General features: G+C 30.1%; 4 protein-coding genes, 1 long non-coding RNA gene and 1 pseudogene across 6 annotated transcripts; 2 read left to right on the forward strand and 4 right to left on the reverse strand.

Moving 5' to 3' along the window:
- The first annotated feature begins 608 nt into the window (after positions 1-608).
- Positions 609-2,369, forward strand: LOC122851916 (proteasome subunit alpha type-1). The gene is made up of 5 exons (XM_044151423.1): positions 609-771; positions 1,098-1,348; positions 1,427-1,586; positions 1,672-1,881; positions 1,963-2,369. The coding sequence occupies exons 1-5, from the start codon at positions 769-771 to the stop codon at positions 2,170-2,172; spliced, it is 834 nt and encodes a 277-aa protein (XP_044007358.1). The 5' UTR covers positions 609-768; the 3' UTR covers positions 2,173-2,369.
- LOC122851915 (lipoyl synthase, mitochondrial) lies at positions 2,365-4,261 on the reverse strand. The gene is made up of 6 exons (XM_044151422.1): positions 3,884-4,261; positions 3,499-3,816; positions 3,263-3,419; positions 3,135-3,192; positions 2,894-3,049; positions 2,365-2,775 (listed from the first exon to the last, which is right to left on the reverse strand). The coding sequence occupies exons 1-6, from the start codon at positions 3,935-3,937 to the stop codon at positions 2,409-2,411; spliced, it is 1,110 nt and encodes a 369-aa protein (XP_044007357.1). The 5' UTR covers positions 3,938-4,261; the 3' UTR covers positions 2,365-2,408.
- A 12,394-nt stretch (positions 4,262-16,655) lies between these two features.
- Positions 16,656-17,596, reverse strand: LOC122850865 (annotated as a pseudogene).
- A 4,456-nt stretch (positions 17,597-22,052) lies between these two features.
- On the reverse strand, positions 22,053-36,790 carry LOC122851918. 2 transcript variants are annotated; one of them, XR_006373759.1, is made up of 3 exons: positions 36,490-36,790; positions 22,329-22,481; positions 22,053-22,248 (listed from the first exon to the last, which is right to left on the reverse strand). It is a non-coding gene; the product is annotated as an uncharacterized LOC122851918 (long non-coding RNA). The 2 variants fall into 2 exon arrangements; XR_006373758.1 differs by having other exon boundaries at positions 22,329-22,497.
- Positions 36,791-36,888: 98 nt separating this feature from the next.
- LOC122851917 (tetraspanin-2A) lies at positions 36,889-41,440 on the forward strand. Its single transcript, XM_044151424.1, has 5 exons — positions 36,889-37,196; positions 37,300-37,497; positions 37,571-37,747; positions 38,232-38,417; positions 41,295-41,440. The coding sequence occupies exons 1-5, from the start codon at positions 37,101-37,103 to the stop codon at positions 41,370-41,372; spliced, it is 735 nt and encodes a 244-aa protein (XP_044007359.1). The 5' UTR covers positions 36,889-37,100; the 3' UTR covers positions 41,373-41,440.
- Positions 41,441-41,561: 121 nt separating this feature from the next.
- On the reverse strand, positions 41,562-110,033 carry LOC122851920. Its single transcript, XM_044151425.1, has 8 exons — positions 109,763-110,033; positions 90,389-90,595; positions 79,449-79,663; positions 78,523-78,681; positions 56,570-56,954; positions 56,322-56,481; positions 51,974-52,526; positions 41,562-45,550 (listed from the first exon to the last, which is right to left on the reverse strand). Exons 2-8 carry the CDS (start codon positions 90,489-90,491, stop codon positions 44,408-44,410), a joined length of 2,718 nt encoding a protein of 905 aa, XP_044007360.1. The 5' UTR covers positions 90,492-90,595; positions 109,763-110,033; the 3' UTR covers positions 41,562-44,407.
- Between the last annotated feature and the right edge of the window lie 34,146 nt (positions 110,034-144,179).

Genomic DNA, 144,179 nt, shown 5'->3' on the forward strand with positions numbered 1-144,179 from the left:
CAAAAAAATTATGTTTCAAGCAACATTAATTCCTTAGCTCCATCCTTTCCTTAGCTACTGCTTTTCCTCGGACATTTTCTATTTATTAAATAAATAATATACATGTCATTTTATTTTTGAAAGATGGAAATGTCCAAGAAAAAGCAGTAGCTAAGGGAAAGATGTAGCTAAGGAATTAATGTTGCCAAAAAATTATGTTTTAAGGAATTAATGTTGCTTTAATTTTAAATAACTAATTTTTTAAATAAATAAAAATCCCAAGGAAAAATAGTAGCTAAGGAAAAGATGGAGCTAAGGAATTACAGTTGCCAAAGAAATTCTTTTTTAAGCAACATTAATTCCTTAGCTACTGCTTGTTTTTGGAATTTTTATTTATTTAATAAATAAATGACATGTATTTATCGAATAAAAAAAAAATTGTAGCACGAAGGTTCCACGTTTATTCGTAGAAGGCGCTGGGAACGCAATGTAAGATACCTCGATGTATGAAACCGATGATGTAAGATACGGTATCTTACATGGTATCTTACACATGTAAGATACCAAGGTATCTTACCTACCCAACACTGTCGCATCGAAATATCGTCCTCGATATCGGGTCCTCTGATATATCGACTGATATCGCACATCTCTAGCTGCCATGATGACGGTTACTTTGCAGTGAGTGAAACAGCGTAAAATTATTTGTTGTAGATATTTATAATAACCCAATAAGTACTATTGTTAAAAGTGTTGTGGTAGACAATATAAACTAATAACTCTATAATAATGGTAAGTTTATCTCAAGTAAATACTACTTTGTTCATGAATAATTCTAGAAAATATTGTTTTACATTGTCTTCAATTTAATTCTTTTCGATCGAATATATTTATTCTGAAATTAATCAAAACTTTAATATTAATCATTAGTATTTAAAATTGATTTTCCGTTGTTTAGAATTTCCGCCTTAAATTATTTCATTGTCATGCGACTCGCTATCTTTAAAAGTCAAAAACTTGAGGTTATGAATGAGCATCAGAGATACTATCAATATGTTCATTTGTTTATTAAATTCCTATCTTCTAACACATTCAAATTTTTAATTTTTACTTTACAGTTTCGCAATCAGTACGACAGCGACGTAACGGTCTGGAGTCCACAAGGACGATTGCATCAAGTAGAATATGCAATGGAAGCTGTTAAATTAGGTTCGGCAACAGTGGGTCTTAAGAACAAAGATTATGCTGTTTTGATTGCGTTGAAACGAGCATCATCTGAGTTGTCTGCTTATCAAAAGAAAATTATTCCAATTGATAAGCACATGGGTATCAGTATTGCTGGTCTCACTGCTGATGCCAGAATGCTGAGGTAAGTAGCTATTTGGCACGTCAAATTAATGTGAATTTAACATATTCAGAAAATTAATGAAGATCTTTTAATTTTCAGTCGTTATATGAGAACAGAATGCTTAAATTATAAATATTCTCATGATGATACACTTCCAGTTGGTCGTCTTATTACCAACTTGGGTAATAAAATGCAAACATGCACTCAAAGATACGATAGACGTCCATATGGAGTTGGTCTTCTTGTTGCTGGTTATGATGTTAATATTATTTTTTGTTTTATTCAAAGAAAACCAATATTTATGATTATTTAATATGAAAAATTGATAAATATATTTATTTTAGGATCAAGGTCCACACGTCTTTCAAACTTGTCCATCAGCGAACTACTTTGATTGCAAGGCCATGGCTATTGGCTCCCGTTCACAAGGTGCCAGAACTTATCTTGAAAAACACTTGAATGAATTTCTTGGTAGTTCACTTGATGAACTTGTCAAACATGGTTTGAGAGCTCTCAGAGATACTCTTCCAAATGAAGTTGATCTTTCAGTCAAGGTAGTAACCAAACACCTTTAAGATAAAATCAATCATCTTAGAAAACAATAATCGAAAGTAATTTTTTTGTATCATTTGTAGAATGTTTCAATCGGAATCGTTGGATCGGATCAAGAGTTTGATATTCTTGATGAAGATAAGACAGCAAAATACTTATCAGAAATTGAAGGCGATGAAAAACGTGGATCAAATCGCGGTGTTGAAGCTACGCCGGGTGATCAGTCACCTTTGGATCCACCAAGCGATGCTCCAGCTGATCCAAGAGTCTCAGTTGCTATGGATACTGAATGATTTCTTTTAAAGATCAATTCTATTAAAAGACGTGTTTTGTTTAATGATAATAAAAGTAAATATCTTTTTTATTTTGCTTTGTATTTGAAATAAATAAATCTGCTTACATAACTATCAAAAGGTTTGTAGTTGAATTAAATCAACTGTAAACAACAGAAATTGAGTTACAGATTTTGATAAAACAAACAAAAAAATTATCTATGATGTGTTTTCAATTTGACTAGGGATTTATAAAACTAGTTGAGTATATTTTCTTTAGATTTATTTCTTCGTTCTTTCAGAATATTTGATAGAAAAAATTCACCAGCTTTGTATGATGATCTGACCAAAGGACCACTTGCAGTATAAACAAATCCAAGTTTAGCACCAATTACTTCCCAGTATTTAAATTTTTCTGGTTTGACATACTCGATTACTTTGAGATGTCTTTTAGTTGGTTGCATGTATTGTCCAAGAGTAACTGCATCGACTCCAGATAATCTAAGATCTTTCATTGTTCGTTCAACTTCATCGTCGGTTTCACCAAGACCAAGCATTATTGACGATTTTGTTATAAGATCTGGGTTTATTTCTTTTGCACTCGTTAGAACTTTCAACGATTGACTGGATTTCAAAAACAAAATTAGCATTATTTAAATTTTATTTTCTTCCTTTATTGAAGTTATAAATTTCTTATACTTTTTGCTATATAAATATTTTTGAGGTGAAATACTAAACTTACTTGTAATGTGCTCGACGATCTCTAACAAAAGGCGTTAATCTTTCAACCGTTTCGATATTATGAGCAAAAACGTCTAATTTCGAATCAACAATAGTTTTTATGCACTCATATTTTCCTGAAAAATCTGGAACAAGGGCTTCTACTAGAATGTTACTCCTGGAAATTGTATGAATATACATATATATTAATAAGTTTTGTTGAGTTGAAATGAGTGTTTCAAAAGAAGTTGAAAAAATTTCACCTTTTTTTCAACTCACGAATTGTTTCGGCAATATGTTTAGCTCCCCCATCAGGTAAATCTAAATATAAGTTGAATTGAATGAATATTCGTAACTAAGTCATTAATGTTGATAGGAAAAAAATATATACCATCCCGATCGACAGATGTAAGAACAATGTAATCAAGCTCCCAATCTGTGATTGCTTTTGCTGTGTTAACTGGTTCTGCTGAATCTAACGGTGATAGTGTACGAGATGTTTTAACTGAACAAAATCTACAGCCTCTGGTACATGTGTCTCCCATTAACTGCGAAATTTCCAATTTGTAATAATTCTTTCTTCGTATAGATTGAAACTTTTACAATGACAAAAATTGTTATAATTACCATTATTGTAGCTGTAGCAGTACCGTGTTCACCACCTCCCCAACATTCACCAATGTTAGGACATCTTGCTTCTTCACAAACAGTCGCTAGTTTTGATCCCCTTAGTTGATCTTTTATCTTAGCATAGCTTTTACCCATTGGAATTTCTGTTTTTAACCAAGGTGGTAATCGCAATCTTGTTTTCTCACCCTTATCTAGCTTTAATTTTCCATCGTATCCTGATACCCTATTAGACAAGAATTCATCCAGCTGAGGACCATTTTTAAGCTTCTCTGCAAATGGCACGTCGTCAGTTATTTTAGAGTATTGCTTATTCACCTTTTAATTAATTAGAAATTAAAACATCAAGCTTTAGTTGATTTTCAAAGATGTTTGGTTAACTTACCGAGAAAAAATGAGGTAATGATTCAAAACGCTTGGTCTGCATCCATCGAAACATGATCGAATATAGATGAGGAGTTATGATAAATGTCAATAATGAATACAAGTTTTTTAATGAACAGCTGGGTTTAATTAAGATCAAACCAGATCAAACCAAACCACTGGGGTAAGTTCAGCCCCACGACCAGGGATGGGCATGTTGAAAACATAGTTTTAAACATCCTTAGTTTTATCCATTTGTATAAAACATCTCTCTCTAGCGGTGAAACTTGGAACTATCATCAAAAGAAACCAAAATGGATAACATAATCTCGAAAAAGAGCTCAGGAATTGATGTGAAATATTTAGGACAAGCAGTAGCTGAGAAAAAGATGTAGCTAAGTACCCGTATTCACAGGGCAAATAATTATGATATGATTATACCCACTCTAATATAAAAGCTCCACAAGCGCCACTGGTGGATGAAAAAAGCCTTAAATTGTAATGCCCTGTGAATACGGGTGCAGCATTGTCAAAGTTATAAAGGCTTGTGGCCACTAGCATAGTTTTTCGACCAAGTTCTATGCCATAGCGATATGGCAGAATAGTTCACATATGACGGCTATAGGGTGGCGTTTTAATCGTTTTTTGAAATTGTTTCAGCTGTACCAACTTGCTTAGAAAAACATAAAAAATAAATAAAAATATAACCTTTCTTATTTGTTGACAATTTGATATTTTGACAGTCAATCATTATACATATGTACTATACATGTGTAAATATAAACAAACAAATTTATTAATAACGCTAACCATTGTTGTTGTATTTTTTTAATGATGGCTGTATCCAAAAAAACTAGTGTGAAGTTAGCGGTTCTATGCTGAAAATGCTGCGTGCAGCATTTTTTCAACATAGTCCTCAGTGGCCATTTTCTAGTAAATTTTTAGTGAGATATAGTGACACAAGTTCTATGCCATAGTCCATTTATTACCAGAAACATCTAGATTATTCCCAGTTATCACTGAAAAAGTCAGTTGTTTCTGGTAATAAATGGACTATGGCATAGAACTTGGTCGAAAAACTATACTAGTGGCCACACGCCTTTAGGAGAAGGTTTAAGCGGTGTCTCCACGCTATAGAAATGCTTGCAAGATCTTTCATCACTAGATAATTACTAGAATTTTGGTGGAAATCAGCCTTTAAAAGCATTGCAAGACTATCGGAGCCAATGGGACATGTTCCATTTTTTCGTGCAAGAACTTGCATGAGATTTGTATAGCGTGGAGACACCACTTTAGGATCCCAAGGTGGGCATAAGTTCTCTATAAGTCCATTTACATTTTTTATTTTTTTATCTGAGTATTCGTTTTGGTTGTCTTTAAACGACCACCGATTATTAAAGCCTTTAACTACCCTCCAGATCCGTGAGGGATCACTATTTTTACTCAAACCATCTACAAACTTTACGAAGTTCTCTTTTTTAATCTTCTTAAGGCCATTTGTGGCTTTACGGTGGAAAAAATATCCCGCCAATATCCCGCCATATCCCGCCAATATCCCGTAATTGACCCATTGGCGGGTTATGTATCCCGGCAATATCCCGCAACAACATATTGGCGGGTTATAAATCTCGCCACAAAATTTTGGCGGGTTATTTATCCCGCCGACATCCCGCCACAAAATATTGTCAGATTATGTATCCCGCCAACAACCCGCCAATATGCCATCACAAAACACTCTGAAAACACTGGTATATGTATACCCTGGTAGAAATATTTATCTGCCATTACTCCCGCTTTCTCCGCATTACGTTGAAATTACTCCGGCATGAGATTGATGGCAAAGAAATGACTCCGGCATTAAATTGATGGTGGAGAAATTACTTTGTCATGAGATTGATGGCGGAGAAATTACTCCGGCATGGGATCGATGGTGGAGAAAATAGTATAATTATTTTTAATAAATTATCCATTTGACTATTTTTTAGCAGACAAATCAGGAGTATTTTTATCGGTTGAACATTTTCATGATATGTGTTCGTTTGGTTCATGGAAAACCACATACAAACTCCCTCGCACCTACTCCCCCTGGTGAAAATATTTCTCCGCGATTTCTCTTGAATTTCTTCGCGATTACTCCAAATTTCTCCCAAATCGACCCATGCGGAGAAAGGAGTGGAAAAATTTTCTCCTCGTCGTTGATTTCGGAAGAATTTCCCTGCGGTAAAATTATTTTTTTCACATGTTTCTCCGCGTGTGTTTCTTTTCGCGGAGAAATATTTCCGAATGTTTCCTTACCCAAGTTGATTCGGAGAAACGAAAGAAAAATTTCTCCTCTTCGTTGATTTTAGAAAAAATTTCTCAGCAGTAAAATTATTTTTTCACACGGTTGGAGAAATGGCGGACGAATCTCTCCACCCTTTCTCCAACTTTCTCCACCATTTGTTCAATTTTTTTCCAACTTTTTCAATTTTCAATTATTTAAAAAAAGAATGACTAATTATTAATTGTTACATAACGCAAAGCATAATGATGTTTATTTTTTCTGAAAAAAATGAAAATTCGAAGACACTTTTTTTCAAAAAAGTTGATATACCTGAGGTACTTGGTCTACAAAACTCCCGTGATCGTTTCATCAAATTGATGAATGTGGGAAAATAAGTGGAAAAATTTCTCCTCGTCGTTGATTTCGGAAGAATTTCTCTGTGATAATTTTTTTTTTTTACACGTTTCTCCTCGTACTTTTATCGCGGAAAAATATTTCCGAACGTTTCTCCGCCCAAATCGATTCGAAGAAAATTCGTAAAAAATTTCTCCGCGGTAAATTTTTTTTTTTCACATGTTTCTCCGCGTATTCTCATCGTGGAAAAATATTTCCGAACGTTTCTCCACCCAAGTCGATTCGGAGAAAATTCGGAAAAAAATTTTGATACCTTTCTCCACTCATTTCTCCGCATGGGTCAATTTGGGAGAAATTCGGAGTAAATGCGGAGAAATTCGGAGTAATCGCGGAGAAATTCAGGAGAAATCGCGGAGAAATATTTTCACCAGGGTGCGATTGAATTTAATCAAAAAACTTTCAACTATTACTTCGGCACTTGGTGCTAAACGTACTCGTAGTGAGTTGATGCCTTTTTTGACAGAGAAAATTTATGATGGAGATAAAGTTTTATTGGCACTCACTGAACAACTAGGTGCATTCACACCAGTCACCACTTGTAGTTGGACCTGATCATGTCTATTGTTTATTGGTAAGTGCTTGAAAAAAAAAGATAACTATAGCTTTAATCAAAAATAAATATAAGCAAACTTAAGATTTGTTTTTCACATGTTTCAATGTAAAAACTACACGGAGAGAAATCCGCAGCAATTATAATGCTGTAGAGTATCAAACAAATTTTACTGTAGTCTACTGGAAATTAAGAAGTTGCGTGGGGAGGCCACCAGGATCGACTAGAATTTCCTACTACACTACAGTAATTTTAATCAAAACAAAACAAAAAAACGTCACAAAAAATTAAATAAAACCTTATTATTTAAACATCAGAATAAAAATGTAATGTGTTTATTAATTTAAAAAAAATAAACCATTTTATAATTTTCATGTGTTTCACCGTATTTTTATTTAAATTCATGAATAAAATAAAAACAATAAACTTTTTTAGAAGAGGTTAGGAACACACTTGATTTCCAATAAATATTCGTGTCATCTGGCGGGAAAACCTGCTGTACACTACAGTAATTTCTGGCATAAAGTATACCATTAACTCGAGACTTCCAATCCGTATTGTAGACTACAGTAAAAAATTTAGATGAAATATAATAATAATCATTATAATAAGTGGGAATTAGTCGCTTTAATGACGTCAGCTATGATTTTTACGATACCACTACAGTAATATTTGGTGCGGATTTCTCTCCGTGTATCATACTCACTTTAACATTAATTTAGTTTTTTTATCCTAAAGACAGTATTAGATACAGTTATCAGAAGCTCAAAATGAAAGCAAGTTGTGAAAAAAAAAAATATTTTGGTCTTCTTAACTCTCAAGCATATCCTCTCACAGAAGGTACTGATCAAAAGGTAATATATCTTTTTGAACCTTTAGGTATGAATCTTTCATAAACTCGATAATACTTCATTTATAGCTTCTTATCATTTATTTTCATTGCATTTCAGAGGTTAACAAATCAAACAATGTATCATCTAATAGAAAAAACGGAAATGAAGTATCAGGTAAAATTACATATAAAAATAAAAAACGGTTTTCGTTTTTCCATCTATAATTGTGCGGATGAGTAAAATTTAATTTGTTTCAGTTTCCTGTTGTGCAGACGTTGAACCAGCTCATGCTGTGCCTGATAATAATAATGACGATAAAGCAATTGTAAAGGAGTTATTGTCAAAATCTTTTGAAAATGCTGGGGAATGTGCCAAGTTGATAACCAGATTTTTATGGACAGATCAGGAATTGGTAATTCGAGAGATATGTATTATTATAGAGATATTTAATATTTAAATGTATCATTTTATGAATCCTAATGATGAAATGTATACAAATATACTAAAAAAATTACTGTGTAAATTGTCCTACCTTTTTCCGAAATGAGCCATTGTTTTGTTGTATGATATTTTCAGGGCTGGCAATATATATAACCCACTAATAACCCACCAAGAATCATTGGCGGTTACAATATTTTGTGGCGGGATATGTAACCCACCAAGAAAGCATTGGTGGTGACTAGGGGTGCGTTCCGTAGAGGACCGCGGTCTACCAAAAATAGGCGTGGTTTATCATGGTGAATTTAATTTCGTTGTAGTGTCAGCACTGCTATGTATTGGAAAACGTAAACAAACATAAGCAAACGTAAACACCGAAAAATATGATTAACGTATTATAGAGAAAAAAATAATTTGGCATCAAAAAAAAAATTGTCAATTATAATAGTAGGTGTATATTGTTGTTATCTCAATTATTTAGCCTGTAGATTGTATTTCTTTTCTAAGTTAATGCTTCAAAACCTATCATAACTCAAATGTAAGGTTAGGACAGCACTTATATTTTTGTTATTTTTCAAGATCTTAAACTGGCTGATGTTGCTGTTCATTTTCAACAAAAACAACAATTACTACCTACATCAGTCAATAGATAATGTGTTTGAAGTGGAATTTTTCTTTTCATTTTGTTAACTGTTATTAACAAATTTATTGTTTTAATAATTTTATTCAGTACAAAATTCAGTAAGCACCACATCCACAACATTAACAATACATACATAGAAAGGTGTAAAAAAAAGTATACATGAGACTGGTTATTTTTTAGGGATTCCTAGGGAGATTTTTAATTTTTATGGATTCACTCTGATTATGGCCAAAAAGGACCGCGGTCCCCCTACGGAACGCACCCCATATATTGTGGCGGGATATTGGCGGGATATGTAACCCACCAAGAAAGCATTGGCGGTGACCATATATTGTGGCGGGATATTGGCAGGATATGTAACCCGCTAATGGGTCAATTACGGGATATGCCGGGATATTTGGCGGGATATTAGCGGGATATTTTTTCCACCAGGGCAGGCTGCTCTACGATACTCAATAAAGTTATCACGAGTAGAAGATAATCGAAATTTACATAATGCTGCTTTTCTTAACCTTACGAACTTGTCGCATTCTTCATTCCACCAAGGAGCAGGTGGAGCTGAATGATTATTTTTCTGTTGGACCCTGAGAGTCCCATGAGGTCTAGGATTTTGTTTACCACGAGGAGTGGCTTCTGCCGGCGCAGAGGAAATTAAGGCAACAAGGTCTGAGTACCCCCTGGTGGAAACATTTCTCCGGAATTACTCCAGATTGCTCCGGATTATTCCGGAGTTGTTCCGGATTATTCTGAATTGCTCCGGATTATTTCGAATTGCTCCGGATTACTCCGGATGATTCCGAAATTGCTCCGGATTATTCCGGAATTGGCTCACTTAGAAAAAATTTGGAAAAATACGAAAAATCGGTAGCAATTCCAAAATACTCGAATTCCTGTGTAAAATAAAGGAAAATAGATGACCGAAAAATTTTAATGGGCCAATTCCGGAGTGATACGGAGTTTTCCGGAATTTTACGGAGTGTTTCCGGACTTTTACGGAGTATTTCCGGAATTTTACGGAGTTTTTCCGGAGTTTTACGGAGAAATTATTTCTACCAGGGCCTTGTCAAAGCATTTATAGAATTGTTAAACCGAGATTTATTGAGAGTGATTTTAGAAAGAATTTTATCGTAAAATAAGCTCAGTCTGTTTTAGTAGTATATGCGCCCTTTACAATAATAAAAAAATATATTTAGACGCTCTTGACCCGCTAATATTTTATATCAATAAACAGGGGCTCAAGAGCGCCCTCTACAATAAAAAAAATATATATTTAGACGCTCTTGACCTGCCGATATTTTATATTCATAAATAGAGGCTCAAGAGCGCCCTCTACAATAATAAAAAAATATATTTAGACCGTCTTGACCTGCCATTTTTTTTTTTACAATAAATGAAGATTTAATATGATTTTTTATTAAAGTAGGGGGCGCCTTTATGCTTTTGTCTAAAAAATGAATTGTCAGTGGCAAATGAGCACCCGCAGGGCGCGACAAACGCGAAAAGTAGTCGCATCGATGATTAATTTTTTATTTTTGTATGCATGTACCAAATGACTAAAATACTATATGATACTGAGTTTATACTAACCTACCAATTTTTGAAGTGAAACTTCTTTAGAATGGGCAGTAAAAAAAAAAAAACAAAAGATGGATGCAACGAAAGTAACGGTATGAAGGTAAGTAATTTTAAATTATTTTTTATCTTGTTTTATTTATTTATTCCCTTGACAACGATACGAAAAAATTTGTTTAAAATTTGTTTCAAAATTTTAGTTCCATGAAAGATTCAAGAGACAAAGGTGAATATTAAGGTTAAAACTTTTATTATATACAATATATAATTTATTATGTTACTTTTGATCAAATAATGAGTATTTAAAATGAATCTGTTGAATAAACAAATAATACACAAAATAATATTTATTCAAGTGCTTGACATAATACGACAGCAACATCATAATCACAATACCAAACAACAATAAATAATATGTGGATAAAATGTGGTACCACGTGAACGTAAAGATAGTAAAGATCGTATTTTAGATTGTATAGGATTTCAAGAAACAATTAATGACATTGAAATATTAGCAGAAAAATGTGACAAATGTACTGGTAATCCTAAATCAGTAAAAATTTAAATATGACGAGGTGCTATACCAATGTCTGATAATTTTGATGAGACTTGTAATGGTGGTTATAATGATATTTTTAAACAAATAATAAGTATCTAAAATAAATCTGTTAAATAAACAATTAATACACAAGATAGTGGTTATTTAAGTGCTTGACCTAATACGACAGCAACATCATAATCACAATACCAAACAACAATTAATAATATGTGGATAAAATGTGGTACCACGTGAACGTAAAGATAGCAAAGATGGTTATTGAGATTGTATAGGATTTCAAGAGACAATTAATGAGACTGAAATATTATCAAAAACATCTGATAAATGTACTGGTAATCCTAAATCTGTAAAATTTAAAATACGACTAGATCCTATACAATGTCTGGTAATTTTCATGAGACTTGTACTGGTAGTTTTAATAATATTTTAAATCAAATACAATATTGATCATATATAAACAGCAGCAATCATAATAGAACAAATACATGGTAGTGATAGTGGCGGCGATGATGCACCATCATGTGTTTGTGGTTAATTCGCTCATAAAAAAGATGTTGAAAAAATCGATCAATATTTGACATTAAATTTTTAACATCAAATAGTTTCGTTTTGTTTTTTGAGGCCATAGGAAGCAGCCGAAGTCTTAAATACAACGGAAAAAAAAAAAAACGCTCATAACTTACGAACTAAGTAACCGAGAGACTTCGTACCAAGCTCAAAAAAAGGAAAAATTTATCAAATAAATTAATTTTTTTTATTCAGTTTTTCTGTTCAGGTAAGGAACAGGAAACCTGAACATATCCTGAATAAGGTTTCCTGAACAGATTCTGACAAGAATATTATCAGGAAAAATATTTTAGTTTAATTTTAATTTCAATTCTAATTCTAAAACAAAATGACTAGGGACAATTTAACAAATTGTTATATTTTATATTTACGTCGCAAATTCTAATTTAAGTTTTTTTTAGCTGATGTAATTTATGAAAGCAAGAAATCACATCCGATCATCGATAGACGGCATGGCTGCGCGTGTTAAGGCCCGTAGTTGTAATCTGGACGATCCGAGTTTGCGTCCCACTAGTGGTTAGGTAATTTAAGTTATGTTAGGTATATAAAATCTTAACATATGATTTTCAACCTGTTTTATCATTAACATTGCTATAGTAAATTAGTTAGCCGATTCACAAAACATCAAATAATGAAAATTTATTTTTTTTTAGAATTACTTGATCCGTTTCAGATCAGGAATCCTGTTCCATTCCTGATCAGTTATCCTGGTCAGTTTTCCTGATCCAATTCTGATCAGAATCCTAAAAAAATGCGTTACATTCTGATCCATGCCTGTTCAGGTATCCTGGCTCTAACCCTAATATCTGGTCAGGTTTCCTGATCTGATTCTGATCAGAATCCTAAAAAAGAGCGTTACATTCTGATCCGTTTCTGAACAGGATTCCTGATCCGGTTCTGATTTGAAATCAGGTTCCCTGATCCTGTTCTGATCAGAACCTTAATTAAATTTCCACTCGGGATTAGGCTCAATTTATGTGTCTCAAAAAACTCTATCGCCCGCTTTGAAAAATTCTTTTCCATTTATAATAGTTTTTGAGAAAAAAAAAAAAACCTTCAAAATTTGAAAAAAAATTCGGATATTTAATTTTTTTGCGCGAAAACTGTTATTAAGAGAAAAAAAATCCGTAATGCCGTCACTAGATTTTTCTTAGGCGCATAATTTGAGCCTAATACGAACTCCCTATCTTGATTATAACAAAAGTTTTATGGCTCGCCGAAAAAAAAATAAAAAAAACGGACCAAAAAATGTCATCATAGAGTTGAAATAAAATGTTTATAAGGTTCCAAAAAAAGCTTTAAAAAACTCTATTGCCTTTCTTTTAAATATGAATAATAATTTCGTTAATTAACGGTTAAAATATGTCTAAGCAATAAAAATAACAATGGCCCTAGCCGGAGTATTAAAAATTTTTAATTCTCAACGGGTAACGCTGGCCACATGCCCCAACAAATGTTACCAGGTCTTTTTTTTTTATTCGAATATTGAAGAGATAGCTACTTAATTAAAATCAGATTTATTTCGATTATAATTTGTATTAATTTTATTTATATTTTCCAGGCTTTAACCTGTCAGATTACGAGACTGAAATTGGTTCAATATTCAATAATATTGAAAGCTTAAGTCATCTGAAGTTGATATATCGGGAAAATATTTAAAGATATCACCCCGACAAAAATCCTGACGATAAACAACTGAAAAAACTCAGTATTTCATGAATATATATACATAAAATAAAAAAGATAGTCAAGTTCCCCAAGGTGCACCCTAAGTGTTCCGTAGGATTTTTTATTTTTTTTCTTGCTGTTTACAAAAATATTGTAAAAAAACAGTTTGTGACACTACATATCGTTGGATGAAATAAAAAATAAACGACCAAAAAATTTGAAAAAAATATCGTAGAGTCCACAGATGAAGCGTCGTCGATTAAAACGTTGCCGGAATTGATTGGTCAATATTGGGCCATGTCAAAATGGGCATATTAAATCTAATGCGGCCCCAAAATTGGAAATAAATATGACGATTCCTTTCGGCCAAAAAAATAAAAAGAAAATGAGCATCTTACAAGCCAATTCGATTCAAGACTTCGTTTTATCTCAGAAATAACAAAAAGTCACAGAAAAGCGAAAACATAAGTGTCCTACGGAAAAAAAGTATACATAAAATAGTAATAGAAGTGTTTGGCTGACTAGTTGTTTAATAGATAAATATTTATATAAAATTATATTCTGTGTTCAGTTTTCAAATTAGAATTTCATTTACATAGAACCTTGATATTATAACTAATCAATAAATTTAAAAATTTCTATCATAATTTTTAATGACTGAATGAACATAATAGTTCACTTGGAATAAGAGCGAAAAAGACAACTAGTCAAAAATATATTAATGCAACGAGAGATCTTTCAATTACTATTTATCAGAATTACTAAAGAAGTTTCACTTCCCTGTGCGTACAATAACACACATCTTTTTTTTTTTCTTTCATGAAGGCTTAAGTGCGCCTCCTACAATAATAATATAAAAGTAAGACGCTCTTGACCTGCCAATATTTTATATTAATAAATAGGGGCTCAAGAGCGCTCTTTACAATAATAAAAAAATATATTTAGACGCTCTTGACCGGCTAATATTTTATATCAATAATAAGGGCTTAAGATCGCTCTCTATAGAAAAAAAAAAGATAGATATTACCAAAAAAAAGGTAAAATTTACATTTTTAAAGACAAATTTGGTGACAAATTATAAAAAAAGATAAATATTACGTTTTTTGCAATTAACTATGAGAAAACGCAAAAATTATTTTTTTACCAATAAGCTAATATTTACAATAGAGAAAGATAGAAATTAACGTTTTCATAGTAAATAAAAACTTCTACATTGACCAGGTTGAAACGTAAAAAAAACGTTGTAGAGAGATGAATAAAAACTTTTTGAAAAGATAAAAACAATCTTTTTGAAACGGTAAAAAAAATCTTTTTAAAAAAGTAAAAAAGTATTTTTGGTTTACCACAGACGTAACATATGATGTTTCCTTCTTTTTATTATTTTTTTTTTGTTCCTAACTGTCTCGACCGGGATTCAATTCACGGAAAAGCTTAAAGACTCGTTGACAAAGCAAAGATCTATAGATGATTCCCTACCCAGTGATGAATGGAAAGTGGAAGAGCCCTTATTCCCGAGACAAATATCTAGATTTTCAATACAATCCCATAATATATTCCCAACCTCACAAAACAGTGGTGGGCATTAAAATCACCAGCATACGGAAGCCGGGTAGGGACATTGAGTGCTTACGTGCAATCGTACGAACGCACACAGAAAACACCAAGGGTGCATTCCTTTAAGGTTGTTTTTAAATCGCATGACCGGGCGACGTTTTGGGTTCACAAGGGTACTTACAAACGTATGTTAAATAAAAAAATTATAGCGCCCCCTCATGCCTAAAATCTTTTCACTTTACTGATGCGTCATAAGTAGTGTGAGTGTTGCCGGCTTATATTTACCATATATGTAATACTACTATAGGGATCTGACCTATGGGCGGGGTTTAGTAGCACGCACACACACTAACCGTGTCCGTGAGCCAATATGGCGCATTCCGGATCCTTTTTGGCGCGTCATTTGAATAACAAATACAGTATTATTCAAGTGTTATATTTTTATCATGTTATTATTGATCATTCTTGATAAATTTTTCTACACTAAGGGCCGGTTTTTTCGTCCAACATTACAGTTAACTAAGCATTAACTAACTTTAACTAACTAAGGATTAACCATGGTAGAAATATACAGGTAGGTCCATGCGCATACGTTTTTTTAAGCCAATAAGAAGTGCGGCCCCTACGTCGCCATATTGGCTAAATTGACGCGATTTTATTTGAATCATAATTTGAAGTACATATCAAAGATCCCTGGTGGAAATATTACTCCGGCATTACTCCGGCATTATTCCGGCATTACTCCGGCATTACTCCGGCATTTCTCCGTTTTTGGCCCATTTCCGGAGAAATTACTCCGGCATGAGGTTGATGGCGGAAAAATTACTCCGGCATGGAATTGATGGCGGAGAAATTACTCCGGCATGAGATTCGTGCCGGAGAAATTATTCCGGCATGAAGTTGATGGCGGAAAAATTACTCCGGCATGAAATTGATGGCGGAGAAATTATTCCGGCATGAGGTTGATGGCGGAGAAATTATTCCGGCATGAAGTTGATGGCGGAAAAATTACTCCGGCATGAAATTGATGGCGGAGAAATTATTCCGGCATGAGGTTGATGGCGGAGAAATTATTCCGGCATGAAGTTGATGGCGGAAAAATTACTCCGGCATGAAATTCATGGCGGAGAAATTATTCCGGCATGAGGTTGATGGCGGAGAAATTATTCCGGCATGAAGTTGATGGCGGAAAAATTACTCCGGCATGGAATTGATGGCGGAGAAATTATTCCGGCATGAGATTCATGCCGTAGAAATTGTTCCGGCATGGGATTAATGCCAGCAAAATTATTCCGGCATGGGATTAATGCCAGCAAAATTATTCCGGCATGGGATTGATGGCGGAGGAATTATTTCGGCATGGGATTGATGGCGGAGGAATTATCCCGGCATAGGATTCGTGCCGGAGAAATTATTCTGGCATGGGATCAGTGAAGGAGAAATTATTTCGGCATTAGATCAGTGAAGGAGAAAAAACTCCGGCATAAAACTAGTGGTGGATTCATTTTTCCGACATTAACTTCATGCCGACAAAATTATTCCGGCATGAGATTGACGGCGGAAAAATTACTCCGGCATGAAAGTAATGTCGGAAAAATTAGTCCGCCACTAGTTTTATGCCGAAGCATTTTCTTCAGCATTCATCTTATGCCAGAATAATTACTCCGGCATAACAATAATGCCGGAGTAATTAATTCGGCATGAGATTACTAAAAAACAATGTAGAAATGTTATATGTTCATCAATTTTATCAAATATATTTATTTAAACTAACCATCACATTTAATGACTCAGAAAAACTAAAATTATATTTTCGGAATGTGGTACGTTTATAATTAACTGCTTTTCCAAGATCTATAAATTTATCATCAATCATATAATGTACACGCCATGATAAATCAGCAGCACATTGACGTAATTTTGGCATAACACGTTGTTCAACATCTTCTCGTTGTAATAATGTTGCAATATACTAACACATGCATCAACAGCTAATAAACGAACAGAATCTTGTTCATCTCGTGCAAGTATAACAAACATTAGAATTGAATCAGATTTTAAATACTCAATTTCAACAACTTTCGCAAATTCTCCCAATTTTGATGATGCTGAACGTCGCCCCATTAGTGTATCATCTTGACATAAATTACAAAAATGATTTCTTAATTCAGCTATTGTTGCTGTACTTACACGTGGATAAGATACACTTATTAAACCACATGTCGATGTTCTTGACGTGAACCAATCACCAGATGCCAAACGTTGTACCAATGGAACAAAATGTATCAACTCACAACGAGTATGTTCAGCACAAAGTGCCAAGGCAATCGTTGAAAGTTTTTTGATTGAATTTAATCGCAGCTATAAAATAAAAATATATTCATTAATTGTAATAAAATAAAATGTTCATCATATTTACATTTTAAACAAATTTTAAGTCAACTGATATGATGAAATTAATATAAAAAAAAACCGCTCCAGTTATAACCTCATTGTTACAAACACTTGCTGACTAAGATCGAGTTATTTTTTTTTTTTCAAACATAAAAAACTTTGGTATTATTTGAAAAATAATAATTATTGTACTTACTTGTAAATTTGCATTTTATAAGTCATCGATCAGAACTGCAATTGGATAAAGACTGTCGTCCGTTGGTGAGTCGGCTGCTGCCATTTTGCTGAACCACAAATTTATCCAAGCAGAATTCATTTATTCTGAGTGTTTTAATATTAGCCCTGGGCACAATATGGCTTTTTTTATTATTTTATTTGTTTATTGATATGATTTTCCATTGCCTTATATACTAGGGCACAACACTACAACTTTTTTCTTTTAACAAGATAATGAATAAACAATCTACGTTGCTTCCACTGCTATGCTACAGTGGCGCACACATGTATATGAGTAGCGATGGTGAGCAGTAGAGGTGGTATTTCTGGCAGCCGTCCGGCGACTCGGCGAGGATTAGATTATAAATGTGTGAGCGAACTTGACAATTTTTTTTTTTTATAAAGCATGTGTATGTGCGGGGTTGGATGTGGTTCTCCATGAACCAAAAGAACACAAAAGAATAGATTGTCATATTATAAAAATGTTCAACCGATGAAAAATACTTCTAGTTTGTCTGCTCAAAAATAGTATTTATTAATAACAATTGTAATATTTTCTCCGCCATCAATCCCATGCCGGAAAAATTTATCCGCCATCAATCTCATGCCGGAGTAATTTCCCCACCATCGATACCATGCCGGAGTAATTTTCCCACCACCAATCTCATGCCGGAGTAATTTCTCCGCCATCAACCTCATGCCGGAATAATTTCTCCGCCATCAATTTCATGCCGGAGTAATTTCTCCGCCACCAACCTCATGCCGGAGTAGTTTCTCCGGAAATGGGCCAAAAACGGAGTAATGCCGGAGAAAGCCGGAGTAATGCCGGAGAAAGCCGGAAAAAGCCGGAGTAACGGCGGAGAAATATTTCTACCAGGGATGGTCTCAATAAAAAATTGAAATAATGAAGACACATAAACAAATGATTAATTCTATAAAAAATAAAAAATAAAATTCATATTTAACTTTGTTACATATTTTTTTTAACTTTTTTTTCTTATTTCTTTTTTTTTTATCTTCTATAATTTTCTCATTCAAAACTCTAAGTCAAATGTACGTACAAGTATGTACCAAACATTGTATTGCATTCAGTGCAATATTTATATTGTTTTTTTCATCCATACTTCTAGTTTGTTAACTAAATATGTAAAAATTCCTTTTATTTTTCCTAATTGTTTTTTGTGAAAAAGTAAAAATTTAACTTCTAATTGTTTTGACACATTTATAAATATGTATAATTATTAAACAATATTTTTAAAGTTTTTAATTATGGTTAATGTAAATTTTAAACATGTTCTGCATTAATTAATAACAGTATAATAATAATAGTATGACGGGCACACAAATTTACACACATACAAACAAGATGGCTAATAATAATAATATGACGGGCACACAGATTTACACACATGTAGACAAGATGGCTACTTAGAGTTTTGCGCAGTAGAATTTATTTTCGTCCGAGGAATGGACATACCTGTATATTTCTACCATGGGATTAACTACTTATCGATTGATATTTTCAATACTAAAGCATGTAAAAACGCAGTGCAAATCCTTTTAGAGAGTTAGTTAACTGTAATGTTGGACGAAAAAACCGGCCCTAAAAGACGATCTACTGTTTTCAAGTTTTTGTTTTTGATTAGGCACTTATTGGGCTCTCAAAAAATATGAAATTCTAAATTAAAATATTTTTTAGCGCGACTGATAAAATTCTCTCCTGAACATATATATACCTATGTATTTATTTTTTTTTTATACGCTCTAAAAATATACTAGCCTCGACAATCATTTTTTAATAATCAATTTATTTATTAATATTTATAATATTAAATCTGTATACACGTATTTTGACACTTGGCTACGACTCACTACCACCTCACTATTTGTGTGTGTTGGTATGTCCTGTACGTATTATATTATTATCATGATTCCCAGATCCAGAAATAGTTTACTAATCGGCCACCAGATGCCATGGTGAATAGGTCAGAACCCTATATTGCTAATATGGCCGCTTTGTGTCTCTGAAGGCAAGAGCGTCGACGATATTTCCTTCTTTTTTCAGAGCAGTAAAAAATGAGAAAGAGTAGGGAGCGTAGGGAGGGTTCGGATTAACTCGACAACTCACCAACACAATGTATACATATGTATATGTATATTGTATACATATATATTTAAATGTACGAATAATTATATTATTTGAATAATAAATATTGAATAAAGTAAAATAATTTTTTTCATTCATTTTTTTTTTTCATTTAGTTATTTCAATTATTTTAAAATATTTTATTTTATTTATTTAATATACGTGAGAAAGTAAAAATAGTGTTGGTGAGTTGTCAAGTTAATCCGAACCCTCCCTACGCTCCCTACTCTTTCTCATTTTTTACTGCTCTGAAAAGAGAAGGACATATCGTCGACGCTCTTGCCTCCAAAGAAGCTCCACTTATTGGGAAGCAAGAAGACTAGAAAGACTTTCTAGTCTTCTTGTTGGGAAGATAGGATGCTAGCAATATAGTAGTATTACATATATGATATTTACAGACACTAATACTACTCTAGCAATAAACATTCAGGGGGAAGTTCCAAAAACGTACATTTCTTGTAAGAGAAGGATAGAAGAAGAGATAGAAGATTGAGCCAGAAGAGATAGAGAGAAGGATAGAGCTAGAAGAATAAAACCGAACGACGGTATTGGAACTTACCCCAAATTTTCAATGTAATTCAGCCGGCTGAAACCCGTAAATTCAACAAGTAATTAACCAATATCTTTTAAACGGCATTGAGGAAATGGATAATTTTTTTTTCATTGATTTCGTATTTGTAAAGTGTACAAATCTGTAGAAAAAAATCAAAATTTAAATTAAGAGTTTTAAAAGTACAAGCGCAAACGTACCTATACTCCCTATGCTTGAGTGTTAAAGTTGTCAACTTTGACACTATAATTATCTGGATTTTGACGCAGAGGAAAATTACGAAAAAATTCCACCAAATAGATAATTATTTCATTTAAACATTAAAAAAAAAAAATCGAAAATTAAATAACGGGAATTTCATTTGAAAACAACCTTAATAAAAAATTTTTTTTCGTTTTGCAATTTCGCCCTGTAATACCGGCCAAAATTTTATAGGAAAAAGCTGTTTCTTGTAGTGGCAGTACTGGCACATGACATTATTTTTTTTGGCTTCCAATTATTAGATGGATAACTGTTCAATGTTTATATCAAGCTGAAATATAGATAGAAAATTGACTTGTTGTGATTGTTTGTTATTGTCACATAGCTCGTACCACACATTATCGTAAACTGTAAAGCCTGGAATATTGCATAGAGAAATTTATCACTTTTGTCGTTGTTTCTGTTTCTAGTTTTTAGTCGGTATTACAAGGCGAAATTGCAAAACGAAAAAAAATTTTTTATTGAAGGAATGTACCCCATAGTTTGCTTACTTGCAATCGTACGATTGCACGTACGCACGCAAGAAAAAAATAAAAATCGGCGTGCGCATGATTTATTTGCCATATTATATTGAATATTGTTATTATTGTTAATAAACAAATCAAAACAAATGGTTTGTGTATAGTGTGTCATATTTAGTGATATGTAATTGTTTATCGAATTATTTTGTTTAAATTAATGAGACGGTGACAACAATTTGGATGGTATACAAGATTTATACTTAATAATCTACTGTTGACGGAAATTGGGGCAAGATTACGATATCCGTGGCGACAAGAATTTATGACTGAAATTAGAACGTCTTTTCGAGAGAAAAATAATGGGCCCAAGATATCGAAGTTTTTTTTTTTGATATTTTTTTTATAAAGGAATGGTATATAAAAAAATTATCTTCAAGATTAAATCTAATCGTATTTTTTACGAGGAATAATATAAATTAAACAGCAATATCGTATCTTTAATATTTTTCAAGATATTGAGCTTTAAAAGTGAAAAATATCGAAATTTCTTACTAATTTTTTATTATTATGCTATTTTTCACTATAAATAAATTTAAAAAAAAATAAATTTATTAATGATTTTAGTAGTACTTTTTACGAAGAAAACAATAGTGATAATGAAAATTCAATATCTCCAATCGTTTTTGAAATATAAATTTGTATAAATTATTGAAAATTCAAAATATCGTGATATTATGTAGATATTGTCCCGGGAAAAAAAAAAAGTGATCTTTGAAGATCTTCGAAGATCGTTGAAGATGTCGCTTTTGTCCGCATCAGTGACTATCACTGACGATCTCCAACGATGTCTGTCTATCGTCAACGATCTCTATGAGAATTATGATGTCGAACGATCTGGAAATATATATGAAGATAAACAACTATCTTCAACGATATAATGATTTAAAAATAAAAAAAAATTAATTTTAAAATAAAATTAACATCAAAATGCATTACTAAACATTTATATTAAACGGAACGACATATATTTGTTATATTATATTTTATTAATTAAGAAAATATTTTTTGAAGCTTATAAAAATAACATAAGTATATTCTCATTGTCTTATATTAACAATCCATTTGTTGTTATTTTTTTTTTTTTAAGACATAAGTTTTTAAGTATAAGCTTTAATGACTTTTCAATGACAAGCAAAATGACAATATTACGTCAGTCTCAATTAGAAATCTCCTTCTCTGGGAACGAATCGTCTTCAAAATATTTTTAATACAAAAAATATTGTTTCCCAAGTGATCATCTAATAAATAAACATAAAAAATTATATATCAGTATAGTTTTTAAATTTTATTTAAAAAACAATAAATATATTCAACTTACATTTGCATCTGCATACTCGAAGCCAAAAAGTTGGTCTTCATCTTCGACAGCCTCTTGTAATCTAAACGATAATTGCTGTTCATCAGATTGGAGGTTTGAACTTCTTCGGTCAAAGTTATTTGTTGGACTAGTTGATCCATTTCTCGAGCTACACTGAGAGAAATTTTAACTAAAAATTACAAACGTATAAGAAAAAATTACAAAGCGAATAGTAAAAACTGCGTTCCTCCGATTATTTGTAAGAATTATTCGTATATTGATAAATAATTTTTACAATAAAGTTATGTAAAAAATTTGGCCATTGACTATATACAACACTAAGCCATAAAAATTACATAATTTTATTGTAGTTTTTCTTTAAAAAAAATGACTAAATTCACGAAACTCACAAGTAAATTCTAGCAGGTTGAGAATTTACGCACTACCGGTTTTAGAATTTACTATATTTTATTATAAATTTTATTTAAAAGTTGGACATTTTTTGTGCTAAGTTCGGCAGTTTGTGCTAGATTCACGGAGAACGGCAATCAATTCTCGGCAACATTTTTTCTTTTCTGTTTACACGCTCAAAACTCGAAAACTAATTGATAAATAGAAAAAATTCATTCTTGATAAATTGTTCAGAAATAAATTACCAACAATAAACCTCGCTTAACCCCATACCTAGCTTCAACAGATAAGGCTGTAGAAATGCTTGAAATTACATGACAATTCAATCATTTGTTCAATCAGTCGGCCATCTTTGTATTATTTCGCCTCACAACCAGAATTTTTACAAAGCGATATAGTAAAAAATATTTAAGTCTATGCTAACTTTTATATGTGTACATGATAAATTTTATTATATATATTAGAATATTTATTAAATTGTTCAGTATGTTTTATTCGAACTTATAATATTTTTTATCGTTTCCACAAAACATGTATGTGCTTTATTTTAATTAACTCATAACTCATTATCTAAGACATTAATCAAAAAAAGTAATTCTTTATAAAGTGTTTAGAATTAAATTCTCAATAATTAACTCCACTCAACCCCATGTCTATCTGCAATAGATAACGATGTACAGAGACTTGAAGTAACATAACAATTTTTTGACATTGTGTGACATTTTACATAATTTTATTGTAGAATATCATCTCTCGCGGCCAATCCCAGAAATAAAACAAAAATTACAAAGCAGTATAGTAATTTCTATTCAACATGGGTTTTAATTTTTAGTTAAAATTTCTCTCAGTGTAGAACGACTTCCACTCATTGAATTTCCATCTGAAATATTTGTTGGAGTAGTTAATCCATTTCTTGAGTTAGAACGACTTCTACTAATTAAATTTCTATCTAAAATATTTGTTGAAAATGACAATTTTTTTTTTATTAGATAATAATAAAAGCACCGTCTAATGCAGACAAGCTATTTTTTTCCAAAACCGTGTCACAAGAAATGGATAAATAATATTGATATGTTGTTCAATTTTATTTTTACAGAATAAAGTGGAAGTGTCACACAACATATCAGAAAAGGAACAGGAAACCTGAGCATATCCTGAATAAGGTTTCCTGATCAGGTTCTGACTAGAATACTATCAGGATTAATGTATTTAATAAATTGACTTTTTTCACACAGTTTTCCTGTTCAGAAAAGGAACAGAAAACCTGAGCATATCCTGAATAAGGTTTCCTGATCAGGATCCGACTAGAATACTATCATGATAAATATATTTAATAAATTGACTTTTTTCACACAGTTTTCCTGTTCAGAAAAGGAACAGGAAACCTGAGCATATCCTGAATAAGGCTTCCTGATCAGGTTCTGACCAGAATACTGTCAGGATAAATATATCAAATAAATTGACTTTTTTTACTCAATTTTCCTGTTCAGAAAAGGAACAGGAAACCTTAACGTATTCTGAATAGGGAACCCTGATAAGATTCTGATCAGAATACTATCAGGATAAATATATCAAATAAATTGACTTTTTTCACTCAGTTTTCCTGTTCAGAAAAAGACCAGAAAACCTGAGCATATCCTGAAAAAAGAATCCTGATGAGATTCTGACAAAAATACTATCAGGATAAATATTTTTTGGATTTAATTTTAATTATAATTCTAAAACAAAATGACAACAGACAAATTGTTAGATTTTATTTTTACGTTAAATTTACGTCGCAAATTCTAATTTAAGTTTTTTTTAGCTGATGTAATTCATGAAAGCAAAAAATCACATCAGATCATCGATAGACGGCATGGCCGCGCGTGTTAAGGCCCGTAGTTGTAATCTGAAAGTTCCGAGTTCGCGTCCCGCTAGTGGTTAGGTAATTTAAGTTATGTTAGGTACATACAATCTTATCGTTCAATCTGTTTCATCATTAACATTGCTATAGTAAATTAGTTAACCGATTTACAAAACATCAAATAATGAAAAACAATTTTTTTTTTTAAATTACTTGATCCGTTTCAGATCAGGAATCCTGTTCCATTCCTGATCAGGTATCCTGGTCAGGTTTCCTGATCCGATTCTGATCAGAATCCTAAAAAAAAGCGTTACATTCTGATCCGTTCCTGAACAGGATTCCTGGTTATATTCTAGTCAGGAATCCTGATCCATTCCTGTTCAGGTATCCTGGCTCTAACCTTATAATCTGGCCAGGTTTCCTGATCCGGTTCTGATCAGAATCCTAAAAAAGAGCGTTACATTCTGATCTATTCCTGAACAGGATTCCTGATCCGGTTCTGATTTGAAATCAGGTTCCCTGATCCGGTTCTGATCAGAACCTCAACTAAATTTCATTAAATACATAAGTTTTTTAAAAAATTTTTACTGTTCAAGACAACATCAAGTATCCTGATCACATTTTGAACAAGTAAACCTGGTCAAATTATGATCAACATTTTCTTAGTTTTATCATATTTAAAATGTAGAGCTGATGACAGCTCTGTATAATATTTTTTCTATTAAATAATTTATTCCAATATCTATCCATAATTTTTTATTACGAATTAACAAATGAATACAAAAAAATTATTTTGTATTTTATTAATTAAAATATATATTCAAAAATAATTATTTAGGAATAATTATTATATTGCACAATTATTTTTTTTCCAATTATTAATCTTTCTCTGAATCTATCATTTTTTTTTTGCCTCTTGTGAGTGAATGTTAAATATGAGGATTAAAAAACTATACATTGCATCGATCGTCCGGTAGCCGAGCGGTCTAAAGCGTGCGTTTAGAATAGTAATCCGTTGTTCGTAGGTTCGATCCCCTCTAGTTGCGCAAATTTACTTAATTATATTCTTTGTCTTCCATTTCAGCACATCTATCTCTAACTCTATCCCAGGAATAATAAGTAATTAGCTGATTCAAAAAAAAAAAAAAGAAAAAAAGTGATTTGTTAAATAATTTTTGATGTGTAAACATCTTTAGGCGCGGGTTGGGTTAGAGTAAAAGGAAAAAACATAGAGTTTAGACGTCAGATCCGGTAACGGATCTGGGCAGGAATCCATTTTCTGTCAGTCTACACTCTATATTGCGCCTTGCAGCGCCATGGTAATCGGTCGGTAACCGTTACCATCAGCCGTTCTGTAGTATAGATGAATTTAAATGCGCGTATTTATATATTAATATACAAGTATTTTATTTGTATTTATTAGTTATACTTGCATTTGTTAGGCAAAGTAAAGTTCGAATTGTACATATATATACATGCATATGCAAGTATTTTTCATTTACAAGATTAATATACCTATTATTATTGTTTATATAAAATAGTATTTTCTAAATTCAAAACATAATATTGAATTATTATACAATAATAATTTATTTGTAATATTGACTAATTTTATGTTTTAAAAAAAGAGAAATAGACATTGATGACTGATGTGTTAGTTTGAAAGAGAAAATTATTATTGTAATTGTACAGAGGAATTTCAGAAGATATTATCATAACTGAGACAACATGTTTTTTTATTCGGTTTTTTATAGAAAATTTTCTCACGATTACGGGAAAAATACGGGAAAAATTCCTACGAATGCGCAGTGGTTAAAAATGGAGTTGAAATATGGAAAAAACGGCTATTTATCGGTAATATATCGTGTAGTTATTGAAATAACGATTAATTCTCAAATTTAATAATGGCCATCAATGTCCAAGTAAAAAAAGTGAACATAAAAAAATTCGATATCGCGAATAGTTTTCGAGTTATAATAACTTATATATTTCGATATATTAAGTTTTTTTTTTTAATATTAATAAAGGCAATCGATAAATTTCGCCAAGCTAAAAAAAAAGCCCAATAAAAATTTTTATATCTATCAAATTATTATTTTTATAGTTATCAAATTATCGATATTTTTTTTAAAATGTATACAATTTTTTTTCTCAAAAAAAAAAAGTCGAAATTTTTGTTTTTTTTTTGAAAATAATGAAATAATGAATATATCCAAGTTTTTTTTACTTGGTCGCTAGGTTTTTTACTTAGCTATATTTTTTACTTAGCTATATATTTTTTACTTAGCTATATTTTTAACTTGGCAATATTTTTTACTCAGCTACTTTTTTTACTTAGCTATATTTTTTACTTAGCTATATTTTTTGCTTAGCTATTTTTTTTACTTAGCTATATATTTATAGCCAAACACACAATATCTACATAATTTTAGCAGCTATATTTTCAACTTAACTATATTTTTTACTTAGCTATATTTTTTACTTAGCTATATTTTTACTTAGCTTTATTTTTTTACTTAGCTCTATTATATTATCAATTATGAAAAAAATTATCATTAACATTAGAAAGATATCGATAATTCGAAAACTATTTGCGCGATCAAAAAATTGTATTCGATTTTTTTTTCTCCTCGATGAGTTTAATCGACTTCCATTATTAAATAAATAAATAAAAAAAAATCGATATATCGAAATTTTAAAAAATATTATAACTCGAAAACTATTCGAGATATCGAAATTTTTTTAAAAACATTCACTTCTTCCCGACGATCTCTATTGATTGCCATTATTAAATTTGAGAATAATTCGTTATTTCAATAACTATACAACATATAACCGATAAATAGCCGTTTTTTTCATATTTCAACTTCATTTTTAACCACTTTGCGCATTCGTAGGAATTTTTCGTAGAAACACGCCGAAGATGTTTACACATAATAAACCCGCGAGTCTAGATGGCTCACAAAATTTTTTTTTATCATTTTTTGATAATGTTTCTCGATCACTTTTTGATCAAAAATCTTGATCCATTTTTGCGTTACGTTTTGATCAAGTTGTCTGATCAAAACTTGATCTGAAATCAAGTTGCCTGATCAAGTTTTGATCATATCCTGAACTGAATTTCTACTCGGGATAACCTCAAAAATGTCATATTTATTTGTTTACAAATCCTGAAAAATCCATTTGACATTCTTTGTGGCGTAAATTTCTAGTGAGATATAGTGACACAAGTGCTATGGCATAGCACTTTGGTTGAAAAACTATGCTATCGATATAAAACCAAATTTTCTCGAATAGGTCAATTTTGATAAAATTCCCTAGTGGAACTTCTCGACCGAACGGTTCGGTTAGATTCCGGTTTTTCCACGGTTGGGTTCATTCACAGTTTTTTAACGGTTAGGAAACGGTTATTCATTCGAAAACAAACGGTTAAAAGTTGCGCAAATTCAACCCAAACATAACCTTAATCCAACGGTTTTTACAGAGTTCAAATTTGGTCTAGTAATCTATTCGGTTTGAACTCAGTTGGGCTAACCGAATTCAAACCGTTTGGGAAAAAATCGATTTTTTTAGGGTTCTTCAATATTAATTTTAATTTGCTCTGTAATAGCTATTGATTCGTTCTTGTGAAAGCGCCGAAATCATTCTATAATAGCTAATGAATTGCTCTTGTGTGTTCCGCCAGGGTATTCATTTTTCTTGATGAAATAAACAACGTGTGATACTAAAGTATATATTTTTTTCCAATAGATTACCAATAAATCAAGACTATAGTATAGTATACATCAGAACGATACCAATTTCTACCGATAGAGAAAATCCATGATATCGATCAATAAGTATTCGATATACCATAAAAACGTATACGGAGAAAAATAATTTGTAAACTTAACAAAAAAAAATGTAAAAATTACATTTTTTTTTTGTGATTGGGGAATCCGTAACATAAAATGTGTAAAAACTACAAAAAAAATATGTAATCAGATCAAAGCCGGAATTCACATTATTAGAATGTAAAATTTACATTTTTTTTCACTAAACATCAGGCTTATTGAAAAAAAATGTAAAAGTTACATTTTTTTTTAGTAAATAAGGGATTCTGCAAAAAAAAATGTTAAAATTACAATTAAAAATTGTTTTCATCGCAGAGATACAGTTTGCATAAAAAAAATGTAAAATTAACATTTTTTTTTACTAAATGACATGCTTAGTAAAAAAAAAATGCAAAATGTAAATTTTTTGTTTGTAAATGGAGAGACTGTAATTGTTTTTTTTTTTTTTTTGTTTTATACGTGTCCTGACCGGGATTTGAACCTACGACTCTACCTAAACCTATTTATCCTATCTTCTAAAGGCGCCTTTATCCCCTAAGCTATCGCGTGTTTATGTTGAAATGGAAAATTTTTGTCCATATTAAGAATGACCTCCAATAACGACGAAAATGAAACTTTTTATTGATGAATTAGTAACATTGAAGAATTGACACAAAAATAAAAATTTGCACATTACAAATATTGAAAAGTCGTGTTAAGTCAATTTGTTGAAATAATTCCTTAGTCACATTAATTTCTTGGCTACATCTTTTCCTTAGCTACTGTTTTTCCTTGGACCTTGGTAATTTTTTTTATAAATAAAATACATGTAAATTTATTTTAAAAAAAAATGATCATACAGTTGCTGAAGCAACTGTGCCTTCCCTGCGGGGGGAATTTTAATTTCTTTTTTAATATATATTAAAATTCGTGACTACAAATTTATTTCATTCTCTATCGTTACAATGATTATTGTTACAACTAAAATTTATTTAATTTTCATTCATTTTGCTTGTTCCTTCTAATGGGTCATCTCTATGTCCAGAATCGCTTTCTTCTAACCTTATAAACTCTCCGTTTTTATTCATTTTGTTGTACTATGATTTTAGCCTGTCAATGTTAAATATTTATTACAAAATTGTCGAGTTCGATTGTATTTATTTTATTTACTTTTTTCTCTCGGTTGAATCAGGATTTAACGTTTTAGTTGTTGCTGAAGTCGTCGTTATATTTTTAATTTTTTTATATTTATTTATTTTCAATTCCTTTAATGCTATCACATCACTCTTTTTTCCCTAGAAATTTTCTGCCTCTTCATTCCATAAATTTACTTCAATCTAAAATATATTTCCTTTGGTAAATTTATTATCTTTGTTTAGTTTAATCAAACTTTTTTTCATTTAAATTTTATTTTACTTCATAATCACTGTCGTCTGCTAATGTTATTGTTCTTTATTTTAATAACCGTCCTGACATTGCATATATAAATTCCACTTTATTTATTGCTATTATGATTGCGATGATATCTAAATAATGTCATTATTATTATTGAATAGTTTTCTTTTTTTTTTTCGCTGAAATTATTTTGCCTGCAAATGAATTAATTGGTAGATGTACAATTTCTTGTATTTTTTTAATCTCGAAATTAATTTTTGGTAATTTTCATTTTCCTTATCGTCATCGAATTATTAGCTTCTACTGGTATGATTATTTCTTTATTATTTATTGATGGGTATTGTTCATTAATTTTTCTCACTAATCCTCCAGTGATCGTATATATTTTGTTTAACTTGAATATTTAATAATTTATCATGTTACTAATTTTTTAAATCTTTTGTTGAAAAATCTTGTTGTTAAATATGATTTTTCCATGATATTTCGCTATACTTTTCTTTTTTGTTTACTCATATTTTTCTAATATTTTCCTATAATTATCGTATTTTTCTTTATATTCAGTGATTTTTCTATATTTTCGTTTATTCGTTTATATATTCTTTATTTTTCTATATTTTTCTTCATTTTCCATATTCATCTTGTTTAGATTAATTAAGGGACTTAGAAATTTTTTAAGGGGGGGGGGCATAATTGATATGTTCCCTTATTTATCGTTTTTTTCTTTATATTCAGTCACTTTTCTATATTTTCCTTTATATTTACCGATTTTTCTTTGATATTTTCCTATATTCTCCTTTATATTTACTGATATTTTCCCATATTTATCGTTTCTTTCTTTATATTCAGTCACTTTTCTATATTTTTCTTTATATTTTCTATATATATTGTATTGGTTAAGATTAAGGGACTGAGAAAATTTTTTGGGGGGGTGTCTACCATGGTTGAGATTTAAGGACTTAGGAAATTTTTTAGGGGGGGTGTCTACCATGGTTGGGGGGGTCCAGAAGAAAAGCGAAAACAATAGGAATTCAAAATTCCCTAAAAAAAAAGGTCCAAGGGAAAGCAGTAGCTAAGGAGAAGATGTAGCTAAGGAATTAATGTGACTAAGGAATTATTTCCTTAAAACATAATTCTTTGGCAACCTCAATTCCTTAGCTACATCTTTTCTTTAGCTACTGCTTTTCTTTGGACATTTGTATTTTTGAAAAACAAATTCAGATGCATTTTATTTATAAAATAAATAAAAAATGTCCAAGAAAAAGCAGTAGCTAAGGAAAAGATGTAGCTAAGAAATTAATGTGACTAAGGAATTCTTTCCTTGAAACATAATTTTTTGGCAGCCTCAATTCCTTAGCTACATCTTTTCCTTAGCTACTGCTTTTCCTTGGACATTTGTATTTTGAAAAAAAAAATTTACATGTATTTTATTTATAAAATAAATAAAAAATGTCCAAGGAAAAGCAGTAGCTAAGGAAAAGATGTAGCTGAGGAATTATTGTGACTAAGGAATTATTTCCTTGAAACATAATTCTTTGGCAACCTCAATTCCTTAGCTACATCTTTTCCTTAGCTACTGCTTTTCCTTGGACATTTTTGTTTTTCAAAAATAAATTTACATGTATTTTATTTATAAAATAAATAAAAAATGTCCAAGGAAAAGCAGTAGCTAAGGAAAAGATGTAGCTAAGGAATTAATGTGACTAAGGAATTCTTTCCTTGAAACATAATTCTTTGGCAACATTAATTCCTTAGCCACATTAATTCCTTAGCTACTGCTTTTCCTTGGACATTTGTATTTTAAAAAAATAAATTTACATGTATTTCATTTATAAAATAAATAAAAAATGTCCAAGGAAAAGCAGTAGCTAAGGAAAAGATGTAGCTAAGGAATTGAGGTTGCCAAAGAATTATGTTTCATGGAAATAATTCCTTAGTCACATTAATTCCTTAGCTACATCTTTTTTCTTACTGCTTTTCTTGGACATTTTTATTTATTTTATAAATAAAATACATGTAAATTTATTTTTGAAAACAAAACGTCCAAGGAAAGCAGTAGCTAAGAAAAGATGGAGATAAGGAATTGATGTTGCCAAGAATTATGTTTCAAGGAAATAATTCTTGTCACATATTACTTAGCTACATTTTTCTTAGCTACTGCTTTTCCTTGACATTTTTATTTATTTTATAAATAAAATACATGTAAATTTATTTTTGAAAAACAAAAATGTCCAAGGAAAAGCAGTAGCTAAGGAAAAGATGTAGCTAAGGAATTGAGGTTGCCAAATAATTATGTTTCAAGGAAATAATTCCTTAGTCACATTAATTTCTGAGCTACATCTTTTCCTTAGCTACTGCTTTTCCTTGGACATTTTTTATTTATTTTATAAATAAAATACATGTAAATTTATTCTTTAAAAATACAAATGTCCAAGGAAAAGCAGTAGCTAAGGAAAAGATGGAGCTAAGGAATTAAGGTTGCCAAAGAATTATGTTTCAAGGAAATAATGTTGCTTAAAATATAATTCTTTGGCAACCTCCATTCCTTAGCTACATCTTTCCCTCAGCTACATCTTTTCCTTAGCTACTGCTTTTCCTTGGACATTTTTATTCATTAATAATAAAATAATATGTATTTTGTTTATTAAATAAATAAAATATCCAAGGAAAATCAGTAGTTAAAGAAAAGACGAATGACTTTCTCACGCACACATGTTTTTTACCATGCTTCCGAGAAATTAGACAACCTCAATTTTTTACAATAAAAAAATGTAAAATCTACCTCTCATATTTGTTAATTTCTATAAACTTATTTTTTTAATATACTTTACAGTTTTTAGATGTAAAATTTGCATTTTATTTTTGTGTTTTTTTTTTTTTTTCTGAATTACAATCAAAAGCTGCAGATTTTACCAAAAAAATATCTAAAATCGTTAATGTTTATTTTTTTTGTTTTTTTCACCGCATTTATTTGTAATGTCTGCATTTTTCAAAGATATATTTCAAATTCATTTTAAGTAAAAAAAAAAAATCAATTTTTAACATTTTTATCGTTAAATTTCACCTAATAAAAATGTAAAATTTACAAAAAAAAAATGTTTATTCAGTTTTGTTTTAAAAAATGTAAATCTTACCAAAGAAAATGTAAATTTTTAAATAAATTGTGTCGGATTCCTCAATCGCAAAAAAAAATGCAAAGTTTACAAATTATTTTTCTCTGAATTGAAAAAAACAAAAAGTACAGACACCAAAGTACTTTTGTTAAATATTTTTTTGGTTTTGTAATTTCGTCGTAATATATTTTTGTTTTTGTAATTTTGTCGTAATATATTTTTGTTTTTGTAATTTTGTCGTTATATATTTTTGTTTTTTGTAATCTTCTTGTTCGTAATCTTGACATTGTACAAGTGTCGTTGTCTTTTTGTCGCTTGAAAAAATATCGCGTTACCCATGTACATGGCTTGTACATCGCTGGTACAAGCAGAATTCACGGAAGTGATCCCTGGTGGAAAAACTATCGCGCTAATATTCCGTTATTGACCCATTTATCCCGCAAATATCCCGCAAATTATTTGAATCGTTACTATTTGGTGTTGACTCTTCTTGTATTTCATTTATGCATTTTCAAAGGAAAATATTTCGTGACGACATATTGGCGGGTTGTTGGTGGGATACATAATCCGCCAAAATTTTGTGGTGGGATTCATAACCTGCTGATATGTTGTTGCGGGATATTGACGGGATACATAACCCGCCAATGAGTCAATTACGGGATATGGCGGGATATGGCAGGATAATTTTTCCACCGAGGATAATCAAAATCAAAAACAATACTTCCTCTGGTAGAAATATTACTCCGGCATTACTCCGACTTTTCTCCAGCATTTCTCCGTTTTTAGCCCATTTCCGGAGCAATTACTCCGGCAAGAAATTGATGGCGGAGAAATTATTCCAGCATGAGATCAGTGAAGGAGAAATTATTCCAGCATTGGATCAGTGCCGGAGAAATTATTCCGGCATTGGATCAGTACCGGAGAAATTATTCCGGCATGGGATCAGTGAAGGAGAAAAAACTCCGACATAAAACTAGTGGCGGATTAATTTTTCAGACATTAACTTTATGCCGCCGAAATTATTCCGGCATGAGATTGATGGCGGAGAAATTACTCCGGCATGAGATTAATGTCGAAAAAATTAATCCGCCACTAGTTTTATGTCGAAGCATTTTCTCCAGAATTCATCTTATGCCAGAATAATTACTCCGGCATGACATTAATGCCAGAGTCATTAATTCGGCATGAGATCACTTAAAAAACAATGTAGAAAAATTATATGTTCATCAGCTTTATCAAATATATTTATTCAAACTAACCATTACATTTAATGACTCAGAAAAACTAAAATTATATTTTCGAAATGTAGTACGTTTATTTACTGCTTACGTTACTAACTGCTTTTTGAAAAGCTGTAAATTTATCATCAACCATATAACGTACACGTCATGATGAATCAGCAGCCCATTGACGTAATTTTGGCATAACAAGTTGTTCAACATCTTCTCGTTGTAATAATGTTGCAATATATTAACACATGCATCAACAGCTAATAAACGAACAGAATCTTTAAATATAAAATATTTAATTTCAACAACTTTTGCAAATTCTCCCACTTTGGATGCTGCTAAACGTCGCCCCATTGGTGTATCATCTTGACATTAATTACAAAAATGATCCCTTAATTCAGCTTTTGTTGTTTGTCGTTTGTACAACAAGTAATATAAAACGGGTCAGAAATGTATTATAAGTAAATTGAAAATATATATAAATTAAAAAAAATAAAAACAAGAACTAAATTATCTATCTCTCGACTTTTCTTTCGCATATCGACATCGGTGTCTCGTCTCGTCTCGTCTCTCGCGACGAGAGAAAATTCGTCTCTCGCCTCGAATTTTATTGTCTTTCGTCACCTCTCTCTCGTCTCGTCTCGAGTTCTCTCGTCTATCGCGGCATCACTAACTAGGAGTACGTTCAGCACCAAGTGCCAAGGCAATCGTTGAAAGTTTTTCGATTGAATTCAATCGCAGCTATAAAATAAAAATATATTTATTAATTGTAATAAAATAAATTGTTTATCATATTTACATTTTAAACAAATTGTCGGTCAACTGATATGATAAAATTAATCAAAAAATAAATTAGCGTGTTGCGAGTACGCGTGGGAAGTGAAACTTCTTTCGGAGTAGTTGCATGTCACGCTGAATATCTCGCTAAATAGTAATAATAACAATAATATTATCGGTTTATAATAAAATCAGTGATATGAATAATATTAATAATAATATTGACAATAGCATTCATATATAAATACTGATAATTATTAGTATTTATATCTAAAATATTATTATTATAGATATTATTATTAATATCAATACTATTGTGAATAATTGATAATATTATCGAAATTATTGTTGTTATAATTATCACCATTTATATATATTTATAGTATGAACAATAATAATAACAATAATTTTTTTTATAAATAATAATATTCATAATTGTACAAGCCTATTGTAACCATGCTTGTACAATAGATGAACGAGTATTATAATCGATCTCAGTTATTCAGTTTATATGCACAGCCTTGTACAAGACCTGTTCAAGCCTTCTCCCTAACAGAACTTCCCAACCGTGAATAAACCGAAAATGAAGTTTATTTACGGTTGAAAGTTGCGCAAATCAAACCCAAATTGAACAGGTAACCCTCATTTAACCGAGAATAAACCGAAAACAAACTCGGGGAAAAATCGATTTTTTTCCAAAGGTTTGAATGTGGTTAGTCCAACTGAGTTCAAACCAAATAGATTACTTGACCAAATTTGAACACTGTTAAAACCGTTGGATTAAGGTTATGTTCTGGTTGGATTCGGGCAACTTTCAACCTTTCGTTTTCAGATTACTAATCGTTCTCTAACCGTTAAAAAACCGTGAATGAACCCAACCATGAAAAAACCAAAATCTAACCAAACTGTTCGGTTGGGAAGTTCCGCTAGGGGTAATACAAGTATTGTTCTAGCCACATCTACAAGGCTTGAATAAGCAATGTATTTTTAGACAAAACAAGCCTTGAACAAGTCTGTTCTACACGGGTCATGAGACGATTCCGTCAGGGTAGTCAGAGCGAAAAATAATGTTTAATTTTTTTAGGTTATGTTCAAGCTGTCACTCGTTGTAATCTCAGTTTTGGTAATTTATGGAAAGTTACCACGAGAATAAAATAGGATAAAACATCAAGTCAATAGCAAGTCAACAACAAATCAATAGCTAGTCTATAGCTAATTAATAGCAAAAAAAAAAGTTAAAAATTTATTATATAACATTGTTATTGTTTATTGTCGTTGTTTATTAGTTTATTATATTGTTATTAACTCAAGAGTGAAAGGACTCTGTTTTTTTTTTTAAGTTTCAAGTTAACTCCGACGTCCTTCTATTCTTCATTTCATTTTTTGAAAAGAACCAGAAACTTAGAAAAAATAAAGAAGGTCCCTCGCCAGGAATCGAACTTGGGTCTTTTGCTTACCGGGCAAACGCCTTGACCTCTAGACAGGGCTTCTCATTTTTTTTAAGTTTCATCAAGTTAACTCCGACGTCCTTCTATTCGTCAATTCATTTTTTGAAAAAAAAAAAAATGTAGAAACAACTTCAACGTCTTAAAATGTAAATTTTACCTTTTTTCGAAGTAATGGAAGCGATAACAAAAAGTAAATGTAAATTTAACTCCGTTGAAACGTAAAGCACAGCTTCAATCTAATGACATTTTTTTTGGTAAATTTTACCCGTTTCCTCTAGGTATCCCTCATTTGTTCACTAAAAAGGTAAAAACTACTTTTTTTCTGTAAATTTTACCTTTTATTTTTCTCCGTGTTGTAAAATAACAAATGAAAAAAAATTGAAAGTTAGTGTACCATATTGTGTCCACTTTTTAAAATATGAATCTCAACGAAATCATATAGATTTTATATCTTTATAAGATTAGAGCAGTAGAATGACGCATTATATTATCATAATTTAAACATCTATCATTCTGATTCTGTTGCGCATCTAGGGCGTGCTTATCTACTTATCTCATATTTGTTTGAGATAAAGTTGTGGTTCCGAGGAACAGTATGTTTTATAGCATGATTCAACCTCTCATTTTTAATCTAGTGTCTTGATCCACGTGAAAATTTGGAGTTAATTTTATATTCCTTCACCGAAAATAAAAAAAAATTTATAAAGCCCCAAGTGATTATTTCATTTATAAATATTCAATAAATAGATCAAAGAAATAAATAAGTAAATGAACATAATGAGGAAAGGTTCAGAGGCAGCCAGACTAGAAAATAGCATTGGTACAATAAAGTACGTAATTTTTTGTTTAAGCGCCATTCTATGGGTGAGTGTTACAAAGTTTATTTTGATAATAATCAATTTATAATATGCTATCAAAAATATAATTTTTCGTTGATCATTGTATTCGAAAAACAAAAAATTTTCAGTTACTTGGTGCATGTATGTTTGGATTTTCAATTTGGCTAAGACTTGAACCAGGTTTTCAAGAATGGGTTGCATGGCTTGAAATAGAAAAATTTTACGTTGGGATATATATCCTCATGTTTGCAGCAATGTTTGTGATGATTATTGCATTTGTTGGTTGTGCTGCTGCACTAATGGAACATGTTACGGCTTTATACATTGTGAGTCATTTTTATTCTTAAGCATTTCAAATCTATCAACCTGCATATAATATTTAAAGTATATTCATTGCAGCATATCGGACTTCAAGGATTCTGTTTTCTTCTGGGTATTATTGGATCAGCTATTCTCTTAGATTTTTCGACTTATGACAGTCAAATTCAACCGATTGTTCGTAGATCGATGTACGCGCTTATTTCAAATTCATATCAAGATCAGCCTGCGTATATTCTTCGAATGGTGCAGGAAAACGTAAGGCAGCTTAAAACAAGCACTGAAATTGTTAAGTAAGAAGTTCATTCGATATTTTACGTACACTGGGAAAAATTTCAGTTAATTTAAAGGATTAAAAATGTGAATTTTAGTAAAAATTTTCTTGGCAATAGGTGACTTCGCAGTAAGAAAAAAAAAGTTGAGAATATGCAGAAAAGAGGTTTATATGTGTCAAATGTATAATTTGAGCACTAAACTGTCTCAATTGTATGTAAAATCGTTTTGGACAAATTACACGTATAACGTTGGTAGTTCTGCCTTCCCACACATATAATATAAATTCCTCACACACTTCTTAACCTCCCATAACTTAACATATACAACTAAGCTTGGTAAATAATTTATAAATAAATAATATGCTGAAATGGAAAAAAGTGAAACAAAAACAAATAAACTGAATAACAATTGTACCCAGCCTACCGGAGTATGTTCGTCAGTATAAATATTTTTTCTGTTTTTGAAGATTGGTTGTTGTGGAGCTGATGGACCAATGGACTATTTAGATTTTATGAAACCTTTGCCAACTGAATGTCGTGATACTGTAACTGGAAATGCATTTTTTCATGGTTGCGTCGAAGAGTTGACATGGTTTCTTGAAGGAAGAGCCAGCTGGCTTGCTGGACTTGCTTTATCTCTTTGCATGTTACATGTAAGTTGAACAGAATTAATATAATCTCGTGGTTTTTGTGTTAATTCACCCGGGAAAAAAAATAAGATGCAATTGAGGGTCTACATGCAATAACCCGCTACGCGTCAAAAAAAATTTTTTTTTTTCAATAATAATAATGATTAAAATAAAAAAGTATAATGAAAGATAATTTTTATTTTTTGTTGTTAATAATATTAATTATAGATAGAAAAATGATGAAAAAGTCTTGAAAAAAATCATACATATACTAGAAACCAAGTTTCATTAATTGCGCGAAAAATTTTCATATGTTGATCGGTCAATTAATGAGTAATTAATTATAAACTTTACAAAAATTAGATGTCGCAACGTATGGCAAGTTCAAACACACACACACATTCGCAGTCCCATATATTGTATACGGAGTGCAGGCGCTTTACACTTTATTTTTTTACAGTGTAGCCCGATTTCAGTTTTGTCTGTGACGTCAGAAGCGCCCCGCAACACCCGCAATGAATTTGTGCATAACCTCCTTAAGGCTGGATAGTGTTTTCGCTTTTTTTTTTTTTTTTTTTCGGTATATTTAATTGTATGTTTTTTCTCACACTTGATTAAGGATTTTTGTTTTGATGTTACTTTACTTCTTTTTGTTTATTTTAATTATTATTATTACTGTTTTATTTATTATTAATTGACAAAATTTGTCAAAATTGGACGAATTTTTACAATATTTGCCAATGATTGCCAAAAATCAGAGGGTTTTATCAAATTTTGGCAAATTTTGTCAAAATTATTTTTACCAGGGCTGTTAATAATTTTCAGAACTTCGGTGAAGCCTTGATAAGACTTTATGATCTTATGTTTTATTTTTGAAGTAAAACTTCTTTTCGCAGGGTAGTGAAAAAAAAACAGTGTCTCAGCCATTAAACGCTCGGAGCAAGCGAACGCTCAGACCGAGCAAGCGTTTGCCCATATACCTAATGAGAGTGAGTGAGTGAGTGGCTACGAGCGATAAAGGAGATATGCTTTTTTTCTAAGTCCATTGTTTTCAACATGGCAAAACTAGACGAAACTAGTCGAAAAATAAAAATGACAACGGACGGTCATGGAGACCTGGGAGGCTATTCTCGAATTCATACGAGTCGACTCGTATTCATTCGAGAATAGCCTCCCAGTATGGACGATAAGTCACGTCCCTCACCGCGGGGGTCATGGCACTGAATTCGGATATTCCCATGCTTAGAATGAATGTGGGTGTGTCTGTGCATTGCCAATAGTGTAGCTGATCGGTTTGCAGCGTTTATGAAAATTATGAATAAAAAAATTATAAATGAATATACTCAATTGAAAATTATAATTAGTATATTAATATCATCGATATTATTATTATGAATATGATTAATACCATTGATATTATTACTAATATTATATTGATATTATTATTCATAATATTATTGATAAATATAACCATAGTATAAATAAAAATAACAACAATAATTTCAATAATATCAGTGATATTAATAATATTAATAATGCTAATAATAATATTAATACTAACAATAATATTCAAATAAAAAATATTAATAATTTTTAGTATTTATATTTCGAATATTGTTGTTAGTATTAATATTATTATTAGCATTATTAATATTATATTGAAGTAATTGTTATTAATAATAATATTATTATTATATATTTATTAATTTATAGTATGAATAATAATATAACAATGATAATTTCAAGAATATCATCGATAACAATAATATCAACGGTATTAATTATATTAATAATAATAATAATAACAAAAATATAATCATCGAATAATAATATCACTGATATTAATATTATTAATATCGATATAATATTAATAATAATGAGAATAATAATAAAGTATTGACAATAATATTTAAATATAAATATTAATAATTATTAGTATTTATATTTCGAATATCATTATTATAGATATTATTATTAATATCAATAATATTGTTAATAATTGATAATATTATTGGAATTATTGTTGTTATTATTATCATTTATATATATTCATAGTATGAATAATAGTAATAACAATAATTTTAAGAATAATAATAATATTAATTTCAATGATATTAAAAATTTATAATACCAATGGTATGAATAATAATAATAATAATATCAATAACGATATAATATTGATAATATTATCAACATTTATATTTTGAATATTATCAATATGATTGATGTGAGTATTATAAGTATCATATTAATATCATCATTTATATTATGAATTTTACCAATATTATTATTAATATCATTAATATCATCAATAATATTATTATTATTATCATCATAAATTAATTGATTGTTGATATTTTTAAAATTGTTACAAATAACTTGATAGACTGCAAAAGAAGTTTCACTTCCCTCGCGCGTACTGTTAACACACACATTTTTTTTTTTTTAACTAGCTCATACCCGCGCTTCGCACGGGTTTCTTTGTGGGTTTTTTTTTTTAACCAAAAATAATAGTCAAAAATAATATTAAAAATAATGTTACAGAAATTAAATTGAATTCATTGATATTAAAATAAATGTAAAAATTAAAAAAACCCTATTATCTCGAAAATTAAAGGACTGATAGCTGAATGGAGGCAGGGGGAAATGAGGGGTCTCTGGTAGCCTAGGTTTTCTGATCACTGAATTTTCAAAAATTTGAGATTTCATGATTTTCAATATGTAGATTAGTATTTATTTGTTGAAATAAATGTTTGAATTTTTGTTGGAATAAATGTAGAATTTACTGTTCAAAAAGTGTTGAATTTATTGTTCAAATAAATGTTTAAAACAATTTGAACAATTTTTTTAATCTTTGATTTTATTTTCAATTATAATCGTTGTTGAAATTTCTTTTCTTAGGTGATCCAGGCAGTCCTGTCACTAACTCTTATTCAAGCAAAACAAAAAGAAAACGAAGCTGCGATATTTAAACGTTAGATATTTACCAAGAGTTCACCTATAAAAATTCACCTACAGAAAACTTTAAGAAACTTTTTTTTATACTATTTTTTTTTTATCTTCATCATTTATTTACAAAAAAATGTTGAACATTTATAAACATATTTTTATAGATCATAATTTATTTACAAGTAATGCAGCACCTAAATTCTCAATAGCTTCTTTAACTTTTGAATTTTTTTTTTTTTATTGAAGAGAATGACTGCACACGGAGAGAAATATAGAGTAAAGTCAATAACTTCACATAGTCGTCTAGTGAATAGATGAGGCTTTAAACTCTAAATCCGGGCACATCTTGCACGCAAGATCGTTTATTACCGCAAAAATCTTTATTCCCCATATAGCACTAAAAAAACCAGTTGTTTATGGTAAGAAATGAATGTACCAATATATACCTATATATAGGGCGTTCTTAGTCAAATCACGGGGTCATCTGCCTGACTCCCTGAAACTTTGACAAAATGAGCTATTTGGTTGATTTTGGGCTGAAATTGAGCTTCTAATTTTTTTGAATTTTTTCATTAATTTTTTTAGACTCCATTTCATCTTAAATATCACTAATTTTGGAATTTCTCACAAAAGACCCTTTTTTTCTGAATTTTTTCTTACAGAATAAAGTGCACAATACATGCATTTTAAGCATCGCAAAAATCCGGGCCTAGAAACATAAAATTTTTTTTTGATCTTTAAAATTTTTATTTTCACCCAAAAAAATTTTTGTTTTCAGAAAAAAAAATGTTTTTTTTCAAAATAAGTATTTTATAAGTTTTTGATTTCAAAAAAATAAAATAAAACTTGATTTTTCCTCGGTAAATTTTTAGTTTCTGCTTTTAAGACATTTTTTATGCTGTATACTTTATTCCGTAAAAGAAAATTCAGAAAAAAAGGGTCTCTTGTGAGAATTTCCAAAATTAATCTTGCCTAATTATGTTAAGATAGGTGGGAATGAGATGAGTTGCACTGCAAAAACTGCGCCTTTGGATTATAGGCACTGTTCCATTGGATTCATGGAGCACATTTTATTAAGCGCTGCTCAATGATATTCAAGGAGCACCGATATCGGTCCAGTTGCTCTGTTAATTCAAAGGTACTGTTCAACTGTATTCGTTGAGCAGCCTGAGCCGTCACTCGAATTAAGAAAGAGACACGCATACACATAACATAACCTCTCTATATCAGTAACTATTAAACAATTAACATATATATGAATGCATATATGTTAAATATTCGATAAATTTAATAACTAAAGATATATAGAATATTTATAATAATTTATAAATGAATATTTATGATGTAAATATCATGACATGACAGATATAAAAGTACAAATAGAGAGAGAGAAAAAATATAATGTAGTTGTGTTTGCGCATGCCTCCAAAACGCCGAAATCTGCTCAACAAATATATAGGTACAGAACCAAGAAATCAAAGGAACAACTTTAGCGGAGCAGTGCTCCATGAATCCAATGGAACAGTGCCTATAATCCAAAGGCGCAGTTTTTGCAGTGTGTAATCTCATTCCTTGCGATTGAGTCTGTAATCTGAAAATACTGTACATGCTCTGCTTTTAAGGTACATTCTTAGCTACCTTCCGAATATAAGAATTTCTTGAAATTTATACAGTATGTAATTGAAATATTAATGAATCATTTTGTAAAATAATATATTATGTTATAGACTTATTTTTTTTATAATAATTAATTGAAGTTGGCTACTTTTAGAAAGGTTAAATATGGGCTCTTATGGGAGGGGATGTTTGAAATTTTTTTGATCATAACTAAATTACATTTCTAAATATATGATTTTATTAAAAAACTGATAGATAGAAGTGAAAATTATAAGGAATTTTTTAATATCTGGTTCATATGGAGTTATAGTACTGATTTTGAATATTATTTAAAAATATGTGGTAAAAAGTTGTTTTTTTACTGATTTCCTAATGAAGAGCCATAATATTCAAAAAGCAGGAAAATTTAAACTAGCATAAAAGAAACTTGATTACAAAACAACGGAGCATCATAAATGCAAATATTAATGAAAATATTATTAAAAATGTTTTTATTAACTATATAAAATTGAGATTGATAATAAATATTAATATTAATTGGATATAAATAAAAAACTCGATATTGATGCAAATCAGTGATGCATACTAACAAAAAAAAAATTTCGTGCGCAATATTGAAATGAATAAATATTATAGAATAATTGTTTTAATCGATATATGATTGGTTTTTATTGGAATATATTGCATAACATTGATTAATAATGGAAAAAATAAATTGTGAACACAAAAAAAATGATCACGAAAAGTTTAAACTTTTGGTTTTTTGGGGTTGGTATGACAAAATCTTCAATGTAAAAAGCATAGGATTTTATTTAGGACACGCCCACAAAATCTAGCTGAGAATGTACCTTAAGCTGCATATATGCCCATTGTATTTTTACTCAATCAAACTCAATCCACCTTCGCCACACGTCTGTGAATATATATATGTTGTGTAGTTCAATCGGCAAGATTCCGATATCCCAGACAACATGGGACAACACATCATATTTATCGGTGACGTATCGTATAGTTACTAGATATACATAGCCATTTTTTTCCATATTTTAACTCCATTTTTGACTACTTTGCGCATTCTCAGGAATCTTTTCCATATTTTGCCCGTGATCGTGAGAAAATTTCCTGTAAGAAACCAACAAAAAAAAAAAACGAGTTGTCTGGGATATCGGAATATCCCCCATAATTAAGTGGCTATAATAAAAAGTCTTGTACGTAATGCTTCTATGGTGGACACCTCTCGTTTACTGCAAGATTCTCTCCGTGTACCCATGGATACAAATCACCTCTCACTGATAAACTACGCAAATGAAAACAAAAAACGCTGTAATTAATTAAAAAAAACAGTAATAAATAAACAAACGATAAGAAGCTTAGCGTTTCACTGCTTGGAAGAATGAAATTCTAATAAAAATTTTCCGTCTTGTATTAACTTCTGAGAAAAAAGCAATCTATCCAACATATGGATATCCCGGATATCCAACAGGTGGTGGAAAATATCCAGCAAAAGCAGGTACAGTTGGTTGCACAGCAATAGTAGAAGTAACATACGTTGTTAAATCGGTTGGCACAACTCTCGTTGAAAACAGCGTTGTATATGCTGTTTTAGCACCAAAGGTGAGTTTTAAAACCCTTGAGTCCGAAATAGTTGCCAATGTTTGTGTTACTATTGGAGCAGTTGTAACGGTAAATTGTTGCTGCGGTGGAAAAAGAGGTACCTGTGGCATTTGCTGTAAGTGTGGTATATGAGGAGGAATGATTGGTGTTAGTGTTGATGTGCCATATTCATAATTTGTTCTTGAAACTGTTGCGATCGGTCTCGAAAGAGTTGAAAATACAGTGTTTCCATTGTTAACCAATGGTATGACGTGAGACTCGAATAATGTTTCCAAAACAATAACAGGTCGTGATGTTGTTATTATTTGTTGTTGTGGTTGTTGACTGAAGAATTTTAACAATGCAAGTTGTTGTACTTGCTCGGATCGTAATTGTGATTCATGGGCTAATGTTGGTATCAATGTTGATGTCTGTTTTTGAGAGATTTTCGAAACACTTAAATCAGAATCATCATTACTAGGTACCACAACCCGTTTCGGAATATCTTCATCGTCATCACGATCATCACCGAAATCAAGTTCAAGATGTAGCTCACTTCCTGCTTCATCTAATTTTGAATTGAATTCATTCAAAGTTTTCGATGGGATGAAATGGTATAATTCCGAAGGGGGAAGGGTTTTTGTTGCTGTGACCATTCGCGCGATATTGTAGGTCTGCACTAGAGTTAACGTCGTCGTGTTTCCACTAGAAACAACTGGAAGCAAATGAGTTTTTAGTAATGTTTGGGTTGTTGTAAATGTTTCTGTTAAAGTCTCTAATGGTGGGGTTGCTTGTCCAGATTCTAAAGTTATAGCAGGAAGAGTTGCAACTGAAGAATCCAAAGGAAGGGATGTCTCATATGCTGCGCCAGTGTTTGCCAAAATATTTTCAGTAAGTGGCTCGGTTGAAGTAGTCATCGATGATACCTCTTCAGTTGCAAATGATTTTTTGAATGTAGACGTCAAAGTTATGTATCGAGTATTTTTCAAGGTTCCCACCTACAAAGTAAAAGTTTATTAAAGTCACACGATATATAAGTAACGAAAGATATGAATAAAACAAGGTTTATTCAATAAAAAGTTCTTTTTCTTTTGCATATAACTTTCTGATAAACATTAAAGAACAAATCTGTTGTTCAAGCAAAAAAAAAAAAAATATGGGTATGTATAATGATCAAAAATGAATTGAATATTGTTTTGATAAATAAATACCCGAAAAAAAAAATGATATTCAAATATTTTCGGAGATCGTCCATGGAATATAGTGGAAGATGTCACTTTTATCCACAGAAGCTCTCTGAATATCACCATATTCAATGGTATTTGAATTCCCGGAAAAAAAATTTTCTGCTTATGTTTGGATCTGTTTTGCCAGATCGTAATAAATTCAACAAAAAAGAATATTGATATTGATTTCAGTAGTATTTTTTATGTAGAAAATAATGGGCATAATAAAAATGCGATATCTTCAATTGTTTTTTTAGATATTAATAGTTGAAAATCAAAAATATCGATATATTTATACAATGTATAATGTATAATGACGGGTTGTAATCCGAAAAAAACAGATTTCATAAATTTTTAACAATCAATATCTCAAAAACAATTGAAAATATTAAACTTTTATTATTACCGTTGTTTTATACATTAAAAATACTACCAAAATCAATATCATTATTTTTTTTTTTCTAATTCACTATTATTAACAAATCCTAAAATAATAAAAAATTAACAAAAAATTTCGATATATTTTACATTCAAAGCGTAATATCTCAAAAACTATTCTAGATATGGTATATTGCTGTTTTGTCCATGATATTTCTCGTAAAAATCACTATAAGAATCGATCTATAAATTATAATTTTCTTCTTATCCATTTGTTTATAACAAAAATAACAGAACAAAAAAAATATTAATATCTTGTTTCTTCAATATTTCAGAACGTATTCAAGATATCGAAATTCTGTTGGGGCCATTATTTTTTTCTCGAAATGACGTTATAACATAAGTTATAAAATTTCGTCTCCACTGATATCGTAACCTTGCCATGAATTTTAAGTTTCAGGTTTAAATAAATTGAAAATTTGAATTCGTTGTTTTTTTGCTTTTCCGTTGAATCCGTTCGTTTTTATGGAGAACCCGACTTGATTTTTACATATCTTTAGTGAAATTTCTTCAGCTTTCCGAAAAAAATATTTTCAAACTTGTCAATTTTGAGGCAACGCAACTAAAACAGCTTTATCTGCGAAAAACTCGATTTGCAAAGTGTTATAAACGTCAAAAAAAAAAAGTGATATTTTTTATGAAAAGCTGAGAAATTTTCACTGAAAAAATGATTTTGCTTTATCGTTTCATTCACCAACAAAATACTAAAAAAATGAACCAAAAAAAAAAAAAAAACCAATATCGATGAAATGCCCCATTCAATAACTGCGAAAATAATTGATGAAAAAAAAAAAAAAAAACTCGCAAGTGTATTTAATAGGGCTTCACTCAAGACTAAATATGCCAAGACTGGACCCAGCCTTTAGAGATGCACACGAGACGAGACCAGTCTCGGCACTTTCTCGTCTCGTCTCGCGAACTCAAGACGAGACCGAGACGAGACTGACAATTTTTGAGGCGAGACGAGACCGAGACGATACTAGCATTAGTCCGAGACTTCTCGCGGGACTCTCGCGAGAGTCTCGCCGTGTCATCAATAATATCAAATTTAGTTTTCTTAATTTTTTTTTTTTTTTTTATGGTGCCTTTTTTAGTATTAAGTTCTTATACATATTGCATCTATATAATAACTATAAACAAACAAAAAAATATATAAAATGAATAAAAATTAAATTGAAATCCAGCTTAATTTAAAAAAATAATGGTAAATTATATTTTGATTCAGACGTACGAAATAAATAAAGAACATCTTCATTATATATGTTAAATCAAAGTATAAATATGCATTTTTTTTTAAATTTAAACTTGATTTATTTATTATTTTGTTGTTGTTATTAATCGATACGTAATGAAATGATTAATAATTAATAAAAAAAAACTAATAAAGTACTCATACGTTATAAAAGAATAAAAAAGAAAAAAAAAATATTTTATATGCATATATTACAAGAATGTATATATTTAAAAATGTTGTATTGATAATAAAAAAAAAAGTTTACTTTTGTTCACTTTATATTTATACAGCCGAGACTAGACGAGACTCCGATTTTTTTTACTCGAGACCAGACTAGGGCTTCACTCAAGACTAAATATGCCAAGACTGGACCCAATCTTGTCTTGGTCTTGTCTTGGTACGAAATATGCAAATCTTGTCTTGGTCTTGTCTTGGTTTTAAAAAGGCCAATCTTGTCTTGTCTTGGTTCAGTTTTGGTCTTGTTTTTGTCTTGGTCTTGGGTCGGTCTTGGTATTTTCTTGGTCTTGCCTATTGTATTATTTATTATTTTACTTTATAAATTATATAAATAATTTAGCATTTATATTTATAATATTAATTATTATTTAATAAATTTTATTTGCCAATCTTATTCAAACGAGAACAGATAAATTTAAGCAAAACTTAAATTGAAATAGACCTAAATTTATAAATTAAATAAAGTAAATAAGTTGAAATGGAATCTAGTTAAATTTCAAATAAAACTTATCAAGAGCCCCAAAATATTATTTCTTTTTTATATATATGTACATATTTATATATTCGTCGTGTGTACGTTATGTTTTTTGATAAACCTGACGTTTTATAAACATAACGGCTGTGCAATAAACATCCACAGGGTAACGTCTCATGATTATTGGTATATATGTATAAGCGCCTGGTCCACTATAGGATTCGTGTGAGTCGTCTTTGTTTCTATTATTATGTCTACTAAGTGTGATATGTATTTTATGGAACTCTATGCTTAGTTCATTGTGTTCTTTGTTGATAACGATTAAATATACACTTAATATATGATGTATCAGTTTATTAATTTGTGAGTATGAATCATAGATCAAATTACTTTCGTATATTTTTGAAATTTTTATTTTTTATTTAATTATAAAAAAATGACACAAGACTGACAAGAGTCTTGTGTAATCTTGGCCCAAAAGAGAGATCTTGTCTTGGGCTTGTGTTGATTTTAAATACATCAGTCTTGTCTTGGTCTTGTCTTGAAAACCAAGACAATACCAAGACAATACCAAGACTGGTCTTGGTCTTGGGTGAAGCCCTAGACCAGACCGAGACAAGACTCTGATTTTTTCAGCCGAGACGATACCGAGACGAGACTGTTGTTTTGGTCATTTTTCGAGACCGAGACGAGCCTCGATCAAATCTCGTCTCGTCTCGTCTCGTCTCGTGTGCATCTCTACCAGTCTTGTCTTGGTTTTGTCTTGGGTTTAAAAAGGTCAATCTTGTCTTGGTCTTGTCTTGGTCTTGGGTCGGTCTTGGTATTTTCTTGGTCTTGTCTATTGTATTATTAATTATTTTACTTTATAAATTATAATATTTTATAATAATAATTAATATTTAAGTTCTAATATTAATTATTATTTAATAAATTTTATTTGCCAATCTTATTTAAAGTTGAACAGATAAATTTAAGTAAAATTTAAATTAAATAGACCTAAATTTATAAATTAAAGGAAGTTAATAAATTGAAATTGAAACCAGTCGAATTTCAAATAAAACTTATCAAGAGTCCCAAAATATTATTTCTTTTTTATATATATGAAAATATTTATATATTTTTATTCGTCATGTACGTTATGTTTTTTGATAAACCTGACATTTTACTTATAATAACGACTGTGCAATAAACATCCGCAGGGTAACGTCTCATGATTATGGGTATATATGTAAGCAGTGCCGTAACAAAGAATTTTTGCGCCCTGGGCAAAATTATATTTTGCGCCCTATTTTTATCGATATAATATATGAAAAAAAAATCATTTGTTAGGTGTACCCTGGTAGAAATAATCTCTCCTGATTTTCTCCGGATCTCACCGGATTTTCTACGTAATTGAGACTTCCGGAGATATTTACGGAGTAATCTCCAGACTATTTCTATAATATCTCCGGATTTTTTCCGGAATTTTGACTTAAAAAAACAAACACATAAAAATGGAAAAATTAATAAGAAAAAGTAGAAATAAGAGTTTACATACGAAAAATAAAAAAGAAATTTTTTCTGAAAAAATCCGGAGAAAACCCGAAAAAACTCCGGAATAATATCTCCGAAAGTCTCAATTGCGTAGAAAATCCGGCGAAATCCGTAGGAATCGGGAGATAATCTGGAGAAAATCCGGAGAGATTATTTCTACCAGGGGTGATATAGATGAAGAATGAATCATTACGAAGGCAAAACAGTTTTTGTCTTCTAGCATTGTCACTGGAAAACTTATCTATGGTGCCTCCTGTGAGGTGTTTCAATTATTTTGTGTTTCATTTGTATTCATCTATCATGATGTCATCGAAGTCTATTGAAGATACAATCAATTTGGCACAATGATTCTATTTTAGTATAGAAAAAATTGCAGAGAAATTAATCTAGATTATGAAATAATTTATTTGGTTACATCTAATCCTTAGCAAAAGTTGCCAATAGATCTTTTTGATTAATTAATTATGGCAAATGTATCTAGGGAAAGAATGTAACCAAATATATTAATTCCTAGTCTAAATTGATTTTTAGCAATATCTCCTATCATAAATTGAAATTATTGTCTAAAATAGCTAAAGAATTTATTTAGACTAAGAAATAATATATTTGGTTATACATTCTTTCCTCAGCAATATTTGGCAATAGCTTTATTATTAACTAATTATGGCAAATGTTGCTAAGAAAAGGATGTGACCAAATAAAAAAATTCCTTTGGCCTATAGTCAATACAAGTAGAATAAAAATCGGTCCATTATTTAACCTGCGTTCGTGGTTAAGTCTGTTAAGGGATTTGGACGATTTTTTTCAGAATATGAGAAAGAAATGAAATTTATACAGTAGATTTTTGAAATACTAATACATTTTATGTGATTTTTTGGTAGCTGTTTGGAAGCTCGTTTTTTTTTATTAATTTTCAAAGTTGACAACTTTTAACATTGGCTCTTATGGAGAATGCGATTTTTGTCAAAAAAAAATCCATTAAAATACCAATATCTCCAATCGACAATATGACATCATGAAAAAAAACTATCGGGTTATGAAATGAGACAAAATAAAACGTATAGAAAAAAAATAAAAGAGGTTTGGATCTTAGTTTTTTTACAATTAATAATTGAAGTATAAAAAAATTGAATTTTATGAGGAATTATTGAAAAATTACTAGAGACCTCTTGCGGATGACTTCTAGAAACACAATATGTCTATGAGTGCGAAAAAGACAAAAAACAGAGAAAAAATGTTGCCTCACTCTTCGTTTTAAAAAAATCGTCCAAATCCCTTAAAGTACGATGTTAGTGATAGGTAGAATTTTAAAGTATAGAGGATCGTGTCTTGGCCGTTGTCAGAAGAAACAAAAAAAAAATTTCAATCGAAATTATTAAGTATTTTTTATTTTACGTCGTATTTTGCATTTTTAATATTGTTTTTGGACAATTGTCTCTAAACGAACAATGGCAATAATAAGGACGATTACCTTCAAATTTAAAAAGACAATCATGTTTATGTAATACCCGAATGATCATAAATGACAGTAGTCAATTTATTTCCTGAAAATAATTTTTTTTTTCAATTGTTTTAAAAAGAATATTTTTTTTCTTGTCTCGCGCTTCTAAGTGCGCCCCTCTTTACACTGCGCCCTGGGCAGTTGCCCCTCTTGCCCACCCCTTGTTACGGCACTGTATGTAAGCGCCTGGTCCACTATAGTATTCGTGTAAGTCGCCTTTGTTTCTATTATTATGTCTACTAAGTGTGATATGTATTTTATGGAGCTCTATGCTTAGTTTATTGTTTTCTTTGTTGATAACGATTAAATATACACTTAATATATGATGTATCAGTTTATTAATTTGTGAGTATGTATCGAAGATCAAATTACTTTCGTAGATTTTTAAAATTTTTATTTTTTATTTAATTATAAAAAAATGACACAAGACTGACAAGTCTTGTGTAATCTTGGCCCAAAAAGAGAGATCTTGTCTTGGGCTTGTCTTGATTTTAAATACATCAGTCTTGTCTTGGTCTTGGTCTTGAGTGAAGCCCTAGTATATAATCGAGGACTATAATCTTTCAAAATTTCAAGAAGTTCTGAGGATGCCTATAATTGGCGTTTCCGCTCATATACACTTCCAGTATAAATCGTTGACTATATGTAGACATAGATAGTTGGGTATCTCCGGTGATGTTCAGAGATGTGGGCAAAACTGACAATTTTAAATATATTCCATGGACAACGTCCAAAGATATTCGAATATCATTCGTTTTTTTTCTTGGGTATTTTTACCTGGAATGTATATGGTGATTTAATTGTTGCAATTTCAAAATAAACATCATTGAAGTCAGCTGGTGTTGAAATTTGTACATTAATTGTATCAACTGGTAGAATTAGCTCTGGTTGTTCATCATTTCGTACACTTGTTTGTGACACTTCTTCAGTTTCACTCGAGTCAAGTTCTTCATTAGACGTGACACCTTCTTGAGATTTTTTCTGTGCTGGAAGTGAAGATTTGTCATCATTCATTGAAGTTAAAACTGCCTCACTTGTTGGCGGCGTTGGTGTGTCTGTTCCGGGTACTACTTTTTCTTCGTCGTCAGACTGTTTTCTGATTGCTATGCGTGGCTTCGGGGTGGTTTTGTAAGACCACCGACCCTGAGTGCGAGGTAGCTTCACCTTTGGAACGGGACTGAATGGAGTATTTGGTTCGGATTTTTGACGAAGTGGTTTCGAAGAGAGGCTTGATTGATGATTTGTGTTGGGACGGAAACCAGAACGGCGACGAGCGGTTGGGACTGCTTCCGTTGTTGATGTTGTTGTTGATGTTAATGGTGCACGATTTCTGTAATTAAAAAAACATGAACTACATTATCCTGAGTGGAAATTTCGGTTAGCTGAATTCGATTCCAATCTCTTGCTTTTAAAAATGGCTCTAATGACGAAACGATGGTCGTTAAATAGTTTTGGGCTTGGAAAAAGTAAGAAGCACCATAGCCAAGTGGTCAAGGCAGTCACCTGACCTGGATCAGGGGTTTGATTCCTGTCAGGGTCACTTTATTTTTTCCAAACTCTTGCATTACGAGAGTAAAACTGGCATTCAATTCAAACTGCAGGCTGGATCTGGCGAACTGGATTCGGGATAGATAGAATTTTTCTTTAGCAAACGATATTTCAAAATTGAAAAGCAAAAAAAAATACATCGAACGCGTGATTACATGCGTGCTCACAAGTACCTTTAGTTTTGCATTATATATTTTTACTATTTATATTAAGCTATTGGTGAAGTTAAATATTCAATATAGGCATTCCAGGAGAAGTCAGGAAGAACAGATCCGATTAGCTTCAGTCAAACCTCACTGAATTCGTGAATGGACATTGAAAAAATACCAATCTTAGGTTTGAGCCAGGCAATCTAGAGTGCTATTCTTGGTCCAATATTGCGGGATGTCGCCAGCATGAATTTTTGACATGGAAAAGTAAAGTCGCTTCTTAATATTTTTCATGTAAATCTACCATATTCCATGTTTTCCTAATCTATTCCACCAAAATTTGGTCGATTTTCATGAAAAATATTAAGAAGCGACTTTACTTTTCCATGTCACCGCTAGGGCTTCACTCAAGACTAAATATGCCAAGACTGGACCCAATCTTGTCTTGGTCTTGTCTTGGTTTTAAAAAGGCCAATCTTGTCTTGTCTTGGTCTTGTCTTGGTTCAGTCTTGGTCTTGTTCTTGTCTTGGTCTTGGGTCGGTCTTGGTATTTTCTTGGTCTTGCCGATTGTATTATTTATTATTTTACTTTATAAATTATATAAATAATTTAACATTTATACAGACTGTCCCATTTTAATTGGATAATGGATTTTTCTTGAAAAATATAGCTCAAGTTGAAAAATGATTCAAGTAAAAGTTGTAGGGTTTGGAGGGGGACCCAGAAAAAAAAAAAAAAAATTCAAAAAATTCAAAATGGCGGAGTTTCAGGTATGAACATAGTTTTTTTAAATGGATACTGTATTTTTTTTTTGCACCAAAATGTTCCTTACATCAAAACCAACACTTTTTATTTGAAAAATTTTTCGATAAAATCACTTTTTTTTCGGCCCGATTTTATCTGTTGATGGATTTTCCTCAAAAAAAAATGGCTTTGATTTGAAAATGATATTTGGAAAAGTTGTAGCATTTAGGAAGACAAACACGAAAAAGAAAAAAAATTTGGTAAAAAATTCAAAATGGCGGAGTGAGAAGCATGGATAAAAAAAATGGACTTAGCCAAAAAATTTTATTCGGAAAAAGTGTTCATCTTGATGCAAACAATTTTTTAGTGAAAAAAAATTACACCTAACCTCTAGAGATGCACACGAGACGAGACGAGACGAGATTTGATCGAGTCTCGTCTCGGTCTCGAAAAATGACCAAAACAACAGTCTCGTCTCGGTATCGTCTCGGCTGAAAAAATCAGAGTCTCGTCTCGGTCTCGTCTCGAGTAAAAAAAATCGAAGTCTCGTCTAGTCTCGGCTGTATAAATATAAAGTGAACAAAAGTAATTTTTTTTTTTTATAATCAATACAACATTTTTAAATATATACATTCTTGTAATATATGCATATAAAATATTTTTTTTTTTTTATTCTTTTAAAACGTATGAGTACTTTATTAGTTTTTTTTTCAATTATTAATTAACAATGAATATTGCATTTATTTTAAATCAAAAATTACGTATCGATTGTACTGAACAACAAACAAAAAATATATAAAATGAATATAAATTAATAATAAATAAATCAAGTTTAAATTAAAAAAAAAAAAGCTTATTTATACTTTGATTTAACATATATAATGAAGATGCTCTTTATTTATTTCGTACGTCTAAATCAAAATATAATTTACCATTATTTTTTTAAATTGAGCTGGATTTCAATTTAATTTTTATTCATTTTATATATTTTTTTGTTTGTTTATAGTTATTATATAGATGCAATATGTATAAAAACTTAATACTAAAAAAGGCACCACAAAAAAAAAAAAAAAAAAAAATTAAGAAAACCAAATTTGATATTATTGATGACACGGCGAGACTCTCGCGAGAGTCTCGCGAGAAGTCTCGGACTAATGCTAGTATCGTCTCGGTCTCGTCTCGCCTCGAAAATTGTCAGTCTCGTCTCGGTCTCGTCTCGAGTTCGCGAGACGAGACGAGAAAGTACCGAGACTGGTCTCGTCTCGTGTGCATCTCTACTAACCTCAAAAAAAAAGATGTTCATACTTTAAAATCCGCCATTTTGAACTTTTAAAAATTTTTTTTTTTCTTTCCGTGTTTGTCTCCCTGAACGCTACAACTTTTCTGAATATCATTTTTAAATTTGAGCCATATTTTTTGAGGAAAATCCAACAACAGACAAAATTGGGCCGAAAAAAAAGTGATTTTATCGAAAAACGTTTCAAGTAAAAAGTGTTAGTTTTGATGTAAGAAACATTTTGGTACTAAAAAAAAATATAGTATCCATTTGAAAAAACTTTGTTCATACCTGAAACTCCGCCATTTTGAATTTTTTGAATTTTTTTTTTTTTTTTTTGGGTCCCCCTCCAAACCCTACAACTTTTACTTGAATCATTTTTCAACTTGAGCTATATTTTTCAAGAAAAATCCATTATCCAAATAAAATGGGACAGTCTGTATTTATAATATTAATTGTTATTCAATAAATTTTATTTGTCAATCTTATTCAAACGAGAACAGATAAATTTAAGCAAAACTTAAATTGAAATAGACCTAAATTTATAAATTAAATAAAGTAAATAAGTTGAAATGGAATCTAGTTAAATTTCAAATAAAACTTATCAAGAGCCCCAAAATATTATTTCTTTTTTATATATATGTACATATTTATATATTTTTATTCGTCATGTACGTTATGTTTTTTGATAAACCTGACGTTTTATAAACATAACGGCTGTGCAATAAACATCCACAGGGTAACGTCTCATGATTATTGGTATATATGTATAAGCGCCTGGTCCACTATAGTATTCGTGTGAGTCGTCTTTGTTTCTATTATTATGTCTACTAAGTGTGATATGTATTTTATGGAACTCTATGCTTAGTTTATTGTGTTCTTTGTTGATAACGATTAAATATACACTTAATATATGATGTATCAGTTTATTAATTTGTGAGTATAAATCATATATCAAATTACTTTCGTAGATTTTTGAAATTTTTATTTTTTATTTAATTATAAAAAAATGACACAAGACTGACAAGAGTCTTGTGTAATCTTGGCCCAAAAGAGAGATTTTGTCTTGGGCTTGTGTTGATTTTAAATACATCAGTCTTGTCTTGGTCTTGTCTTGAAAACCAAGACAATACCAAGACAATACCAAGACTGGTCTTGGTCTTGGGTGAAGCCCTAGTCACCGCAGAAATTCATGCCCGCAACATTGGACCAAGAATAGCACTCCTGCATTCGATTCGAATCAGAGAATAATCAAGGAACACGAATCCAGTTAGTCATTGCTCCATCGAATCCGAATTGGATCAGGCTTTTTTTAGCATAACTGTATCCAATTCAGATAAAGATCTAGATGGCCCAGATTGAATTTCTACTTGGGATCTTTAAACAAACAAATATCAAAATGTCCTACTTGTAACTTGGTCTGGCTGTTCCTGGGCGATTTTTATTCGAATTTTTCAACTGTTGTGACGGATCAAAATTTTCTCCATCTTCTAACATCTTACTTTTGAATTTTGAACGCACTGGTTGATTCACAGAACCCTTCATGACTGGCTTAGTATTTGATTGCCCTGTTTTCAAAAATCAAAGAAAACATTTTAAAGAAAAAAAAAAACTCATACTTTTGTGATACTTTGTTATTGATTTGAGAAAACGGACCAGTAGGTGAATGAAAAAGTCCTTCAAGTGGCAAAGATGATTCTTCTTGTTGTTGAACTGCTGGTGTTGGCTCCAACTGAGGCTTCAATTTACCATGCTGGGGTCCAATTGTTTTCAAAATTTTCTGCGAATTCGATGCACGAATTTTCCCATCAGCCAAAGCCGGTGCTCCGGGCTTCAATATTTTCGAAGCACTTTGCAATACTTGAGCGTATTTTCCATTAATGTAAGTACCGATAACTGAAGTTTCATGAACTGTTGTTAATCCATCTTTAACTATTGTCCCACCCATGCGTGTAACAAGTCCTGTCAGATTTTCTCGTTCTTTTTTTGATGATTGACGTAGTTTTGATGCGATTTTGGAAGACGGCTTCAAATTAATTACCTGGAAAGTAAAGAAAAATTATGAATTGAAAAATTGTTTAATGAACCATTAAAATTCATGGTCAACAACTTTTAAAATTAAAAAAAAGTATATTGAACGATTGTTTGAAAACTGTCACTTTATATAATACATTGAATTTTTTTGAACAAACAATTCTAATTTTTTTTTTTTTGTGAAATGAATGAGTTTCATAATAAAAATCATTTTTTGATCGACTGTTCTTGATAAAAATACTACGATATGTGCCTATACGATTAATACCTTTTTGATATTTAAATTCAAAACTTTGTTCATTACAATATCAATTTTTCGTTTTTAACACCAATTTAGATTTGATTTGAATATAAATACTTCATGCTTCAAAAATTGTTTCGTCTTCTAACAATAAATTTTCCTTTTCTAATAAGACATTTTTTCCTTGTATCGAATCTAAAAGTATCCTAGGGGGTCAAAAATTCTATTGGAAATATAGTAGCCCGGGAAAAAATGAAAAGATCTTCTTATCCTATTGAAAAAAATCACTTCATTTCAGCTAACTTCACACAAAAGGTTTTTATTTTGTTATTATTTTTTTTGTTTATTGTGAAGTTAGCTGAAATATAGTGATTTTTTATTTTGTTTTTTTTTTTTTTTAGTTTGTTATTTTCAATTTAGCGATAAATTCGAATAAATTTTTGATGATGTTTATTTAGTTTTTTAGATTAAGCTTTTAAGAATTACTTTTTTAGATTTTTTTTTTCAGTTTATTATTTGAGTCATTAGGATGTTTTTATTGATTGATATATTGGGATATATGTAATCGGATATGAGTAATCTCCAGACTATTTTTATAATATCTCCGACTATTTTCCGGAATTTCCGCCGAAAAAAAATCCAACGGGAAAAGAATGGAAAAATAAATAAAAAAACAAGAGTTTATGTTGGAAAAACAAATAAGAAATTTTTTTCCAAAAAATCAAGACAATGTTCGAAAAAACTGAGGAGGTCTCAATGACGTAGAAATCTGGAGAAATCCGTACAGAATTCAGAGAACATCGAGAGAGATTCTTTTCACCAGAGGACTAAAACATTCGTGACTGCCAGTTTTAAATACTATATTTTTATTTTTTCGGGGGCTATAAACGCGATCGAGGAATTCTTTGAGGGTATTTTGATCAGAGGAAAGGCGTGAAAATATATCTTTAGATCTCAACTTAATTGAAATTTTCTAGCAGGTTTATGTCGGGATATCTTTATAGATGTATATGGGGCATTCCAAGTCAAATCACCGAGTCATCGGCCTGACCCCTACCGATTCACTTGGAAATTTTTTTCTAGGTGTATTTTGGACCAAAAAACAAACTTATTTTTTTTCGAATTTTTTTCCACCATTTTTACACCATAAAATAATTTTTTTTTTCCTACTATCGAGTATTTCTCAAATTAGACCAGGTTTAAAATTCTGAAATTTTTCCCATATCATCTCGAGGTAAAAACAAGTCACCCATAAAATTTTGGGAATGGGCCGATAATAATTACTAATTTTTTTATAACTGATTGAAAAAAAATTTTTTTACGAATTTTAAAAATAGAAAAATTTAATAATGGTTTCTTGTAGAGAAATCAAAAATAAATGATATCTCGATGAATTTTGTTTTTCCTTATATTTAAGGATGGAAAGATAGAAAAACTGCGATGCTTAAAATTCAATTTTTGAAGCTTTTACCCTCGAAATATGGAAAGAACCTAAATTTGCCCAGATATCATTTATTTTTATTTCTCTACAAAAACCATTATTAGATTATTCTAAAATTAGATTATTTTAAAATTGGTAAAAATTTTTTTTAATCAGTATAAAATAGTAGTTTTCTCGGCTCATTCCCAAATTATGGTGACTTGTTTACCGAGATGATATGGGAAAAATTTCAGAATTTTAAAGCTGGTCTAATTTGAGAAATACTCGATAGTAGAAAAAAAAAAATTATTTTATGGTGTAAAAATGGTGGAAAAAAATTGAACAAAAATAAGGTCGTTTTTTGGTCCAAAATACACCTAGAAAAAAATTTCCAAGTGAATCGGTAGGGGTCAGGCCGATGACTCGGTGATTTGACCTGGAATGCCCCATATATACATCTTGATATATCTAGAGATATGAAGACATAAGAATGTTCATGCTGTAAATTTTCGAGAAAAAATGAAGAGATCTTCTTATATATAAGAATATATCTTTAGATATAATTATATATCGTTTTATATCTTAAGATCTCATTTTAAATGAAATTTTCTGGCAGTTTTATGTCGAGATATCTTTACAGATGTATATATTGTAACGAAATTCATCATTTCGTCGGCTCTCGAAATAAATAATTATCAGAAAGAGCTTATTATAGAGTAATGAGTTTTGATTATTTATTCGTTATCGTTTGCATTGTTAATAACTAATAGGAGTTGGTCATTAATAATTAAAAGGATCACTGTGTTAAGCTCTGTGGAGGGTCAAGACAGTTATACGCGACATCAATGGGGTGCCTATTCGATGTTTATAACGTGAACCTTTTTGGTGATGACTTCCACTCCTCCGTCGAAGAGACGAACTCACCGAAGGCTGCGTACGAAGCCTGATCGTAAACCTATTCGTGTTGCGGGCTAGGAAAGCGTGCTGCGCATGTCCGGGACGATAGGTAGGAGAGTGCTACTGAGTGGGGTTAAAGCTCGCAGTAGCTTCCCGGGAAAAAAGGTTTATATGTAATTATATATAATTTTATATATATTTATACATATAATCGTATATAATTATACATTGTCAATTCCTGTATATAGATTTTTTTTACATATATATATATATATGCATATATAGAAGTCATCAAAGTTAACGATTGATATATTTTTTATATATAATTATGAACGGCTACTAAAATAACCGCTTAGTAGTGTGCATAAAAAAATACTCAGCAAAACGCTCAATGCTTAATATTTCACTAATAGAAGAAATTATTAACGACTCGAAAATCGAAGAACTGAATAGGAGAATAGAAAAAATAGTAAAAATCAGGTAATTTCTTTAAATTCTCCCTAAAAATACAGGATTATCAATGTATACTTAATACTGTGACTCTCTTCACACTAGTGATGATTTTTTCAGTCGCTTTTGACTATTTAGTTTTCTCAAGAAACCCTCACGTAGGGTTACCATATCTCGAAAAAGCCAAATCAGGACATTTTCCTCCCACTCCAAAATTTTACCCCCTCCACCTATAAATTTATGTTTCAAGTAGATAATCATAACAATTCATTTATTTTGATTATATGTTACTTATTCATTTGTTTTCTTTTAATTATTCAATAATTATTCATCAAAATTACACAAACGATAGAAAAATTTTTTACAGTAGTTAATTTTTTTGTCTAAATTAATCCATCAAAAATTAATTGGTAAGCGAAATCCTTTCGTTAGGCTTTTTTGTTATAGCTTTTAAGTTGTTAAATTGATAATTATTTAAACAAACTGAAAGCTATGAGAAAAATGGCTAAGGAAGGAAGTTGCTTACCAATTAATTTTTGAAGAATTACTTTGGCTAAAGAAAATAATTAGCGAGCTACATCCTTTTCTTAGCAACTTGACAATATAGCTTTTTATTTATTCAAACAAATTGAAAGCTATAGGAAAAATGGCTAAGAAATAGATGTTGCTTACCAATTGATTGTCAATAGCCTTTTATCTATTTAAACAACCCTGGTGGAAAAAATCTCTCCGGATTTCGACGTAATTGAGACTTCCAGAGATATTTACAGAGTAATCTCCAGACTATTTTCATAATATCTCCGGATTTTTTCCGGAATTTTCGCTTAAAAAAAACCAACAAAAAAAAATAGAAAAATTAATAAAAGAACCAGAAATAAGAGTTTACATCCGAAATATAAAAACCGAATTTTCTTCCAAGATAATCCGGAGAAAATCCGAATAAATTCCGGATTAATATCTCCGGTAGTCTCAATTGTGAATTGCGCAGAAAATTCTGAGAAATCCGGAAAAAATCCGGATAAATTATTTCTACCAGGGAAATTGAAAGCTATAGAAAAAATGGCTAAGGGAAGGATGTTGCTTACCAATTAATTTTTGAAGAATCAATTTAGCTAAAAAATTTAACTGGCAAGCCACATTCTTTCTTTAGCCATTTGTTAATAGCTTTTTATTTATTTAAACAAATTATAAGCTGTAAAAAAAATGGCTAAGGGAAGGATGTGGCTTACTTATTCATTTTTAAAAAATTAATTTAGCTAAAGAAATTAAGTGGCAAGCCACAAAATTTACAAAAATAGAAGAAGGGTTGCCTACGCTATAGAAATTTTGCATCGGGCCCTCTATACTCGATAGGACGAGGTACATATTCTGCACGCCATTTTAATTTCAATAATTAGAGGTATTCAAGAGTCTATCATAGTTAGCGTAAATGATAAATTCTATATTATACCTATTTATTAAAAAAAAAAATTACAATAAAAAAAAAATTTTTTAAATTGTGAACAAGTCTCAAAAATCAGGACATTTGACAAATCAGGACCGTATCAGGACAAGCCAATCAAAATCAGGACATGTCCTGCTAAATCAGGACGCATGGTAACCCTACCCTCACGTCAAACTGAGAATGTTTTCATCATAATTTTTAGTAAATACATTTTAAGGAGACTTAAAATACATAAGCCTCTATTTAAGAACGTAGAGGCCACTTTAGAAATTGAAACAGGGACTTTGGAGCGTTTAATTAGTAAAATGTCATTTTATCAGGCTTTGATACAGAAGTGTAAAAAAAATATATTGCATAAGTCAAGAAGATTGTTAGGAATTTCTCATCGTTATCGAAGTAAGGTGCTGAAATCTTGATAGAAAATCTGTTTTTAGTACGAACTTATGTAACTGTTGTAACAACACTCAAAGAAGGATCTGTTAACAGTTAACATATGCCATGTTTAAATGGGTGGTGGCTGTGAGTTGACAATGAGTTTACATCAAAGATATATACGACTTCTATTGGAGAACGGACAAGTAACTATTTATGATAGCAGTCGCTTATCTCTCATAGTCAGTATACTGAGAAAATTATGAGATTTTGCCGGTAAAAAAATTTCTTCGTTTAAGAAAGATATTCAAAATTAAAAAAAAAAATGTTTCAACAAAATAAAACGAAATGAATATCATCGGAACTCAAATCAAGAATCACGGATATTACACTGAGAAAAAAAAATAACAATTTTTACTATGCTAGCAGGGTAATCGTCGGGTAAAACTTGATTTTGGGGTTTTTTCATGTTCTGATATATAAAAATTATTGTTTAGATTATATAAATTACTTTGCAGCATAGTAAAAATTGGGATATGCCAGGGTAGTATTTATTGGTATAACAAATATTGATAAGCTTAATACAATTATTACAGTTTTATTCAAATAAAATACTGAGCTTTGGATAATTTTTATTGTGCTGAACACTAAACATTACTCTGCAGCATGGTAAAATTCAACCCTCGGTAATCTTCAGCGCTGTTCGATAATTATCGTGTCAGGCTTTTGTTATTTTGAGACGCACATTTAGGTATTTGTACGTCCAACGGTCTAATGTGCCTCCGTAATTATACATAATATTGATATTAATTAATTCAAGTGAATAAAAAAGTGCAGTTATCTAAGAAAAATCTACGACTTAATTTAAGTACTTTTACTCGCTAATTATTTATAGATATCACTAGTGAAATGGAAGTGTGAACATAAATTGTGTGCAGTTTTCATTTGTTTATCGTGAATTTGATAGTAGTGAGGATGGTCTCAATTTTTATATTATAAACAATATTTTAATGGAAACATCCACACAATATTATTTTATAACAAAAAAATTATTAGCTGTATTTTTAAATGAACACACCGAGCATTATGAAGTTAATAAAAAAAATTTTGTCGTGAAAAATTTAGATTTGAATAAAATATATAATTATAAGTTAACATATATAACACAAACACCAAATACAGAATTTATTGTTAAAAATTGGATATAAAAAAAAATACATTAAATAAAAATTTTATTTTGAGTATCATTATTTAATTATTACCCTTTCATTTATTTTTTAAGCAATATTTAAAAAAAGATAATATATTTGGAATTTTTATTAATTCAAATAATAAAAATTGTTGGTAATACATCAAACTTTACTTATCGACACTATATTTTTTAGTGTGTATGTATAGTTAAAATTACTGTGCTTGGCATGGTAATTTTTGTCCAGCCGAAATACAAAATTAAATGGCACGAAGGGTAAAAATTATTGTTCCCATTGTAATATATGTTAAACGTACAAAATACCCGGCCTTTACTACGCAGCACAGTAATTTTTATTTGATTTTAGTTGTAAAAATTGTTATTTTTTTTTCTCAGTGTACTCTGATGAAAAAATACATCGGTTGTAATCAAATTGTGTTGCAGGTGTAATCATTGCCTTTCATTGAAAATTCCATTACTTTAAAAGAGAATTTATTTAAAACATTTCAATAAAATTGATATATAATGAAAAACCATTTAGTTTATACTAAAGGTGTCCAAAAAATTAATCATAATTCATCAAACTTTCGATAAGGAAAAAAAGGTTTGAAGTAAGCTACACATATTCTTGAATGGAGATAATTTCTTAAACAGAGAAAAATAATCTTACAAAAACACAGAATCTTTTCTATTCTGTGTCATGCGTAAAAATCTGAGAAGAGATAACTTGCTTCAAATGCCAAAAAATAAATTGAACACAATATATCTTGGATTAAAATAAACATGATTATATTCATATTTAATAATAAAAGTTTTGAAATGCAAGGTGTAGAGTTTTAAGTTTCAGAAAAAAACACATTAAATAAAATTTTTGAACGACTGTTGAATATCAACATGTTTTAATAATCAACAGTGGTATCTCAAATCAATAAAATAATTGTTCCGAAACTTCTTATTATTATTATTTATTTAACCGATCGATAAAAAACGGATCTTTTACGGGAACAAAACAAAGTCTCTGCGAATAAAATTAACTCTTTAATCAAGTCAAGCCTGTAAATATTCAAACCTTTATGTTTTTAAATTAAAAATCAACTATTCTATTTTCGAAATGACAGTAATATTCTTGTGAAAAAATAAATTTTTCTTTCAACTCATAATTTTGTTCAGACAGAGAAATTTAAGGTTGCCACAATTATATTTTCAGCAACATTATCTCCTTAAAACATAATTTTTTGGCAACCTTAATTCCTTAGCTACCTTCTTTTCTTATCTACTACTTTTTATTATTCAAATTTTCAGTTTTATTATTTAGAAATAAAGTTACAAGAATTCTATTTATTTAATAAATAAAAATGTCCAAGGAAAAGCAGTTGCTAAGGAAAAATGTAGCTAAGGCATTAAGGTTGCCAAAAAATATATTTTCAGCAACATTATCTCCACAAAATATAATTCTTTGGCAACCTTAATTCCTTAGCTACATTTTTTCCTTAGCTACTGCTTTTCCTTGGACATTTTCATTCATAGAATAAATAGAATTCTTGTAACTTTATTTTTAAATCATAAAAATAGAAATTTAAATAATAAAAAAGTTGTATCTAAGAAAAGAATATAGCTAAAGAATCAAGGTTGCCAAAGAATTATGTTTTAAGGCGATAATGTTGCTGAAAATATACGTTTTTGGCAACCTTAATTCCTTAGCTATCTTTTTTCCTTAGCTACTTTTTTTCCTCGGACATTTCCATTCATCAAATAAATAATATCCATATAATTTTATTTTTAAATAATAAAAATGTCCAAGGAAAAGCAGTAGCTAAGGAAAAGATGTAGCTAAGGAGTTAATGTTGCCAAAGAATTATGTTTTAAGGAGATAATGTTGCTGAAAATATAATTTTCTGGCAACCTCAATTCCTTACCTACATTCTTTCCTTAGCTACTGCTTTTCCTTGGACATTTCTTTTATTCAAAAAAAAAATTACATGTATATTATTTTCCGATATACTAATTTTTTCTTCATTTGAGATTTTAATTCCTTCCACAAAATTTCATTGCTATCGTCAAAATATCTATCATTTATTAGTAAAACTCCAAATTTTCCTTCCATGCACTCTAATGTCTATCATACCTTGGTTTTTAAAGATTAAATTATGAAACAATTAATTTATGTTCAAGAACTTTTTTTCATCATAAATAAACATTTTGGAGTAGTTTGGAGTAATTATAAAAATAATGCTGTCACTTTGTCAATGTATGGGATTTGTGAGTAGGGATGCGCAATGGACCAAAATGGTTAATCAGCGCACAGCAACAATTTAAAAGTTATAATATTTTTTAATAATAAATTGAAGAACTCCCAATAGGATTTTTTTGCATACCATAATTCTCCAATGAATTATCTATCGATTTCGAAAAAAAAAACCTAAATAATCAAAAAATAAAAAAGTTCAGGCTGCCTGCACCCCTAAATCTTAATAAATTAATATTAATTAGACTATTAACTCCCAAAGAAAATTAACTTCACTCCAATATTCTCCAAAAAAACTCCAATAGAATAAGAATAACAGCTTATTCTAATCCCATCAAACTTAGGGTAATTAGATGGGATCCCTTTCGACATATTAAGAGTTTTTTAATTATATTTCCATCAACATTATTTCGTTGAAACATAGTTCTTGGGCAACCATAATTCCTTAGCTACATTCTTTCCTTAGCTACTGCTTTTCCTTGGACATTTTCATTTATTAAATAGATAGAATTCTTGTAATTTTATTTTAATATATTAAAAATGTCCAAGGAAAAGCAGTAGCTAAGAAAAAGACGTAGCTAAAGAATTAAGGTTGCCAAAGAATTATGTTTTATGGAGATACTGTTGCTGAAAATATATTTTTTGGCAACCTTAATTCCTTAGCTAGATCTTTTCCTTAGCTACTGCTTTTCCTTCGACATTTTTATTATTTAAAGATAAGATTATATGGATATTATTTATTTAATAAATGAAAATGTCCCAGGAAAAAAAGTAGCTAAGAAAAGAAGGTAGATAAGGAATTAAGGTTGCCAAAAAATTATATTTTAAGCATTATTATTTTCTTAAAACATAATTTTTGGGCAACCTTAATTCCTTAGCTACATTCTTCCCTTAGCTACTGCTTTTCCTTGGACATTTTCATTTATTGAATAAATAGAATTCTTGTAATTTTATTTTTGCATAATAAGAATGTCGAAAGAAAAGCAGTAGCTAAGAAGAAGAAGTAGCTCAAGAATTAAGGTTGCCAAAAAATTATGTTTTCAGGAGATAATGTTGCCGAAAATATATTTTTTTGGCAACCTTAATTCCTTAGCTACCTCCTTTTCTTAGCTACGTTTTTCCTTGGACTTTTTCATTTATTTAGAAAACAATATCCATATATTTTTATTTTTAAATAATAAAAATGTCCAAGGAAAAGCAGTAGCTGAGGAAAAGATGTAGCTGAGGAGTTAATGTTGCCAAAGAATTATGTTTTAAGGAGATAATGTTGCTGAAAATATAATTTTTTGGCAACTTTCATTCTTTAGGTACATTCTTTCCTTAGCTACTGCTTTTTCTCGGACATTTTCATTTATTAAATAAATAGAATTCTTGTAACTTTATTTTTAAATAATAAAAATGAAAATTTAAATAATAAAAAAGTAGTAGCTAAGAAAAGAATGTAGCTAAAGAATTAAGGTTGCCGAAAAATTATGTTTTAAGGAGATAATGTTTCTGAAAATATAATCTTTTGACAACCTTAATTCCTTAGCTACTGCTTTTCCTTGGACATTTCCATTTATTAGATAAATAGAATTCTTGTAACTTTATTTTTAAATCATAAAAATAAAAATTTAAATAGTAAAAAAGTAGTAGCTGAGAAAAGAATGTAGCTGAAGAATTAAAGTTGCCAAAAATTTATGTTTCAAGGAGATAATGTTGCTGAAAATATAATTTTTCGGCAACCTTAATTTCTTAGCTATATTTTTTCCTTAGCTACTCTTTTTCCTCGGACATTTCCATTCATCAAATAAATAATATCCATATAATTTTATTTTCAAATAATAAAAATGTCCAAGGAAAAGCAGTAGCTAAGGAAAAGATGTAGCCAAAGAATTATGTTTTAAGGAGATAATGTTGCTGAAAATATAATTTTCTGGCAACCTCAATTCCTTACCTACATTCTTTCCTTAGCTACTGCTTTTCCTTGGACATTTCTTTTATTCAAAAAAAAAATTACATGTATATTATTTTCCGATATACTAATTTTTTCTTCATTTGAGATTTTAATTCCTTCCACAAAATTTCATTGCTATCGTCAAAATATCTATCATTTATTAGTAAAACTCCAAATTTCCCTTCATGCACTCTAATGTCTATCATACCTTGTTTTTTAAAGATTAAATTATGAAACAATTAATTTATGTTCAAGAACTTTTTTTATCATAAATAAACATTTTGGAGTAATTTGGAGTAATTATAAAAATAATGCTGTCACTTTGTCAATGTATGGGATTTGTGAGTACGGATGCGCAATGGACCAAAATGATTAATCAGCGCACAGCAACAATTTAAAAGTTATAATATTTTTTAATAATAAATTGATGAACTCCCAATAGGATTTTTTTGCATACCATAATTCTCCAAAGAATTATCTATCGATTTCGAAAAAAAAAACCTAAATAATCAAAAAATAAAAAAGTTCAGGCTGCCTGCACCCCTAAATCTTAATAAATTAATATTAATTAGACTATTAACTCCCAAAGAAAATTAACTTTACTCCAATATTCTTCAAAAAAACTCCAATAGAATAAGTATAACAGCTTTTTCTAATCCCATCAAACTTAGGGTAATTAGATGGGATCCCTTTCGACATATTAAGAGCCGCTGTTATGTATTTTATATTAAAAATTTTTTGTTCAATTATACACTCTATAACAGTTACTTATTTTTTTTTCAATACTCCGGCTAAGGCCGAGTTGAATTATCTTTGTTTAATGATTTTTAATAGTAACAATATAATAATAGTACTTTTTTTTTTATTTTTCTCAAAATCAATCAGATGTTGAAGCTAATAGAGCATAAGGGTTTTCCTGTAATTTTTTTCAACGTTGTCTATCACGATATTGTTGTACACGTTCAGTACTTAATGGTCTTGATTTCTTCGCAGGATCAATAATAGTTATTAATATTTTTGAATTACAATTTGAATCAAGTGTTGAAGAATAAGTATTAATATTATCATTTTCGTTTTCATTATTTTGATCAACATTCAATTTGTTGGGATCATTATCCATTTTAGATTCATCAGAGGTTTGTGATAATAGAGACAATTTTTCCGTCATTTTACAAAGTTTTGCGTTCATATTAAACGATTCCAAAAAGAGATTAATATACTATTTTTTATTGTTATATTTTTATAAATGTACTTATAAACCTATTCGATATAGTATTATGTATATCTATATACAATAAAAAGACGTGGCCGTGGAAACACAGTTTCACGTAAACTATTTGCCCGATTGACATGAAATTTGACATAGATATTTAGTTTAAGTTCAGGAGGGTTTAAGTCCACGAAAACATTACTCAGATTACCTTTCACGATTACCAAGAGGTCAAAATGATTTTTCCAATTATCTTCAGGGTTATTCTTATTAATATATATATTTTCTAAAAAAAAGGAGATTAAAAATATTGCTTTAGTTTCCGGTTCACCAGGATGTAGAAATTAAATTTTTTAATCATCTCCTGGGTTTTTTTTTGATCAAACGATAAATTTTTTCAAGAAGAACAGAATAAAAATAATGCATTAGTTCCTTATGAGTTATGTTGTTTTCTGATTTATCAGGATGTAGAAATAAAATTTTTTCTCCGTATTTCTTATGTTTTTAATTTTTTGGAAAATTAAAAATACACATACACGTTAGTCCGGCGCAGCCAGACACGGCTGACTAGTATGAAATAAAAGACTTTTTAAAGCAAAAATTTGATAATGACAGCTGACGAAAAATATAAATACAACAACTCATATTCTAAAATTTTGACAATGATAATGCTATGGTGCCGGCTATGACACCAATACTATAAAGCGATATATTTTTTTTTTCAGTTATGCACATGCCTATTTCTTTTTTCTAACTCTCAAACTATACTATACTGTGTTTCATGTTGCGTTACCTATGTTATATGTATACTGTGTTTCATATTGCGTTATCAATGCTATATGTATACTGTGTTCCATGTTGCGTTACCTATGCTACCGTTTCAGTTTCGGTTACACTACTTCCGTCCCCAACTTCCGTCCCCGATTTTCGTGACGAATTTTTTTTCCACCTACTCTCCAAAAAGAAGTTTTACTTAAAAAAATCGGTGTTTTTAATTTTTTATAAAAAATGTGTTTCATAGATCAAAATTTTTTCGAAGAGGCAATAGATTTTCGGAGTACGCATGTTTTAAGCCTAATACAAAGTCTATAACACCATTTCATCACGAGTTATACCTTGCCTAAGAAATGAAAAAGGCACAAGCTATAACTCAAAATAAAGTAGTCACAGAGGTTTCATATTAGGTTTGAAATAATTAGCTTATAAAATTCTATAACTTTTCTGAATAAATTTTTTTCGTACGATAAGTATTTTTCGTGAAAAAAAAAAAAAAAAATTTTTCTGAAGAAAATAAAAAAATGACTGGATAGATAATGCGTTTTTTATTAGTGGCGATATAAATTTTAGAGACGCTTCTTTTAGGCCAAATCCGAAGTCATTACGACAATTAGTTCGGAAGTTAGAAATGTTATATTTTTTGGGTAATCAATCCAATACTACGGCTGAGCCTTTTCGGCTCCTAGCTTTCGTAAATTTTTTTTTTTATAAGTTATGAAAATACATTCCAGGGTACATGAAACAAATGACAATTTATATATTGGCCGAGTGTCGTTTAATTCTTGGATTGCCATGATTATAATGTATATTAAGTAGAATATTTTTTCGTCATCTTTAATTGTTGCTGCTACGGTTCAGTAAGTAAGACTCTGGAGTTTCAACATCGAGATACCGTGTTCAAGTTCTGGGGATGTCAAGTATTTGTAGTGTGAATTTTAGGTCAATAATTATCAAATAAATCATTAATTATATAAATAATTTAAAAAAATTGTTTTTAACAATTAAAAAGTATTTTTTTTTTTATTAAATTTTTTCCGTGATGTTATATCTAAATATATTATGATATATCTAAATAAATTATGATGTCTAAATATATTATAATCAGGCTCGGGAAGTTCGTCTGTTATTTCAGATCGCCGAAAATATCATGGCAACATGGTGAAATATAGTTAGAAAAAAAGACGATCTGACCCTCGTACATCGGAAAAATGGCCTTTGAAAAAAGGTCTTATTTTTTTTTGGCCTCTTAAAAAATGGCCTTTTAAAAAAAGCCTTATTTTTTGAGAGAAGAGAATTTCTTTGGGAGAGAGAATTTCATTGGGCCAAAAACATGAGACCTTTTTTAAAAGGCCAAAAAAATAAGATTTTTTTTACAAAGCCATTTTTAAGAGGCCATTTTTAAGAAGCCAAAAAAAATAAGGCCTTTTTTTGAAGGCCATTTTCAAGAGGCCAATAAAAATAAGGCCTTTTTCAAAAGGCCATTTTTAGAGGCCATTTTTCCAATGTACGAGGGTCAGATCGTCTTTTTTTCTAACTATATTTCACCATGTCGCCATGGTATTTTCGACGATCTGAAATAACAGACGAACTTCCCGAGCCTGATTATAATACATCTAAATATATTATGATATACCCGAGTGGAAAAATTTTCAGGATGCCCTATTTGACCTCAAACCCTGATCAGAAACGGATCAGGATTCCTTATTCAGGGAACCTGACTCATTCCTGACCCGAACCTGGTCAGGACACCTTACGATTTCCTTAAGTCAGGTAACCTTATCCAATCCTGTTCAGGAAAAGAACAGGAAACCTTGACGTATCCTGAATAAGGTTTCCTGAACAGATTCTGACCAGGATATTATCAGGAAAAATTTATCAAATAAATTAATTTTTTTTATTCAGTTTTCCTGTTCAGGAAAGGAACAGGAAACCTGAACGTATCCTGAATAAGGTTTCCTGAACAGATTCTGACCAGGATACTATCAGGAAAAATTTATCAAATAATTTAATTTTTTTATTCAGTTTTCCTGTTCAGGAAAGGATCAGGAAACCTGAACGTATCCTGAATGAGGTTTCCTGAACAGATTCTGACCAGGATACTATCAGGAAAAATTTATCAAATAATTTAATTTTTTTATTCAGTTTTCCTGTTCAGGAAAGGATCAGGAAACCTGAACGTATCCTGAATAAGGTTTCCTGAACAAATTCTGACCAGGATACTATCAGGAAAAATTTATCAAATAAATTAATTTTTTTTATTCAGTTTTCCTGTTCAGGAAAGGAACAGGAAACCTGAACGTTACCTGAATAAGGTTTCCTGAACAGATTCTGACCAGGATACGATCAGGAAAAATTTATCAAATAAATTAATTTTTTTTATTCAGTTTTCCTGTTCAGGAAAGGAACAGGAAACCTGAACGTATCCTGAGTAAGGTTTCCTGAACAGATTCTGACCAGGATATTATCAGGAAAAATTTATCAAATAATTTAATTTTTTTTATTCAGTTTTCCTGTTCAGGAAAGGATCAGGAAACCTGAACGTTACCTGAATAAGGTTTCCTGAACAGATTCTGACCAGGATATTATCAGGAAAAATATTCATTATTATAATAAATATTTATTTATTATTATAATTTTAATTCTAATACAAAATGACAAGGGACAATTTAACAAATTGTTATATTTTATTTTTACGTTAAATTAACGTCGCAAATTCTAATTTAAGTTTTTTTTTAGCTGATGTAATTTATGAAAGCAAAAAATCACATCAGATCATCGATAGACGGCATGGCCGCGCGTGTTAAGGTCCGTAGTTGTAATCTGAAAGTTCCGAGTTCGCGTCCCGCTAGTGGTTAGGTAATTTAAGTTATGTTAGGTATATAAAATCTTATCGTTCAATCTGTTTCATCAATAACATTGCTATAGTAAATTAGTTACAAAACATCAATTAATAAAAAACAATTTTTTTTTAAAAATTACTTGATCCGTTTCAGATCAGGAATCCTGTTCCATTCCTGATCAGGTATCCTGGTCAGGTTTCCTGATCCGATTCTGATCAGAATCCTAAAAAAAAGCGTTACATTCTGATCCGTTCCTGAACAGGATTCCTGGTTATATTCTAGTCAGGAATCCTGATCTATTCCTGTTCAGGTATCCTGGCTCTAACCCTAAAATCTGGCCAGGTTTCCTGATCCGGTTCTGATCAGAATCCTAAAAAAGAGCGTTACATTCTGATCCGTTCCTGAACAGGATTCCTGATCCGGTTCTGATTTGAAATTAGGTTCCCTGATCCGGTTCTGATCAGAACCTTAACTAAATTTCCACTCGGGTATCTAAATAAATTATGATATCTAAATATATTATAATACATCTAAATAAATTATGATATATTTAAATACATCATGATCCTGTATAAAAAAAAGCATTGGTGTCATGGCGGCGCTTGATGAATTTCAAACTTGCCGCCTGAAATTTGAATTTGATTGGCTCTCATTTGAAATTTGATTGCCGCAATAATTTGTGCTCATTTTAATTGGGGTTTAGATTGATCACGTGCATGTCGTAAAAATTGATATAAGTGACGCTCATTGCATATACATATATATATGTATGTGTGTGTTCGGCAACGTCCGAACTCAGGCCCAAGCCCTTCAGGGATGCGGAACGTGACTTATCGTTCATTTTGGCTTCCATGACCGTCCGTTGTCATTTTTATTTATTGACTAGTTTTGTATAGTTTTGCCAAGTTAAAAATAATGGACTTAGAAAAAAAAATTAAATTTCACAAAACAAAAAAACTGAGATATCTACATTATTTTACCAGCAAAATTTTTTACTTAGCTGTAATTGTAGCCAAACAATCAATATCTACATTATTTTACTTAGCTAGATTTTTCACTTAGCTGTAATTGTAGCCACACAATCATTATCTGGATTATTTTACTTAGCTAGATTTTTTACTTAGCTTCAATTATAGCCAAACAATCAATATCTACATTGTTTCCCTTAGCTAGATTTTTTACTTCAAAAAACTTAGTCCCTTATTTCGATTTTGGCAAAACTAGACGAAACGAGTCAAAAAAAAATAAAAATACGGATGGTCATAATGGCCATAATCTGCAATAAGCAGCCACGAGGGGCACCATGGGGTCCTCGGGCCTGAGTTCGGTATCAGCCCTAAAAAGTTAAAACTGAATCTACCTGAGAACAGTAGAATAGCATAAACTGAGATAAGCCGTGACCCTCACCACTGGGTGCCAAGAATCTGAATTTACCGTTTCCCTTCGTAGAGCGTCTTTTCAATACTTTTCACCCACCTACAAAATTACTTCTTTATCTATATATATAATCTATATATATAAATGTGAAAATGAAAACCTTTGAGGCGTATGTTTTCAGCAACTATCCAACCGATCATTATGATTTTTTCAAAAATTGAAGAGCTTAGCACGGAGATCGTTTTTAGCGTTTATTCGATTTCATAACTTAATGAACAACCGAGTTATTAATTATTATAAATAATAGCCTGCTACGTGGCAGAGTCGACAAGCAGCGCTTCGGTAGTGGCTGCTTTACACTCATACAATCACAGAGTTGGAAAAAATGATTTATAGTCCCAAATGATTTATCTATTTGCATTTAAACATAATCAAAAAATTGAAAAAAAATTAACAATAATATTTTCGAATCAACTAGCTTAGGAATCATCAGACCGATAGATAAATAAAAGTGTAGGTAAAAATATAGTTACAAGCTTAAAAATTTTGGTAAATATTTGGCAAATATATAAATGTTTAAATGAAATGTGTTATCAATAGAAAATGTTTAATAAAATGAAAATGTTTACGTTCAAAATTTCTTTGTTGGATAACCTTGGTTTAGATTTTCTATTTATTCTGTCTTTAATGATAATGAAAATGGCAGCACGAAATTATTTAATAATCATCATCATACCTTATCAATCCATTCAAAAAATTAAAAAAGAAAATTTCATTTAAACAATTAAAGTTAAAAGTAAATTCCATCGTCAAACAAAGTTTGGGCCCAATAGTATGTAATCCGTATTGTAAAAAAAAACAAACTGATAATTAAAAAATAGTAGTAGTAAAAATTTTTTTAACGACAAGCATAAATGTGTATTCTTCCCCTATTCTTATGTGTTGAAGTTGTCGACTTTGACATCCATTATCTAAAAAAAAAAAACTAGCATGAAAATTAAAAAAAAATTCATCGAAAAAAATTCTGACTTTTATTTGCTGCCAAAAAATCGAAAATTGAATAACGGGAAATTTATTTAACTTTCAACCTCAAGTTTGGAATAGGAATATTATTTGGAGCTAGCAAGTCTTTAATTTTTTTGAACAAATGATAACATCTCTAAAATTATAAAAATCATCTCGGACAAAGCCAGGTTAATGTGCTAGTTAGTTATACTTTAAAAAAATACGAAAAACCAGTTTTTTTTTCTCAAAAACTATGATTCTAAGGAAAATAATTTCATAGAAAAATATATAGTATTCGAAAGACGCATTTATTTAGCTATGTACGAAAACACTACGACAATTCTGTTAAGAGTTATCGAGGTTCCTATTTTTATTATATTGTTAGCGGACGTTACGCAATAGATAGCTCTTGATAAAAAAATCGCAGAGACTTTATGTAGGGCTCGAAAGATACGTCTTTCAAATACTTATCACCTGTATATACGTAGAAATGATTTTCTATGATTTATAGTCTTCGAGGAAAAAACTTTATTTTATTTAATTTTTCGATTTCGATGTATTTTACTTAAAAAAAATCAATAACGAGCTGGATCTGTTGAAGCGCGATAGAGTTTTTAATAAAGCTGAATTTAAGGCTAATACAGGGTCTCCACGAGCATTTTACTGGAAGTTATTGAAAGCGCCGTATTAAAAATAAAAACTGCCTATTTTGAGAGGTCATTTTAAATGGCCATTTTTACGAGCCTTTTTCAATCGCTTTTTCTAGAAACTTTATTACCAGAAATAACTAGGTTTCACCGACATTTTACTAAAACGTTCAGAGATATCTGGTGATAAATATCCTCGCATGTGGACACACCCCTTAAGTTTTTTTTTTATGTTTATTTTCGGCTGGCAACATTAAAAAAAAATTCAAATTTTAGGGCCATGGTGGCCGTGTTACGCGATTATGTAAATAAAATTATGTTCATAACTTTTTTTTTTATCAAATTCATTAAAATTTTGACGTTTTATAATGGCTATTGCTGCAGGACATTAAATTCTAATAAATTAAAAAAATAGTCAAATAACTTTCAAAATTCATTTAAAAACTTTTTATTTGGTTTTCCGATCGATAACAGATATTATACTCATTTCAAAATGTTCGTAAATATATATACAACGATACCATGAGAAAAAAATAATCAATAAATAAATGTTCACTAGCTAGATGATTAACCCGGCTTTGCTCGGGATTATTTTTACAATTTCAGAGATGTTATCATTTGTTTGAAAATATTAAAGACTTGCTAGCTCCAAATGAAATTCCTATTTCAAACTTGAGGTTGAAAGTTAAATAAATTTCCCGTTATTCAATTTTCGATTTTTTGGTAGCAAATAAACGTCAGAATTTTTTTCGATGGATTTTTTTTAAATTTTCATGCTAGTTTTTTTTTTTAGATAATGGATGTCAAACTTGACAATTTCAACACATAAGGGCAGGGGCATAGGGCATAGGGGCAGATTACATATTTACGCTTGTCGTTGAAAAAATTTTTACTACCACTATTTTTTAACTATCAGTTTGTTTTTCTTTATAATACGGATTACATACTATTGGGCCCAAACTTTGTTTGACGATGGGGTTTACTTTCAACCTTAATTATTTAAATGAAATTTTCTTTATTTATTTTTTGAATGGATTAATAAGGTATAATGATAATTATCAAATAATGTCGCGTTGCCATTTTCATTATCATTGAAGACAGAATAATAGAAAATCTAAACTAAGGTTATCCAACAAAGAAATCATTACGTACTGACGGACTGAATTTTATTATTTTAAACATTAACATTTTCATTTTATTACACATTTTCTATTGATAACACATTCCATTTAAACCGAATATTTACCAAAATTTTTAAGCTTGTAACTTTATTTTGACCTACACTTCTATTCATCTATCGGCCTGATGATTCCTAAGCTAGTTGATTCAAAAACATTATCGTTCATTTCTTTTCAATTTTTTGATTATGTTTAAATGCAAATAGATAAATCGTTTGAGACTATAGCGCGTTCTCTCTCTTTTTCTAACTCTGTGATTGTATGAGTGTGAAGCAGCCACTACTGAAGCGCCACCTGTTGACTCTGCCGCGTAACAGGCTATTATTTATAATAATTAATTACTCGGTTGTTTATCAAGTTATAAAATCGAATGAACGCTAAAAACGATCTCCGTAATAAGCTTTTTAATTTAAAAAAAAAATCATAATGATCGGTTGGGTAGTTGCTGAGAACATATGCCTCAAAGGTTTTCATTTTCGCATTTATATATGGGGCATTCCATGTCAACTCACAGGGTTTTTTCTCTCACCCTCTCAGTTTCAAAAACAAATATTTTTTTTGAGTTAGTCATCGACTCAGATGTACCTCTGATTTTTTTTTTATTTTTACCATCATTAACCGCCGAGCCAGAATCAAAAAACACCTTCTTCACAAGAGGTACGTCAACTACGATTTCGCGATTTTTTAAAATTCTGATTTTTTTACTGTAAATAGTAGAGCATCTTTTGAGCCCTAAACGAACTCTCTAGGACAATTATTTTATAAGTTATAAAATTTCTTTTTTTTTCCGATGATTTCAATACTGCGGCTAAGCCTTTATGGCTCTTAGCCTTCGTAATAAAAAAAAGCGATTTTGTAAATAAAAAATAATTTTATTTACAAAATCGCGTAACACGGCCACCTCGTCCCTAGCCGGAGTATTGAGAATTTTCAATTTTCAATCGGTAACGCGGGCCACCAGCCCCAACACACGTTACCAGGTCTTTTTATATTATTTCTTTCATTATTATTAATATTTTCATTAATATTATTATTCATATTATTAATACTATTGAAAATGTTATTACTACTATTAAAAATCTTATTTTTGATATAATATCAATAATCAATAATTAATACTATCAAATTACGGAAAAAATTTTCTGGAGAATGCCACTGTAATGAGCTCAGTTACGTCAGTATGGTTACAAGCACTTCACGTATAGTGATTGCATTCATTTTTTTAGCTGTGACAACTGAACTTATTTCAAATAATCGAGTTCAGCTACCACAACCAGACTTATAGTGCTCTCAACTGAATGTATCTTGCCCTCAGCTATACACGCATGTGCATGTAACGTTTGTCGACTTCTTGCTTGTATTTTCAAGATTAGATATTAATAATGAATAATGGTTGTTCATGGATAATTTGAGAAAACTGTTTTAGTAAAATGGAAACTGGAAAAATAACTGGATGATTTTATCGAAAAGTAGAAATTAATATATTTTTTTTTGTCAATGAAGAATCTGTCAAAAACATAGCCTCAATTAAAAATATGATGATACGATTGTTCAGCTCTCACAGCTGAGTATGGTTGATATAGCTAACTCAGTTACCCAGGGAAAAATCGTCAGATCAAATCAGATCCAATTTGATCTGAGCCAGATCTAATTTGATCTAATTTGATCTGGCTCAGATAAGATTTGATCCAATCAGATCAAATTTGGGTACAGATCAAACTTGATCTGGACTCAGATCGAATCTTATCTGACCAGATTTGACTAGATCAAACTTGATCTAGACCCTGACCAAACTATATCTAACCAGATCAGACTGGATCAAACTTGATCTGGACCCAGATCAAATCTTATCTGACTATATCTAACCAGATCAAACTAGATCAAACTTGATCTGGACCCAGATCAAATCTTATCTGACTATATCTGACTTAATCAAACTTGATCTAACCAGATAAAAACTTATCTGACTAGATCAAACTGAATCTGTACTCAGATCAAACTATATCTAATCAGATCAAGCTTGTCTGCATAATAAATTATACTGTTGTTCCGAAAACTTCGACCGGTACGATGGAACATAATAAAAATTATTTTTTTTTTTTTTATATTAACATAATATATTTTTCTCTCCGTATATGAAAGAAGAAATCTATCTTATCATATACGAAGTATTTTACTCGTCTTTCATATGACGAGTCAGCAGATGTTATGAATAATAAATTCAAACAACGTAAGTAAAATAATTGAAAGGTGAGTACGGGAATAATTCATTAATGCTAGGAAAAAAAAAAAAATTTAATATGAAAGTGAAAACTTAGTGTGATCAGCTATTCAATAAAGTTGTCACCTTGTATGTCTCGTCGATGATTTCAGTTGGCTGTTTAGACAAATAATCATATTCTGGTTCAGCAATATTATTTTTAATTGGTTGCTCAACTGATGTCAAAACTTCAACAATTGAGGATAACACTGCACCTTGGCTTGGTTCGGCTTCAACTTTTGGTACCTGCACGGAACAAAAGATGCAAAATAAATTATACATCAATTTGAGTCTACACTCAGAGAAGGATATGTTTAGAGTTAACATACCAATATGTTTACGGAGTGAACAAAATATAAGTTAACAGTTAAGATATATATCTCAACATTAAACATACAAAAATCGCAATAAGTTTAATGTTAAGATATACATATATATTAACAATAAACATAGTATCTTTACGCGGCCAAATTTTTGTCATATTTTGATGCGCCTGCGCATATCAGTCTACTTCTTGTAATCTCTTTTTTTTGACATTATATTCTGATACTATTCTAATTAGAATATCATATATTATGTACTCGTGTTGTCATTAATTTATTCAAATTCTAGTTTTTTTTTGTAAATTCATTCGTAATTTTACATTAAATTTTTATATTTACATACGTAAATACCCTCAACTATCAACCTAACCTTCAAATTGTGTCAATTACAGATATCTTAGATATCTTAATAGTTAACATACCAATATTAACGATTAAAATACGTATGTTTAATGTTAATATATCATATCTTTAATGTAAACTTATCATCCACCACCCATTTAAACATGGCATATGTTAACATTAAACAGGATATGTTAACTGTTAACATATCCTTCTCTGAGTGTATTATTCTTTCTAATAATATTCATAATTATATCAATCAAAACTAAATCTGATAAGTTGAAACAAATTTGGTTGAAAATTTTTTCTTCAATCTTTGAGTCAGTCTATGCAAAGACATGTCTTTACCTCAGTTGTTGGTTCCTTGAATTCGCTCTCGTGAACGATTGAGTTAACAACAATTTTAACATTTTTTCCTTTATACTTTAATTCCTCTTGAAAATTAAGTTTGTGTGGCTTACTTGGTTGGATTTCAGCATTTTTTTTTAGTAATGTTGGTTTCGTTTCAATCGCAGATTCTGTAGTTGTAGTTGTTGTAGGCGGCTCCTTCTTTTTGTCTATTTCTAAAGAATTACATATTTTTATTACTCAATTTTAATTTGACTTTAAAAATAAGTTCAACATATTAATGCTTCATATGTTGGCGAGGAATCACAATAAACTCATTTAACTCAGAACTTTAGAAATACCCTACTTTGCTAGTGTTAAATAGTCTGCTTTGGTGATTGAATAACTTCAGAAAAAGCAAGAGGATATTTTTTAGACTGAGGTAATAAGTTTACGAAATCTAATATGACACTGACAAGAGCTGTTTAGAGTGCGTTCAGCACTTTTATATTTTCCGAGAGATATTGACATAAAAAAAAACGACCAGGTCGAAATGCTTCTATTTGTAAAATCTTTAAAAAAATGTAGAGGAATGACGTCTTATGAAGCAATTTGTAGTCGACTCGACTAAGTCGAGGTGTCACTAAACCAGGGTGTGAATTTTCCATCGGAAAATCTCTGTCGTTAAAAAGAAAAAGCTATTCTATTATAACAAACGTAATACTGTTCTTGTTAAGGAGTAGTGAGGTTTACGTTTAGAAGTATTATGCGTCTTCTCTGGTGAAAATTTTTCTCCGATTTTATCCGATATTTTTCCACTTATCTCTGCATTACTCTGATTTTCTCCGCATATGGCTGAAGTAGAATTCTAAAGAAAAATCGCAGTAGAGCGAAAAATTATTTATTCCGATTATCTTCGACTATTTCTAATTTTCTCCAATTTTTGTCCGCATCATCTCGAACTTTCTTCTATTTTTGTAAAATCGGAGAAACTCGGCGAAATCATTTTCGCCAGGGTCAACACAAACCATCTATCGTTTACAACAAGACTCTATATGAACAATATAAACGAAATATTTTTTCAAACAAGAACTATTATTTTCAAATCGGTTTTATTTAAGGTTGATTCCCAGTCGCATCACCGAACCAATATTTATGCCACGAAGGGCCCGTATATCAATAACGCTATTTGTTATTCCCGTGTCCTAAAATTTTTTGTGGCGCCACTGGTAAAAAAAACCAAGTTCTTTAGTAGTATGTGTGTCGTGGCTACACACTAGCGAGCAAAGATTACATCGTACACTGAAGTCATGCTTGTGTTCATGTCTGTGTGCTGCGCTTCTCGCGAAATTTTTGAATTTTAAAGTTATTTATTTTTTAAACGCAACAGACGAAATACTAAAAATTTATATCAAAAAATTTGTCTTTTTTAGCACTACAAATTGATAGAAATTTAACGTTTTCTGTTGCGTTTTTAAAAAGTTATTAATAAAAATATGAGGTACCGCCTATACCTTGCGTGATAAAGTTGTCAACTTTGACAGTAAATATCTCAAAAAAACCAAACAAAAAAAAATTGAAAAAAATTGACAATGTAGATAATTATTTCATTTAAACATAAGATAAAAAAAAAAAAAATCTGTTGCGATTTCAGATTTCCAGAATCAACCTTAAAATGAATAATTTTTTTTTTATTATGAACAACTTATTGCCAAGAAGATTCCTTCTAATTTTAAGAATAATTCTCACAGTGTGCCACCAACATAACTCTAAAATACTCAAATCGAACGTGGTCAAGTACCCGAGTAGAAATTTAATCAGGATAGCCTGATAACTGATCCGAATCGGATCAGGATATCGTAAGAATATTTTAATTCAGGTATCCTTATCGAACCCTGATCCATTCAGGCTCAGGATATCCTTAACTTATCCTTATTAGGGATATCTTGATCCAAGATAAATGGATCAGGCTACTCTATTAAGGAAAGAGTAAGGCTAGCTGGATCCAAAATGGATAAAGAAAAGAGTATCAAATTTGCGTCTTTGAATTTTACAAATTGCCTGATCAGGATAGCATCAGGCTATCTGTATTCTATCCTTAATAGAGTAGCCTGATCCATTCTGGATCAAATCTTGATCAAGAAAAAATTATTAAATTTATTTTTTTTTCAAATAATTTTTTCTTGATCAAGATTTGATCCAGAATGGATCAGGCTACTCTATTAAGGATAGAGTAAGGCTAGCTGGATCCAAAATGGATAAAGAAAAAAGTATCAAATTTGCGTCTTTGAATTTTACAAATTGCCTGATCAGGATAGCATCAGGCTATCTGTATTTTATCCTTAATAGAGTAGCCTGATCCATTCTGGATCAAATCTTGATCAAGAAAAAATTATTGAATTTATTTTCTTTTCAAATAATTTTTGCTTGATCAAAATTTGATCTAGAATGGATGAGGCTACTCTATTAAGGATAGAGTAAGGCTAGCTGGATCCAAAATGGATAAAGAAAAAAGTATCAAATTTGCGTCTTTGAATTTTACAAGTTGCCCGATCAGGATAGCATCAGGCTATCTGTATTTTATCCTTAATAGGGATAGCCTGATCCATTCTGGATCAAATCTTGATCAAGAAAAAATTATTGAATTTATTTTTTTTTCAAATAATTTTTGCTTGATCAAAATTTGATCCAGAATGGATCAGGCTACTCTATTAAGGATAGAGTAAGGCTAGCTGGATCCAAAATGGATAAAGAAAAAAGTATCAAATTTGCGTCTTTGAATTTTACAAATTGCCCGATCAGGATAGCATCAGGCTATCTGTTTTTATCTTTATTAGGATAGTTTCGATCCATTCTGGATCAAGACTGGATCAAGAAAAGAATATTTAATTTATTTTTTTTTCAAATAATTTTTTCTTGATCCAGCCTTGTTCCAGAATGGATCAGGCTATCCCTATTAAGGATAAAATAGAGATGGCCTGATGCTATCCTGACCAGGCAATTGTAAAACCTATGAGGACAAAAAGTTAGTACGAATTATCGAATGCCTCGATGGCCGAGCGTGTAAAGTACTAGCGTTGTAATCCCGTGTCGAAGGGTTCGAACCCCGGTCGTAGCAATAATTAGTTAGGTAAATTATCAATTAGGTCAGTTTGTAATAATAAAGTTTATCTGTATTCTGTTAAGCGTTAGTTTTCGAATTAAAAAAAACAATAAATTTGAAATTATTAATTTTTTTTTTTTTCTTCGAATAAATCATGTATCCTGATCCAGTTTCGATCCGGAATCTGGATCCATTATGGATCATGTATCTTTACCACAGCCTGATCAGGTATCCTGATCCATTCTCGATCCGAACCTTACGAAAAAGCGTTACATCCTGATCAGGTTCGGATCCAGTATCTGGATCCAGATGGGATTTGAAATCAGGCAAGCCTGATCAGGGCTTGATCCGAACCTGACCTGAATTTCTACTCGGGCGATTTACGCCTTTTTTCCGTTTTCAAAATATTTTTTAATAAAAGATGAAGGGCGTATTTCCAATTTTATTTTCAATTTATTCAAAGGCAGTGTTCTTAAACTGATCATTTATTTATTGATAATTATGAATAAATAATCAATAATTTAAAAACACTACCGTTGAATAAATTGAAAATAAAATTGGAAATACGCCCATCATCTTTTATCAAAAATTATTTTGAAAACGGAAAAAAGGCGTAAATCCTTGGACATACGCTCTTCATCTTCTATATCAAAAATCATTTTGATAATGGAAAAAAGGCGTAAGTCCCTGGACATACGCCTTTCATCCTTTATAAAAGGTTGTTACGCCCTTTTTCCTTTTTTTTTTTTAAAGCCTTAAAATTAGATGAAAAACCCAAAAATTAAAAAATTTGCACTTACGCCCTTCTTCCTTTGAAATTGACGTTTTTGGCGATGATATATATTATTTACACCCTTTATATGTATATATGTTAATTATATATGTATATAAATATTTGTTTATGTATATTCAAATATATATTTAAAAATTGACTAAATTTTACCTTTTTACCTTAATTATTTTTTAAATGTTTTATGTGTATTAATGACGAGGATCAACAATTCTGATAATTTTCGGATTGAATACTAAAACAATAGGATTTATATTTGTAATTATTTATGATAATTTCAGTTATCGATAATTATTTATTTATCTCTTACTTTATTTGTTTACTAGCATAATTATTTATTCATCAGTCTCAACAATTCATAAGAACCAAAATTTACTATCGGATATCGATTGTCAAAATGGCTCAGTGGATAGGGTTCCGCCTTTGGATTTTTTAATTCCGTGTTCGAGGCTTCGATTACCGGTCGTGTGCAGCAAAGTAGCTTAAGTTAAGTTTTACTTTAGATATAGGCTTTTAGGTATCTCCATGTTTGTCTATTCACCAGTACTCAGCACCGTAAGTTTGTGAATTCATATGAATTACATAATACAAAAAAAGATTAATTGAAATTTTTTTTTTTTTTTTTTGGAATCATATTTTCATTTCTCGACCCATTCTGGATCCAGTTCGGATCATGTATCTTGATCAAGATTGGATCCAGAATTTTGATCCATTTCGGATCATTTATCCTGACTTTATTCTGAAAACAGCATCAGGATACCCTGATCCGATTCGGATCTGAACTTTACGAAAAAACATTACCATCTTGATCCATTTCGGATCCGGAATCTGAATCCGGCCCGGATTCGAAATCAGGATATCCTGATCCAATCCTGATTAGGACCTGACTTGAATTTCTACTCGGGTATTCGAAAATGATATTCTGAAATATTTTGTATCGAATCTTTGAGTGTATCAAAAAAAATTCTGTAATACCGAAAATCACCTTCACATTTTTTAAAGTGAAACTTCTTCTCGATGGGTAGTGACAAAAAAACTCTATCACTATATAACGCTCAAGCGTAAGTGATGCGTCGTCCCCCTAGTGCTCAAGCATTCGCCCATATACTTAATGAGAGTAAGTCAGAAAGGATCAGATATGCTCGGACGGCGTATTAATATTATTGATATTATCAATGTTATTATTGATATCATTATTATTGTTGTTATTACCCTGTGTAAGCATACCTTTATTCCGAGGGGCCATTGACGCCCTAATTTAGTGACACCCCGACTAAAAATATCGTCGAAATGGCTGTGACTAAGAGTGACTGCACGTGACTACGAGCAGCTACTGACTCCGAATAACTACAGTTGAAAAAACTTGTGACTTCGTGACTACATTTTAGCGTAATAAAAAAAATTCAATAAAAATAATTGCTGTTAGTGAAAAAATTAATAAATAATAATAAATATTGAACATATTTTTTTGTATCATAATGATAATTGATTGAACGGGGAGTAATAATAATATTCGAAATCATATTTTTTCAGTTTTACTTTGACCTTTATTTTAAAAATATTGAAAATTTAGTACCTGACCATATTTGAACTATTAGAAATCTTATTTTCTAAGTATATTTTGATTTCATTATAAATCGAACCCTAAAATTGTTTAACTTAACTAAGTACTGATTTCGGCATATATTGACCAATTACCGACAGTTTTCATTAACACACAGTTACAAATACACACTGAAAAAAAAAATTCCTATCGCCAAAAAATGAAAATCATGAAAATAGGAATTTTGTTCTTGAAAAAAAAGCACTTGAAATATGAAAGAAAAGCTATCTTTCGTCTCGTCTCGTCTTCTCTCGGTCAAAAATTTATTCTTAGTAGTTTTATTTACAGTACAAATAATAGATTCATTACTTCGATTTTTTTATAAATTTTTTTTTAATTTTTTAATACAAATTATTTATGCTTAGATATTATTTAGTTATTCCGGTAATTTTCTGCGAAAAACAAATATAAAATGGAGAATAAATATGTGTTATCTACTGTACTACAAAAAAACAAGAAGCAATAATATTATAATCAACATTGAAATTATGAAAGTGTCTAAAGTATAATCCCTGAACCAAAAAAAATCTTTTTAACAACAAGTAATATAAAACGGGTCAGAAATCTATTATAAGTAAATTGAAAATATATATAAATTGAAAAAAATAAAAAGCAGAACTAAATTATTTATCTCTCGACTTTTCTCTCGCATATCGACATCGGTGTCTCGTCTCGTCTCGTCTCTCGCGACGAGAGAAAATCCGTCTCTCGCCTCGAATTTTATTGTCTTTCGTCACCTCTCTCTCGTCTCGTCTCGAGTTCTCTCGTCTATCGTGGCATCACTAATTATTTTTCTTAAATAATTAGAAAATTAAAAAAAACAAAAAAATTAATAATAAAAACTTTTTCAACGTAATTAATTTGACGTGTTTTTTTTTCTAGATTTTTTTTTTTTTTTTTTTTTTTTGCCTGCTTGACCGAGTATTCGAACTCATGCCCCTAAACTCTAACCGATTCTAAAGAAAATAAAAGAAGGATAAATGCGAAAAATAACCGATAAGTTTCCCACTACCGATTCATGTTGGTGCAACTTGGCTTCTCCCATGCTCCACAGCCGACAAACTAGGCGTTTGAATTTACAATTTTTAATAATATTTTTAAGATATTAAAACCCAAAATTAATATCTGGAAATTTTTTTCATTTTTTTTTCATCATAATTAACAGAAGTAGAGTGCAACTTTACATTATGAATCATATTTTTTTTCCATAAAATGATAACCTATGAGAGGATTCGAACCCTCGACCGAAGCAAACCACGATATCTTAAACCTAACGACTTTCCCACCGAGCCACGAGCGCATGTACGTGACGGGACGAAAATTTCTGTTCTCATAAAGCATGTTCTGTTCTTATAAAGCCTATTCTAAAATTTAGAACTGTTGTTCTTGAAGTGAGAACAAAAAGATTTTTTCTTAAGAAGTATGCGTCTAAATTCAAGACTTTTTTAGCATTTATTTCAAGAAGTTTTTTTGTGATTACTAGAATAGTTTTTCTTTTTTTTAAAACTAATTTAGTTCCATTTTAAATCTAAATCTGTCATGTTTCAAGAATTTTTTCATCTTTTAACAAGAAGTTTTCCATTCATAACAAAAATTTTTTTTTGTACAAGTTTGATCTGGGCAGATAAGATTTGATCTGGGCGCAGATCAAGTTTGATCTGGGTCCAGATCAAGTTCGATCTAGTCAGATCTGGTTAAATAAGATTTGATCTGAAACCAGATCAAGTTTGATCTGTACCCAGATCTGATCAGATCAAATGTGATCTGATTAGATCTAATTTGATCTGATTTGATCTGACGGTCTTTTACTGGGTTGTTTTTTTTCTTGTTGAGATATATATATTAACAATAAACATAGTATCTTAACTGTTAACATAAATACCCTGAACTATCAACCTAACCTTCAAATTGTGTCAATTACAGATATCTTAGATATCTTAATAGTTAACATACGCATATTAACTATTAACATACGTATGTTTAATGTTAATATATCATATCTTTTATGTAAACTTATCAGCCACCACCCATTCAAACATACCATATGTTAACATTAAACAGGATATGTTAACTGTTCCTTCTCTGAGTGTATATCGATTTTAGATTGATTCGAAATTGAATGCCCTCTTACGATTAAATTGAAAATAAATTTATCCAAATAATATAATAAGAAGCATTGACCAAATAATATATAGAAAGTTGAATAATAAACAATTCAAAATAGAAATTTAAATAGATACAACTTAACATGGAAGTTAGAAAATTTTTTTTCTAATTAATAAAGACCTTCATCAATACACTCAAAAAAATACATATTTTTATAAGAAAATTCAATGAATCTCAAAATATAAATCTATATAAAAAAAATTTTGTGAGTCATCTAGACTCACGGGTTTATTATGTGTAAACATCTTCGGCGTGTTGTTGTAATTGAACAAAATAATAATAAGTACATATTCAAACAAATTTTTTTCATTCATTTATAAAAATATTGTTTGTTTTTATTTTATTTTTTTCTATTTTCATACAATTATTGTTGTTCAGTATTTTTCAATAATCAATGATTACAGAATTTCGATATTTACAGAATATCGATTTTTTTTTCCTAATTTTATATTGACGATTGATAAAACTCATGAAGTAGAAAAAAAAGTTCAAATAAAATTTTTTAATATATTCCAAATATTTTTCGAGTTATCGATATTTTTCTGGTATTGGTCGTATGTTAATATGTTTCGTAATTGTTAATATAATAGAGCTAAGGAAAAGAAGTAGCTAAGTAAAATATTTTAGCTGGTAAAAATATGTAGATATTGTTTGTTTGGCTATAATTGAGACTAAGTAAAAGATTAAGCGGCTAAGTAAAAAATGTAGCGGAATAAAAAATGTAGCGGAATAGAAAATCTAGCTAAGAAGAAGATGCAGCTGAGGAAAAAATTAAGCCGGTAAAATTACAAAGTTATTGTGTGTTTGGCTGTAATTAAGACTCAGTAAAAGATCAAGCGGCTGAGTAAAAATGTAGTTAAGGAAAAAATCTAGCTGAAGAAAAGATGTAGCTGAGGGGAAAATTGAGCTGATAAAAATATATTTGGCTATAACTGAGACTGAGTAAAAAGTTTAGCAGCTATGTAAAAAATCTAGTGGCTCAGTTAAAAATCTAGCGGTTTAAAAAAAAAAATAAAAAATTTCAATATATCGAAATTTTTATTTTGACTTTCTTTTTTACTCGAAGAGTTTTATCGACTGCCATTATTATATCTGCAAAAAAAATATATATATTGAAATTTATAAATTATTATTTGAATTCTTATCGAAACATTTTTTTCTCCTTGACGAGCTTTATTGATTGATATCAATAAATTTTATAATTAATCGTTATTTTGATAACTATACGATATATAACCGATGAATCGCCGTTTTTTCTATACTTCAACTCCATTTTTAACCATTTTGGTCATGTGCAGGAATTTTTTCCGTATTTTTCCCGTAATCGTGAAAAAATCTATATATAAAAAACTCGCGTTATGTCATGGTGTTTGTCCGTAAACTCCTCCGAAACCACTCGACCGATTTTCTTCAAATTTTGCATGGATGTTCCTTAGGTATGCGAGTTGAAAGTTATCTATTTTTCAACTCCCTAACTTATAAGGGTGGTTCGCCCCAAAGTTCACCCCTATACTTTATTAACATACTACACCCAACGGTCGGTAACATCAAATCCGATTTTTTTCACTAGTTCATTTGACTTGAACAGAAATTATTATTATTATTATTAGTATTTTATATTATTATTATTATTATTATAAAAAATCGAAAAAATCGAGTCATTGTCAGAAGTTATAGAAAACTGAATGGTCGGGAAAACTTTTAGAAGGTTGAAAAAAAATCAAAAAGGGTTAACAATAGGTGTTTTTTTTGGGAATATCGCGAAAACTAGAGAGTTTAGGAGAGAATAGTTCTAATAATAGTTATAGGCCAAAAAATGGACTTTAATTGAGTTGTCGGGGGTTTTTTGCGTATGTCAAAGGGGAAATCGCGATTGAAAGTATCGATAAAATTATCTTCGGTCGATTGGGGAAGGGGGCGAGTATTCTCTTACTCCTCTCATTTGTAGCGCATCCGTGGCCGAAATTTTGAGAAATTTACATAGAATATTATTATAAAATAAACCTATAAAAGTAAATATTGCGATTGGTCTTTAATTATTTTATGAAAAATTTCGTTTATAACTATATCGTTAATTTAAACTATTTTTCTAGAATATTCAGAGAAATTAAAAATGTTCCACGCAAAAAATAACCAAAATTTTTTTTTTCTAGATAAATTATTTAATAAACAATTGAAATTTTTTGATAGACATATAATTGAACCGAAAAACACATTTTCTTGAAACTTTATGGAACTTTTATTCTTTTTCTGAATTTTTTATTAAAATTGTTTGAATGATCGATATTGTTATAACCAAAATTTATTATAAACAATTTAAATCTCGATAGCAGTTTTTAGTCTTACAATATCAAAATATTCTATTTTAGATAAAACCGAAGGAAACTATTAAACAAAAAATCTAAAGAAAGCAGTTTTTTAATTAGAGCCACTTTTTCTCACCACTAAAATAAAATATTTGAACAAAAAAATTTTATATAGCATGCTATCGAGATTCAAATTCTTTATAATAAATTTTATTTACAACGATATCGATCATTAATTTAGTTTTTTACTTGATTGAATGTAAAGTATATATATTTTAAATACAATATGTACATGGCAAAACAACGTTTGCCGGGTCAGCTAGTTTTCTATAAAAACCGAATAAAAAAACATTTACATTTTTTTTACATTTTACATTTTTTTTTTACTGTGTACAATCTATTTCTTCTTTCAAGCAGTTTACTGTCAAGAAGTTTATTTTTAAATGTGAGAAATTAATTTTTTCCCTGGAGTTTTCTTGGTAATACTCTAGTACATACTGCACGATTGGCGATTGTTTGTCTGTGTATAACTACGTTGAAATATATAAAACTTTAGATAATTTTGATTCCTTACGATTTTACCCGTTTTCGGAGAAAGTCTAGCCACAATAACTAAAAGTAAAAAAAAAAAACTCTACTACAAATTTGATTGACCTAAATCTAATAATGCATGATATAGCCTGATCGATATTCAATTTTATTAGGGCATCAATTGATATGACTTGTTAATCCTCAGTTTCGTCAGACATTATAAAAATAAAGAAATTCTTATGGAAATGAAAAGATGAGGTGGATCTTAATTCAAGAATTTAGTGAAGTTGGTGATCACGAAGGCGTGAAAAAATGTTTGCCAGAAGTGGCTTTCCTGCAGCTGCAATAACTATTTTATTATTCAAGATGAATAAATAGGGAGACATACTTTTGTATTGTCCTGAATGATTCCTTTTGGAAAGGATGATAAAATAAACAGAGGATGATCAAATATATAATTACCTGGTGGTGGTGCACTCAGGGGACTAAATATCATTTTGGTATTACCAATTGTTGTTGTAAAATCAAGAAATCCATAAACAGTTTGAGTGATTATGTCATTCATTATTATTTCAGGTCCAACTGTTCCTACAACTTCAACAACATTACGATCATTGCTTATGTTTTCACTTGATGAAGCGTTGTAAACTTGGGCGAAGCAACCAGTAGCTGCAACATTAATAACAAAAAAAAAAATATTAATCATACGAAATTCACATTTTTATAATACCATGGCAAAATAAAATTTAAAAAAATGTACCCACGGGAAGTTATTTTTTAAAAATTTTGTGTGAGCTTTCATAAAATTTAAATAAAAAAATAGAAATTTTGTGTTGAAGTGAAACTTTTTTAAAGCGGTATGTCAGAGAATCCGGATCCGGTTATAATAAGAACCCCTTAGCAAAATCGGATTGCAAAACGCATGTCCAGCATAGATCCGAATTTATACTTGAACCGGATCCAAATTTATATTCAAACTGGATCCGAATATATACTTAAACTGTATCGGAATTTATACTTAAACCGGATCCGAATTTATATTCAAACCGGATCCGAATATGTACTTAAACTGTATCCGAATTTATACTTAAACCAGATCCGAATTTTAATTAAAAAAAAAAAAATATATGCTTTTTTCAACTATTTTTTTTAACAATCATTAATAACAATATTTTTATCGCAGAAAATTCAACCTAAACTAAACTAAAATTCCGGAACTTACGGGGATTGATCTCGGGGTTTGTGCGTTTAAAGTCGGCGACACCATCCTATCGACCACGGCGGCGTACATGGAATCGTTGAAATCAAAAGTCATTTACAAGCATAAAAAGTTATTTAAAAATTACAATAGAAAAACTTGATATGATTAATAATATTTATAGGCAACCATGGATGGGCATGTATAAAACATAATGTTTTAAACCATGTTTAAAACTATGTTTAAAACATAGTTTTAAACATCCTTAGTTTTATCCATTTGTATAAAACATCTCCCTCTAGCGGTGAAACTTAGAACTATCATCAGAAGTAACCAAAATGAATTACAATCCCGAAAAAGAGCTCAGGAATTGATGTGAAATATTTAAGACAAGCAGTAGCTGAGGAAAAAATGTAGCTAAGAAAAAGATGTAGCTAAGGAATTGATGTTGCTTAAAACATGATTTTTCTGGCCACATTAATTCCTTAGCTTCATCTTTTTCTTAGCTACTGCTTGTCCTTAGTCATTGATTTATTTAATAAATAAAATACATGTTATTTTATTTTTAAAAAATAAAAATGTCCAAGGAAAAGCAGTAGCTAAAGAAAGGATGTGGCTAAGGAATTAATGTTGCTTAAAACATAATTTTTCTGGCCACATTGATTCCTTAGCTACATCTTTTCCTTAGCTACTGCTTTTCCTTGAACATTTTTATTTTTTAAAAATGAATAACATGTATTTTATTTGTTAAATAAATAAATCACTAAGGACAAGCAGTAGCTAAGGGAAAGATGTAGCTAAAAAAATTATATGGTTAAAATTTGAGTTACTGAGAGATCACGTGGGTTTTATCCGTTTTATCCTGTTTTAAACGTTTTAAACGTTTTATCCATGGATAATTGTAAACACTTCAAAAACTCATAATAAGCCTATCCCTGTAGGCAACAATGAATTTAATATAATCAAAAAATAAAATGACATTCTGAAATTAATTTTTTTTTTTTTTTTTTAATATTTCTAACTTGCAAGTTATATATATATAGAATATTCATAATAATTTATAAATGTATATTTATGATGTAATACATTACATGACAGATATAGAAGTACAAATAGAGAGAGAGAGAAAAAATATAATGTAGTTGTGTCTAGGGCTTCACTCAAGACTAAATATGCCAAGACTGGACCCAATCTTGTCTTGGTCTTGTCTTGGTACGAAATATGCAAATCTTGTCTTGGTCTTGTCTTGGTTCAGTCTTGGTCTTGTTCTTGTCTTGGTCTTGGGTCAGTCTCGGTATTTTCTTGGTCTTGCCTATTGTATTATTTATTATTTTACTTTATAAATTATATAAATAATTTAACATTTATATTTATAATATTAATTGTTATTCAATAAATTTTATTTGTCAATCTTATTCAAACGAGAACAGATAAATTTAAGCAAAACTTAAATTGAAATAGACCTAAATTTATAAATTAAATAAAGTAAATAAGTTGAAATGGAATCTAGTTAAATTTCAAATAAAACTTATCAAGAGCCCCAAAATATTATTTCTTTTTTATATATATGTACATATTTATATATTTTTATTCGTCATGTACGTTATTTTTTTGATAAACCTGACGTTTTATAAACATAACGGCTGTGCAATAAACATCCACAGGGTAACATCTCATGATTATTGGTATATATGTATATAAGCGCCTGGTCTACTATAGTATTCGTGTGAGTCGTCTTTGTTTCTATTATTATGTCTACTAAGTGTGATATGTATTTTATGGAACTCTATGCTTAGTTTATTGTGTTCTTTGTTGATAACGATTAAATATACACTTAATATATGATGTATCAGTTTATTAATTTGTGAGTATGAATCATAGATCAAATTACTTTCGTAGATTTTTGAAATTTTTATTTTTTATTTAATTTAAAAAAAATGACACAAGACTGACAAGAGTCTTGTGTAATCTTGGCCCAAAAGACACGGAGAAAAATTTACATTTTTTTTTAATATAATACCATAGCAATTTTTGCGTTATGTTACAGTAAGCTGGAACCATAAGAGCATCATATTAAATTTTGAGACAGGCCATAGCAATTTTCATTGAAAAACGCCACTTACTGGCCGTACGACCTTTCACGATGTACCATAGTAATTCTTGCGATGGGCAAACGCAAAATTTATTATGTTTATAAACGCTCGTAAAAAAATATTGTAAAAAAACATTTCAAGCCTAGGATTTGAACCCCATATCATCGGGATACAAATTCTACGAGTTATCCGCTGCGCCACAACAACGTATCTGTAAGGGAAATCTTATTTGTTTTACATTAACAATTTGAAAATAAGCAAAGTCACGCCTGCGCAGTCAACTAAAAAGTGGGGCAGTTGACATTTCTGAGTCCTTCATCAATTTTGCTATGGCCCATTGTAATTTTAAATATGTTGCTTTGTATTTGTTAGTGACACCTACAGGAAATCCAAGAAAGTTATTAAAATTACTATGGTACATTGTAAATTTTCAGAGGATCATTTTAATTTTGTCCATAACAACAAAGTAAAATTTTAAAAATAAACAAAGCAAAAAAAAAAAAATATTTTTTGCTATGGTGCAATGTAATTTTTAGACTGGATTATTTTAAATTTTAAATGACAGTAAATTTTTTAATAATCATAATATGGTTCTATGGTAATGTGGCACCATAGTAATATTGAGTGAAAATTTTTCTCCGTGGAGAGATTTTGTCTTGGGCTTGTGTTGATTTTAAATACATCAGTCTTGTCTTGGTGAAGCCCTAGTTGTGTCTGCGCATGCTTCCGAAACGCTGAAATCTGCTCAACAAATATATATGATAGGTACAGCGTACAGGACCAAGAAATCAAAGAAACAACTTTACCGGAGCAGTGCTGGATTAATCTAATAGAACAGTGCCTAGAATCCAAAGGCGCAGTTTTTGCAGTGTTCTCTCCGTGTAGCAGTGTACTAGAGTTGCTTGCTAGCACAGTGTTAGTGTCCGTCTGTTTATACTCACACTCACTCAAGACTCGATTTCTAAGGCAGTAGCGCAACAAAATTTCGAGTACACGGACATAAAATTTAGTGTGCCAATATATGGGTCCCTTAAACTACAAATATCGGGGGTGCGTTCCGTAGGGGACCATGGTCCACCAAAAATAGGCGTGGTTTATAATGGTGAATACAATTTTGTTATAGTGTCAGCACTGCTTTGTATTACAAAATGTAAAGAAACGTAAACACTGGAATTATAATTAAAATATTACAAAAAAAAAAAATAATAATAATTTGGCATCAAAAAAAAGGTCAATTAAAATAGTAGGTGTATATTGTTGTTATCTCAATTATTTAGCCCGTAAATTGTATTTTTTTCAAAGTTAATGCTTCAAAAGAGTGTATACATAAGACTGGTTATTTTATACAGATTCCTAGGGAGATTTTTAATTTTAATCGATCCACTCTGATTATAGCCAAAAAGGACCGAGGTCCCCTACCGGAACGCACCCTAGTTCGAGTATGCCTTCAGCAAGCAGTCTTAATGTCATGATCCAAATCAATTTACCTCAATTTTAGAAGTTGGCTTCTTAAATAGACACAACTGTCTTTTCGATTCAAGAACTTTACATCATAATTTAAATCATAAAAGTATGAGTAAATTTGTTATTTTGAACAAAAAATAATTTTTTTAATTCGATTTTGGTACTATAATTATTATTGTAGTTTATTTAACTTATTATTTATTCTAGTTTTTGCCTGCTTGAACTCATGTTATTAAATTTATGTTTCAACGGAGATTCAAACCTGTGACTAACTTAACTGCCTAACTACACGGAGAGAATTTTTTTGTGAAATCTACAGGGTAACCACGACAGTTGGGATCGAAGTGACATGCCTGGTAATTATTATTTGGTTTTTGTATAAAAAATAGGAAGCCTTTGTTTTATTTACATTGGCACAATGTAAAAAACATGTGGGGGTTTTATTTGTGTGTCTAAATATAAATCTCTGGTAAATTGAGATATTTACATGGTCATTAGGAATATTTATCTAAATTGTAGTAATTTCTCTATAGTATAGATAATAAATATTAAGCGTATTTATTTTCAGCAGGTGATTGACAATTTATATCCGAAAAACCCGTATATTTCTACAAGGAACCATGTAAGTTTTGTGTGTTGACTTGTTTATATGAAGTTCGATGAATAGCATTTTTATTTTTACAGTGTTACCATGTAAAATTAAACCGATATAATTTTTTTTTTTTCAATAAAACTTACTCAGGTTCAATTCAATGACAACATATTTATTTTTACAGTGTTACCATGTAAATTAAAAAACTATGAGATAATGTCTACAAAAAGAATAGAACTTGATGAATTAATTATAGTGATCTGCTACTAATCCTTGGTATTTTACTTTATAAAACGAATAAAAAGAATGCAATTTATTTTTATAAATAAAAATGTCCAAGGAGAAGCAGTAGCTAAGGAAAAAATGTAGCTAAGGAATTAATGTTGCCGAAGAATTATGTTTTAAGGAAATATATTTGCTTGAAAAATAATTTTTTGGCAACCTCAATTCCTTAGCTACATCTTTTCCTTAGCTACTGCTTTTCCTTGGACATTTTTTATTTATTTTATAAATAAAATACATGTAAATTTATTTTTTAAAAATACAAATGTCCAAGGAAAAGCAGTAGCTAAGGAATTAATGTGGCTAAGAAATTAATACTGCCAAAAAATTATGTTTCAAGAAAATAATTCCTCAGTCACATTAATTCCTTAGCTACATCTTTTCCTTAGCTACTGCTTTTCCTTGGACATTTGTATTTTAAAAAAATAAATTTACATGTATTTTATTTATAAAATAAGTAAAAAATGTCCAAGGAAAAGATGTAGCTAAGGAATTAATGTGACTAAGGAATTATGTTTCAAGGAAATGATTCCTCAGTCACATTAATTCCTAGTCACATTAATTCCTTAGCTACATCTTTTCCTTAGCTACTGCTTTTCCTTGGACATTTGTATTTTAAAAAGAAAAATTTACATATATTTTATTTATAAAATAAATAAAAAATGTCCAAGGAAAAGCAGTAGCTACGGAAAAGATGTAGCTAAGGAATTAATGTGACTAAGGAATTATGTTTCAAGGAAATAATTCCTTAGTCACATTAATTCCTTAGCTACATCTTTTCCTTAGCTACTGCTTTTCCTTGGACATTTGTATTTTAAAAAAATAAATTTACATGTATTTTATTTATAAAATAAGTAAAAAATGTCCAAGGAAAAGATGTAGCTAAAGAATTAATGTGGCTAAGGAATTAATGTTGCTAAAAAATTATGTTTAAAGGAAATTATTCCTTAGTCACATTAATTTCTTAGCTACATCTCTTCCTTAGCTACTGCTTTTCCTTGGACATTTTTATTTTTTAAAAATTAAAAAATAAGGAATTATCAAAGATTACAAATTTATTTCTCCGATATCTCTAGCTATATGAAGCAACATACATTAAAATATCCTGAATATTTTGTTAGATTTCAATTTTTTCTACATTTTTAATGTTCAAATTTTTTTTATATTTTTTTATTATATTATGTTTCGATTTAGTATCCTTATTAATAAAAAAAACTTCTTCTCTTGTATTTAGTGAAGATTATTCTTAATAAGGATTAAAATTTTTTACCTTTCACAATAGCGCGCGATAGCTTAGGGGATAAGGCACTCGGTTTAGAATATAGGTTCCATAGGTTTAGGTAGAGTTACAAGTTCGAATCCCGGTCGGGATAATCTATCAAAACATATAATGTCATTAATGTAATTCTAATCGTTAATTGCGTAGTATTATTTTCGTAATTACTGGTAGTTTTATTTCTGAACTCATTTGCATAATTAAAATCCATAAAAGTCATCAATCCCAGCCAAAAGATGATAAATAATTAGTCAGACAACCATGAACAGCATGAGAAAATTATTTTCGATAGATCCAGTTTCCAAAAATAATTGTTTCATTAAACATGACTTTTAAGTTTTTTTTAAAATGAATTGAACGTATCATCATTTTGTTATTCAACATAATGTCAAATTTATTTCAATATTGGCTTAGAATATTTCGAGTGTACAAGAGAACGAAAATACAGATGAAACTATGAGTAGAGCCTTTCACTCATGATTTTTTATATTTTAGTCTCACGATATTTCAACACATATCAGGGCTTAGTTAATATGGTTCTATATTTTCTATTAGCATCAGACAGTATATAAAACTTATACAATTGTGATATGTCTTAGAACTTTATTCGTTTTTTTTCTATATTGAAGAAACTATTTTAAAAAGTAGAACAATTATTATTTATGTCAGTCTGGTTTAAGATTATTCAAAACCTGTACTTTATCCAAGTTTGTACTTCTTATAAATTGAGTCATGATAGCTTGATCTAATTATAAAAAAAAAAAAAATGAATAAATGAAAGTAAAAGTGTGCATGAGTTACTTAATTTACTAATATTTCCCTTTCATTATCGTAAAATTCAAATTTATTCCGTTTCTTTTTTTTTTTTTCAAATGAAAACTAACTTTCGTGTTTGATTTTTTTTATACTTTATGATTATATTTCAAAAATGAGCTGCTGACATAATGAATCTTCAAGACGTCCGAGTGTCCAAGGACTTTCAGCTCAGCATCATAAAAAAAGGTGATAAGACTATTAATAACGACATAGGTGTGGCTAAGTCTCAGTTCTCAGTTGTTGATTGAAATCGACAAAAATTATCGTTTCACAATGGTAGCAAAAATGAAACGTTCAATAAAACTTAAAAAAGAAACTTGCTCTCAACCGTTTCGACATGAGAAGCCATGGTACCAGATACCTTTAGTTATCCTGAATAGGATTGTCAAATGCAATCCTGACCAGAATACTATCAAGATAAATTGGTCAAATGAATATATTTTGTTTCAAGTTTACTATGTTAAAGATTTATTTCTATTATATCATATTATTATTATTATCATTATTATTACTTAAAACAATTATCAACTGTCACAAGTGTTGGAAGTAGAGGAAAAAACTGTTCTAGTGATTCTAGTTTCTGCTTAGGTCACTAGAAGATAGTCTAATTAATAAAAAAACTAAGAGTAATGATAATAATGATAATATAATGATAATAACAACAAATCCAAACGGATTTTTATTATCTATGAGACGCAAATTTTGAATAGATTGGCAAGCACAAATTTCCATTTTTGGTCCGTTAGGAACGGTTTTTACATAAATATAAAGTTAAAAAAAAATCTTAAGACTATGCGATATTGAAGAGTGGATTCATGAAAATCAAATGATGTCTTCCACTTATGGAATAAAATCTTCGTTTGTCGATTCAAAAAAGGAAAGCACGTACTTATGATAATTTTGTCCCGAGAAAAAATTCCAGTTTTCGTGACTATAGTTGGCGCAAGATCATGGCCAACTTAAGGGCTTTGACCGTGGGGAAAAAAAAGTTTATCATGCAAAAATAAAAAATAAAAACTGGAGATTACGGTCTTTTGTGATCCTATGAGTACGTATGTTCTCCCACTATATCAACATTCAACATTCTACGAAGCTAATGCTTCATTATGAAAATATTCTTCGATCGAAAATATTCTTTTTCTTTTTTTTTTACATCTAAAAAAATGTTAAAAAAAAATTAAAAATTTAAAAAAAAATCTTTTTTTTTTCAAAAATCGAAAAAAAAATACTTCCCATTGAGTGACCACTCTATTGTAAAGCTTAGAATACTTGTTTTGCATCCTCGAATCTCTGACCAAAAATTCAGCGAAAAAAAGAAGGTACTGTTTCAAATATCTTGAAATTCGATGGTGGCACCCATTATCGAAAATTTAAAAAAAAAAAAAAAAAAATACGGGTTTTTTTTAAGGACAAAATGAATAACATATCAAAAAATAAGCGGAATTGCAAGGGGTCAGGCCACAAATTCCGTGATTTGGTTAAGAACGTCACATATATAAATTCAATCCTATGCATCCAAAGATAGATGAACTACATGAACAGCAAGTATAATATAAATGTGATAACGTACATCTGAAAATAATCACAAAACACAATATTTGCGTCTTTGAAACAAAATTGATATAAATGAACAAGGAAAAAACAAAAGCGTTTTGAACAAAAAAAAAAATTACTGCCTGAGTAATTTGATGCTCTTCTACGCTTTGAGTGATATTACATCACTCAATATGCAATGATCGCGATACTTTTGCATGGATGCCTGAACTCGTGCTCAGAAAGCCTGCAATCAAATTCATTTAAATTGTGAAGATACTATCGATTGAACCATTTTTTATTGAAAACAAAAATTAGATTATACTTATCTGATGTTTGTACGTAAGTTGTCTCTTAAGGATTAATTGAAATTGAAAACAAAAATATTGATAAACTACTCTATATTTTATAATGTGCCTAAAAGTAATTCAATAAATTTTTAAACACAAAATTTTATTTTTCAAATCTTCTTCCCAGGTAGGAGTAAACGATTGTGCCAGGCCTGGCACAAGCTTGTGCACAAGGCTCACATGCTTGTGTCTAGCTTAAGCTACAAGCTTGTGCCAAGGTTGTTAAGTGATTGGAAATGTGCCTATGTTACAAGCTTGATGACAAGCCTTGTGCCAAGGCTCGTGTCCCAGCCTCGTGTCAAGACTCGTATTCCAGCATTGTGCCAAGGCTTGTGCCTCGGGCTTGACTCAAGCTTCCAAAAACAATTTTAAAAAAAATATAAATAAATTATTATGGTTAATCTATTATTATTGTTAATTTAATAATTTCGACATTGTTATTTTTTAATTCAGACAATTCTATTAAACGATAATAATTAGACGAAAAACTAGGGACGCGACGCGGGATCGATCCGGGGCCTCTCACGTGGAAGTCCCATGCACTATCATGTCGACCATCGGGGTATTGATAAAAGTGGTCGTCAAAATTTTTTATATAAATAAATTCTATTGAGACTAAACACACAGTCCTCGCGAATGCCTCACACAATAGTCAAAGCCTGATAATTTTTATTTGAAATTTATATTAAATTTATATATCTAATTACTATAATTTTTTTTTTTTGAGTTAAATATATGCATAAGTCAAGTCTCGTGTCGGGCTTGGTGAAACAATGGGCACCAGCTTGAAACAAAGCTGTATTACGAGGCTCGTGTGAGGGCGGGAAAAATCAAGGGGACAGTCTTGTGTAACAAGGCTTGTCTAGTGACTGGAAAAACAGGTTTGACACAACCTTGAAATTTTTAATCTTGTGTGAGGCTTGGAACTAACGATTAACACAGGCTTGGTACAAGCCTGGACTAACAAGTCTTGTGCAATGACTGTAAATACAGGCTCGACACAATCTTGGAAATTTCAACCTTGTTTAAGGCTTGGAATTACCGATTGACACAGGCTTGGTACAAGCCTGGACTAGCAAGTCTTGTGCAATGACTGTAAATACAAGCTTGACACGAGCTTGGAATTTTTAACCTTGTGTGAGGCTTGGAAATAACAATCGACGGTCAAGTCTTGGTAAATTATTGGGTGGCCAAGACTCGAAACAGATGATGAAGCCAAGGCTTGGCTCATTAAAGGCTGGCCAGTCATTGATCGATCGTTCATCGGTCAAGTCTTGGTTAATTATTGGGCAGCCAAGACTGGGAATATGCAATTGAGCCAAGAGTTGGCACATTAAAGATTGGTGAACTTGCTGGTGTGACTTGCCACTCGTATTCAAGTCCTGGTGATGTCAAGCTTTTATGGTGTAGTGTTTTTAGTCAAATAAATTATCAATTATATAAATAAAAAAATTAAATTGTTGAAACAATTGAAAAAAGTTTTTTTTTATAAAATTATTAACTTTTTGGAAGTCTCGGCTGAGTATTGGTAGCCAAGCTTAAATTGGTGTCAATCCTCAAGCCTGGTGCAACCCGTGAAGGAGAAAACAACATGGCCAAGCAATGGGCCAAGTCTGGCAAAATGTTGCCAAGTCTCGGCTGCCAGTCTTGGTCGGTGCTTGCACCAGGCTTGGGGATTGACACCAATTTAAGCTTGACTACCAATACTGGTACAAGCATTTTCTGCCAATACTTCCAAAAATTTAATAATTTTATAACGGGTAATAATTTTTTACTCGAGTAAAGTTGTAATTTTTCAGAAATAATTCGTTTCTCACAAGACAGCGTAGAGATAGTGAGAGATTCTTCAAATACTGCTAGAGAGTGATAGAGATTATCAAGAGGCACGGTTGTGCCTCGAGTCAAGTATGAGAAAAAAAATATATATGTGTTGATGAGAATATATATGAGATGATAAGAGCTAACTACTACCGTGCCTTATTATATATCAAATATTTTGTCCGCTTCCGTCCCTAATCTTTTAGAAATTTAATTAAAATATGATAGAGTTGAATGAGGATACTGAGGTTTGGTAATGATCCCATAAATCAATGTCGAGCTTTTTTTTTTAAAAAAAATCAGATTTTTTCGTTGCGGTAATATATATTTAAAGCATAATTGATATTTACGGTCTTTGCGTTTTTATCAAATCGACCGGATTTCTTCCGTTCAGTTGGTAAAACTTTACAATTATTTCTCTTCTCTTTCTTACGACCTCTCTTGTTTTTAGTGTTTATATTTTGGCTTTACTGCAGTATGTTATTATTTGTTTGTATTCATGACATAACTTCCAAACTACTTTGACAGCATAAATTAATTGTTTACTGTACAAAAAGATATGATATCTCAACAAAAAAAAAAAAAAAATTTTAAACTCGACCCCACCTGTTTTTCCCAAATAAAATTTCAGTATTCAAGACATATATTACATCAGGTGGGGTCAAGTTTAAAATTTTTTTTTTTCAATAGTTTAGACTTAATTACATTTGTCAAAAATATATTTTCTTCTTGTCTTTCTGGTATCACCTCTTGATGAATATACTCACAATTAGTGACAATTTCGAATACTTGACACTTTTTTTGTAAAAAAAACTTTGTTTTTTTTTTTTTTGTTGCGATCGAATTAAATTTGAATATATCAGTTGAAACAAATGATAATTCACTCGTTAAAAAATAACAAAAAGTTTCATAAAAATGTTATTTTAATGTTTAAATATTTTTTAGAGTTTTTTTCTTGAAGCATTCCCTCTTTCGGTATGAATGAACAAGAATTTATTCATTTGTTACAATCATAATAGTATTCACGTTTAGAAGCTTATTTCTTGGCACATTCAATGTATCCCGGGAAAAAATATTGTACGTGGAATTGTATATAATAACATATAATTGCATATTATTGTATACTATCGTATATAATTGTATGTTATTTTATACAATTCCATATGTAAAATAAGATTCGATAACATACGTTCACATATGATTGTAGTATTTAATAATAAATAACATATAATTGTATGCGGCTTTATTTTCATACAGAATCATACGTGCGTATTATTATATGCAATTGTATGTGATAATATACGATTATATATGGAAACATAAAATTTCATATGACTCTAGTTTTTTGCAAGACCTTATGTCCATATTATTGCATGTTTTAATATACAATTGAATATGATAACATGTAATTTTATATGACTCTGGTTTTATGCAATATTTTATGTCAATGTTATTGTATGATATAACATATAATGTTAAGTAGTATCATATAATTATATATGACTAGTATTACGCAAAATGTTATGTCGATGTTAATGTATATTATTATATACAACTATAAACGATAACATATCATTACATATGACTCTGGTTCTATGCAAAATCTCATGTCCGTGTTGTTGTATGGTATAATATACAATTGTATATAATTCCGTATAATTATATATAACTCTTGTTTTTATGCAATATCTTATGTCAATGTTATTGTATGTTATAACATATAATGAGAAGTATATAATGTTATATGACTGGTTTTATACAAAATCTTATCACTATGTAAATGTGTGTTATAATCTACAATTGTATATAATGCGATATAATTGCATATAACTCTGGTTTTATGCAACATTTTATGTCGATGTTATTGTATGTTATAACATATAATTCCAAGTAGTATCATATGATTTAAATCATATAAATCAATTGATATGACAGCTTTTATACAAAATCTTATGTCGATATTATTGTATATTAAATTATACAATAATATACAATATAACATATAATTACATATGATTCTAATTCAATGTAAAATCTCATGTCAATGTTATTGTATGATATATCATATAATTAGAAGTAACAACATATAATTTTATATAAATGGTTTTATGGAAAATCTTATACTATGTAATTGTATGTTATAATACAAAATTGTTTATAATGCGATATAATTGCATATTACTCTGGTTTCATGCAATATCTTATGTCGATATTATTGTATAATAAATTATACAATAATATACAATAACATATAATTACATATGATTCTAATTTTAGGAAAAATCTCATGTCAATGTTATTGTATGTTATAACATATAATTAAAAGTAACAACATATAATTTTATATAAATGGTTTTATGGAAAATCTTATCACTATGTAATTGTATGTTATAATATACAATTGTATTCAATGCTATATAATTGTATATTACTCTGGTTTTATGCAATATCTTATGTCAATGTTATTGTATGTTATAACATATAATTCTGAATAGTATCATATGATTTTATATGACTGATTTTATGCAAAATCTTATATTGATATTATTGTATATTAAATTATACAATAATATACAATAACATATAATTACATATGATTCTAATTTTAGGAAAAATCTCATGTCAATGTTATTGTATGTTATAACATTTTATTATATATAATAATATATAATTTTATATTATTCTGGTTTTCAGGTGGAGTCCTTAATGTATATTATTGTTTGATATTTTATAATATCGTATATTTATATATGATAATATATATTCATATAATTTTATTTCATTTCTATTCAAGATCATACATCCGTTTTAATACATGTATAATACGAAATGTGATTATATGCAATAATATCAACTTGTCTTAAATAATAAATAAACATCAAAACTTTATTTTATTTTTTCAAGACTTTATTTTGTAGAATAGAAGCAATGTTAGTATGACTTAAGACGTAAAAAAATATTTTAAAATTTTTTCAATTAAAAAAGAAATTATTTATTGTTATCACAAATTTAATTTATCTCGGCCAACTTGTTCTATAAGTTTACAAAAAACACTTTGAGATTATATGCGTTCGATAGCCGCGTGGGTAAAGATGTGCGTTTAGTAATTAGAGCATTACAGGTTCGAGTCCCGGTAAAGCAAAAAATAGATTTAGGTTTTTCCATGATAGGTAGCAAATACGAGACAATAGATTTATAAAAATGTAATAACAATAAATAATATAATTTTTTAATTAAAAATTTTTGTATATAATCATATTCGGGAAAAATATTGTATGTTATAACATATAATTGTATGCGATTATGATTGTATACAATAATACGTTAAAATTGAGTTGTTATTATTTATAATTGACCCGATAGTTTCGCATGTTATTGCATACAATTGTATATCATTGTATGGATACAATTGTATGCAATAACATAACTATCGGGTCTTTATACAATAACATGCACTCAATTTTAACATGTTATTGTATACAATCATATTCGCATACAATTATATGTTATTATATACAATTCCACGTACAATATTTTTTCCCGGGATCGCTTAAAATAGATTGATGGCCAGATAAGTCAATCAAACAATTGTGAAACAAAAAAAAAAAATTAACCGGTTTCATCAAATTCGAACATGATCATTATTTATTTATACGATTCAATGATTCATGAGACTACATAACCTTCAAATTGAAAACCAATATATAATCCAAATTATCGTATGGATAACCGTTATTTTAATGTCTAAATATACTTTTACAAATACCTGGTGAAAATGATTTATCTGATTTTCTCTGATTTTGAAAAGTCGGAGTAATTCGGAAAAAATCGGAGAAATTCGGACGAAATTGGAAAAAGTCTGAGATAATCAGGATAAATGATTTTTTGTTTAGTCCGATTTTTCTTCGAAATTTCACTTCAGTAATTTGTGGAGAAAACCGGAGTAAAGGTGAAAGAATTTAAGAAATTTGGAGAAAATCGAAGAAAAATCGGAGAAAAATTTTCACCAGAGTAGATAGAAAGTATAACATTTTTTGTTGTGTTTTCATAATTATTTCCTATCGATGGATATCAACTTTATATAACAATGGTATTAATAAAAACAAGAAATAAAAACGATTATTTGGGATAGTAAAGTCCTATTTCAAAGTTTACTTTAATTGAATGAATTTTTATTTTAAACAGAAAAAAATACCATACTCTTATTTACGCTATAACCTCCAAACTACTTTGCAGCATAAATAAGTTGAAGGTTATATTAAGAAATGCATCATTATTTCATTCACATATAAAAAAAATATTTTTAGTCAAAGTTAACTCATTCCCCGCTATCGGATCACCTTAAAACAAAAAGTTACCGGAATATTTTTATATTTCAAACCATTTTTCGCCAAGAAGTTTATTTCTAAAAATCAGAAATAAATTTTCTCAGTGTATTAACTGCATACACACCCGCTAGCGCCGTCTCATATTATTCGATGCACAGGCGCTATAAACTCCAATTCTTTACCGAGTATTTACTTAGGTCTCGGTTCCATCTATGACGTCAGCAGTGCCTTGTAATCGCAATGAATTCGGACACACCTCTCTAAACGAAAATATGTATTTTACTATTCTCTAAACCCTGTACTTTTTATTTTGTCCGATCGGGGACCCAAATATAAAAAGAAGGAAAAAATGAGCAGCCTAGTGGGTTGGGAGGAGGAGGGGGGGGGGCTTCCTTCTGCCAGACGGAACTAACTATCAGCCCTCCAACTAACTAAGTTAGTTGGAGATTGAAGCAAAGTGAAAGCTTTGAAAAAAAAATTTGAACTTAACCAGGGATTGAACCCCATACCTTCTGAATGGAAACCCCACGCGTTATCCACTGCGCCACAACAACGTTTACGAAGCATGATATTCGTTTGTTTTACATCAACAATTTGAAAATAAGCAAAGTCACGCCTGTGCAGTCGGCTAAAAAATGGGAGCAGTTGACATTTCTGAGCCCATCATTGTTTTTACTACCCGGGTAGGAATTGCCAAGACTTACAACATTGCCAAGTGTTGTCCCAATAATGGCACCTAATGCTTGGCAGCCAATCGTGCGCTATCCATGGGCCAAGGCTTGGCTGACTCATGGCTGGTTATTTGCTTACCAAGGCTTGTATTCCAATGCTTGGCCGACCATTGGTTGAAGAAGAGGTGGCCAGCTCTTATCAAGCCATTTATCGGCCGAGTCTTCGTAAATTATTGGGTGGCCAAGACTCGAAACAGATGATTAAGCCAAGGCTTGGCTCATTAAGGGCTAGCCAGCCATTGATCAACCGTTCATCGGCCAAGTCTTGATTCATTATTGGGCGGCCAACACTGGAAACAAATGATTGAGCCAAGGCTTGGCTCGTTAAGGGCTGGCCAGCCATTGATCAACCATTCATCGGCCAAATCTTGGTAAATTATTGGGTGGCCAAGACTTGAAACAGATGATTAAGCCAAGGCTTGGCTCATTAAAGGCTAGCCAGCCATTGATCGACCGTTCACCGGCCAAGTCTTGGTTCATTATTGGGCGGCCAAGACTGGAAACAAATGATTGAGCCAAGGCTTGGCTCGTTAAGGGCTGGTCAGCCATTGATCGACCGTTCATCGGCCAAGTCTTGGTTAATTATTGGGCGGCCAAGACTGGGAATACACAATTAAGCCAAGAGTTGGCACATTAAAGATTGGTGAACTTGACTTGCCATTTGTCGGCCGAGTGTCGATTGTTCTTTGGGTCACCAAAATTGATTATTTTTTATTCTTTCGACGTATGTGAATATATATTAAGAGCCGCTGTTATGTATTTAGTATTGAAAATTTTTTATTCAATTATATACTGTATAAAAGCTACTCATTTTTTTCTTGCATAACGAAAATTTCAAGAACAAAAATTTTTTTTTCATAAATTATTAAAATATATTCTGGGGTTAATGAAACAAATAAAATCTATATATCGGCTGAGTGTCGGTTGATTCTTGGATTGTCATGATTATAATGTAAATTTAAGTACAACAAATTTTCCTCATCTCTAATTGTTGCTGCTATGGTTAAGTAAGTAAGGCTCTGGAGTTTCAACTAGAAGATACCGTGTTCAAGTCCTGGTGAAGTCAAGTTTTTATGGTATTGTTTTTAGTCAAATAAATTATTAATTATATAAAGAAAAAAATTAAATAATTTCAACAATTAAAAATTTTTTTTTTTTTATAAAATTATTAAATTTTTGGAAGTCTTGGCCGAGTATTGGCAGCCAATGCTTTGCCCAGTATTGGTAGCTAAGCTTAAATTGGTGTCAATCCCCAAGCCTGGTGCAAGCACTGACCAAGACTGGCAGCCAAGACTTGGCAACATTTTGCCAGGCTTGCCCCAATGCTTGGCCATGTTGTTTTCTCCTTCACGGGTATGGCTCATTGTAATTTTAACTATGTTGCTGTGTATTTATCAGTGATGATTATCGGATTTCTAAGAGAATTAAATTTTCACTATTGTACATCGTAAATTATCAGAGGATCATTTTGATTTTGTCCACAACAACAACGTAAAATTGTATGAATACAAAGCGAAAAAAAAATATATATATTTTGCTATGGTGAAATGTAATTTTCAGGCTGGATTATTTAAACTTATAAATTTAACGTCGGTAAAAGTTCCTCTATGCGTTGTTATTTTTTATCTGAACACAGCAAAAAAAAAACATTGCTATCATACATTTTAATTTTTCAAAGCAAAAATTGTTTTTTTTTTTGTAACATGATCGTAAATATTTTAATAGTCAGAAGATAGACCCTCAATGATATGGTGCCATAGCAAAATTTGCTGAAAATTTTTCTCCGTGTATAATCATACATGTGAAGAGAATATATATTGGATACATGAGCATGTGGTAGTGGATAGTCGTTAAACAATTATGACGATCCACGATTGTGTTAGAGTGCCATATGAATGACAATCCACGGTTGTGGCAGAGTGACATATAGAATTCCACGTTGAGCCCCGACCAGATTCTCCTTGTAAAAGGTTAGGAAAACACTAGATTACACTAAATATTCGTATCATCTGGTGGAAAAAATTACTTTAATAATATTAAACATAAAGTATACCATTAACTCAATACTTCAAATATTCCTGCAAACTACAGTAAAAATTTAGATAAAACATAATAATAATTTTTATGATAAGTAAAAATTAGTCGCCGCAATGACGTCGGTCATGATCATTAGTACACCACTACAGGAATATTTGCTGTGGATTTCTCCCCGTGTATGAAAGACGGCTTAGGTATTGCTACAGACTGTGAAAGTCTACCAGAGACTCGGAAATTTCATCTTGGCTCAGTACATAAACAGTCAAAGATGGTCGGTATTTTTGAGTATAAAATTGAATACTGAAAATTTTTGGGGTTTGGAGGCTTGGCTTTTTATTTATTAGAATTCATTGAAACGAATAAAAATCATCGAATCGTAGTCACGATCTTTTTTATGAAAACTCGTTGAACTCACCTCTTTCGAAAGTATTTTTATTAGCAGAGTCCTCTGTTCTGCGTCAACCGTTTTCACACGCGACTTTTCAAATATCCAGGATATTATTTTATCATCTTAATTTCATGTGTGTGAATTAAATAAAAAGAAATGTTTAATGTGCCAGAAAAGTATGTTTGAAGAAATTTTTCTTTTATATAACGTTTTTCTTAAAATACAAGTAAAATTTTGAATATTTGAATGTCCATTATTTCTGATCATTTGTTGGAAGGTTCTTCGTTTAGACTTTTATCAAACTAGTAACATGTGAAATCGAACTTAATAATTTTTAATAATCTATACTATTCCGGAATCAAAGAAGTCGGTTTTGAAATTCCTTATACAGTCATAATAGTCATATGCCCTACAATTATTGGAATTAAAGATTTTCATTAATAGTCAAAATAAAGTTATCATTGATATAACTTATCAACTTTCATCGAATACTTTTCTTTTTAATCGTTATGTGTGACCTCGAAAACTTGATTAATCCTCTAGCTCCAACAATCGTAATCAACTTTCTCGAAGATTGTTATTTCCAATTCCAGAAATTAGAAACTAATTTCAATCCTAACGAAATTAGATGAGAATTCATGATAAGAATAAGTAATAAAAAAATTTGTACGATCGTAAATCTTATTGAAATTGATTAAGGGCAGTGATATTCTTCGCTTTCATTTGAAAAATAATAAAACGTATAATATCAATTTACATTATCCTTTCGAAAATTTAAAACGATTATAGCAAAACTTTTTTGTTGAGGTCAACTATAGTTGTCGATCGTATATTACATATATTTCCTTAATATTTCTCTTATATTATCAACACAATTCTTTTTTTAAAATATTATTAAGAAAATTTCGAATTTATAAAAATTGTACTCACATGATCTTGGGATTTATTGAAAATTTAAAATGTTCGAATGTTTATAAAACTGTTGCACGCTAGAACTGTTGACACTTAACAATTAACATCGAAACAGTATGAAGATACCTGATGCTTACTACAAAGAGACTGATTCATTGTAAGACACCATACGTTGAAAATAACTCTCCTTCCATAAACCGCAAGTTGTTCTTCTCCACAACCCACTGAGACCGCATTTACCTTCTCCTTCGCTCAATATTAAACAAAAACAATACTAACAGCTTTCACTTTGCTTCAATCTCCAACTAACTTAGTTAGTTGGAGGGCTGATAGTTAGTTCCGTCTCGCAGAAGGAAGCCCCCCCCCTCCTCCCAACCCACTAGGCCGCTCATTTTTTCCTTCTTTTTATATTTGGGTCCCCGATCGGACAAAATAAAAAGTACAGTGTTTAGAGAATAGTAAAATACATATTTTCGTTTAGAGAGGTGTGTCCGAATTCATTGCGATTACAAGGCACTGCTGACGTCATAGATGGAACCGAGACCTACGTAAATACTCGGTAAAGAATTGGAGTTTATAGCGCCTGCGCATCGAATAATATGAGACGGCGCTAGCGTGTGTGTATGCCGTCAATACACTGAGAAAATTTATTTCTGATTTTTAGAAATAAACTTCTTGGCGAAAAATGGTTTGAAATATAAAAATATTCCGGTAACTTTTTGTTTTAAGGTGATCCGATAGCGGGGAATGAGTTAACTTTGACTAAAAATATTTTTTTTATATGTGAATGAAATAATGATGCATTTCTTAATATAACCTTCAACTTATTTATGCTGCAAAGTAGTTTGGAGGTTATAGCGTAAATAAGAGTATGGTATTTTTTTCTGTTTAAAATAAAAATTCATTCAATTAAAGTAAACTTTGAAATAGGACTTTACCATCCCAAATAATCGTTTTTATTTCTTGTTTTTATTAATACCATCGTTATATAAAGTTGATATCCATCGATAGGAAATAATTATGAAAACACAACAAAAAATGTTATACTTTCTATCTACTCTGGTGAAAATTTTTCTCCGATTTTTCTTCGATTTTCTCCAAATTTCTTAAATTCTTTCACCTTTACTCCGGTTTTCTCCACAAATTACTGAAGTGAAATTTCGAAGAAAAATCGGACTAAACAAAAAATCATTCATTCTGATTATCTCAGACTTTTTCCAATTTCGTCCGAATTTCTCCGATTTTTTCCGAATTACTCCGACTTTTCAAAATCAGAGAAAATCAGATAAATCATTTTCACCAGGTATTTGTAAAAGTATATTTAGACATTAAAATAACGGTTATCCATACGATAATTTGGATTATATATTGGTTTTCAATTTAAAGGTTATGTAGTCTCATGAATCATTGAATCGTATAAATAAATAATGATCATGTTCGAAATTGATGAAACCGGTTAATTTTTTTTTGTTTGTTTTACAATTGTTTGATTGAGTTATCTGGCCATCAATCTATTTTAAGCGATACATTGAATGTGACAAGAAATAAGCTTCTAAACGTGAATACTATTATGATTGTAACAAATGAATAAATTCTTGTTCATTCATACCGAAAGAGGGAATGCTTCAAGAAAAAAACTCTAAAAAATATTTAAACGTTAAAATAACGTTTTTATGAAACTTTTTGTTATTTTTTAACGAGTGAATCATTATTTGTTTCAACTGATATATTCAAATTTAATTCGATCTCAACAAAAAAAAAAAAAACAAAGTTTTTCTTACAAAAAAAGTGTCAAGTATTTGAAATTGTCACTAATTGTGAGTATATTCATCAAGAGGTGATACCAGAAAGACAAGAAGAAAATATATTTTTGACGAATGTAATTGAGTCTAAACCGTTGCCTTATCGATGATTGTATGGGTGACTTAAGCAGCTATCAGCGGAACCTGCTTTAATGTGCTTCCGACTGTAAGTTACTTTAGCCACTCACAACACTAATTGAAGTGGCCAGTTTTTTTTTATTTTATTTGACTTGGTCAAAAATTCCAAAAATTTAGAAAAAAGTAGAGGACGACGTCCTCAAAGGCATCTGAGTCTCACTTTATCAAAATTCTAAAATTTAGAATAAAAAAAACTTTTCAAAACCAGTTTTTTTTTTATTGACTCGGTCAAAAATTCTGAAAATTAAAAAAAAAAGTAGAGAATGGTTTCCTCAAGGGTATGCGAGTCCACCTCTTCATAAATTTCCATTAATATTTTTTTTATCCAAGAATTAAACTGAAAACTGCCTTGACGGTTGAAATCACTTAGTTGGAAAGCATGTAGGCTTAAGCAGTCGTAAATTAAAAAACCAGTTTTTTTCTATCTGACTTAGTCAAAAATTCCAAAAATTTAGAAAAAAGTAGAGGACGAGGTCCTCGAAGGCGTCCGAGTCAGACTTTTTCAAAATTCCAAAATTTTTTTTATATAGAATAAAAAAAAAATTTTCAAAACTGGTTTTTTCTTCATTGACTCGGTCAAAAATTCTGAAAATTCGGGAAAAAGTAAAGGATGATGTCCCCGAGGGCATCCGAGTCCATCTTTTCCAAAATTTTCAATAATTTTTCTTTTATCCAAGAATTTAACTGAAAAATGCCATAACGGTTGAAATACCTTCAGAGAGCACGAGGCTGATGCAGTCGTAAATTTCCAAAAACAGTTTTTTCTTTATTGACTTGGTCAAAAATTCTAAATATTTCGAAAAACGTGAAGGATGATGTCTTCGAGGGCATCCGCGTCCACCTTTTTCGAAATTCCGAAATTTTTTTTTTATAAAGACTAAAAAAAAATTTTTAAAACCAGTTTTTTATTATTGACTTGGTCAAAAATTCTAAAAATTTGGAAATAAGTAGACGGTGATTTCCTCGAAAGAATTTTCGTAAGATTTTAATAATTTATTTTTATTGACAATGAAAAACAATTTGACCGAAAAAAATGTCATCTTTACCCTTTTTTTTGTCGGCTGGTTTCATTCCTAGAAAGATGTTACTGATTTCTTTGTGATTTTTAGCACAGATTCTACACGGAGAGAAAAAAATATTAGGTTTTCCTAAAAAAAAACATTGGATTTTACTATGTTTTATAGTACTGGTGGATGTTTTGGGAAATTTAGCAACATTTATCATGTAAACAGTGAGTTTTACTATGTTTGAGAATTTTAATCAGACGTAGTAAGTATCATAATACTCAATCGTAAAAATGGCCATGTTTAAAATAAAAAGTACTATGTTGTAGAGTCAAAAATATATATGATTGAAAAATATTTAAAAAAATTGTCAATTTTTTTTCTGGTGTATTATCAACGCAGAAGCTTTTGTTTTGTTTTTTTTTTTTTTTCTTTCACACTCTGACCGGAGATCGAACCGACGAAGTATGTATTGACGTGGTATCGGGTACGCTTTAGACCGCTCAGCTACGGGACTTAACTGAATTTAACGTAAAATTGACTCTTTTGTTTGATATTTCGTCTTTCTGCATTTTTTACAATGTGAACATAGTAAAATTCGCTTCAAATATCGTAATTAATATAAAACACACAATAAAAATTAAATCGGGAATCGTATTTTTTAAAATTGATGAGTAGTACACGGAGAAAAATTTTCAGCAAATTTTGCTATGGCGCCATATCATTGAGGGTCTATCTTCTGACTATTAAAATATTTACTATCATGTTAACAAAAGAAAACAATTTTTGCTTTGAAAAATTGAAATGTACCATAGCAATTTATATAATGTTTTTTTTTTTGCTATGTTCAGAAAAAAAATTACAACGCATTAAGAAATTTTTACCGAGGCCAAATTTATAAGTTAAAATAATCTAGCCTCAAAATTACATTGTACCATAGCAAAATATATTTATTTTTTTTTTTGCTTTGTTATTCATAAAATTTTACGTTGTTGCTGTGGACAAAATTAAAATGATCCTCTGAAAATTTACAATGTGCCATAGTAAAAATTTAATTCTCTCAGAAATCCTATAGGTGTCACTGATATATACAAAGCAACATGGTTAAAATTACAATGGGCCATGGACAAAATTAAAATGATCCTCTGAAAATTTACAATGTGCCATAGTAAAAATTTAATTCTCTTAGAAATCCTATAGGTGTCACTGATAAATACAAAGCAACATGGTTAAAATTACAATGGGCCATAGCAAAAGCAATGACAGACTCAGAAATGTCAACCACCCCCACTTTTTAGCCGACTGCGCAGGCGTGTCTTTGCTAATGTTTAAGTTGTTAATGAAAAACAAACAAATGTTAGCTTTTGTAAATGTTGTTGTGGCGCAGCGGATAACGCGTAGGAATTCTGTTCGGAAGGTTTGGGGTTCAAACCCTGGTTTAGGTTAATAAATTAAAAAAATAAAATAAAATAAAAAGAAATAAAAAAAAAACAAATAAATAAATTATAGATATTGACAATAAAAAAAAAAATTTTTATAATATTTTCAATAAATGGAATAAATTTTACGTTTGACCATAACAAAAATTACTATGGTACACAAAAAAAAAAAATAGCCACGCCCACACGATATTTTGCTATGGCCCATATGAAAATATCATGAAACCGATAGATGGCGCAGCTCAGCTATGGGCCATTGTAAAATTTGCTATGTTTTTTTCGTAAAAAAAAATAAAAAATTCTCTCCGTGTATAAATAACATTGTTCGAATTTAGGTACTGAATGATTATTTTAACGAGCGTCAATTGTCAATTCTACTATTCTAACATAATAAACATTAATTTACACATAGCACTTTGTATCTAAAGTTTATAAAAAAAAAGATTTCGTTAGTACTTTCGACTATGTCTTCAGAAAAAAAATCTTGTTCCATAGTTTGATTACAAATGATTTAATTTACTATGTGCCTTTATTAAAATATATAGTATAAATAATAAAAAATATATATATTTTTCAAGTACAGGCTGTACGGTTGTCCAAAAACTAGGATCGTTCATAACTTTTTTATATTTTCATGTATTTATAATCTTTGAAACTATTACTGTTATTTTTCCACTTCATAGTATACACCACGAAGTAACAATGCCCTTTTTTAGCTATATGCAATTGGCCCTGTAAGAACTTTTAAGAGCTAATAATGCTTCATTCACAGTTTTACCTATTGCAGTCGATGATGCAAAGCTCTTAGCCTTAATGATACTATCTGTATTTTCGATCAGACCATCTGGTGAAGCATAAATATAACATAAAAATTCGTCAATAAATAAACCACAGGCCAATACTTTTTTATTTATCGAAACAGAAAGTTTTTGAATGGCATCAGTTTCAGAATCTCATCCAAGTTTCATCTCAGCAGTTGGTTCATTTATCCCATAAAAAATTTTTCTAACAATATTTGAGCAAGATGCTGTGGGTTGAATATGGATAATTTCTACAATAATTGATGTAGTTATCAAATTTTTACGATATTTTTTCCACAAATGAGACGAAGCTTGGAGTCTTGTATTTTTTTCATTTTCGATTTGATCAGTTTGATTCTCTTCTAATCTTAAAAAATGCTGTTGTACAAACAAATTGCACTCTTCTTGAGAAACATCATATTTTTCACAATTTATACCGTAATTTTTGTCAAGATGGGCATGGTACTTATTAATTTTAAAATTATTTCGTTTTTGATACGCTTGTGTAGCTCTTACACCAGCTTGTTTACTCGCTTTCATCAACAAAACTTGGCGAGGGACTATTTTTTCTTCAAATTTATGAAGTTGACTCAATACATCTAAAGTATTGTATTGTGAAACACACGCAGTTTTTTTTGCACGCTTTTATTGATTCTTTGTCCACCTAATAATTTATTTGCAATGGAATTCATAGACTCAGCATGATTTGCTGTTTTGTCATGTAAAAAACTCGTGATGTGTTTTTTTATGGTATTCAAGTACTTATTAATTTCCGTATCATACCGACGTTTGTAAGGTCTGAAACCATATCATCATCATGTGTGATACAGTTTTATAATTCTTACTGTTTTACAATTTTTGTGTTTGCCAAATGTACGTGATAATACTGAGTTTTGTTTTTTTCTCAATAATTTCTGAATTAAGTTTCTTGATTTTATCTTCAATCATTGTGCGAATTCTTCTTCCACTAGTTGAAGCATATTCTCAAAGTTTTGTTATTCTACCTATTTTGAGTCTTTTTCTCACTTCAGGTTTAACTTTGAAACTTTAACGATATGTTTATTAAAACTTCTAAATAAATAATTCTCACATTCAATTTTTTCAACATTAATCCCAAATTACCCGTAAGAATTCATTGCTTGAATTTTAGAGTAGACACTGCTGTCACCATCACCATATTATAACCCTAATGGTATGACCCAACCCGTTTCGTGGGTTGGAATCAGGTTATTTCGGGGTGAAGTTTTTATGAGGTTACTCCGTGGTTGGATAACTGTTACCTGACGGTTGCAATGTGTGCAAGAACAACTGTCTCTAACCGCGTTATATAATGGTTATTCTGAGGTTTTGTGAAATGAAGATCAGTTTGCTGTAACCGTTATTTGACCGTTGAACAACTTTGGTTGGATTTCGGTTACTTTGAGGTTTCCCCAACGATATGACCCAATCACTCTCACAAGTTGGAATCAGGTTAGTTTGAGGTTTGAAGTTCAGCTTCCAGTTTTATTGTATTTCAGTGGTTTGAACAAGGTTTATCAACGGTTAACTAACGGTTAGTTCTGATTTAGTTATTTTTAGGTTCAAAAATGGTTCGTTTTCGGTTTTTTTTTGCGCATATTCAAACCTCGAGACGACCGTTTAATAACGGTTCATAACGAGTTGGACCGTACCGTTAAGGAAATGATGCCATACAGGTGAAATAACTTCACCTGAAACCTTCACTGATAATATCATATTCCGTGGCACTGGAAGGACGATTTGTCTCGAAATTTTTCCAGCAAAACTCTTTATGCAATAAATCAAGTTCTGCCCTCGCACATACAGAGCAGTACTTGTTAGGTATACTAATAAAAAGTACTTTTTTTGTGTGAGCGCCAACAATAATTACCATTCCAGACAAAGCGTCATACTTTCCAACTCTATATAATCTCTTTGACCATGATCCATCCACTTTAACGGTAATTAATGGAATACCACCAACAGTTAAATTTTTTGTTTTTATCAATTTCTTCATCAATAGCTGCCTCCATGCTAGCTACCGATACTTTATGGATAAGATCATTAATTCGAATCATACGAATATTCTTGAATTCTTTATGAGACATAGGTGGTATGCCTAGACTGGATAAAAGTTCTTGCATCGTATTATAACCAATTCCCGATCATACAGTAGCTAAAACAGCACTTTCATCGAGTGGAATTTTAGTTTTTTCAAGTGGATCAGTCCGAACATCACCTGTGTATCCACAATAATTACACTGGAGGTAGAGCCTTGAACGTAAGCTCTTACGGTAATATCTTTATATTTGAATATCTTTGAATGCACATGGACACTCATTGTCATGATTGTCAAATTGCGCATGCAATTCTTTTATGAAATAGTTGATGTTTATTAATTTTCGATCTTTTATTAGTACGTCATCGAAACTGTCCTCATCATCATCATTATAATCAAAATTATTACCGACTCCGCAATCGATATCTTCGGATATTGAATTTTGTGATGAATTTAAACAGGGTTGCTCATCGAATACGATACCATTATCAATGAAAGAAATCGATCTGGTATTTTTGCTTGAAAATTCAAATTTACTTTCCCGAGTGTTTTCGACTGTATCAGTCGATTCATTGCATTCGATACCATTATCAATGTAAGACATCAATCTGGTATCTTCACTTAAAAATTCTAATACACTTTCCTGAGTGTTTCGACTGTATCAGTCGATTCATTGCATTTAATACCATTATCAATGTGAGACATTGATCTAGCGTTGACATTATCATAACTGTCATGTCCAAAATACATTTTATTACTATTTAATATTAACTTACTATGACTTATTTGACTGATACTCTCTATTAATTTTTCTTTCCTTAAATTTCTTTAGGTCGTTGAATTTAATGCTGCCCGAACGTTGTTTTTATTAATTTGATGTACCCGTCTAAAGAACGAATAAATGGAAAGTCAAATAGTTGTCGAATTTAAAATTATAAAACTGGTTCCGGTAAAGTTATTTTTGTAAGTAAAAATTATTAGGCTGATTTTCAGGTAAGTCTCATTATTTTTTCTACAATTTCAAGCATTCCTAACAGTCAATTGAAGTTTTCTACTGGGAAAATTGATTAGTTTTTTCTTCATTAATTGGTTCAATACACTCAGCTAGCTGAGCCTATTTTTAAATCTATCAATGAACTTATAATTACTAGTTTCAAAACTACAAATCTGTTAATTCCTGGAATTGGCTAAAAACTTAAATTTGAACAATTTTCTAATGGAAAAATTGATTATATTTTCCGTCGCTTATTGGTTCAATACACTCAGATAGCTGAAAACTAGGCTAGACTATTTTTAAATCTACTAATAAACCCATAAATACGACTTTCAAATCTACAAATATGTTAATTCTTATGATTGCTTTGAAAAATTTTCTACTGGAAAAATTCATGATGTATTTCTTCAGTTATTGGCTCAATATACTTAGCTAGCAGGAAACTTGCTTAGACTTTCTTCAAATCCATCAATAAACCCATAAATACGAGTAATAGTTATAATTACGGTTTATAAATATTAATCTACAAAATAATAAATTGTAAAAAACTTACTTTTTTAGCCATTTATTGTTCAACGAATGTTTTTCAACTTTGTTTTTTTTTTACCCCATTTTACTACTTTTTTTTTGTATTTTTATTTAAATTTGATGTGAATAAATTATAAACAAATAAACAATGACAACTGATTTTTATGTGGTTAGAAAGACGACCTACTCAAAATTATAATTAATATAACGCTGTCAATCATATGGTGTCACCGTTGCTTTATCAAATATTGTGTGGGTGACTTAAGCCGCTATCAGCGGAACGCGCCTTGATGCACTTCCGACTTTTTATTTGACTCGGTGAAAAATCCCAAAAATTAAAAAAAAAGTAGAGGACGATGTCCTCGAAGGCATCCGAGTCAGACTTTTCCAAAATTCCAATTTTTTTTTTTTTTTGTATGGAATAAAAAAAAAATTTCAAAACCAGTTTTTTTTTATTGACTCGGTCACAAATTCTAAAAACTTGGGAAAAAGTGAAGAATGACGTCAATCATATGGTGTCATTAATGCACTTCCGACTGCAAAGACTTTAGCCCCTCACAACACTAATTGATGTAGCGACACACATAAACCTAACAGCGTGTGACGCATTGTAAATTTGAGGAGGCTATCTCATCATAGTCTTATCATAATTTTGATTCATGTCATAAATAAAGAAAAATAGAAAATAAATAATAAAAAAAATTATATTTATAGTTTGTACAATAAATAAAATTATTTTATTGCACATATAAAAAAAAAAATGGTTAAAAAAACCAACAAAAAAAAATAAATATATCGAAAATAACCGATCATAACCTCTAGCGTCCTCGTTGGCGTCCGAAATCCATAATAATGGATAAAAATACTAGTCAGTTAGATCATTATTGAATATTTTATATACAAAAATTAATTTATATTTATTTATACATTGTTTTACTGATTTATTTATATTTTGTATTCAGCTTCTGAGATTGTTAATGCACAGCAATGTTTGGCGAAAGCTTTGGCTGGAGAGTACGGTGATGATAATAAAAATTTGGTTGGTTAAAAATAACAAAACCGAAAGTAAGAAAAATTATAAACAGTAAAGAATATATAAAAAGAAAAATGGATTAAAGTAAGCTAAACATGTTTCTACTATTGAATATATTCCTAGCGTAATGAATAATTTAAAAAAAAAAATAATATAAAATGTACTGGGTAAAATTAAACAAAAAAAAAAAAAAATTTTGTCGTAAAAAAAAAAAAAATTAATCATAAAAACCGTTGGATACAAAAGTGTTTACTGGATATTTATGCACATTCAAATAAGTCTTCTTTTCATATTTAAAAATTGGTAATTATTTATATTATCGTATCTAATAAAATTATTTTCAGAAATAGAAAATTTTTTAACTAGTTTCCAGCTAGCCAAGTGTATTAAACCAGTTTTTGACAACAAACATCGGGAGTTTTTCGTACAAAAATCTTTTTATGATCAAGTTTTTACAGCAATCATCAGAATTAACATATTTGAAGATTTGAAACTTGTTTTTATGGGTTCATTTGTAGATTAAAACATAGTCTAGGCTATTTTTTAGCTAGCTGAGTCTATTGAGCCAATTACTAAAGAAAAACTTCATGAATTTTTCCAGTAAGAAATATTTTAAAATCAAGTTTTAAGACAATTTTAGGAATTAACAGGTTGTAGTGTTTAATTTAAAAAATTTATTGATCTGACGTACAAATCAGAATTTTTTATCAATACAATTATGTTTCATTCCACTTCTTCTTTCTCATTCAACGGTGAATCATCTGTATCAAATAATTTCCTCATTTTTCTTTTTTTTTTTTTTGAGGGTTTCGCCAAAGGGGTAAGTGAAACTTTCCCTCGCTGCTGTTTTTTTTGTCCATCGTCTTCTCTATTTCTTTATTAATTGAATTTATTTCTTCTCTATTTTTTGATCTTGGATTTACAAAAAGAGGTTGAGGGGTTTCGTCTTTGAGGCATCGGTGAAATTGTGCTCGATTCCTCCATTTAAACTTAGCCCCACAGTCTTTTTCGCAAATCCATTCAGTTTCACAAGAGTTATTTTAATAAGCCTTCTTATGTACCATCAAATTGTATTTTTCTTTCGCTCTTTACCCACAGTTTTTGCATTTATATTTTTTTTTTCTTCTTTCTGTTGGCTTTTTTTGTCCTAGAATTTTAAAATGTAAATAATTGAATAAATAAATGAATTAATGAATGAATAAATCAATAAATGAAATCATTAATTGTTGTATGAATGAAGTCTTTCATTTACTAAATAAATTAATTAAATACGTACACTTAATTTTTCCATTTTATATTTTGCTTTGCTTCGAGGTTATTGTTTGTTCATAAATATTAACAATAAATTAATTGAAATGAAAAATAATAGTTTTTTCGCCTCAGAGTGCTCTCACCCCCTGAAGAACTTCTCCTTAAGGACTTTCAGTCGAAAGTTAAGTGTTCCTATTTACCATCATTTGATATAATTGCGCACGCATTTGTGGCCATTTTAAGAAAAAAAAAAAACTGTCAAAATTAGCTGAATCGTCAAACAACCTTATCATGTATGTAATAATCGTATGAGTCGTTTGTTGGATATATTGCCCGTTAAGGGATTTATATCTGGTAATAAATTTAGGATAGATTATTTAAATAATTAAAACAATAATATTTTTTTTGTTGTTGTTTAATTTTAATAATTACTGATTAAATTATAATTTAAATAAATATTTAAATTTTATATTATTATTTAATTTATTTGTTGACTTAATTTTTAATGTAATTTATTAAATTATTATTTGCTTTTACCTTGATAATTTAGTAAGAGCAAGTGACAAGAGAGAGCTGTGTAGGCCACAAGATTGCGAATGCAACTAAGTAAAAAAGGTCCAGGACAATAACTCAGCTTCTGGGCCTCAATATGAAAATTCTGGAAAATTCTAGAAGGCTACAACGACGCTTGTATAACCAAGTGTCGTTGGACCCGAAAAACTTTCCAAAATGTTTTTACATTTTATTTTATTTTATTTTACAAAGACTGGGTGGTCTTCGAGGTCAGCACTGAGAAAAATATCCTGCGATTTTTACACAGATTATTGTAAAATTTGGGACCGTGGCCGACATCTGCGAAATACACCATAATTTTGTGTAATTTTTGCATAAATAAAAAATGATTCTACGTTATCTGATAAATCCCATAGAATTTTCATTGACTATATTGTAAGATATATCATTTTTAAATGAAAACTTATTTCATATGAAAAAATGTAAAGTTTGCATTAAAAGAAAGATAAAATTTGTAATATTTTATTGTTAATTTTACATTTTTTTAAGAGAAATACCGATTATTCCGAGAAAATGAAACACCAGAATAATTTAATAGAATTCATCTTATTTATTGTAAAATTTACCGAAAAAACATGAAAAAAAAACATTTATTCGGTGATCTTTTTGATTTACGTCGTTGGAACGTAAAATTTACACTTTTTCCGTAGAAATATTGTGACGTACACATTGCTCCCACTCTTGCTTTTTTAGCGAAATGTTTTTTTGCCAAATAAATTAATACGTAGTTTGAATTACTTTTACAGCCATACGACACAATAATTGGATTTTAAAATAAATAAAAATGATGTAAAATTGAACTAGACTACAAATTAATTTATTTAGCAATATCGATTCCTTAGCTATTTTTCCCATAATTAATTGAAAAAAAAGCTATAGGCAAATGTTTCTAAGGAAAGAATGTTGCCAAATAAATTGAGTCGTAATTACGACTAGATTAATTTTACAGCCATTACGTAGTAGATAAAAGACATGTAATTTTATTTTTGAGAAACAAAAATGTCCAAGGAAAAGCAGTAGCTAAGGAAACGATGTAGCTAAGGAATTAATGTGACTAAGGAATTATTTCCTTGAAACATAATTCTTTGGCAACCTCAATTCCTTAGCTACATCTTTTCCTTAGCTACTGCTTTTCCTTGGACATTTTTTATTTATTTTATAAATAAAATACATGTAAATTTATTTTTTAAAAATACAAATGTCCAAGAAAAAGCAGTAGCTAAGGAAAAGATGTAGCTAAGGAATTAATGTGACTAAGGAATTATTTCCTTGAAACATAATTCTTTGGCAACCTCAATTCCTTAGCTACATCTTTTCCTTAGCTACTGCTTCTCCTTGGACATTTGTATTTTTAAAAAATAAATTTACATGTATTTTATTTATAAACAAATAAAAAATATCCAAGGAAAAGCAGTAGCTAAGGAAAAGATGTAGCTAAGGAATTAATGTGACTAAGGAATTATTTCCTTGAAACATAATTTTTTGGCAACATTAATTCCTTAGCCACATTAATTCCTTAGCTACTGCTTTTCCTTGGACATTTGTATTTTTGAAAAATAAATTTACATGTATTTTATTTATAAAATAAATAAAAAATGTCCAAGAAAAAGCAGTAGCTAAGGAAAAGATGTAGCTAAGGAATTAATGTGACTAAGGAATTATTTCCTTGAAACATAATTCTTTGGCAACCTCAATTCCTTAGCCACATTAATTCCTTAGCTACTGCTTTTCCTTGGACATTTGTATTTAAAAAAAATAAATTTACATGTATTTTATTTATAAAATAAATAAAAAATGTCCAAGGAAAAGCAGTAGCTAAGGAAAAGATGTAGCTAAGGAATTATCGTGACTAAGGAATTATTTCCTTGAAACATAATTCTTTGGCAACATTAATTCCTTAGCCACATTAATTCCTTAGCTACTGCTTTTCCTTGGACATTTGTATTTTTAAAAAATAAATTTACATGTATTTTATTTATAAAATAAATAAAAAATGTCCAAGGAAAAGCAGTAGCTAAGGAAAAGATGTAGCTAAGGAATTAATGTGACTAAGGAATTCATTCCTTGAAACATAATTTTTTGGCAATATTAATTCCTTAGCCACATTAATTCCTTAGCTACTGCTTTTCCTTGGACATTTGTATTTTTAAAAAATAAATTTACATGTATTTTATTTATAAAATAAATAAAAAATGTCCAAGGAAAAGCAGTAGCTAAGGAATTAATGTGGCTAAGGAATTAATGTTGCCAAAGAATTATGTTTCAAGGAAATAATTCATATTATACATATTATGAAACATTCTAATTATTATATTATTATTATTATATAATTTTTTTTTTGATATTTACTGGTTCAGGTTCTTCAGGTAACAGATTACATAATAAGAAAAGACAAAAAAGACAACAAAAAATTTAGAGATCATTGAACGGGATTTGGTGTGACGTCATTGAATGGCAGTGGGCACAGCAACTTGACAGAACTTGTAGGTTCCGTTAGCCGTCTTTATTACCGCTGTTCTGACCACCTGGTCAGCCCCTGGATGAACATCAACAACTTGTCTCAGCGGCTAGCTAGTGCAGGGCGCATTTTTGTCAATGATGAGGACAATCTCGCCAACCTTAATGTTGGCAGTATCTTTGGCCCATTTATGTCGTTTCTGTAACTCGTGCAAATACTCAGTGTGCCAACGAGCCCAAAAATGTTGTCGCATTTTCGTAATATGCTCCCAAGCTGACAACCTATTAATGGGTGTCCCGGTGCAGTCTTGTTCCGGCAAGTTTCGAATAGGTTCACCCATTAGAATATGTGCGGGTGTAATGACGTTAAGATCGTTAGGATCCGAAGACATCGCAGTGAGAGGTCTTGAATTTAAAATGCCTTCAACCTCAGTGGTGAAGGTCGTAAATACTTCATAGGTGAAAACTGATTCACCTACTACTCGTTTGAGATGATGCTTAAATAATTTTACTGTGGATTCCCACAATCCGCCTTGATGCCGTGATAAAGTTCCAAGATATTATGGGTATTTGTGAGGACGCAAAATTGTGTAATAGGCTTTAAGGCTCATCAGAATTTAGTAGGTTATATAATTCTCTTAATTGATTGTTTGCCCCGACAAAATTCGTACCATTATCGGAATAAATTTTAGAAGGGGTACCACGTCTCGCAATAAATCGACGCAACGATCCCAGAAAACCTTCAGTCGTTAAATCGCTTACTACTTCTAAGTGTACTGCCTTTACAGATATACACACAAAGACGCAGACATATATTTTAATTTTAGTTGTATTGCGAAATTTTTTCTCTTTAATAAAAAATGGGCCGCAATAGTTAATACCGACATTTTTTAATACATTTCGTGCATTGACATGATCTTCAGGCAGGTCAGCCATTTTGAATTTTTCAGCTTCAGCTATAAAGTGGAAACAAGTCATGCACTTACGTATGACTTGGCGTACTTGATTTCTTCCATCAAGTACCCAAAAACGTCGAATGATAATTGTCGAAAATGATAGTCTTTTATAATTAGGTCGGTGAAATAATTTTTAGACGTTAATAAAATAGGATGTTTTTGATTATAGGAAATTTTAGCTCGTTTTAAACGCCCATCTACGCGTAGTAGGCCTTTCTCGTCAAAAAATGGACATGAATTATTGAAGCGTGAATTTTTACTCTGAAATTGTGAGTTAAAAATTTTAATTTCTGTCTCAAAATAAATTCCTTGAATAAAAATTAAAAGCTTATGCTCTGCTTGAGAAATTTTTTGACTTAACAAATATTTATTTTGAGTTAAGACAGCTGAGTCGTTGGCCATCTTTGAACAACGTATTTTTAAAGCAAAGATAAACCGTTTCACATAAGCATATGTCCTCAATAATTTTTGATAAGTTGAGCAATTTTTTATTAAGGCATTAACGATGGAAGAATGTTGTTTAGAAATAATTAAACAAAATTTTTTTTTATATTCTAAATCAGTTTTATCAAGGATTTCAATGAGCTCTGGCCATCAAGCTTCAGGTTCTTGAAGCCATTGTTTATTGTCTGGGTTATCCTCTGACTTAACATGTCTCTAACGAGCTTTTTCTGATAGTTCTTGAACAGACATGGACCATAACCTATGTTGCTGGCATCACAAAAGCCGTGTACTTGTATGTCAGAACCAGTGTCTGTATAAATATGTCGATCGAAAGAAATCTTATTCAAAAATTTTAATTCGTCAACAAAATTTAGCCAAGATGTATGTATATGAATTGGGACGGATTCATCTCAGACGACTTTGGCTTGCCATAATTCTTGCATGATTTTTTTTGCATGCGAGACTACTGGCCCGACTAGTCCAAGCGGATCATATATTTTAGCGATTTCAGAAAGAATATTTCTCTTAGTGACCCTTTTAGGGATTGAAATCGATTTTACGGAATATTGAAGTACATCAAATTTAGCCTCCCATGCAATAACAAAAGTTTTCAAAGTACAATTTTTATCAAGTATAAAATTAGAATTAATATAAACATTTGATAAATCAGATAATAAATTTGGTTCGTTAGAAGCCCACTAACGAATATTGAATTGATCCCATTTTAATAAATTAACAATGTCGTCACGAAGTTGACGTGTTTCCGAGATCGTATTAGCACCTGTCAAAAGATCATCAACATACAGATCATTTTTTAATATGTGAGCAGCTCGAGGAAAACGATTCACTTCATCGTCAGCCAATTGATGAATCGTACGATATGCAAGAAAAAGAGAACAGGTAACTCCAAACGTTACTGTATTTAATTCAAAAGTTTTAATTTGATCTCCCACGCGCCGAAGAATTCTTTGATACGCTCGATCATCTTTGTGTAACAAAATTTGATGATACATTTTCTCAATATCAGCTGTTATGACGTATCTATGTGAACGAAATTTGAGTAATTGAGTAAAAATCGTATCTTGAATAGTGGGACCCGTTTGGGATCTCTATTTCTCCTGGAATAACTGTTTACTTATCCCAGTCGACTTTGGCTTGTCCGACTTTGGCTCGACTAGTCCAAGCGGATCCCCGGTGGAAATAATTCTCCGGAATTGCTCCGGATTATTCCGGAATTGGCCCACTTAGAAAAAATGCGGAAAAATACGAGAAATCCGTAGTTCTTCCAAAATACTCGAATTCCTGTGTAAAATGAAGGAAAATAAATGACTTTAAAATTTTAATGGGCCGATTCTGGAGCAATATGGAGTTTTCCGGAATTTTACGGAGTTTTTCGGAATTTTACGCAGTATTTCCGGAATTTTACGGAGTATTTCCGAAATTTTACGGAGTTTTTCCGGAGTTTTAAGGAGAAATTATTTCCACCAGGGATCATATATTTTAGCGATTTCAGAAAGAATATTTCTCTTAGTGACCCTTTCAGGTATTGAAATCGTTTTTACAGAATATTGAAGTACATCAAATTTAGCTTTCCATGCAAACCAAGAGTTTTTAAAGTACAATTTTTATCAAGTATAAAATTAGAATTAATATTAACATTTGATAAATCAGATACTAAATTTGGTTCGTTAGAAGCCCACTGACGAATATTGAATTGATCCCATTTTAATAAATTAACAATGTCGTCACGAAGTTGACGTGTTTCCGAGATCGTATTAGCACCTGTCAAAAGATCATCAACATACAGATCATTTTTTAATATGTGAGCAGCTCGAGGAAAACGATTCACTTCATCGTCAGCCAATTGATGAATCGTACGATATGCAAGAAAAAGAGAACAGGTAACTCCAAACGTTACTGTATTTAATTCAAAAGTTTTAATTTGATCTCCCACGCGCCGAAGAATTCTTTGATACGCTCGATCATCTTTGTGTAACAAGATTTGACGATACATTTTTTCAATATCAGCTGTTATCTATGAGAACAAAATTTAAGTAATTGAGTAAAAATCGTATCTTGAATAATGGGACCCGTTATTAGAATATCATTGAGGGATTTATTATTTTTCGATTTTGCGGATGCATCAAAGTCTACTCTCACCTTAGTGGTGGAGCTGGATGTCTTGATGACTGCATGATGTGGTAAATAATATTTATGGTTAGAGTCATCCTAGACAGGAGACATATGGCCAAGATCAATGTACTCTTGCATGACTTTAAAATATTCTGTTTTTAATTCATGGTTGGATGAGAATTCATTTTCCAACGCATGGAATCGTCGATAGGCTGCCACTCGAGAATCCCCGAGAGTGTGATCACCTTTAATAGATAGCAACCTAGCGATATATCCACCACTCAGGTCACGTGTTATATTTTCAGTAAAATGTGTTTCACATAAAATATCTTGTTTTGCTTTTGGTTTTTCAAAGCTAATTTCTTCTATCTAAATCGGTCATTTGTTTTTCAAAGCGAGTTAAGTTACAAGATAAAGGAAAGGGATGGTCAGGCAGCATGGTAGTACCTGCTACGGTCCATCCGAGGAAAGTTTTTTGAAAACACACTTGAAAAGACTCGTGATGGTATTTGACCAACTGACATTAATGATAAGGTTGGTTCTGTCCCTGTTAACATATCAATAGGCTGTGACATATGAAATTTTAGGTCAGCAAATTTAATATTTTTAGGAATTTCTAGATTTTCATCATAACATAACTCAGGAGGTGATAACCCTTTAATTTCAGGTATCGTAAAAAATGTGAATGTTTCCGAATAATTATAAAAATGGGCATAGAAGGTTAGTTCTAAACTATTTTTTGTAAAAGTAGTAGTGGCATTGATGCCATCAATAGGAATGGAACACCTTTTCATTACCAAATTCAGCTGAGATGCTAGTCTTTGAGTAATGAAATTGGCTGTTGAGCAGGTGTCTAAAAGAGTTCGACAATTTATATAATTTCCTGCCCTGTCTTTGACTTTCACTGAAACACTTGGCAGCAGAGGAACAGAATCAATAGACAGGCATCCTGCTCAACGGGAGTTTCTAAGGCTAGTCATTCCGTCTTTTTTTCTTTGATTTTTGACCTAGTCTCTTTTTTTGATGAGACAGGTTCTATTTCGTGCAAGAATATATTGTGTTTTTTATTACATAACCTGCAATTTTTAAAGAAGCAATTACCTCGATGATAACGAAGACAGACTTCGCAAAAATTGGCTTTTTTCACAATCTCTCGTCTTTCAGGTACAAACAATTTTTTAAAATTATCGCAATTATATAGAGCATGTTGTCGATTATTACAGACAACACAATTATTGGACGTACTAATTGTAAGTGTTGAATGTGAATTATTATTATTGTTATTTTTCTTTGTAAATTTATTATTAAAACGTCCCTTTTTATTGGGAAAGTGAGTATTTTTTGTTGTATTTACAGTCTCACTTTGTTTCCTTTTAAAATGGGATAAATTATTAGCTTCATTTACCAAAAACCTGATGAAATCAGCTAATGGTGAAAATTTGCTTTGGTGAAGAGTATTGACCCACTTTTCCGCTGTAGATCGATGTAGTTTTCTTTCTAGAATGACGGCCACCTTTTCTGGACAATGTACTACCCCTAACGTTTCAAGACAGGTCATATGACGCCGCAAATTATCAACTAGAGATCTCAAACCTTCTGCAGATTCTCTGGTTTGAGCCGGTAATGTAAGTATCGCATTCATATGGGTTGCGATGATTATTCTTTCTACTTCAAAATCTTGTTCCAACATGGCCCAAGCTTTTCCGAAGCAGGATCAGCAATAGGGTAATTGGCAAGTTTCTTTTTTGCCTCACCAACTATAGCTGATTCGAGAAGACGAAATTTATCTATATTGTTAAATTCTAGGTTGTAGCGAGATAGAAATATTTGATGTCTCCCACCACACTGACATGTCATGTGACGTAGTCAGTGAGGTGTTTTAGCCATGTATATATGTGTGGGTACAATAGAACTCACTTCTTGTTGCTTGAGACTCCGCTCTCTTCGCTTCTAGTCCGGCCACCAAGCCAAACGGTGCGTCCGAACTATACTTGTAAATTTGTATTGGTGATGTGGCTATGCCACCTCACAACCAGTAAAATATATATATATTGTGTCTTGTTAAATTATCATATAAAATGGTCTCATTGTTAAATAAACTGTCTTATTATTTTTAATATTAAATATGAATTTTGTGTCTCTGTTTAAAATTATTGTTTGAAATTAAGATAAATGTAAAATAGTAAAGCGAGGAAACTACACCTCACAAATGGCTCCCAACTAGCGGCACAAACCACGCGGTGAAAAAGAGTAATAATTTATATAAATTAATAATTATAAATTTTAGTTGTGACCAAATTTCACAAATGGCTTCCAACTAGCGGCACAAACCACGCGGTGAAAAAAAAGAGTAATAATTTATATAAATTAATAATTATAAATTTTAGTTGTGACGAAAATTCACAATTGGTTTCCAACCAACAGCTCAAACCACGAGGTGAGAAAAAGAAAGAAAAAGAAATATAAATAGGTATTTTATAAAATAAAGAAATTAATAAAATTGTGAAAATTCAGTCGTGAGTACATATAATTGGCTCAAAATTATAATCTCAATCACGAGAGTGAGAAAAGAAGTATTGATATGCAAATTGATAAAAAGCATAAAATACATTACATTAAATTAAAAATAAAAATTGTTGAGAAAAATTTTTGCCTATAAATTGGAGAAAAATCTACAAATCTTGTGAGTAAATAATAATAATAATAATTTGTATATACGTGGCAACGAAGTGTTGAACACGCCATATTTGTGAAAATTTCATCAGAAAAATAATAATAATAATAAAATCTGGATACACGAGGCAACCAAGCGTTGGGCACGCCTGATTTCATCAGAAAATAATAATAATAAATGTACTGTATGATAAAATAATACATGAAAATTAGACAAAATATTTTCATTCAAATTAATATGTGATATAAAATAATCGATAATATAGTATTGAAAATATTGAAATAATTGCTTGTGTACAATATATAACATAAAATGGAAAAATTAATATCATTGGTAGTGAACATGTGGCCAACATGTAAGCCAATAATAATTGGAAAGGCTGATGTTCAAAATTTATATACAATATTTAAAAAAATAGAGGTCATTGAAGAATTAATTGAGATAATGGATAGAACAATAAATATTGAAAGATTCAATGAAACAATAATTGAATTTATAAAACAAGTAAAATGTGTCACAGTTTCTATAAATGGACTGGAATTAATTCATAAAACATGTTCAGAAGTCATGTTGTGGTTGCATGGAGCACATGTTGATATATCAAAATTCATGCGATGCAACATGAATCGAGAGGTATATGATGAAGAATATCACCGGACAAATGGTGGTATAGAACTCAGAAATTTACTTGATAATATTATGCAAGAATTAGAGAAAGAAGAAAAAGAAAAAATCTCAAATAAAATAAGTGATCAGCAGGGGGGTGATTCCTCAAAAGATGCTAATCATAGTGATAAAATACTTTGTGATCAACAAAATCAATCAATAGTTGTTGATAATCAAAATACAAATAAATTCAATGTTGTGATTAATAACCACAACAATCAAAATGATAAAACAAATTGTAATCAACAAAATAAATTAAATTTTGTTGATAATATATGTGAAAATAAAGGTGCATTTAATGTTGTGGATAAAAATAATAACAAATATATTGATGCAACAAACGGTTGTCATGAAAATGAATTACATTTTGTGCATAATAATCACCACAATCATGTTGATAAAGCAAATAATTATCATCAGATAACTCTTGATAATATATGTAAAAATAAAGATAAAATCGAAGTTATGCATGAAAATCATAACAATCATGTTGATAAAGCAAATAATTATCACCAAATAATTTGTGATAATAATATATGTAAAAATAATATTAATAATAATAATTTGAATGTGGTAGAAAAGAAAATTCATTTCAAGGTCATGAATAATACTCATGACAATAATATTGAAAAAATAAATACTGGTCAACAATACAAAATAGATTGTGCCAAAAATGAACATAAAAATAAAATAAAATCAAAATTGGTCAATACCAAAATGATAAATGATGATAAAATTATATGCAAAATAAAATTAAATTGTTTGCATTTAATAAATAATAATAATAAGCACTTCAATAAGTCCAAGCATGATGGTAAATTTGGAGGCAGAAAAAAAATATTGTGGTCGATGGGACATGTATAATATATATGTCTTGGATTATCAATTGAAGGATGGCAATGGTGAATCACGTTGGCTATTGTCTTATGCCTCATGCCAAGGACCAGGTGGCTTGCTAACTTTTATTTTAATTTGTGGGCTTCAATGGCGCATTCAATATATGTCATGTGAGGACCAAATGATATTATGGTGGATGCTACTTCTGCAATATGCTGGAAATATTCAAGGAGTGGCACAAATTCATCAAAATTTTATAAAAAAATTATAAAATATGTATTATATCCTTTTTACAAAATAATTTAATTGATAATTTATATATTAGTTTTTGAATTTTCAAGACTCAAAGTCAAATTTTAAACAAGATAATTTAATTTTCAAAGATGACTGATATAAATTTTTAAATTTTGATTTCACTTATTATTATGTTAAATTTTTCAAGGTCAATTTTATTTTAAAAGGAAAGATAATTTTGATTTTATTTTATGATCATTGAGAAATTTTAATTTTGTAATTATTAATATTGTTTGTCAGTATATTGAATATTTTATCTGTATTTGTAATTATATATTTGTAAGTTTTGTTTTGGAGTTATCAAATATTGAATAATGGTATTATGTCTATTTTTTTAATTGTATGTCAAAAAATAAACATAATAGGGGGGTACTGTAGCGATGGAATGAGAATGTTCTGAAATTTTGAGATTAGATAAATGAAATAATAACGAATCTTAATGTGCCCTTAGAATTATAGGTAATAATATTCGTTTTTTTTATATTAATTATTAAAGTAGGCCTGTTTTAGAGAGGTTATACATGGCTCTTATGGGAGCAAGTGTAACAAAACAATTTCGAACATAAACAAATGTGGTCAAATCGAATGACAGATTTCCCAAAAACTACTGAATTATAAAAAAAAATATCAAGTTTTTTTTAATACCAATATTATTGGGGCAAATAATATTAGATTTTCTTTAATTATAAAAACTATCCACAAAAAAATGAGATTTCTACAGCTCTAACAGAATAATAACAATAACACGGTCAGACTTGGCAACGTCGCAGCGCGCGCGCAATTTTAAACTATATATGCATGAGAAAATAAAAAATTATAAATATTAAAATAATAATACAATTCGGAGTAGGGTTTTTTTATCAAATGGTTTATTAAATATTCAAGGCACATGTTATGTTTTTAAATATTAATAAAAATACAACGAGGTAACTTTTTTTTATCAAGTAATTAATAAAGTACGTAGGATAATTATTATTTGTTTTAAATATTTGGACATATTTGCACATGTTATCTTTTAAATATTAATAAAAATACAACGAGGTAACTTTTTTTTATCAAGTAATTAATAAAGTACGTAGGATAATTATTATTTGTTTTAAATATTTGGACATATTTGCACATGTTATGTTTTTAAATATTAATAAAAATACAACTAAGTAACTTTTTTTTATCAAATAATTAATAAAGTACGTAGGATAATTATTATTTGTTTTAAATATTTAGAGTAAGTACTTTTGGAGTAAGTACTTTTAGTACGAAACAATTTATAAAATGCTGAACGTAGTATTATTATTTAATAGCTCAGTTCCAACTATGCTTTAAATAAATATTTTTTTTTACATAATATATAATTAAATATCTTCAACCTTTGGTGTCAATTTTAATTCGTTAGATAAATAATTTAATATTATTAATAAATTTTTCTGTTTTTTTATCACTTGTGGACGACCATTTTTATTTTGTTGCAACAATTCAACTGTTGCCTGGTATCCATTATTGCAATAAGTATTAGTGATAGTAGACAGAGTAATGCCAGCATCAGCTATTTTTTTTAGCATTCCAGGTGTTAGAATTTTATCCATGCATTGTAACGTTTTTAATGCAATTTTTGTATTTTTTTTTTGTTCTCTACTGTCATGTATTTGTTGGAATGACTTTTGATTGTTTAAAATATCTTGGTATGTTATGCCAGAACGTTGAACTAAATGCTCCAATAGTAAGACATCATAAAAAGCATTGTGAGCATTTTCAGTAGATAATTTTAATATGTCAGTTGCTAGACCAGCAAGTGTATGTGCACTAGGGTGTTTTTTTTTTTTCGATATTTTTTTTTTTTCGATATTTTTTTTTCTCTTCACCCATCTTCATAGAAGTTTATACAGCTCTAAATCATGCCCAGAAAAAATTTGAACTCAATTGAAAAATATTTAGAGGTGGTTCAGGGGTCATTTGTTTTTTCCATTTGATTAACATGGGTTTAATACACTTCATTCACCATTTTGATCATGGAGGCTTTAATTTTCGACCGTTCAAGTTCGCGTTGGTCTTATTTTATAGAGTATTGAATTTTATAGCATATAATATTCATAGTTTTGATCATTTACAATTTTGTTTTCAGAATTGTAAATACTACTGAAGCAATATTTCACTATTTTTTAATTGTAAATGATCAAAACTATGAATATTATATGCTATAAATTTAATACTCTATAAAATAAGACCAACGCGACTGACGGTCGATCAAATAATGAGTGAAAATGTAGCATGTTAAATAAGAGCAAACACTGAGCAAATATTCCAGTGAGACTCTGGAGCATATTGAAATATGCACCTTTCCTTTTTCGAAGAGGATATTTCACTCTTAAGAGGGGAAGAGTATCAGCAAATCCAATTACAATTTTTTCTAATTCTTGTAGCAAAGAAATTTGTTTAAAAAAATCGATGATTCGTGGAGCATCAAAACCAGAGTTGTGTGCTACAAGAATACATATCTTTGGAAATTTTTTTAAATATTCCAGCATTTTTTGACCAGCATCAAGTTTTGTGTGTGTTGTTATTTTCTCACCATTCAAATACAAGTCCCTGCCTTGTTTTGTAAGACCATGTACAATAGAAGCTCTGGGGTCGATGATTTGTGATGGTTTTATGTATACATTAAATCTTGAATTGTTACTTTTCATGGCAATTTGTAAAATGTCACAGTTTACAGCAAAACCTCTTGTCTCTATGTCAAAATACACACAGCAATATTGATGAATACCAGATTCATCAACAATTTTAAGTGTATCATTTACAGTAACACCAACATTTAAACTTGGTCCACCAGCAACAACATCAACACTTTCAAGTGTATTATTTACAATATCACCAACATTTACACTTGGTCCACCAGCAACAACATCAACACTTTCAAGTGTATTATTTACAATATCACAAACATTTAGACTTGGTCCACCAGCAACAACATCAACACTTTCAAGTGTATTATTTATAATATCACAAACATTTAGACTTGGTCCACCAGCAACAACATCAACACTTTCAAGTGTATTATTTACAATATCACCAACATTTACACTTGGTCCACCAGCAACAACATCAACACTTTCAAGTGTATTATTTATAATATCACCAACATTTAGACTAGAAGCAACAGCATCAACACTTTCAAATAATTCCATTTCATTGTCTCCAAATAAACCCATGTTAGACTCATAAGTAATACCTTCTTTTTTTTGTTTTCTATATCGTAACTGTGACCTTTTCAGTTTTCTCTCCATCCTCTGTTTTTTAAATTTATATGTTGATTGCAATTGGATTGTCCTTTGTTTTAAATGATTTTTTTCTTTGATATATTTCAAACTTTGTTTACCAAAGTTTATGTTTAATGACTTATTAACAAGGGCCAAATATTTTTCACCACAATTTTTATTTGCAACTGCACATGCCACACGAATGTCAGAAGATGATGATTTACTGTAACAGTGTGTTTTTGGGTTGAACCTTGCAACAGTCGAGTGAAAACTCTCATTGATATTGCTTGAAGCACATGCAAAATACTCTTCAGCATTATTGGCCAAACGTTTAAAAAATACTTTCAGTTTTTCAAATAGTATTGGATTGACAATTCCACCACCTATATTCGAATGTTCATAATTGATGGGATCTTTGTGATACCCACACCACGAGCCACATTTTTTGTGATCGTTATATGCATGATATGGTATATTTTCCACAGCAGCTGCCATTGCTTTACTGTCACCTTTGTTCTGTGCCATAGCATATGCAAAACATTTGTGAAAGTATTTAATTTTTACACTGTCAAGTTCACGATCTGGGTCATCTGTTTTATTCATTTTATATAATGCTGACGTGACACCTTTGGATGTATGATTTTTATCTGCAAATTTGACTGGCTCATAAGAGCAAGCTGATTTTAAACCTGACAATGTGGCACTGTCATTATCACCAATATATACACCAACTTGCAAATTAAATTCTTTCATTATTTCACTATTAGCTATCAGATTAACTCCAATGTCAGGCTCCATGGATTTTGCAGTACCACTAAAGTTTTGGCGACAATCATGAATCGTCTTGTTACCACTAACTTCACATGTTTTACAAGCTCTATTTCTCGTACCATAATCAATTATTTTACCAGATAACATTCCAATTATTGCACCAAAACCGTTTAAGCTATCACAGTCATTGCCTCGTTTGGACCAGGCAACGTCGAAAGACAAGAACACACGAACAATATTATTATGAGCTGTCTCCATTGTATTTAGTGTTGATGGATCCATGTTTTCATCTTGTTCTACAGACTGTTGTTTTGGTAACAAGAAATCATCATCAATATGATCCGGCCTGTTAAAAATATAAAGGAAAAAAATTAAATCAATGAAAATCATTTTATTTATTTGTAGCTAAAAGCTCAAATTTATTTTATAATCATATTTATAATATAAAATATACAATAATATTTTAATGTCTTAATTTAAGAAAAAAAAATTCATAGATTCAATCAGTGATTAATACTTGAATATTCATGATTCTTATCAAATTTATTGTATATATACGTGTATGATATACTTTATATCATTGTATTTTTCGTGATACAAAAAAAATACTTAGACGAATTTAATCAATGGTTATACTTGATTGTTTATAATCATTATCAAAAAAATTTTGTAATTATCATTGCATAAAAATTAAAAAAGAAACTCATACTAATTCAATTAGTGATTATACTTGATTGATCATGATTGATCACGAATGACTCGTAATTTGCATGATGTAAAAATTAAAAATAAAAAAAAAAAAACAAATTATAATCGTAATTCACATTTACATTGTAAATACAATTTTGTTTCATGATTGTTGTAAAATTATTTGTTGAAACTGAAAAATTACAAAAAAACTTACAAAATACTCTTTAATTTTTCGACGTTTTGGATTGTCAAATCTCGTTCTTCTTGTGCTGCTTGGCGACACGAATCTTTAGCTACATTTTCTATTACTGTTCCAACAATTTTTTCATGCTCTTTATAAGTTTGTCGAGTAGGAGCAGGAACATCTAGAATACTCAGGTATTTTTGAACATGATTATATCCCATTCCAGCATGTAAAGTACTTACAACAAAATAAAATATTTAACAAATGGTACTTGATATGACTAAGAAATTATTCGTTTTGTTGTATTATCAATATAATTATATTTATAATAGTAAAATATTTTAATATTCATAATTACCAATAGAATTTTTCATGTTTATATCAAATCGAGATTGTTTAAGACCTGGTACATAAGTACTTCCACTCGTTGACACTTCATTTAAAATGAAACAAGATGAGCAACGTATCACAAGTGTTGATGCCAAACCATGTTTTATTTCTTTTTCAATGTTATGAAATAATAATTTCTCCTGGCAGGTTTTACATGACATATGTTGCATCATAACCTCAAAATCTACAATACGAGTACCAATTGTCGATTTTTCATTGTCTTTTTCGATTGGTCTTTTTTTTGAACTCTTTAAACTTTGCAATTGACGAAGCTTATACATTTTCTCGGATACATATCGTCCTTTCCAACTGAACTGTTTCTTTTCTTTTTTATTTTCATTTTCTTTACATATTTCCATATCAGTATAACAATAACAACAAATATTTTAATATTGCAATATGGCCGGGGAAATCAGTAAAGACAACCTTATAAAAAAATTACAGTGTTGTTTTTTTCAGAGATTTTCGGTTTTTTAAAATATGACTATAAAATTTTTTATTATGGAAAAATGATTCTTTATGCTATAAAATAATTATATTGATCAAAATATATATAAATAATGATTGATTTCATACAAAAAAAAATAATTGAAAATATTTTTTTTTATTTATTTGGGGTTGTTAGGCATGAATATTTCCTGTGTTGAAGCATAGGAGCTGGATTTAGGCCACGCCCCAAAAATTTTGCTAGCGTTGTACGTTAATAGCCTGACGTTAATTATATTAATTAATGTAGGCCAAATTAAAAATTGTTGAAATATATAAAGAATATTTTGCTTTGTTTGTTTCAATTTGATTTTGCTAATTTTTTAAATATAATGCAAAAGATTCATTACATTTTAAATTGTCATTTATTAGAAAGTAAATAACTTTAATAATTTAATTTTATCTGTATACTTCAACAATAATTCAATTCTTGTATTTTTTTTTTTTTTTTTAATATTTAAAACAATCTCAAGTCTCTATATCTTCAGTTTAGGAAGTTTAATTTATTGTATACAATTATTGAGTTAATTGATTATATAATTACGTAAGTCCATAAATTTGCATAAATGAGTAAATCGACCACCGATTGCTGATTGCTTCGATAATCGATAAATAATATTTTCGTTATATACGATTTATCGATTGTTATGAATTATTGATTCTCTCGACTATCGATTATCGATTAACCGTTTTTTGAAATCTTTATTTAGATATTTAAACGAATGGGTGATAATATAATTCGTCAATTATATTTTTATTTGAGTAACTACGTAATTGCTTATTTCTAATGTATTATTAATTAATAAATTATTCAATCAATTGTTGAAAAGTAATTTAAATTTTTTGTTTCAATTAGTTTATTATTTAATCATGTATATTATTTATTCTGTCATTGATTAGACCCAATATTTATTCAATCGACACTAAAGTTTTGATATTTTTACTTCTCAATTCGTTATTACTGTTTAAATTTATTAATTGAACAATTTATTATTATTATTTGATAATTTTTATTTTAATTTAGTTGATATTATTCAATTTCGATCATCTCAAACGAATATATATTTATTATTTAAATGATTTTATTTTTATGGTATTGCACAATTATTCTAATCAGTAAAAAAAAATTCAGTTACTTGCCGTTTGATGAGTCCTTGGACCTGGATGGCTGCAGTTTAGCGTCAGCACGTAGTTGTGTTTTTGCTCGGCTTGTAATGGGCGCCTTTGTTGCTGGTATATATGTGTACACGTATATGTATATGTATTGTAACGAAATTTATTATTTCGTGGGTTCTCGAAATAAATAATTATTAAAAAAGCTTGTTATAGAGTAATGAGTTCTTATTATTTATTTGTTATCGCCTGTATTGTTAATAGCTAATAGAAGTTAGTTATTAATAATTAAAGGAACATTGTGCTAGAGGCTCTGTGGAGGGCCAGGTCAGTTATACATGACGTCGAGTGGGGCGCCTATTCGATGTTTATAACGTGACTTGGTACGTAAACCTCTGAGGCAAGAATTCGATTCCACGACAATAAAAGTTTTCAAAAAAAAACTTGACAAAAAAAATCACGACAAAACAAATTTTGACGAAAAAAATCACGATAAAAAAAATCGCGACAACAAAAATTTAAAAAAAAAAAATTTCTATCATGTCAAAATTAGATTTAATTCAAAAAGTAAACTACTACTGATTGAAATAAAAAAAAAATTATTTATTCAACATTACTTTTGTTAATTAACAGAAGTACAGTTCAACTTTTTTTTTTTTCAAACTTTTTTTGTCGATATTTTTTTATTGTGATTTTTTTTGTTTAAATATTTGTTTTTTTTTTTATTCCAAATTTTTTTGTCGATATTTTTTTATTGTGATTTTTTTTGTTTAAATATTTGTTTTTTTTTTTATTCCAAAATTTTTTTTTTTTCTTCAAAAACTATTGAAGATGGGGGAAAATTTTACGATGCGGGTGATGGAGTTTTTTGAGACGCAAAATATGAGCCTTATATGAAGTATCTATTCCAATTTTTCGTCAGGTTATTCAATATCTAATTTTTTTAGATTTGTTCTAAACCGTTATAACTTTCGAGATAATACAGTTGGAGATAACGAACTAGGCTTACATAGAAGTCTCCATGAAAATTAGTTATGAGATATGCGGCAATTTTTTTGGCGTTGAATAGTTTCTGAGAAAAAAAATCAAATATTTGTTTTTTTTTTTCATTTAAAAGTTTTTTGTTTTTCTTCAAAAACAATCGAATATGGGGAAAAAAACTCACAATGCGGGCGATAGAGTTTTTTGAGACGCAAAATATAAGCCTAATATGAAGTCTCTATTCCAATTCTTCGTTGAGCTATTCAATATCTAAATTTTCAAAAATTTAAAAATAATTGATTTGAAACGCTATATCTTTCAGGATAACAAAAACAGATACATTGTATGAGGCTTAATTGAAAGTTTTTCGGAAGCTCTGTTATGGGATATGTGGGTTTTGTTCGGCTTTGAATAGTTTTTAAGAAAAAAATTTAAATATCTGATTTTTTTTTTTTTTCTATTTTCACGTTTTTTTTTTTTTTCTTCAAAAACTATTAAAGATGGGGGAAAATACTAATAATGCGGGCGATAGAGTTTTTTCGAACGCATCATTTAAACCTAATACAATGTCTCTGTCTATTTTACGGTGAGTTATCTATTGCCTAAATTTTCAAAATTGTTCAAAAATTAATCAAAAATTTTTTTAAAAGTGCTTTAACTTTCAGGTTAATGAAGATAAACACATTAAATTAGGCTTGATCGAAAGCTCTTGAAATGCTCTTTCTGGAATATTTGGATTTTTTCGCGGCTTCAAATAGTTTTTGAGAAAAAAAATTAAATATCCGATTTTCTTTTTTTTCTATTTTAAAGTTTTTTTTTTTTTTTCTTCAAAAACTATTGAAGATGGAGGCAAAAACCTACAATGCGGGCGATAGAGTTTTCGAAGACGCATCATACAAGGCTAATCGGATGACTTTTTTTCAATTGGTTCGTAAGTTATGAACGTTTTTTTTTTTCGTTATAAAATACTTTTTCTGAGCCTATGGCTCCTAGCCTCCGTAATTAGAAATTTGATACCAAAGTGCGCGCGTCTTTATTCTCTTGTATATGAGTACCAAAGAAAAAAAATTCAGTCTTAAATAAGATTTCAGTCATAATAGATGAATATATTGTTGATGTTCAAGGATTTTATGATGCTGATCAAAGTTTCATTGTTAAAGAATTTGCAATAACAAATTTAAATCAAGAAGATGATAGCAAGTCGATAGTATTTAAGCCTCCATGTGCCATGAGTACATTATCATCTTCTTGCAAACTGACAAATAATTGGTTAACAAACAATCATCATGGACTGTTATGGAACTCAGGAGATATTGATTATAATGAACATGGAAAAATTATAGGTGACAGCCTTGAGTCATCAATTTACGTATATGTAAAAGGTTATGAGAAAAAAAAATGCTCAGCAATATTTTAAAAGACGATAAAACTATTATCGATTTGATTTATATGGATTGTCCAGCGCATGGCAAACTACCAACTAAGATATGTCAAAAAAACTATGTTCACCATCTCAGTTATCATCTCAATTTATGGACTCTCACTTGTGCATTGGATAATGTACAAAAATGGAGAGCACTGCTTAGCAAACACTTTGATATATGGAACAATCCATTCCACCTTTTGAAGTTTAATTTGTATTTTTTCGCCACTTTTTCCTTCCGCACGTTGTTCTTGTAGACAGGCATTCACATCACTATTTGCTCTTATTAGGATGAGTTCATGTTTTTCATTTATGATTATTTTTTTATAATCTTCAGCAAATCTTAGCAGCAGGCTCAGTGGTATTGATATATCAAAATAACCTTTCGAATCGAATAATAATTCTTCATCAGACATTAACCATCTGGCATTCTCCAATAATGATTTTTGATTTGGACTTAAGGAAATGTATCCTTTCATAAGAGTCGTAAGACCAACATTTTTTCTCCGATCAATTTTAATTGCATTTATCTCATAGCGGATTCCTTCAAACGGATTCCTTCATAGCGGATTTTCCGTCGCTTGTAAGAAATTGTCCAGTAATATGTAGTGAACTTTTACTTGGTAGTACACATAAATCTTGATGTTGAATTCCAATCCGGATTTCATCGTTGTTATTAAATGTTGAAGAGCCATAAGGCTGATGAGCGTGTAACTCACAATGGGCAATCGATTCATCAAAAATGTTCGGTTCTTGTATACTTAAAATTTCATCCATGGTATAATACAAAAAAAGCAACAAAATGATACTTTTATTTCTTTTGATATTGTTGACGTGGATTGAGACCGAGGCTCTTGAGAAACTGAATACTCTGATGTGTTATCGCTTCGCTTCCTTGCTTTTGACTGATTTTTTTTTATCATAATGTCTCGCATTTATAGCATTGCCTAATTATTTTATTATTATGTTTATTCTTTTGTTATTTTCTTTAAAAAAAACGATGTCCGATTTTTTTTTTTTTTCCTATTTGACTCTTTTAATGTGTAGTCGAATTGTCATAGTTTTTCCACGGAAATTCACAATTTCACCATCTTGATCGACAATTTTTAATTGCAATTGATGTATTGCTCGCACTATGACTGGAAGATAAATGACATGAGATGGTACTTCAACAATCTTATATCCTGGAGGCACAACTGGGAAAAATTCATGTATGTTAGTTACTAAATTAGTTGCAATTAATTTGCCTCTCTCCTACATAAACCTTGTTTGGTCTTACCTTGTTGATCGCTGCTGTTATGTCTGTGTCAATGGGATTTTATCATCACCATATAGACCAACTTCTGGTGTACCTCAAGGGTCTAATTTAGGCCCATTGTTGTTTAACATTTATATTAATGATTTATCTAGCAGATTATCCTGCTATACACTACTTTATGCTGACGATGTTAAACTGTACTTACCTATCAAAACACTAAATGATTGCCATTACTTACAAAAAAATTTAAATATTTTCGTGGGTTGGTGTGAGTCAAACGACCTTCAAGTAAATATAGCCAAGTGCAACTCTATGTCATTTTCTAAGTCCTCTCACCCTCTTATATTCAACTACACTATACATGGAACAAGTTTGACTCGTAAGGTCTAAGCTGGATTATTGTACTGCGGCATATGCATTAAGAACTAAAAAACAACTTCAGTTAATGAACAAAGTTCAGCGTAGATTCATAAAGTACTTGCTATATCGCACACAGGCATTGGTTCTAGATAGAGGATGTGATGATGACACACTAATCCAGCTGGCTGATATGACAAACATCTCGGTACATCGTGATACATTAACAATAATCTTTTTTATTAAATTGCTAACCGGAGCTGTTGATTGTCCAGGTCTACTCTCTGATGTTAGGTTACGAATATTGGCAACTAAACTAAGAAATGTATCACCGTTCTACTCTACAGCTGGACAATGTGTGTCATCAACTATTCCTCCCTTACAAAATATGATCGAACTTACAAATAAGGCGTGTCGTAACACGTCACTGTTTAGTAGAGTTATGTCCTGTGAGCATATTACACCTGGGTTTATACTAGACTGTGTCAAATTGTCTAGACAGTCTTAAATATGGTATTTTGATTTGACTTTGATTTGAGTAGTTTTATAATATTGTTATTTATTTTTAACTTTTTAAGCCATCGTCATTTAGGAATTATCAACAAAAATATATACTATAATATGATTATGATTATTGATTATTGTGAGTAACACTTATATATAATATTTAAGGATTTAATTTGAGAAATTGTAATATATTATGTATTTTGTATTTAAATTGCTTACCGCAATTTTACCCTGGTCCCAATAATGGCCTCCAGCCCTGGGATATTAAATTAATAAATAAATAAATAAATAAATAAATAAATAAATAAATAAATGTATAGTGTGAACTTTGTGCTGATTCATATATGCACCAGTTGTTATGTTACATTGAATTTGGAGTGTATTGACCTTTAATATGTCAACAGGCAAGTCAGATTTATGTAGAATATCAGCTTTGAGAATTCGTTTTGCAAAGCCCAACAATCTTCCAATCATTCTAGTTCAAAATGAATATGTTTGTTACATTTAACCTCACTATGTAATTCATTGTTATTTGGTTTAATACTCATAGTAACGTTACTCTGACATATTGCTTCTTAGATATAACTTTCAATATCCTTAATTTCATAACTTCCTGTTAGAATTATAATCAGTTTACAACGTTCAATGTAGACTTTATTATTACCAACGTCAATATTTGGTATAGAATTAAATGTTGTAAACTCGACGAGCCCAGCATTATAATTTTTATTTGCTGACAAGTCAATCGGCGGGAAGTATTGTGTTTCAAGAGTCGATGACCTGCCCGACAATGTCAACGTAAATGAATCATCCATGATTAATGAGTGTTTTAGCATGTGTCATGATTATTTATCGTCTCTTGCCAGGCAGAAATTTGAGACATAGATGACCGCAAACAATTGTATTATAATTTTGATATTTTTCATAATTATATTTAATGCT

Source organism: Aphidius gifuensis, linkage group LG3, assembly GCF_014905175.1.
Source record: "Aphidius gifuensis isolate YNYX2018 linkage group LG3, ASM1490517v1, whole genome shotgun sequence".
Lineage (NCBI taxonomy): Eukaryota > Metazoa > Arthropoda > Insecta > Hymenoptera > Braconidae > Aphidius > Aphidius gifuensis.

What these genes read in the sequence shown, in the direction of transcription:
- LOC122851916 (XM_044151423.1), top strand. An exon ending in GCTGATGCCAGAATGCTGAG is followed by an intron (nt 1,349 to 1,426) that starts GTAAGTAGCTAT and finishes TTTAATTTTCAG; the next exon opens with TCGTTATATGAGAACAGAAT. An exon ending in AAGTTGATCTTTCAGTCAAG is followed by an intron (nt 1,882 to 1,962) that starts GTAGTAACCAAA and finishes TATCATTTGTAG; the next exon opens with AATGTTTCAATCGGAATCGT.
- LOC122851915 (XM_044151422.1), bottom strand. Translation starts at nt 3,937, where the DNA reads ATGTTTCGATGGATGCAGACCAAGCGTTTTGAATCATTACCTCATTTT. An exon ending in ATTCGTGAGTTGAAAAAAAG is followed by an intron (nt 3,050 to 3,134) that starts GTGAAATTTTTT and finishes TACAATTTCCAG; the next exon opens with GAGTAACATTCTAGTAGAAG. An exon ending in GATCGTCGAGCACATTACAA is followed by an intron (nt 2,776 to 2,893) that starts GTAAGTTTAGTA and finishes TTTGAAATCCAG; the next exon opens with TCAATCGTTGAAAGTTCTAA.
- LOC122851917 (XM_044151424.1), top strand. Translation starts at nt 37,101, where the DNA reads ATGAACATAATGAGGAAAGGTTCAGAGGCAGCCAGACTAGAAAATAGC. An exon ending in TTCGAATGGTGCAGGAAAAC is followed by an intron (nt 37,748 to 38,231) that starts GTAAGGCAGCTT and finishes CTGTTTTTGAAG; the next exon opens with ATTGGTTGTTGTGGAGCTGA. An exon ending in TATCTCTTTGCATGTTACAT is followed by an intron (nt 38,418 to 41,294) that starts GTAAGTTGAACA and finishes TTCTTTTCTTAG; the next exon opens with GTGATCCAGGCAGTCCTGTC.
- LOC122851920 (XM_044151425.1), bottom strand. Translation starts at nt 90,491, where the DNA reads ATGAATGACATAATCACTCAAACTGTTTATGGATTTCTTGATTTTACA. An exon ending in TCAAGGAACCAACAACTGAG is followed by an intron (nt 78,682 to 79,448) that starts GTAAAGACATGT and finishes TGTTCCGTGCAG; the next exon opens with GTACCAAAAGTTGAAGCCGA. An exon ending in ACTTTTTCATTCACCTACTG is followed by an intron (nt 56,482 to 56,569) that starts GTCCGTTTTCTC and finishes TTTTGAAAACAG; the next exon opens with GGCAATCAAATACTAAGCCA.